The 111,873-nt window shown below is 41.9% G+C and overlaps 2 protein-coding genes and 2 pseudogenes across 6 annotated transcripts; 2 read left to right on the plus strand and 2 right to left on the minus strand.

Annotated features, from left to right (window-relative positions):
• Positions 1-12,560: 12,560 nt before the first annotated feature.
• Positions 12,561-26,810, plus strand: LOC139406118 (glycine receptor subunit alpha-2-like). The gene is made up of 9 exons (XM_071148594.1): positions 12,561-12,695; positions 14,186-14,313; positions 17,746-17,813; positions 19,500-19,723; positions 23,312-23,394; positions 23,500-23,643; positions 23,899-24,113; positions 25,219-25,368; positions 26,160-26,810. The coding sequence occupies exons 1-9, from the start codon at positions 12,628-12,630 to the stop codon at positions 26,436-26,438; spliced, it is 1,359 nt and encodes a 452-aa protein (XP_071004695.1). The 5' UTR covers positions 12,561-12,627; the 3' UTR covers positions 26,439-26,810.
• Positions 26,811-47,108: 20,298 nt separating this feature from the next.
• LOC139385990 (Fanconi anemia group B protein-like) lies at positions 47,109-50,458 on the minus strand (annotated as a pseudogene).
• Positions 50,459-52,755: 2,297 nt separating this feature from the next.
• LOC139403184 (motile sperm domain-containing protein 2-like) lies at positions 52,756-75,050 on the plus strand. Of its 5 annotated transcripts, none has more exons than XM_071146892.1 (15): positions 52,756-53,080; positions 53,182-53,245; positions 54,847-54,999; positions 55,769-55,855; positions 56,489-56,643; positions 59,118-59,178; positions 59,965-60,003; positions 60,219-60,343; positions 61,089-61,259; positions 66,824-66,945; positions 69,768-69,861; positions 69,981-70,077; positions 70,878-71,007; positions 73,156-73,258; positions 73,506-75,050. In XM_071146892.1, the coding sequence occupies exons 1-15, from the start codon at positions 53,048-53,050 to the stop codon at positions 73,647-73,649; spliced, it is 1,578 nt and encodes a 525-aa protein (XP_071002993.1). In that variant the 5' UTR covers positions 52,756-53,047; the 3' UTR covers positions 73,650-75,050. The 5 variants fall into 5 exon arrangements, 4 of the variants coding, with proteins under 4 accessions (XP_071002993.1, XP_071003003.1, XP_071003015.1 ...); XM_071146902.1 differs by having other exon boundaries at positions 73,156-73,332; positions 73,506-73,642; XR_011633296.1 differs by lacking the exon at positions 70,878-71,007.
• A 15,627-nt stretch (positions 75,051-90,677) lies between these two features.
• Positions 90,678-110,209, minus strand: LOC139386000 (ankyrin repeat and SOCS box protein 9-like; annotated as a pseudogene).
• Between the last annotated feature and the right edge of the window lie 1,664 nt (positions 110,210-111,873).

The following is a 111,873-nucleotide window of genomic DNA, read 5'->3' on the forward strand; positions in this document are numbered from 1 at the left end:
GATTTCACTTCCTTAATTATCTGACGGTTATCTGACCCACCTGCCCAAAGGTCCTTACTGATGGGATCTAATGGCCAGTTAGAGTGGGTGCTGCCGGTTGGAACATGGTCAAGACAATTGTAGCTGTCTTTGAGATGGACACGGAGTGACCACAGGGTCAAGTGTGTCTTGACCCTCTGTATCCTGTCTCATTAACCATGTGTCATACTGTACTTCTGGCCTGGGTTTATTTAAAGAGATAAGGGAAGAGCGTCTGGTTGATCTGTGAAACCTTAAGGTAATGTTTGCCAAGATGAGGGTTGTTAAGAGATTTTCACTGAGATCTGAGGCAAGATATGTTTTTAATGTTGTGTGTCTGTTGTATACATAAGTATTCCTATTGACCTAAAATAAGATGGGAGCTGTTGCAGCCCATTACAGTAGGTCAAGGCTAGTTCAATTAAGACTAGCAAACCCTGCCCTAGCATACATGATTCAATATTGGTCTCCTGACTGATTCGGCGCATGTGACAAAGTTTGATTTGATTTGCATATTGGATACCACGAAATTGGGGAGAAAAAAGGGTAAAAGTTTTTTTTTAAATCAACTGTGCAATCGGGGGAGAAGTGCCTTGGTTAGGGAGGTGACCAAGAACCCGATTGTCACTCTGACAGAGCTCCAGAGTTCTTCTGTGGAAATGGGAGAATGTTCCAGAAGGACAACTATCTCTGCAGCACTCCACCAATCAGGCCTTTATGGTGGAGTAAAACACACATGACAGTCCTAAGGGACTTTCAGACCATGAGAAACAAGATTCTCTGGTCTGATGAAACCAAGATTGAACTCTTTGGCCTGCATGTCAAGTGTGACACTTGAACCTGGCACCATCACTACGGTGAAGTATGGTGGTGGCAGCATAATGCTGTGGGGATGTTTTTCAGCGGCAGGGACTGGGAGACTAGTCAGGATCGAGAGAAAGATGAATGGAGCAAAGTACAGAGAGATCCTTGATGAAAACTTGCTCCAGAGGGGTCAGGACCTCAGACTGGGGTAAAGGTTCACCTTCCAACTGGACAAGGACCCTAAGCACACAGCCAAGACAACGCAGGAGTGGCTTTGGGACAAGTCTCTGAATGTCCTTGAGTTGCCCAGCCAGAGCCCAGATTTGAACCCGATCGAACATCTCTGGAGAGTCCTGAAAATAGCTGTGCAGCAACGCTCCCCATCCAACCTGACAGAGCTTGAGAGGATTTGCAGAGAAGAATGGGAGAAACTTCCCAAATACAGATGTGCCAAGCTTGTAGCGCCATACCCAAGAGGACTCAAGGCTGTAATTGCTGCCAAAGGTGCTTGAACAAGTACTAAGTAAAGGGTCTGAATACTTATGTATATGTCATATTTACATGTGCTAAAGGCTAGAGCTGCTGCTATCAAGGAGTGGGACACTAATCCGGACGCTTATAAGAAATCACGCTATGCCCTCAGATGAACCATCAAACAAGCAAAGCGTCAATACAGGATTAAGATTGAATCCTACTACACCGGCTCTGACGCTCGTCAGATGCGGCAGGGCTTCAAAACTATTACAGACTACAAAGGGAAACCCAGACGCGAGCTGCCCAGTGACGAGAGCCTACCAGACGAGCTAAATGCCTTTTATGCTCGCTTCAAGGCAAGCAACACTGAAGCATGCACGAGAGCACCAGCTGTTCTGGATGACTGTGTGATAACGCACTCGGTAGCCGACTTGAGCAAGACATTTAACTTTTTATGGCTGCAGGGGCAGTATTGAGTAGCTTGGATGAAAGGTGCCCATATCAAACGGCCTGCTCCTCAGTCATAGTTGCTAATATTTGCATATTATTAGTAGTATTGGATAGTAAACACCCTGAAGTTTCTAAAACTGTTTACATTATGTCTGTGAGTATAACATAACTCATATTAGCAAGCAAAATCCTGAGTTGAAATCAAAACAGGAAGTCAGAAATCTGAGCTTGTATGTATTCACCAGAGTCCCCAAATGAAATCCCCTTGAGATATGAATGATGTTGAATTGCCTAGGGGTTCCACTAGATGTCAACCATCAATATAAATTATAGTGAGGCTTCTATGTTGTTGTGGGAGTGAATGAGAGCAGAATATATCAGATGTCCATCAAGCAGCCATTTTGTGATCGCGTTTTTCCTCATAGTAGTCACTTGCGTTCCATTGCTCACGTAGACAAGAAGGAATACTCTGGTTGGAACGTTATTGAAGCTATATGTTAAAAACATCCTAATGATTGATTCTGTACTTAGTTTGAAATGTTTCTTCGACCGGTAATATCACTTTTTGAAGTTTTTGTCCGATATAACGCTGACCAGAATTAGCGTTTGGATATGTATACCAAACGCGCTAACAAAATAAGGTATTTGGACATAAATAACGGACATTTTTGAACAAAACAAACATTTATTGTGGACCTGGGATTCCTGGAGTGCTTTCTGATGTAGATCATCAAAGGTAAGGGAATATTTATCATGTAATTTCTTGTTTATGTTGACGCCATCGTTGCGGCTGTGGTGTTTTTACTTTTGTGCGCCGTCTCAGATTATTGCATGCGTTTCTTTTTCCATCATTTTTTTAAAAAATCTGACACAGCGGTTGCATTAAGGAGAGGTATATCTATAATTCCATGTGTATAACTTGTATTATCATCTACATTTATGATGAGTATTTCTGTTGAATGATGTGGCTATGCAAAATCACTTGATGTTTTTGGAACTAGTGAATCTAACGCGCCAATGTAAACTCAGTTTTTTTAATGTAAATATGAACTTTATCAAATAAAACTTGCATGTATTGTCTAACATGAAGTCCTATGAGTGTCATCTGATAATTCAAGGTTAGTGATTAATTTTATCTTTATTTCTGTTTTTTGTGAATGCTATATTTTGCTGGAAATATATGGCTGTGCTTATTGTGGTTTGGTGGAGACCTAACATAATCGTTTGTAGTGCTTTCGCTGAAAGGCCTATTTGAAATTGGACACTTTTGTGGGATTAACAACGAGAATAGCTTTAAAATGACATAAGACACATGTTTTAGGAATTGTAATTATGAGATGTCTATGGTTTGAATTTGGCGCCCTCTATTTTCACTGGTAGTTGTCATATCGATCCCGGTATCGGGATTGCAGCCATAACAGGTTAAACAGTTTACCATTCACAAAGCCGCAGGGCCAGATGGATTACCAGGACGTGTGCTCAAAGCATGCGCAAACCAACTGGCAAGTGTCATCACTGACATTTTCAACCTCTCCCTGACTGAGTCTGTTATACCTACATGTTTCAAGTAGAACTCCATAGTCCCTGTGCCCAAGGAAGCGAAGGTAACCTGCCCAAATGATTACCGTCCCGTAGCACTCACGTCGGCAGCCATGAAGTGCTTTGAAAGGCTGGCCATGGCTCACATCAACAGCATCCTCCCGGGCACCCTAGACCCACCCCAATTCGCATATCGCCCCAACAGATCCACAGATGATGCAATCTCAATCGCACTCCAAACTGCCCTTTCCCAACTGGACAAAAGGAACACCTATGTGAGAATGCTATTCATTGACTACAGCTCAGCGTTCAACACCACAGTGTCCACGAAGCTCATCACTAAGCTAAGGACCCTGGGACTAAACACCTCCCTCTGCAACTTTTTATTTTATTTTTTTTATTTCACCTTTATTTAACCAGGTAGGCTAGTTGAGAACAAGTTCTCATTTGCAACTGAGACCTGGCCAAGATAAAGCATAGCAGTGTGAACAGACAACACAAAGTTACACATGGAGTAAGTAAACAATTAACAAGTCAATAACACAGTAGAAAAAAAAGGGGGAGTCTATATACATTGTGTGCAATGTATATGGATCCTGGACTTCCTGACAGGCCACCCCCACATGGTAAGGGTAGGCAACATCACATCTGCCACTCTGATCCTCAACACAGGGGCCCCTCAGGGGTGTGTACTTGGTCCCCTCCTGTACTCCCTGTTCCACACACAACTGCGTGGCCTAACGCGACTCCAACACCATCATTAAGTTCGCTGATGACAGCCTGATCACCGACAACGATGAGATAGCCTATAGAAAGGAGGTCAGAGAACTGGCAGTGACGTGCCAGGACAACAACCTCTCCCTCAATGTGAGCAAGACAAAGGAGCTGATCGTGGAGTACAGGAAAAGACGGGCCGAACAGGCTCCCATTAACATCAACAGGGCTGTAGTGGAGCGGGTCAAGAGTTTCAAGTTCCTTGGTGTCCACATCACCAACGGACTATCATGGTCCAAGCACACCAGACAGTCATGAAGAGGGCACGACAATACCTTTTCCCCCTCAAGAGACTGAAAAGATTTGGCATGGGTCCCCAGATCCTCAAAAAGTTCTACAACTGCACCATTGAGAGCATCCTAACCGGTTGCATCACCGCCTGGTATGGCTTCCTGCAATCCAGTACCTATATAATAGGCAGTGTCAGAGGAAAGCCCATAAAATTGTCCAATCACCCAAGTCATAGACTGTTTTCTCTGCTACCACACAGCAAGTGGTACCAGAGCGCCAAGTCATGGACCAAAAGGCTCCTTAACAGCTTCTACCCCCAAGCCATAAGACTGCTTAAAAATGTATCAAATGGCCACTGGACATTGACCCCCCCCCCCCCCCCACCCCTACCTACATGTACAAATTAACTCAACTAACCTATACCCCCGCACACTGACTCGGTACAGGTACCCCCTGTATATAGCCTTGTTATTGCTATGTTATTGTGTTACTTTTAACTATTTGTTATTTTTTACTTTAGTTTATTTGGTAAATATTTTTTTTACTTTTCTTGAACTGCACATTTGGTTATTGGCTTGTAATAATGCATTTCACGGTAAGGTCTACACTTGTATTTGGCGCATGTGACAAATGAAGTTTGATTTGTTTATTCCATGTTTTTTATATATATATGCACCTGTTTTTGCTTTGTCATTATGGGGCATTGTCTGTAGTTTGCTGAGGAAAAAAAACTATTTAATCCAGTTTAGAATAAGGATAACGTAACAAAATGTGGAAAAAGTCAAGGGTTCTGAATACTTTCCAAATGCACTGTATTTGATGAGAAGGTGTAAAATAGCTGCTTTCAGCAAATAAAACTGATACATCCATTGAAAGTCTATATTTACCTTTCAGTGGCATTGGGGAATAAAGCATGTCGATTCACTGTCACTTCAATGACAAAGCAATGATACACCTCGAACCAGAGCAAGTTAGACATTCTGTACCATGAGATCCAATGTGACACTTGCAATTTTGGCCATAGAATTCAACAGGGGGAGGAGGAGGCTGGAGTAGATTATTTCCTTCTGGTGCTCAGACAGTCTGTCACAGCAAAGCAGCACAGCAGAGGAGCTGGAAGCTGAGCCGGTCAGTAACAGAGCACCAGACTGAGGAGTAATATTGCCCCCGAGCATGTCGCAGTATTCAGCCATGTGTTGTACCGAGGAGTAATCTCACACAGCCTATGGATGGCTTGACATGAATGAGAGAGAGGGACTTTTTCACGCTGTGGTTGTTGTTCTGTCTCCTTGTGTGCTCTCCAGCCTGCCCAAGTGGAATGAACATCATCCATGCCTTTGGACCATGATGCTGAGGAACTTGCAGCCTCCTAGCTGGCTTAAACAGTTTGATTCTGGACAGGTCCGTGCTATAATATAAATACTTTATTAATAGGCAAAGCTAAATATTTAAATTAAAATGTATTTTACAATCTCACTCGTGCGCACTTGTGTATGCGTCCATGCGCCTCTCTCTCAGTCAGTTAGTTATCCCTTTATTGACTTCCGGCGCTGACAGAGATGGCCGTCTCGTTTCGCGTTCCTAGGAAACTATGCAGTATTTTTTTTATGTGTTATTTCTTACATTGGTACCCCAGGTAATCTTAGGTTTTATTAGATACAGTCGGGAGGAACTACTGGATATAAGAGCAACGTCAACTCACCATCATGACGACCAGGAATACGACTTTCCCGAAGCGGATCCTGTGTTTTGCCCACCACCCAGGACAATGGATCGGATCCCAGTAGGCGACCCAAAACAACGACGCCATAGAAGGGGCAGACGGAGCGGTCTTCTGGTCAGGCTCCAGAGACGGGCACATCGCGCACCACTCCCTACCATACTACTCGCCAATGTCCAGTCTCTTGACAACAAGGTTGATGAAATCCGAGCAAGGGTACCATTCCAGAGAGACATGAGACTGTAACGTTCTTTGCTTCACGGAAACATGGCTCACTCGCGACACGCTATCGAAGTTGGTACAGCCAGCTGTTTTCTTCACGCATCGCGCCGACAGAAACAAGCATCTTTCTGGTAAGAAGAGGGTATGCCTTATGATTGACGAGACGTGGTGTGATTATAACAGCATACAGGAACTCAAGTCCTTCTGTTCACCTGACTTAGAATTCCTCACAATCAAATGTCGACCGCATTATCTACCAAGAGAATTATCTTCGATTATAATCACAGCCGTGTATATCCCCCCCAAGCAGACACCTCGACGGCACTGAAAGAACTTCATTGGACTCTATGTAAACTGAAAACCACATATCCTGCATTTATTGTAGCTGGGGATTTTAACAAGGCTAATCTGAAAACAAGGCTCCCTAAATGTTATCAGCATATCGAATGTGCGACCCAGGCTGGCAACATTCTGGATCATTGCTACTCTAACTTCCGTGAAGCATACAAAGCCCTCCCTCGCCCTCCTTTCGGCAATTTGAACACGACTCCATTTTGTTGCTCCCAGTCCATAGACAGAAACTAAAACAGGAAACATCCGTGCTCAGGTCTGTTCAACGCTGGTCCGATCAATCTGATCCCACGCTTCAAGATTGCTTCGATCACATGGACTAGGATATGTTCCAGATAGTCTCAGACAACAACATTGATGTATACGCTGATTTGGTGAGCGAGTTATTAATTAGCAAGTGCATCGGTGATGTTGTACTCACGATGACTATTAAAATCTTCCCTAACCAAAAAACATGGATTGATGGCAGCATTCGCGCAAAACTGAAAGCGCGAACCACTGCTTTTAATCATGGCAAGGCAACCAGAAACATGACCGAATACAAACAGTGTAGCTATTCCCTCCGCAAGGCAATCAAACAAACTAAGTGTCAGTATAGAGACAAAGTAGAGTCGCAATTCAACAGCTCAGACACGAGACGTATGTGGCAGGGTCTACAGTCAATCACGGATTACAAAAAGAAAACCAGCCCCGTCGCAGACACCAATGTCTTGCTCCCAGACAAACTGAACAACTTCTTTGCTCGCTTTGAGGACAATACAGTGCCACTGACACGGCCCGCTAACCTGCAGGCTCTCCTTCATTGCAACCAATGTGAGTAAAACATTTAAAGGTGTTAACCCTCGCAAGGCTGACGGCCCAGACGGAATCCCTAGCCGCGTCCTCAGAGCATGCGCAGACCAGCTGGCTGGTGTGTTTACGGACATATTCAATCAATCCCTATCCCAGTCTGCTGTTCCCACATGCTTCAAGAGGGCCAACATTGTTCATGTTCCCAAGAAAGCTAAGGTAACTGAGTTAAATGACTATCGCCCCGTAGCACTCACTTCCGTCATCATGAAGTGCTTTGAGAGATTAGTCAAGGAGCATATCACCTCCACCCTACCTGACACCCTAGACCCACTTCATTTTTCTTACCGCCCCAATAGGTCCACATACGACGCAATCTCAACCACACTGCACACTTCCCTAACCCATCTGGACAAGAGGAACATCTATGTAAGAATGCTGTTCACCGATTACAGCTCAGCATTTAACACCATATTACCCTCCAAACTCATCATTAAGCTCGAGACCCTGGATCTAAACTGCGCCCTGTGCAACTGGGTCCTGGACTTTCTGAAGGGCCGCCCCCAGGTGGTGAGGGTAGGAAACAACATCTCCACCCCACTGATCCTCAACACTGGGGCCCCACAAGGGTGCATTCTCAGCCCTCTCCTGTACTCCCTGTTCCCCCATGACTGCGTGGCCATGCACACCTCCAACTCAATCATCAAGTTTTCAGACGACCCTACAGTGGTAGGCTTGATTATCAACAACGACAAGACAGCCTACAGGGAGGAGGTGAGGGCCCTCGGAATGTGGTGTCAGGAAAATAACCTCACACTCAACGTCAACAAAACAGAGGAGATGATCGTGGACTTCAGGAAACAGCAGAGGGAGCACCCCCCTATCCACATCAACGGGACAGTAGTGGAGAAGGTGGAAAGTTTTAAGTTCCTCGGCATACAATTCACAGACAAACTGAAACGCTCCACCCACACAGACAGCGTAGTGAAGAAGGCACAACAGCACCTCTTCATCCTCAGGAGGCTGAAGAAATTTGGATTGTCACCAAAAACACAAACTTTTACAGATGCACAACCGAGAGCATCCTGTCGGTCTGTATCACCGCATGGTACAGCAACTGCTCCGCCCACAACCGTAAGGCTCTCCAGAGGGTAGTGAGGTCTGCACAACGCATCACCAGGGGCAAACACCTACCCTCCAGGACATCTACACCACCCGATGTCACAGGAAGGCCACTGCCTGTTCACCCCGCTATCATCCAGAAGGCGAGGTCAGTACAGGTGCATCAGAGCTGAGAGACTGAAAAACAGCTTCTATCTCAAGGCCATCAGACTGTTAAACAGCCATCACTAACATTGAGTGGCTGCTGCCAACATACAGACTCAAATCTCTAACCACTTTTATAATTAATAATTGGATGTAATAAATGTATCACTAGTCACTTAAACAATGCCACTTTATATAATGTTTACATACGCTACATTACTCATGTTATATGTACTGTGGGGCAAAAAAAGTATTTAGTCAGCCACCAATTGTGCAAGTTCTCCCACGTAAAAAGATGAGATAGGCCTGTAATTTTCATCATAGGTACACTTCAACTATGACAGACAAAATGAGAAAAAAAATCCAGAAAATCACATTGTAGGATTTTTAATTAATTTATTTGCAAATTATGGTGGAAAATAAGTATTTGGTCAATAACAAAAGTTTATCTCAATACTTTGTTATATACCCTTTGTTGGCAATGACAGAGGTCAAACGTTCTATGTAAGTCTTCACAAGGTTTTCACACACTGTTGCTGGTATTTTGGCCCATTCCTCCATGCAAATCTCCTCTAGAGCAGTGATGTTTTGGGGCTGTTGCAGGGCAACACAGACTTTCAACTCCCTCCAAAGATTTTCTATGGGGTTGAGATCTGGAGACTGGCTATGCCACTCCAGGACCTTGAAATGCTTCTTACAAAGCCACTCCTTCGTTGCCCGGGCGGTTTGTTTGGGATCATTGTCATGCTGAAAGACCTAGACACTTTTCATCTTCAATGCCCTTGCTGATGGAAGGAGGTTTTCACTCAAAATCTCACGATACATGGCCCCATTCATTCTTTCCTTTACACAGATCAGTCGTCCTGGTCCATTTGCAGAAAACAGCCCCAAAGCATGATGTTTCCACCCCCATGCTTCACAGTAGGTATGGTGTTCTTTGGATGTAACTCAGCATTCTTTGTCCTCCAAACACGACGAGTTGAGTTTTTACCAAAAAGTTATATTTTGGTTTCATCTGACCATATGACATTCTCCCAATCTTCTTCTGGATCATCCAAATGCTCTCTAGCAAACTTCAGACGGGCCTGGACATGTACTGGCTTAAGCAGGGGGCCCTGCAGGATTTGAGTCCCTGGCGGCATAGTGTGTTACTGATGGTAGGCTTTGCTACTTTGGTTCCAGCTCTCTGCAGGTCATTCACTAGGTCCCCCCGTGTGGTTCTGGGATTTTTGCTCACCGTTGTGATCATTTTGACCCCACGGGGTGAGATCTTGCGTGGAGCCCCAGATCGAGTGAGATTATCAGTGGTCTTGTATGTCTTTCATTTCCTAATAATTGCTCCCACAGTTGATTTCTTCAAACCAAGCTGCTTACCTATTGCAGATTCAGTCTTCCCAGCCTGGTGCAGGTCTACAATTTTGTTTCTGGTGTCCTTTGACAGCTCTTTGGTCTTGGCCATAGTGGAGTTTGGAGTGCGACTGTTTGAGATTGTGGACAGGTGTCTTTTATACTGATAACAAGTTCAAACAGGTGCCATTAATACAGGTAACGAGTGGAGGACAGAGGAGCCTCTTAAAGAAGAAGTTACAGGTCTGTGAGAGCCAGAAATCTTGCTTGTTTGTAGGTGACCAAATACTTATTTTCCACCATAATTTGCAAATAAATTCATTAAAAATCCTACAATGTGATTTTCTGGAATTTTTTTCTAATTTTGTCTGTCATAGTTGAAGTGTACCTATGATGAAAATTACAGGCCTCTCTCATCTTTTAAGTGGGAGACCTTGCACAATTGGTGGCTGACTAAATACTTTTTTGCCCCACTGTATATCCTGTACTCTATACCATCTACTGCATCTTGCCTATGCCATTCGGCCATCGCTCATCCATATATTTAAATGTACATATTCTCATTCATTACTTTACACTTGTGTGTATAAGGTAGTTGTGAAATTGTTAGATTACTTGTTAGATATTACTTCACGGTCGGAACTAGAAGCACAAGCATTTCGCTTCACTCGCATTAACATCTGCTAGCCATGTGTATGTGACCAATAAAATTAGATTTTGTTTGATTTGCTCCACAAACATCACACTACAACCACCATAGTTGACCGTTGGTATACGGTTCTTACTGTGGAATGCAGTGTTTGGCTTTCGTCAGGCCAGGCTAATGGGACCCATGTCGTCCAAAAAGTTATACTTTTGACTCATCTGTCCATAGAACATTCTTCCAAGAGTCTTGATGGTCATCCAGGTGCTTTTTGAAAGATTTGAGTAAACTTTTTGGACGAGATGTGTCCCATTACTCTTGGCGGAAACCAAACACTGCATTCTACAGGAAGAACCTTATACCAACGGTCAAGCATGGTGGTGGTAGTGTGATGGTTTGGGGATGCTTTGCTGCCTCAAGACTTGCCTTAATAGAAGGAACCATGAGTTCTGCTCTGTATCAGATAATTCTACAGGAGAATATCAGACCATCTGTCTGTGAGCTGAAGCTGAAGCACAGCTGGGTCATGCAGCAAGACAATCATCCAAAACACACAATCAAGTCTCTATGAAAATAGTTAAAAAGCAACACATTTTAAGTTTTGGAATGGCCTAGTCAAAGTCCAGACCTAATCCCAATTGAGATGTTGTGGCAGGACTTGAAAATCCACACGTTGCTGAGTTAAAGCATCTCTGCATCCAAGAGTGGGCCAAATTACCTCCACAGAAATATGAGAGACTGATCAACAACTACAGGAAGCATTTGCTTGAGGTAATTGCAGCTAAAGGTGGCACAACCAGTTATTGAGTGTAAGATGACAATTCGTTTTTCACACAGGGGAATTGGGTGTTGCATAACTTTGGTAATTAAATAAATTAAAGAAGTATTCATTTTTTGTGTGTTATTTGTAACCTCAGGTTCCTTTTATCTAATATTAGGTTTTGGTTGATGATCTGATAACATGCCGTATCAAAAATATGCACAAATATAGAAAATCAGAAAGGGGGAAAATACTATGTTTCAAACAATGTTTACATTACAGAGAAGAAAACAGCTATTCCATTACACATGCAGTGTGTAATATTTCTTGCTTCAATAGCTTGCATAGCACATGGGTTATTGTGTTCTCACACTGTTGAATAGCATTCTTATTTCTTACAGAGAACAAACTCCACCTCATTCATGATTGCACATCATTATGAAATTCATTGCATTTACAGTATGTAGGCTACCATAGTTTGTCAGGAGGTGAAACCTTCTGGGAAACTATTGTCTGACTACAATATTTTATGGCGCGCAGTCCCTTCTGACCTGAGCACTTCCATATCATACCTATGTATGGACAGCTTCTAACGGGGAATCTTACTCGAAACACAGGAGTTTGGAGCATATATAACTAGCTTGAAATAGTTTTTTAAAGGCCATCTTAGTCATTTAAATTACATATTGAAAACCACGTCCTCCAGTTGTTAATGGTGCGCTTGCGTGCAAATGAACCGGGAGCTGTCTAAGTGCTGAATCTAAAGACACGTCCACTCGTCTCCCATTCCAGCAGCGGACGGTCTTCAACCCAAGGAAATATTCTTCTTCAACACCACTATACTTTAGAGACCATATTATACTTTAGAGACCATCTGTTTTCACTGAGTTTTTGAATGAAAGTGAGAACGCCTTGCTGAAGGCTCTATATTCCGCGTCTTGTGGATATTTCTCACCTCACAACGTCTTTTCCACAGGTTATTTTTAGGTGGCAATGACTCAGAATTGATGATTCTTTACACATTATCAACAACAATACCGCACCTGGAAATCAGTGTTTTTTCAAACTAAGCTATGATCCTACGGACTGGAATGCCTTATGTGTATTCTCTGTGTTTCACGAGAACACCCAATTGCGCTTTGGTCAGAAAGAAATCGATATTGCTGCTTGGATTGTGTGTTTGACCAACATTCATATATGGAAGAAATAAAGAAGTGAAGAAATCTAAAATCAAAAGGAATGAATCGCCCCTTTGTCAACGTCTTGACTGCTTTATTTGCATGTTTAATGGAGACCAACAACAGCAGGTAGGTGAATACTTAGGCTACTTTATTGGCCATGTAACGTTTATTTTTTTATTAAAATATAATGAGATACTTTCTTCTTTATTTGTATGTAGCCTATTCAACTGTAATGTTCATTGTTTGAAAAGGCAAAGTGCGTTGCCATTAAAACAAAGTTTAGGATACTGGGTTTCAACCTACCTCGAATGACCCAATATTTAATCGTGGACCCTAAAGTTCCAGTGTTATTATTGGAATGTAGAAATCAGTTGACTGAAAATAGAGTTGTTTTCACATCAGCATTGAGCCTAGTAGTCTATATGGAGCCGTCAATATCGCAGGGTAATATCTGGTATTTTGCCAAGTTAATCACTGCCTCTAACTCAGTCTGTGGGCGTTGTCAAAACGTTCAGTGGCATGTAAAGAACATTTTGAATGGGGTGGCCAAGGTGGGGCACAGACCCAGTTTAGGGGGGCCATAACATGTATTTTTTTTAAGTATAATTATGATGGTTCAATGCATTAAATTCTTTAGCTTAGGTTTGGTACATTTCCCTGTTCAAATTAATCATAAATCCATTCTGAAAATATTGTTACAGTCTTTGCATTCAAGGTCAGGATTGTATATAAGGGTATTAGCATAGAGCAGTAAATTCACTACAAAGTGCCATCCAGAGTGAGAATTATACTGTGACATTCAAGGCATTTATATTTTGTTTAAGGAGACCTCCTAGTAGGCATGTCATTTAACAGTAAAATGTATTCCCTTTTAATGTGTCATGAACACAACCAGTCATTATATTCTCATCTGATTGTCGAACAAATCACTTCAGAAAGTAGGTTAAGTAGGTTACCTGCGTAGGTTCATCTATTCCAAAATATGTCCAGCATCCAAACAGTGCATAGTGCACCTGTCATTTGAATAGAAAGGGACATCTATTACAAACACCATGTGTCATGACATTCAGCCTACAAAGTGGTGTGTATTTATGGATGCCAAGGGAAGCCAGGCTTCCCCAAAAAGGTCATCAATAAAGCAAATAAATGAATTCTCATTGGTGAATTTCACTTGAATTCGCATGAGGCTGAATCTATTTCACCAGAGAAAGCATCAGAGCGAGGCAAACAGCACCCCTCTTAGTATCTGTAACTCACCTTGGGCCACCCCCTGGACACTACTGAAAACACTGTCAAATTCCCTTGTAGCCTATGTGTCAGAGTCATTTTATTTCTAAGTGCGTATAGCCTTAGTATACAATGAGGACAGTCACAAAGCCAACTTTCCAATACAGTGGTTATAGACTTAAAGCACACCGTGTCTGCCAAGGTGTTCCTTCACTATTGGAATCCTTCCTAATCATATCATTTGAATCTAATTTGTGTTTCTCTGCATGCCTACACATCAGTATGCAGATGAGCTTCCTATTCGGTTGAGATCAAGTAGAAATGGTTTCACCACACTTTGACTTCTGACTGAGCAAGTAAGTGTTTTATTTTCCCTTTGTTTGTCACAGGGTGGTGGATGCCAAGGAGCATGAGTCCAGATCAGGCTCTACTACTAACTTGTCTCCCTCAGACTTTCTGGACTCATTAATGGGTAGAACATCTGGTTATGATGCACGAATACGACCAAACTTCAAAGGTTGGTTTATATTTAACTTGAACTTTTTAATAGTTCCTTAGAATTTGAGTGTGGATTGGAAAATATTCACCTAAAATGCATCTGGGATATCAGTGTACGCACCCATATCTACACTGAGTATACAGAACATTAAGAACACCTGCTCTTTCCATGACATAGACTGACCCGTTGAATCCAGATGAAAGCTATGCTCCCTTATTGATTCACTTGTTAAATCCACTCCAATCAGTGTAGATGAAGGGGAGAGGTTAAAGGTTAAAGAAGGCTTTTTTTAAACTTGAAACAATTGAGACATGGATTGTGTATTTGTGCCATTCAGAGGAAGAATGGACCCGACAAAATATTGAAGTGCCTTTGAGCGGGGTATGGTAGTAGGTGCCAGGCGCACCGGTTTGCTGCAGGGTTTTTCACGCTCAACAGTTTCCCGTGTGTATCAAGAATGGTCCATCACCCAAAGGACATCCAGCCAACTTGAAACAACGGTGGGAAGCATGTGCCAGCATCCATGTGGAACGTTTTCGACACCTTGTAGAGTCCATACCCCAATGAATTGAGGCTGAGGGCAATAGGGTGTGCAACTCAATTTTAGGAAGGTGTTCCTAATGTTTGGTATACTCAGTGTATATTACTAATGTACTGACACCCCATGCATAATGATGTATACCCCTTTAAGTCAATAAGGCACATAATGAACAATGCATTTTGTGCTTGTCTATTGAAAAAACCCACCCCTTAATGATTTAAAGAAGAATGGCTATCAATCACGCCTGTAGACAGTGACATCATCATCCATGTAGGATTTATGGGATCGCGATATGGAACATGAAAGGCTCATAGCAGAACCGAGCAGTAGATAGATAGTTTGGATCTCAGCCCACCATCCCCCTAGCCTGGCTGACGTGACGCACGTGACTCACACTGGCCTGATTGGTTCTTTCAAATGTTTGTTTCTTCCCTGGATGGTTGAGATTTCACAATGTTTTTGATTTTAAAATCCAACAATTGTATTGGGGGCTGTGTGTGGTTGTCCATGTGGGTGTTTTAGTGAAAAAATAAAGAGGAGAACCAATAAGTAAAAAAGCACATCCCCTTCATTATGAACGCATCCTGCCCACAACGTCAAGCTAGCCTTTCTAAACTATGAAGTCAGAAGGACTTTGATTTAGGTGTTAGCCATAGCACTATCACCCATTATAACACCCAATATAGCTATTTCTTCAATTGTCATTGATATTGTCCAACAGCTATATTAAACATCAGTATTCAAGACACCAACAACAACAATAATGAGGTATAGATGTGGGCCCAAAACAACAGTGGTGCCACAGATGAGGGATGGGGTCCCTCTGGCCAGGCTGCTGAGTTCCTCTATTGTTGTGTTGTGGTGCGGGGGAGAGACATCATCTGTCACTGTGATGGATCTGAGTAAGGAGAGGGAACGGAACTCATTGGTGTGGCTCAGATTGGCAGGTGGGTATGGAGACAGGCAGGGCGGGTGGGCAGGAAGGGGCATACCCTAGACAGGGAGGCAGGCATGCAGGCAGACCCAAGGCTGGGACACTAGTGATTGAACCGTGCTGGAGAGAAGGCCACTGTGAGGAGAGTAGCACAGGAAGCACAGTCTGAGATTGGTCAGCAAGACTCACCCAGAAACACTGGCCCAGATCTATCCACTCCATCTGGGAGAATAGGAAACAAGTGTACACAAGATCTCAGAAATGGACTCGAGATCAGGGGAAGACTTGTCTGTTTTATGCTGGCATTTTTTTTTTGAAATTCAGAAACTATTTTTATTAGTATAATAAATGATTTATTAGTATATGGAAGAATGCTGGAGTTGTGAGTAGAGGAAATTAAAAGTACTGGAATGAAGAAAGTGATCTTACCTTGTCTGGTAAATTGGTGAGTTCAATTTTCTGGTCGACAGAGTATTCCAGTCTAATGAGGCAGTCTAATGAGAGCAGTTTTATACAATTGTACTGCAGTTCCTCACTGTTTCTACAAGCAGCACATCTTCCATTTATTAGGCAGCAAGCACAAAACACACACATATACACAGGTAAAGTAAACAAGCATACACATAGATTATGTTATTTATCACATACAAACCATACTGTCACAACTCTACCCCACAGTGCTGCTGGAGCTTGACCTACATTTGCCTGCCAAGGTTGTTGTGTGGAGTTATTCCGTTACATTTTTCTGTTACTGACTTTAAATGCAGTTGCCCGACTACAAACTGAGGCGAATATTAATACCACCACGTCACATGCAATATTGATGAGGAATACACAGGGGAAGGGCTATGAACTCACAACTTCACTTAACAACACAGAGACCTCTCTCTCTCCCTGGCTGACATTGTTGTTTTTATTCAAGACAGTGTTACTGTATTGGATAGAAAGTGTCAAAAACTGTTTTTCAGTCATTCTGTGACCTCAAAGATAGCGGTAGAATGCCTGTGAAACTAAGTTGACTGTCCTGCTCGTGATTGTTTCATAAGAAACATGTGCCACTGTTTCTAATGCCAGTGTGTGTGTGTGTGTGTGTGTGTTACCGTGTGTCTCTCAGCATGTGTTTTTGTTTATCTGTTTTTTAACCCTATCAAGTAAAACATTCCTTGTCATCCTCATTGAGTTAGTCAATGACTAGTACCAGTTAGCATAAGCAGGCAACATACTTTTGGTTGCACTAATTCAACATGTTTTAACGATACCACTGTTTGTTGAATTTTGGAGTTGATCCTGACATTTCTAACTAGAACTGGACCAGGCCTGCTGTTGAAGACAAACGGCTGGTGATGAGATTAGTCAATGACTAGTGCAGCTGTTTTGACTTCCCTGGGGTGCTTAGGAGAACAACAGGCCCTGTTTATGTTGACAGAACAACATATTAGGAGAACAACAGGCCTTGTGTATGTTGACAGAACAACAGGCCCTGTTTATGTTGACAGAAAAACATATTAGGAGAACAACAGGCCTTGTGTATGTTGACAGAACAACAGGCCCTGTTTATGTTGACAGAAAAACATATTAGGAGAACAACAGGCCTTGTGTATGTTGACATATATACACACAGCCCATATTGTGGTGGTAGATAGGTAATAAAGCACATGCTCGCTTTCACAACTAATTATACTCAGATTTCTGTACATCCAACAGATATTGTACTGCTATCATCCTCAAACTCCCTCATCTCGATTTGCTAAACCACCCCGTGGAGATGGCACATGATGATTAAGTGCAAAAAAACATCTTGACTTTTTCTTGTCACCTCGTTCTCATTCCATTTCACAGGTCCCCCTGTAAACATTACATGCAATATTTGTATCAACAGTTTGGGCTCGGTCACAGAGACCAGCATGTTAAGTGTTCTTGCTTAATCTCTTCTCTGTCAAACATGTCAATGTGTTATCTATCCTCCAACCTGCAGGTCCCCCAGTTAATGTTACCTGCAACATATTTATCAACAGCTTTGGTTCTATAGCAGAAACTACAATGGTGAGTTGGAGCATTGTGCTTGGCCATGTTATCTACATTTACATTTGACATTTTAGTAATTTAGTAGATGCTCTTATCCAGAACGACTTATAGGAGCAATTATGGTTAAATGCCTTGCTCAAGGGCACATCGGCATATTTTTCACCTCATCGGCTCGGGGATTCAAACCAGCAACCTTTTGGTTACTGGCCAAGTGCTCTTAAACTACAGCCTTGCTCTTATGCTCCTCTGGAGTTTAAGATTGAAATCATCCAATTTCTTTAGTGTTCATGAGTTCATTTTCCTTTTAGTTTATGGATGTTTTGAACTTTTGCATCCTCATGTGAAATGATTCACTTTGACCCATCCCCATAGTCTATTGGTGGCTCCATGGTGAAATAGCACACTGACACTGAGAACCGCAATTGAATCAAATATCTTTCACATTATACTCAAGGCAATATTGTATTGCTATTCCCATGACACTCCCTTGTGCATGTGTTGGATTAGTTCTGTTTTAATAATTCACACAGTGAATGCCAGCACATAATTCATTTTAAATGCAGCCAGTAGCTGTAGGTTTGATGTCTTAGGGCCTGAGATTTAAGCATGTTGATCAGTTGTAATGTCCCATAGACATCCAACTGCCCAAGGGGTAAACAATATCAAAGCTGGAATCCACATTGAGATCCTATTCAATAACTACTCTCGCAATGCATTCATAATTAGTTAGAACTTTGTCCATTGAATGATTGCAATTTTTGGTAGACAATCTTTGCCAAAGTTAATCAGCAGACGAGCCGGGTTTCTAACACTTGTCCACAGTTGTTCGATAACTCTTCACTCATAGACATACACATCTGGGACCACCAATACACTGCTGCCTACTGAATAGGTCTGTTCTAAGAGGGAGAGAAAAAGCATCTAATTCGATGCAATCTGTTCATTCATTACTAACTGCATCTTCAAACGTCAATGGAGTTTCTTGGTCTACTATTCACACAAACATCCTCTATCTCCTATAACCACCATTTAGCAATAACAATTAATGAGGAAACTGATCATATAGATCAAGTAACTAAATTTGATTCATGAATTAAATTTTATTAGATTGCTCCTTTCAATACATGTGTATTTATTGCCGCATTTAACTCTTAAATTGTAATTTGGATTTTAGATTATGGTATTGTGTGGTGATTTACAAGCATACAAATATGCATTGAAATCCATGCATTGCATCCATTCATTCCTCCTATCTTTTATCATATTACAATTCTGTGTAAAAACAAGGAGCAATTTCTCGGGTTAAAGTTTTGTGGCACCACTTCAAATTGTGGTAGTGTTACAGTCAAAGTGTTAGAATTGTATTTTACTATTAATATTAATATTATTTATTCTATCATTGGTGCTTTATTAGTGACTTAGTGCCAAATGACTTGAGGTGATACTGCATGTCACTGCGATAGAACCAAATATCTGGGGCAGGCACTTGGCCTACATATTGACAAGACAATGTTGTTTTGTATTAGTGGCTCTATCATTCTAAATATGTAAACGTCTATAGGAAAATTATTTTCGTTTTCACTGACTGTGTGACACAATATATTCTGGTCACCAAAGTGATAGTACTGTATATTTAACGGAGATAGACAGTAGTTTATATGTCAAAGTAAAGCAGTTTAAAGCTGATTTCACTATTTCCCCAAGGATTACAGAGTGAACATCTTCCTGCGACAGAAGTGGAGAGACCCTCGGTTGGCATACAGCAAATACCCAGACTCGTCTCTTGACCTGGACCCGTCCATGTTGGATTCTATTTGGAAACCTGATCTGTTCTTCGCCAACGAGAAAGGCGCCAACTTTCATGATGTCACCACAGACAACAAGCTCCTGAGGGTCTTCAAAGATGGGACCGTCCTGTACAGTATCAGGTCAGATGTGGGGCGTGCATTGAATGGTGGGCTCAACTCTATTTCTCGGGGAAATTAGTACAATAGGTTTAAAGGATGTTGAATGAGGTCATGTTTTAACATTCCCTGTTGGAAACATCCAAACAAAGAATAGATTCAAATCCAGTGAAATGTCAGCAGAGTCAGAGATTCCCTTCTACCTCCAGTGCCTTCACGCACTTGTAATTACTTTTGAAAGAAAGAAGTTTCTACATCCAAGACTACCTCTCAGGTTTAATGGGATTCATCTCAATAAAATATTCAGTCACCTGGAGGAATTGGATGCAATATGATCTCATTAAGAGTACATAGAAACACAAACCACTAGAGTATCCAAAGGCTACAGGGAATTTTTCTCCAAAGATGTTTAGAATATGTTCAGGGAAGGCATATAGAAATAACCCACTCATGTAGGCTATTCATTTCCCTGGGCATTAGCTACAAGTCAATATGCTTCATCCCTAGCGTTGCGCAGGATCAGTAAGATGGAATCACTTCAAAGTAAATGCAGCCCACTCGTAGTAGATGAGACGGGTTACATTTTAGTAATTCAGCCGACGCTCTTATCCAGAGCGACTTACAGGATCAATTAGGGTTAATTGCCTTGCTCAAAGACACATCAACACATGTTTCACCTATTCGGCTCGGGAATTCGAACCAGCAACCTTTCATTTACTGGCCCAACACTCTTAACTGTTAGGCTACCTGCCAATTGCCCCCTCTTACAAAAACCACTCCTACACTTAAGCACAAATCTGTGATTCAAGATCTGAAAATACATTACCTTTATTTCATTTTAATATCACTTCAGTCACACCACTCCTCCTTAGATTCACACCTCGAAGCAGCGGAATAATGCAGCTCAATTTGTTGTCCATTTGGAGAGCTGATTCAGGTGGTGGAGCCTAGGTGTGGAGGGAGGCAAGGGGATTCTGAGAGAACAGATGAAAGAAAGGTGGTTAGTCGCTCTCACCATTCATGAGAGAAGAGATGAGAGAGGGAGCAGACTGCTGATGACAATACATCTCAGAGACGGTCCAGTAATAAAAGTGTGATAAGAACATGCTGTGTGGGAGGAGGAGGCTCTCTCAGAGGAAAAGGAGGGAAGGAGAAAGAGCATTCGCTGCAGACAAGGAGCATATGCTTAGTACATACAAAGGAAGTCAGAAGTTTACATACACTTAGGTTGGAGTCATACTCGTTTTACAACCACTCCACAAATTTCTTGTTAACTAACTATAGTTTTGGCAAGTCGGTTAGAACATCTACTTTGTGCATGACACAAGTACTTTTTCCAGCAGTTGTTTACAGACAGATTATTTCACTTATAATTCACTGTATCACAATTCCAGTGGGTCAGAATTTTACATACACTAAGTTGACTGTGCCTTTAAACAGCTTGGAAAATTCCAGAAAATTATGTAATGGCTTGGAAGCTTCTGATAGGCTAATTGACATAATTTGAGTCAATTGGAGGTGTATTTGTGGATGTATTTCAGGGCCTACCTTCAAACTCAGTGCCTCTTTGCTTGACATCATGGGAAAATCAAAAGAAATCAGCCAAGACCACAGAAAAAACATTGTAGACCTCCACAAGTCTGGTTCATCCTTGGGAGCAATTTCCAAACGCCTGAAGGTAACAAGTTAATCTGTACAAACAATAGTATGCAAGTATAAACACCATGGGACCACGCAGCCGTCATACCGCTCAGGAAGGAGACGCGAACGTACTTTGGTGCGAAAAGTGAAAATCAATCCCAGAACAACAGCGAAGGACCTTGTGAAGATGCTGGAGGAAACCGGTACAAAGTATCTATATCCACAGTAAAATTTGTCCTATATCGACATAACCTGAAAGGCCGCTCAGCAAGGAAGAAGACACTGCTCAAAAACCACTATAAAAAAGCCAGACTACGGATTGCAACTGCACATGGGGACAAAGATCGTACTTTTTGGATAATGTCCTCTGGTCTGATGAAACAAAAATAGAACTGTTTGGCCATAATGACCATCGTTATGTTTGGAGGAAAAAGGGGGAGGCTTGCAAGCCGAAGAACACCATCCCAGCCGTGAAGCACGGGGGTGGCAACATCATGTTGTGGGGGTGCTTTGCTGCAGGAGGGACTGGTGCACTTCACAAAATAGATGGCATCATGAGGGAGGAAAATTATGTGGATATATTGAAGCAAAATCAGTTAAAGCTTGGTCGCAAATGGGTCTTCCAAATAGACAATGACCCCAAGCATACTTCCAAAGTTTTGGCAAAATGGCTTAAGGACAACAAAATCAAAGTATTGGAGTGGCCATCACAAAGCCCTGACCTCAATCCTATAGAAAATGTGTGGGCAGAACTGAAAAAGAGTGTGTGAGCAAGGAGGCCTACAAACCTCACTCCGTTACACCAGCTCTGTCAGGAGGAATGGGCCAAAATTCACCCAACTTATTGTGGGAAGCTTGTGGAAGGCTACCCGAAACGTTTGACCCAAGTTAAGCAATTTAAAGGCAATGCTACTAAATACTAATTGAGTGTATGTAAACTTCTGACCCACTGGGAATGTGATGAATGAAATAAAAGCTGAAATAAATCATTCTCTCTACTATTATTCTGACATTTCACATTTTTTAAATAAAGTGGTGATCCTAACTGACCTAAAACAGGGACTTTTTACTAGGATTAAATGTCAGGAATTGTGAAAAACTGAGTTTGAATGTATTTGGCTAAGGTGTATGTAAACTTCTGACTTCAACTGAACATAATGAAAATCTGTGTAAAGTAGAAACATAAAAGTATAATATACTGTATACTTAAATGCACTGCTATGATGACGACTATTATTATTTTATTCCTTAGTAAATTGTAAAAAATCTGATATTGACAAGATCCGAGATATGGGTCTCGTGTGGCTCAGTTGATAGAGCATGGCGCTTGCAATGCCAGAGTTATGGGTTTGATTCACATTCCCACAAAAAATAAAAAAATATTATCCACTCACTACTGTAAGTCCCTCTGGATAAGAGTGTCTGCAAAATTATAAGAAATGTACAGTATTTACAAATAAAAGTTTATTGTCTGTGTACTCAGATTATCTGATGTCACAGCTGAAATGCTTGTGTTTCTAACACAAACACGCAGACTCCTGTACTTACGTACTCACAAACAAATGCAAATGTAAACTTCTGACTTCAACTGTACTTTATATAGTCACACAGTAGGTATACATTGTAGGGAGCTTGTATTTTAGTCTCACTTGAAACAGTAAACAATTAGAAAAAAATGCAGAAAAGATTTGGGTTCTGTGTAAGATTTTTTTATTTAACAGTAAATGTATCTGTTGAGTGAGGTATAGAGCATGCTACTCTAATAACTACACTGAAAAATAAATCCTGTTGTTTTTACAGTAACTTACTGGCGGCCAGTTACCTGTAAGTTACTGTAAAAAAAGGTACAGTATGTTACCGTACATTCCTAAGAATCTTTGGTTTAACAGTACATTACTGTAGGCTTTATTTGTACATTCACAAATAATGCTTCCACGGTTGTTTCATGACTTTTACACCTCTTCCTCAAAGGTTGACTCTCATTCTATCTTGTCCGATGGATCTGAAGAACTTTCCCATGGACATGCAGATCTGTACCATGCAACTGGAGAGCTGTAAGTGTCTGCTCCTTACAACTCACATGGTAAAGCACATGGAATATGGTTTGTGAAAATGCAATATCATATCAAACATATTTGCTGTGTTCATTCATTCCTCAGTTGGCTACACCATGAATGATTTGATCTTTGAGTGGGAGAGCAAGGACAAAAATCCTGTACAGGTGGCCGCTGGGTTGACCCTCCCCCAGTTCATCATGAGAGATGAGAAGGAGCTTGGCTACTGTACCAAAAGCTACAACACCGGTCAGAGAGCCACACAGAGACACACACAAACACACACACACACACACACAAACACACAAACACACACACACACACACACACACACACACACACACACACACACACACACACACACACACACACACACACACACACACACACACACACACACACACACACACAACCACTCACATATGGACACACACACACACACACACACCACATCTCTCATCACACCGTCCCTGATCTGAGGTGTCAGTGTGTTTTGTTCTCCAGGTAAATTCACCTGCATTGAGGTGAAGTTCCACTTGGAGAGACAGATGGGTTACTACCTGATCCAGATGTACATCCCCAGCCTCCTCATCGTCATCCTGTCCTGGGTCTCCTTCTGGATCAACATGGACGCCGCTCCCGCCAGGGTGGCACTGGGCATCACCACCGTGCTCACCATGACAACCCAGAGCTCCGGCTCCCGAGCCTCCCTTCCTAAGGTAAGCCTGTTAATCCAAGCAGTAACAGGATGAGCGGACAATCTGATGGAGGAGAGAGGGGAGGGTCAATGGGCCATGTTCAGATCAATCAGCCTTTCATTTTCCACCCATGTTAGAAGTCATACATACTGTAATCAGATACTGTTCATGAAATGTAAATATGCCTATGATGGAAGTCTCTGTGCATCACTGAATTTTGACTCAGATGTAAGTATCCTATGGATGAATAACAATCAATGGATTTACAGGATATCAAGAGAATAACAATGTAAAGTATTTCATTTTTAATCAATAAGTTGTAAAAACAGAGAATACTATTTAACACAACGTTATCACAATTTATGTCAGAAATTACAATCACAACATTGATTTAGGAAGTGATATAATGTCACTAAATCAAATAGCAGTGGATACACTACAACTGTACATGGTCAAATATACAAAATTAGTATTCACACTTACGCTTGCAAGAGTGCTTCAGCGTGAGTCATCTCTTGAAAATCAACCATTCTCTCACACTTTGGCCCATGACCACATCAGAGGCCCACATGAAAGAGACACACTCTAATAAATATTTAGAGAGAGGTCTTTGAGAGGCCCAACTCAGAACAACAAGAGCTCAATATACCTTAAGAGCACTCGACAAAGTAAAGTTGTTTTCTCTCCATGCAAATGACCTGTCATTTCGAGACATAGACGAGGTCACTGTATGAGGAATAAGAGGGCCTCCTTTAGAGTCTAGCCTTCATCGCATCTCCGGCATGGACATAGATCAAATAGACCGATAAAGGCTCCAGTCGAGCTGCTACTGTTTCCATTGTGTTACTTTGGTAATTAAAGCGACAATTATTTCCTTCCACGCTATCGCTGAAAATCGCTGATATCAACATGAGTTTTGAGAGTTTAAAGCACTCGTTAGCAAATACCACCCCCTTAATTATGGTGATTTAGAATTTACAGCAACTCTGATTAACATAAAAAAGGATGTCATTGAGAGAATATTATATTCCCATTGAAATATTAATTTAACGAGGCATTGTGAAAACAGCACATGAAAGGATTATTCATTCCCGGTAAATTACTGTTTGTTTGGTTCTTGTCACAGGTCTCCTATGTGAAGGCCATTGATATCTGGATGGCCGTGTGTCTTCTGTTTGTATTTGCTGCCCTACTGGAATACGCTGGGGTTAACTTTGTCTCCAGGCAACAGAAAGAGTTCCTTCGCTTGAGGCGAAGACAGAGGCGGACTCACAGGGTAAATAAACACTCTAGGCTTGAGTATAATTCCCTATAAAACAGTCCCTGCAAAGCCCAGACTCATGACCACAGGTGGTTCGTGGCATCTTAATTGGGGAGGACGGGCTCGTGAGAATAAGTGGAATGGTATCAAATACATTCAATTTGCTCTGTTCCGGCTATTATTATGAGCTGTCCTCCCCTCAGCAGATTCCTGTGCTCATGACTGAACCATTTTTAAAGAGTGGGAGTTCCACTCTAGTAATTGTTCATTGCAATAGAAGAGATAGTGGAGAAACAGGAAAGATGGAGAAAATGTGTTGAAAATGCGATATGGGACTGGGATTCGACCGATCCCACACTCAAACAGACTTACATGCACCAAAGGTGGTGGCAGAAACTGTTAGACCAAATCCCAGAGCCTCATGACTGAACATATGAGCAGTGTAGGGCAGTCAGAGACGGATATTAAGTTGGCCGTTTTTAAGGAAATGTGTGTCAGGTCATCTGAGGCTATCTAGGTGTGTCAGCTGGTTGTTGCTGCAGCGGAGGAACGGAGGGTGTAATATCTGGGAGACATTCAGCTGTGTCCTCTCTGTTAATGAAGCCGCTGTAGATGTCGCCTGGAGGCATCCTCAGGTAAAGGGTACAACACCTGAGTCACAGGCCAAGAAAAGGACGCAAGAACATGGCTACTGGCCATACACCACAATATCATAGTGTGTGCACATGGGATTGTGTCTGAAAGTCTTTCTCTCCATTGAACAGAGGCATACTCACTGTGAGTCCGTCTTTGTTTTGTTTCACCAGGATGACGACATGAGGGATGGCTTCAATTACTCGGGTTACGGCATGACTCATTGTCTGAAGGATGGGTCGGCTGTTAAAAACGCTGTCCCAAACTCCGGCCCGGCACCACCTACCTCTAAAGAAAAAGAGGTGATAAGGAAGAGGTTTGTGGACAGGGCCAAGAGGATTGACACTGTGTCCCGAGCAGCCTTCCCTATGGCCTTCCTCCTCTTCAACATCTTCTATTGGATAACATACAAGGTCATCAGGCATGAGGACATTGGCATGCAGTCAGGGTAGTCGCTCTGCCCGGCAGGTTTTACCTATGGAACTCTCAGCTCTCTCTCTTTCTCTATCATTTCTCTAAATGAGAAACGCTAGGACAGCACAGTGAGACTAATGTATCTTATGGGACTATACATGGAGGAGAGGCACAGGGATGTTGATGGTGTTGGTGTTCTTTCAGGGAAAATATATAGGTGTTCATGCAAAATCTAAAAGACTAATGCACATGTTTAGGATTAACAATTGAACAATTGGTGAGTAACAGATGTATGTTTTCGACGTGTTCCTGTGAGCTAACGCATCCTGGAGATTCTAATGGGTTTTTACTCAAGGCACAGAACAATGATGTAAAAAGGTGGACCAAATTTTATGAGACAATTCTGACTTTGCATTTGTACAACCTTGCAATGGAGCAACATTCCATGGATTTGTATGTGCAGTAGTCTGGGCCTTCTAGTTAAGGTGTGGTGAAAAAAAAAGTTTAATAAAAAGGTTGATTAGAGCAGTTTTATACAATTGTACTGCAGTTCCTCACTGTGTCTACAAGCAACAATTATTGTGTTTATTAGGCAGCGAACACAATACACACACACACACACACACACACACACACACACACACACACACACACACACACACACACACACACACACACACACACACACACACACACACACACACACACACCATATAAGGCCTACATCTGTTAATATTACAGATGCATTTTCCAGGTCGATTTGGTTTTACAGTTGGAGTGTAAGTTTTGTAAATTTAACTGTAATGAAATGTTTATTGTAATGAAGGCAGATGACATGTTTCTAAAACAGAGATTTCTACTTCTAAAGATTCCTCTGAGGACTGTTGAATGCATCCCCTCACTTCCACACTGCAGTGCCCTCTTTGGGCAGTACGTATTACGGTTGACATTGTATACTGTACAGTATTGCAACTATGAAGTAGATCTTTATAACTAGGGCACTGTGTTTTGGTAAATCATGTCACATGACCTAGATTTGAACCTTTATTTAAAGCTTTTTCAACAAACGGTCCCCTTTTCGTTATATGTCAGATGGTCCAGCACATTCTTTAGACAATTGCTTTCATTTTTTTGTGAAATTCAAATTTCTGGAAAAGGCTTAAAGATGCATTACGCAGAAATCACTCTGCCATTTCCTGGTTCCAAAATTATTAATTGTTTGCCTAATTTCCTATTAAGTGACAAACAAGCAAGTATAGTGTTGAGAATCATTGTACCATCTATACTGCTTTGAAATATATTTTCCATAACTAAAAATATTGTATTTTCAGCTGTTTGAAGCCGAAAGTAAAAGACAAAAAAAAATCTACTTTAAAACGGGAAGCATAGAAATAGCGTACATAGACCATATCTACCGCTTCAATGAATATGACAGATGTATAACTCACATTTCTATGTGAAGTTTGTCAGGTCGCCCCAAAACATATTGCATCTTTAAAATAAAATATTAAAATCTAGGTCATGTGACATTATAGCCCAAAACACAGAGCCCTTCTCATAACACATAATAGTATAGAGCAGTTATTGGTCCTTGCACTTCTGACATAATATGAGGAAAGTTTTTTCTTGAATGGTGTTTCTGAAAAAGGTTGTTTACTAAACTGTACATCAATAAAGTTGAGTGTGCACCACACATATGCTCTCCCTCATCATAGTTACTGTATTGTCCCATCTTCAAACAGGTTGTCATATCTTTAGATGATGTGTACTGTCTGTTTGGAACTAGCTGACCACATTTTAGAAGAATGATTATGATGCAGACTACAGAGTTGAATATTTCTAGAGGGATGGCAACAAGGAATCAATACTGATGAATAATGATTACAGACAAACCAAGAGCAGACATTACTATATTAACTTGGGAATAGAGAAGGTTAGAGGAGAGAAAAATCAACAACTGTCCTTTCTACTTACCTGGCCAATGACTCAGGGTGACTGCTGAAGCCTGGCTGGGCTCTCTCTCACTCTCTCTCTCTCTCTCCAGGTCGCTCCGTGTGACACAGACCCGGGGCGACAGCGGGCTTCCGTTAATGTGGGATAATGGGCCTCACGGTGCGTTGGCGAGACATCACAGCAGGTGACATTTACCTATGTGGACTCCAGCTGAATAGAAAACGCTAGGGTGGCTTCAACGACACTGCAGGACAATTCTATTAGACACACACCCGGGGATAAGTGGTAGAACATATTAAATGGTCTCCACTCAGTGCAATTGTCTCTGAAGTTGTTTAATGTGAGAGCCATGCAAATTACTGCTGCCCAGAAAGGCATCATGTTATGCCCCGACACCAAATTACCATGTGAATCATTTGAATTAGACAGAAAAGATAATATTGCTCTACTGTATATAGGACTTACCTTTTCCACTAGTCAATTCACTGGACCTTATTATTATTATGCTGGAAATGAATGAGAGAGATCAATATATATATAGATAGATCAATATTGAGCCATATCCAAGAAAATGTGTAATGTTGGGGATTAAAGAGATTTTTCTGTACTTTTGTGTACTTTCTAGCCAGTAGTTCTGAAAGTAGCGCTCATGAGCCAAAAGTGGTCTGTCTCGCTCTGCTGTGTGTGCATCTTGCTAGCTGTCACTCAAAAGGCGAGGGGCTGAAGCTCATTGGCTAAAACTCTAATTGCTAGGTGCTGGTCCACGTGGGGGGAAAATGGCACCGCACAGCTTCCAGTAAACAGTTGCTTTCAAACTAGGTATTTCGTGGCTAATTGAGGTAAGAGTAATTCTGCTCACAGATTATGTATGTATGAACTACACATTGACACATTCAGCACAATGGGAATGACAGATCTATAACTCACATTTCTATGTGAATTTTGTCAGGTCGCCCAAAAACATATTGCATCTTTAAAATAAAAGATTAAAGTCTAGGTCCTTTTGAACACTTCCTGTTGAACGTGGGAACAAGGGAGAGCTCGGTTTGTTGTTTTGAAAAGTTAGTTGTTTTGAAAGTGTATTGCAAAGTTTCTTAGTAGCTAGCTAACTTTTTAGTTTGGATCCCGGGATGCATTTGGCATAAGTTGCTAGGACTGAAACTCTCTGTCCAGTAATCCTGCCAACCAAGGCAGGGTCTGAGAAAATATTTGGCATAGCAGCTAGCCTAACTGTTAGCTAGCTGCATATCAAGCTAACAGGGTTGTTAGCTGGGACCGCGGATTGTCCTGGGTTTGTGGCTGTCTAGATCCCTGCTGTTTGTTGTGTTCAATCTTCCCTGTGACCTACCCTGTCTGGAACTGCAAGGAGTAACCTCGTAACCTACGTTGTTAGCTATCATGACAAAGACCAAAGCAGGCAGGAGTACCGTTGAGGACAGTGGTGTCTCTCTATCACAGGCAAAGGATCTTTTAAACTAATAAAAATAGTTCTACAAGCAGTTGTTACAACAACAAGAAAATAGCTTCAAGTGTTTTGTCTAAGTACTGGTCGATTCAACTAATGGACAACCTGACCAGAGAGGTTCAGGACCTGAAGAACAGTTTGCAGTTATCCCTGGGTCAGCTCGATGAGGTGAAACAGGAGAATAGCAAGATGACAACAATCTGTAAGTCATTGAGAGAATAACTAGCTAACATCAGATAACATTCATATATTAGCCATTTCTGAGACTCACTTAATTTATATGATGATACAGCAGTAGCAATACAAGGATATAAAATATATAGAAGAGACAGAAATGCTTATTGGGGAGGTGTTGCTGTATATATTCAGAGCCATATCCCTGTAACACCTAGAGAAGATCTTATGTCAAGTGTTATTGAAGTATTGTGGTTGCAGGTTCTCTTGGCACATCTAAGCCTTTTCTTTTGGGGTGTTGCTACAGGCCACCAAGTACAGTCCATTTCTAAATATTATGTGTGAAATGCTTGATAGTGTATGTGATGTAAACAGAGAGGTCTACTTTCTTTGGGACCTGCATATTGACTGTTTTTCTATAAGCTGTCCGCTCAAGAGGAAGCTTCTCACTGTAACCAGTGGCTGTAATCTGGTTTAGGTTATTAATCAACCTAACAGGGTGTTTACAAACACTAAAGGAACAAATATCATCCACATGTATCGATCACATTTTTACTAATACTGTATCCATACCCATTGGATGCAAATATCACAATATTGTGGCTACATCCAGGAAGGCCAAGGTTCCAAAATCTGAGCCTAAAATAGTATATAAGAGATCATGCAAAATATTTTACTGTGACTCTTATGTGGATGATGTTAAAAATATTTGTTGGTCTGATGTGATTAATAAGGAGCATCCAGACACTGCACTTGATGAATTTATTCAATTGCTTCTTCCAATTATTGATAAACAGGCACCTGTTAAGAAACAGATTTTTTGAATTTTTAAGGCTCCATGGATTGATGAGGAATTGAAAAACTGTATGGTTGAAAGAGATGGGGGCAAAAGAAGTGGCCAATATATCTGGCTGCACATCTGACTGGCTGACCTACTGGAAATTGAGAAATGATGTGACTAAACTCAACAAAAAGTAGAAGAAACTGTATTATGAAGCCAAGATCAATGATATAAAGAATGATAGAAAAACAACTTTGGAGTACTTTAAATTAAATTATGGGCAGAAAGACAAATTCAACTCCATCGTTTATCAAGTCAGATGGCTTATTCATCCAAAACCATTTGATGTTGTCAGTTATTGTAATGATTACTTCATTGAACAATGAGCCATCGTATTCATGCATTAAAAAAACAATGAAAGAAAAGTATTGCAAGTTTGAATTTTGTAAAGTTAGTGTGAATAAGATTGTTATTGTTAACAATCAATAATGACAAACAACCTGGCATTGACAGCCACTCCTATCTGTCATATCTTTAATCTGAGCCTAGAGGAAAGTATTTGTCCTCAGGCCTGGAGGGAATCAGTGGTTAAGCGGCCAATAGAGGTTAAACGGCCTTTAGTGGTTCTAACAGCAGACCTACAGTGGGGTCAAAAAAGTATTTAGTCAGCCACCAATTGTGCAAGTTCTCCCACTTAAAAAGATGAGAGGCCTGTAATTTTCATCATAGGTACACTTCAACTATGACAGACAAAATTAGAGAAAAAATCCAGAAAATCACATTGTAGGATTTTTAATGAATTTATTTGCAAATTATGGTGGAAAATAAGTATTTGGTCAATAACAAAAGTTTATCTCAATACTTTGTTATATACCCTTTGTTGGCAATGACAGAGGTCAAACGTTTTCTGTAAGTCTTCACGAGGTTTTCACACACTGTTGCTGGTATTTTGGCCCATTCCTCCACGCAGATCTCCTCTAGAGCAGTGATGTTTTGGGGCTGTTGCTGGGCAACACGGACTTTCAACTCCCTCCAAAGATTTTCTATGGTGTTGAGATCTGGAGACTGGCTAGGCCACTCCAGGACCTTGAAATGCTTCTTACGAAGCCACTCCTTTGTTGCCCGTGTGGTGTGTTTGGGATCATTGTCATGCTTTCTATTAGATAGATAGCTAAGGAATCCACGAGGTTGATGGGGGGGGGGGGGGGGATTTTAGAATAAGGCTGTAATGTAACAAAATATGGAAAAATGTCAAGGGGTCTGAATACTTTCCGAATGCACAGTATCTCCAGCTATAGGACAGACACTTCAGAACACACATCCTTTAGATTTTTTGGGGGACTATCTGTTGTTCCATGTTGGTGAATATGTTATTCAATACGTTTGTATGGGCTAATAGCATGAAGGCCAAAAGTCATTTTTTATTAAAAAAAAATGTTATGTTTCAAGGGGTCTTCAAAATCAAATAGCTAAATGGTCCTTGTTAAACAATCCCATATTGCTTAGTAAAACCCCCCTCCCTCGGCTTGAACAGGATTTATGGGTTAAAAAAAGACTTACTAGTCGCCAAAGTGATGTAGTGTATGTGGCAGAATATTGCATACAACTGCAGGTGATAGTGCATAAGGATTATGTATTAGGATTATGCATTGATCCATAATGTTAATACTCTACAAATAATACCACTTTACATCACTGTTCATTATTGGTCTAAAAGGCAGTCTTATAGAAACATCCAATCAAGTTGAATCATGACAGCTTATAAAAATACAATTATTGTCAGCATAAAAAGTAAAAATAGACAGCATCTTAATTGTCTCAGATAGAGAAAACACGACTTTCAATCATTCATTAGGCTTCAAGACGTTCTGGGAAGGAGAAACAAGAAATTACAGGGTTTCCATAGCAACTGCACAGAAATGGAAAGTCCAGCATGTGGGGATTGATTGGATTTGGAAACTGGTGGATCCTTTAGTTCACAGAATATATTTTTGGTCTTTCTCCTCTTTAACAATTTGGGAGATTAATATGTTAACAAACAAACTGTTTTACGTTATTCTAGGGATTAAACCAGCTTTATATAGATGACCACAGCAAAGCTTTTATCATTATCATCCAATTAAAACCAATGTTTACCCATTATACTGCCTGGAACTGCAAAACAGCCCGCCAAGTCTACACTAACTAACAAAACCACCCAATGGGCTCCCGAGTGGCGCAGCGGTCTAAGGCACTGCATCTCAGTGCTAGAGATGTCACTACAGACACCCTGGTTCGAATACAGGCTGTATCATAACTGGCTGTGATTGGGAGTCCCATAGAGCGGTGCACAATTTGCCCAGCATCATCTGTGTTTGGCCGGTGTAGCATGTCATTGTAAATTAGAATTTGTTCCAAACTGACTTGCCTAGCTAAATATAGGTACAAATAAATACATGTTAATTTCCACCTTTTTAGAGGTTGGACACAGACTTCATGTGCTACTAGATGTGAACTTATGTGGGGTCCTACTGATGTTAGTGTGTGAGGATGGTCTGGACATATTGATCTCAGCTCCTTTGTCATGTCTCAAGGTAGCTAGTCTATAATCAATGAGACTGGACTGCTTTGATCCCCCTTGAGGCCTGCCAAGACTGGTTTCCCTGCTGTCTTGGGAATGGTTTCAAAGCACAGCCATTATATCATTCTAAATCTCTAGTCCAAAGTGCATAAATAAATATCCCTTTATAATTTCTGAGTTTTACTGCTCAGAGATATGGTTACTAACGAAAGCTGATAAACACTGTTTATGCTCCTGATGGGACAATTATAGGAATGATATGAATTAGACGGAAAAACCCCACACTTTCTGACTGTATCTGGAAAGTTCCACTAGTCAGAAACCCAAGAAGTCAAATCAGAAACTAAAAATAATGTGGTTAAAAAAAGAAGCCTTTCGTGAAATAATACGCCCACTTGACTCTTTCCCCTCTTACTAGCTCTGACTTTGCTGATAGCTACTCTATTGAGGAAACATGTACTTACTGTGATATGTGGTTGTCCCACCTAGCTATCTTAAGATGAATGCACTGACTGTAAGTCTCTCTGGATACGAGTGTCTGCTAAATAACTTAAATGTAAGTGGTAGAATGTGATAAGAAGGGAACGCAGGGGAATCGCTAAGTTGAACAAATATCAGTATACATTATTGATATTTGATAGAGTCCTCCACTTGCGAGTTACGTCTGAGGACTACTTTAAAAGGAACTGTGATGGTTCCATTCAAACACATTACTGGGAATAGCTTTTAAGATAAAAAAAAAAAAATCTGCATAGGAAATGTTGAATTTGGAATACTGTAAGTCTGCCACTTGGAATTGTGGTCAATAAACACAGGGTGAGACATTACTTCCGTCAACGATGAGTCGAGGTATAGCCAAAATAAATCTTCTATGTAGAAAAGCTAGGTAGAGTTGTGCCTACTTCTCTTTTTTGATAAATAAGCCTATGTATTTTCACATACATTTAACTGACATGCCATTGTTTCCCCTCAGATTTTTTTCAGCTGGGTGGCAAGGGTAGCGTGCATACCATTATTTCAGAAACCCTAGACCCACTCCAATTTGCATACCGGCCCAACAGATTGTTGGGTTCTGAGAATATGAAATATACTTATTTATGTCACTGAGGGAGTGCTGAGGTTTAGAGGGTCTACACTAGAAGTGCATTGTTATAGTAGGAAGGTATATAGTGTGTGCAATTAAGCTTGGAATGTGTTGGGCGCAGGGAAGCGATTACATGTGGCAGACATTGATAATGGAAGAGAGCCATGGATTAGTGACAGAGGGGGTTGAGGTCAGGTCACCTTAAGGGAGAAATAAAAGTTTATGGCCCGTATCACTAGTGTCCTGCCTAGCAGTAAAGAACGATGTTTGTACAGATGTGTAGGAGGAGACTCAGCCTTGAGGAACGGTTAAATATCAGTGCTTGTATGAAAATGTTTTTGTCTAATGCAGCCTTATTGATTCTCTGGGAAGAATACATTTGTGTTAAGCTTTCATAGTGTTCATAGAGTTTTTAACTCTGAGAATTAGAACCTAACAAATTCCGCAGATGATGCAATCTCTACTGCACTCCACACTGCCCTTTCCCACCTGGACAAAAATAACACCTATGTGAGAATGCTATTCATTGACTACAGCTCAGCGTTCAACACCATAGTGCCCTCGAAGCTCATCAATAAGCTAAGGACCCTGGGACTAAACACTTCCCTCTGCAACTGGATCCTGGACTTCATGACGGGCCACCCTCAGGTCGTAAGGGTAGGTAACAACACATCTGTCACGCTGATCCTCAAGACAGGGGCCCCTCAGGGATGCGTGCTCAGTCCCCTCCTGTACTCCCTGTTCACTCATGACCGCATGGCCAGGCACGACTCCAACACCATAATTAAGTTTACACAACACAACAGTGATAGGCCTGATCACTGACAATGATGAGACAGCCTGTAGGGAGGAGGTCAGAGACCTGACCGTGTGGTGCCAGAACAACAACCTCTCCCTCAACGTGATCAAGACAAAGGAGATGATTGTGGACTACAGGAAAAATAGGACCGAGCACACCCCCATTCTCATCGACAGGGCTACAGTGGAGAAGGTTGATAGCTTCAAGTTCCTTCGTGTCCACATCACCAACAAAATAACATGGTCCATGCACAGCAAGACAGTTGTGGAGAGGGCACGACCAAACCTATCCCCCGTCATGAGACAGAAAATATTTGACATGGTTCCTCAGATCCTCAAACGTTTCTACAGCTGCACCATCGAGAGCATCCTAACTGGTTGCTTCACTGCCTGGTATGGTAAAATTGTCAAAGACTCCAGCCACCCTAGTCATAGAATGTTCTCTCTGCTACCGCACATCAAGTGGTACCGGAGTGCCAAGTCTAGGTCTATGAGGCTTCTAAACAGCTTCTAGCCCCAAGCCATAAGACTCATGAACACCTAATCAAATGGCTACCCAGACTATTTGCATTGCCCCTCCCCCCTCTTCTACACCACTGCTACTCTCTGTTGTTATCATCTATGCATAGTAACTTTAATAACTCTGCCTACATGTACATATTACCTTAACTAACCGGTGCCACCGCACATTGACCCTGTACCAGTACACCCTGTATATAGTCTCGCTATTGTTATTTTACTTTTGCTCTTTAATTACATGTTACTTTTATTTCTTATTCTTATCTGTATATTTTAAAACTGCATTGTTGGTTAGGGGATCGTAAGTAAGCATTTCACTGTAAGGTTGCATTCGGCACATGTGACTAATAAAATTTGATTTGATTTGATAGAGTGCATTGCTACTAATGTTAGCGCAATGACATGCTAGATTTTCCCCAAAACTTCCAGACATTGATCTAACGACTCTCCATTTAGAAGCTTGTCTCGGCAGAAATGTATGTACAAAAAATACAGTTGAAGTCAGAAGTTTACATACACTTAGGTTGGAGTCATTAAAACTCGTTTTTCAACCACTCAACAAGTTTCTTGTTAACAAACTATAGTTTTGGCAAGTCGGTTAGGACATCTAATTTGTGCCTGACACAAGTCATTTTTCCAACATTTGTTTACAGACAGACTATTTCACTTATAATTCACTGTATCACAATTCCAGTGGGTCAGAAGACTCCAGCCACACTAGTCATAGTATACACTAAGTTGACTGTGCCTTTAAACAGCTTGGAAAATTCCAGAAAATGATGTCATGGCTTTGGAAGCTTCCTGTTAGAATAATTTACATCATTTGAGTCAATTGGAGGTGTACCTGTGGATGTATTTCAAGGCCTACCTTCAAACTCAGTGCCTCTTTGCTTGACATCATGGGAAAATCAAAAGAAATCAGCCAAAGACTCAGAAAAAGAATTGTAGACCTCCACAAGTCTGGTTCATCCTTGGGAGCAATTTCCAAATGCCTGAAGGTAACAAGTTAATCTGTACAAACAATAGTATGCAAGTATAAACACCATGGGACCATACAGCCGTCATACCGCTCAGGAAGGAGATGCGTTCTGTCTCCTAGAGATGAACGGACTTTGGTGTGAAAGGTGCAAATCAATCCCAGAACAACAGCAAAGGACCTCGTGAAGATGCTGGAAGAAACAGGTGCAAAAGTATCTATATCCACAGTAAAACGAGTCTTATATCAACATAACCTGAAAGGCCTCTCAGCAAGGAAGAAGCCACTGATCCAAAACCACCATAAAAAAGTCAGACTTTGGTTTGCAACTGCACATGGAGAAATGTCCTCTGGTATGATGAAACAAAAATATAACTGTTTGGCCATAATGACCATCGTTATGTTTGGAGGAAAAAGGGGGAGGCTTGCAAGTCAAAGAACACCATCCCAACCGTGATGCATGGGGTGGCAGCATCATGTTGTGGGGGTAATTTGCTGCAAGAGGGACTGGTGCACTTCACAAAGTAGATGGCTTCACGAGGGAGGAAAATTACATGGATAAATTGAAGCAACATCTCAAGACATCAGTCAGGAAGTTAAATCATGGTCGCAAATGGGTCTTCCAAATGGACAATGACCCCAAGCATATTTCCAAAGTTGTGGCAAAATGACAACAAAGTCAAGGTATTCGAGTGGCCATCACAAAGCCCTGACCTCAATCCCATAGAACATTTGTGGTCAGAACTGAAAAAGCATGTGCGAGTAAGGAGGCCTACAAACCAGACTCAGTTACACCAGCTCTGTCAGGAGGAATGGGCCAAAATCCACCCAACTTATTTTTGGGAAGCTTGTGGAAGGCTACCCAAACGTTTGACCCAAGTTAAACAATGTAAAGGCAATGCAACCAAATACTAATTGAGTGTACTGTATGTAAAATTCTGACCCACTGGGATTAGTTAAGCTGAAATAAATAATTCTCTCTAAAATTATTCTGACATTTCACATTCTTAAAATAAAGTGGTGATCCTAACTGACCAAAGACAGGGCATTTTTACTAGGATTAAATGTCAGGAAATGTGAAAAACTGAGTTGAAATGTATTTGGCTAAGGTGTATGTAAACTTCTAACTTCAACTGTATATATATTTGGCAGCAGTTGCAACAATTTAGCAGCGGTGGGAGACTGCTGCTAAATCAATATAGGGGAAACGCGGCATAGTCCTGCAGTGAGAGTAACCTGTGACCTTAGTCAATACATTCCCTTGCAAAAGTATTCATCCCCCTTGGCATTTTTCCTATTTTGTTGCTTTACAACCTGTAATTTAAATGGATTTTTATTTGGATTGGTGAAGTGAAATTTAAAAAATGACTTAACAGAAAAGTGGTGCGTGCATATCTATTCACCCCCTTTGCTATGAAGCCCCTAAATAAGATCTGGTGCAACCAATTACCTTCAGAAGTCACATAATTAGTTAGATTGCACACAAGTGGACTTTATTGAAGTGTCACATTATCTCAGTATATATACACCTGTTATGAAAGGCCCCAGAGTCTGCAACACTACTAAGCAAGGGGCACCACCAAGTGAGCGGCACCATGAAAAGTTGTGGAGAAGTACAGATGAGGGTTGGGTTATAAAAAAATATCAGAAACTTTGAACATCCCACGGAGCACCATTAAATCTATTATTAAAAAATGGAAAGAATATGGCACTACAACAAACCTGCCAAGAGAGGGCAGCCCACCAAAACTCTCGGACCAGGCAAGGAGGGCATTATCAGAGAGGAAACAAAGAGACCAAAGATAACCCTGAAGGAGCTGCAAAGTTCCACAGCAGAGATTGGATTATCTGTCCATTGGACAACTTTAAGCCATACACTCCACAGAGCTGGGCTTTACGGAAGAGTGGTCAGGAAAAAGCCATTGCTTAAAGAAAAAAATAAGCAAACACGTGTAGTTTTCGCAAAAAGGCTTGTGGGAGACTCCCCAAACATATGGAAGAAGGTAAACTGGTCAGATGAGAATAAAATTGTAGCTTTTTGGCCATCAAGGAAAACGCTATGTCTGGCGCAAACCCAACCATCCCCACAGTGAAGCATGGTGGTGGCAGCATCATGCTGTGGGAATGTTTTTCATCGGCAGGGACTGAGAAACTGGTCAGAATTGAAGGAATGATGGCGCTAAATACAGGGAAATTATTGAGGGAAAAATGTTTCAGTCTTCCAGAGATTTGAGACTGGGATGGAGGTTCCCCTTCCAGCTGGACAATGACCCTCAGCATACTGCTAAAGCAACACTTGAGTGGTTAAGAGGAAACATTTAAATGTCTTGGGATGGCCTAGTCAAAGCCCAGACCTCAATCCAATTGAGAATCTGTGGTATGACTTATATGTTGCTGTACACCAGCAGAACCCATCCAGCAGTTTTGCTCCAGCTCCTTAAGAAAAATCCCAGTGGCTAGATGTGCCAAGCTTAGAGAGACATACCCCAAGAGAGTTGCCGCTGTAATTGCTCCAAAAGGTGGCTCTACAAAGTATTGACTTTGGGGGGGTGAATAGTTATGCACGCTCAAGTTTTCAGATTTTTTTGTGTCTTATTTCTTGTTCGTTTCACAATAAAAATATATTTTGCATCTTCAAAGTGGTAGGCATGTTGTGTAAATCAAATGATACAACCCCCCCCAAAAATCTATTTAATTCCAGGATGTAAGGCAACAAAATAGGAAAAATGCCAAGGGGGCTAATACTTTCGCAAGCCATTGTAGCTATAGCAAGCAGACCAGGGGCAGAGCGATCAAGGTTGACATGGAAGACCTCCTGTCACTCAGCATCAACATAAACAATGACTCCACTCCTCTCCACCAACATTACTCATCATTGTTAGTGTCAACATTACCGCAATGATGCCTTTGGAAACAGTCAATCAAGTATCTGGGGCTTGTTTGTCCCTTAAAGACATGCTCCGGAACTTTGGTGACTAATAAGTATTATTTTACTTCCCGCTTTGGGCTGGATGTGTCAATGTGTAGTTCATACATGCATAATCTAAGACAGAATTACAGTCTTGCCTCAATTAGCCGTGAAATCCCTAGTTTGAATGTAAGGTGTTTTTGGAAGCTGTGCTGCGCCATTTTCCCCTACATGTTCCCCCATGTGGGGCAGCACCCTAGTAAGTTGAGTTCAACCAATGAGCTTCAGCCCCTCGCCATATGAGTGACCGCTAGCAAAATGCACCCACAGCAGAGCAAGAGCAATGATGTGGTACACGTGATGTATTACACAATTTCAGGGACCACTTTTGGCTCGTGAGCACTACTTTTAGAACTACTGGCTAAAAATTATACAAAAGTACAGAATAATCCCTATAATAGACTATTAAATTATTAATGTAACAGTAACATTAGGATTCCAATAAATTGTACAAGCTACAGTGTACATGACCTTGTCTTGTCAACAGATTTAAATCTGGAATGACTGGTCAATTGCCTTCATGTTTTAATAACAACCTACATAAACTATTTTGGCTCTGGAGAAGAAAGATGCAATCCTGCAAGCTTCATGTCTGGTCCTCTTCTTCAATGGTGCCTGATGACATCCTCTGTCAGAAACCACATTCTTCATTGTGATGGAAGCACTTCTGCAGATGGAAGGCAGCAGGAGCCCTGCAGTCATCCTTCTCAAACTTAATGAAAGTTAGCATGCAATAATGGGATGACAAAACAAATCCCTATACATTCTCCTCAGCCTGCCAGGCAGTGAGGTTTGAAGAGGGCTCCAGGCAGAAAACCATCCCCAGCTGATACCATAACAAATCGAGCAGGTGCCTCAGTGCAGGGTGAGAGTAAAATAGTGTGTTGTGTTGTGAGTGTTGTGAAAATGACAGAGAGGAGAAAAACACAATGGCAGGTATCACCATAGGACACAATTCTCAGAAAACAGGTTTAAAGTTGAATCGTTTTTATTTAAGTATTCTGTAAATAACAGACACCTTTAGTCAGAAATAACTGATCTAACAGCTTGGGATGATGACTCATGAGAGGGCTGCTGTTGATTCCCTTGGAGGAAGGACACAATAGTAACTGTACTACATGTGGTCATCATGAGCCATCATCCAAAATGGGTTAATTTTATAGCATGTTACAGAGAACAGAACTGAACCATGAAGGGCAGAATTGCTACTAAAAGGTTTTGCAGCCAAATCCAGCTACCAACCAGGGAAGGAGATTTAGACCTTCCAGTTACCTCCTTTATGCCATCCAGTTACCTCCTAACATTTCATTCTGAACACACACAGCATTTCCCACTTCAGAACAGAGTAAGAAGCCGGCCTTTCCCAGTGTGCAATGCACAGCAGCACACATTAAAGAGTGTTTCACAGGCTGCCGGTCTGAGGGGAGAAGAGTGGGAGAGAGGAGTAGCGATCACACAGAGATGAGGTGTGAAGAGCAGGACGTTGTCCAAAGGAGACACGCATTCACCCACACTATTGGTAGACAGGTTTACAGTAACAGATATGTAAACCTACCAACTACAGTAGCATACACGGTGAACCATATCGATCTCTGGTTTGAAACTTCTCCTTACCAATGCATTGGGTAGCACTCAGTTCAAAATGAGATAAGAGCGACATCACCTGGACTGAAACTCAATATTTCATTGAATAATGGGCACTTACAGAATATTAGAAAGCAAATGAACGTAACCGTACAATCCATTGGTACTCATGAAAGCATTTAAATAAAAGGAACTACTATACATGTCAATGCAGTGCAGAGCTGAATGAGTGACTGTGACTCTATGAGGGTGGCTATATCTCCCTCCAACTGAACCTGGGACAGTATCAGGGTCAGCCTACGACAGCGTTCCACGTCCACCAGGGGGCTAAACCTCCTCCTCTCCCTGTCCCACGGCCACACCTCCCTGCACCTCTTGAGTCGCTATGCAGAGCCTGGATCAGGGGGCTCCATCTTTCTCATTCCGCTGCACTTCCTCCCCTCCTTCTCAGTCTCCCCCTCCTCCTCGCCAAGGAGCAGAGACAATCTTCGTACTGGGCGACTTCAACTAGGGCGGTCGGGGAGCCAGAAGATCCCTGTCTGTGGACGTAATGGAGCATGACAGCACATTTGACACTGCCAGAGGTCAGCAGTGGGGTCAGGTCAGTCACAGCGGTCACTGCCAGTCTGTGTGTGTCTGTGTCACAGGCTCCACTGGCACCATCTCGCCTGCTTATCTTGGCCGTAGGCACTGGGTGAGAGCAGTGAGATGGGATCTTTGTGTGTGGGGGGGACACTTGGCTGTGGGTCTGAATGACCGCAAGCGCCTGGCACTGGCCTGCCTCTGTCAGGATGGATAAAGTCACACTCTCCACTAAGTTGGAACAAAAATATATAACACGTCAGGAACAATCACTTGGACATGGTAGGTTGCCGCACAGGGAATCAATTACATTTAGCATTCATGAGTGAGTGAGCTAGTGAGTGCCAGCAGCATACCACCGTGCATCCCACTGCTGGCTTGCCTCTGAAACTCAGCAGGGTTAGTCCTGGTCAGTCCCTGGACGGGAGACCAGATGCTGCTGGAAGTGGTGTTGGAGGACCAGTATATATGCCCTGTGTAGGGTGTCGTCTTTTGGATAGGATGTTAAACAGGTGTCCTGACGGTGTGTTCACTAGAGATCTCATGGGGTGCTAAATTCCCAATCGGGCCCCCATACTATTATGACCACTCAATCATCCCCAGCTTCCAATCTGGCCCTCATACCATTATGACCACCTAATCATCCCCAGCTTCCAATCTGGCCCTCATACCATTATGACCACTCAATCATCCCCAGCTTCCAATCTGGCCCTCATACCATTATGACCACCTAATCATCCCCAGCTATCAATTGTCTCATTCATCCCCTGTAACTATTTTTCAGGTTGTTTCTGTAAATGAGAATGTCTTCTCAGTCAACTTACCTGGTAAAATAAGGGATATGAGTAATTTAAAGAAGTCTCAAAGTGCCTGGAGAGCCTATGTGCTACTTGAGCTGTACCAGCAATTCCATCATAAGGATGATGCTCTCCAGACAACTGGAGCAACTTGGACTCTTGATTGGTCTGCGCTTCCACAGAAACAGCTCCAGGGCTATTGGAGAGCATGTTGCCATGGTGACCAGACAGGCATGTGGCTGCTGTGGAGTAATTTCTCAGAAAGCCTGTAGTTATCGCCTGAGAGACTGGCGCTTAACAGTAGCTCTTCTACACTTTAGGCTGTGGAAGGTGAGATGTTATTGACGTCTTGCTTTGAGAGCACTTCACAGGGATAAACAGCGTTTGATGTTAGGTTTGTTTGCTATATATCCTCATCAATGCAATGATCAAAGTTGTGATGTTGAGACAAATGTCCGGAGGGGAAACATTCTCTTTCAGGTGTGATTTAAGTGAGTGGTTTTGAAGATTAGTATTCAGGCTTTTTTTTCTGGCTTTTGGTTTGGGGAATTGCTCTCGTTGGTAGATAAAGACATCTGGTCAGACACCAGTTGTGGGATCTAACCGCTGGTAAGTGCCGTTCACCAGGCAGGAACCATGGTTGACTGAACCCCATTAACACATACAATCATTATATTAACACTGCCACTATCATTACCATTGACATGCCCTCAGCTCCATAACATTAACAAGATATCATGAAGATTTGAAGTGTTACAATTCACTACTATTCGCTACTGGAGGCGGCAGGTAGCCTAGTGGTTAGTGTTGGGCCAGTAACCAAAAGGTTGGCTGATCAAGTCCCCAGGCTGAAAGGGGCAGAACAACAGATTTGTACCTTGAGTGTGGCAGTTAACCCACTATTTCTAGGCAATAATTGTAAATAAGAATATGTTCTTAACTGACTTGCCTTGTTAAATAAAGGTTAAATAAAAATGAAGCATAACTGAGGAAAATAAGATATTTCCTGGCTTCCACGCATAGCCTACAAGCCACTGATGCAGACCTTTGGAACATCTACATTTTAAAAAGTCAAATAAATACACGTAATATAGCCTACACCTTCACAATAAATCCAGTATTTATTTTAGACAGTTCTAAAGAAGCATGATATAAAGAAAATGCAGTCTATTTCAGAAGAATAGCATACTCTGAGTTGTCCTTAAGTTAGGTCTGATGTGGCTATGCCAAATTAATGTGGGCTACACTAGTACATTTAGCATATATTATTTTATATTATTTTACAGTATGAAGAATACAATTGAACAAAGCTGAAAAAAATATAAATATTTTCTCCAAACGATTTGAGGGAGTGCGCACATGCTGTTATTCTGTGTTGAGCGGTTATTAACAAAGAAATAGGTACTCCTGTTTGCTTAATTTAGAGTTATTCATGTAACTTTAGTTGGTCTACAAACATTGGGCTATATGTTTTGTACATTTTTAGTACATTGTATGGCTACATGAGACTAAAGATGATTTGAAAAAAAGTTGCTTGAAAGGCATGAGCTCTAATGAGTTTTTTTGCACAGGCTGTACACACTTCAATTGCCTCATTCACAATTTGACAAGCACTTGATAATGCCTCAAATTTCATGGCGGCATTCCCTTTGTCCCTCTCCCTGAGTGCTGCGCAATCCGAAGCGCCTCTCACTCATATGTCTCTCCATCACGTGATAGGGTCTTTCTCAAAGGCTACAAGTGAAGACAGACACTTCGGGGACACAACAGCACACGTCCTTATCCAATTTTGAGGTGCATATTGAAGATATTGGAAGAACTGTCCACATTTACTTTGTGTCAGCCAACAAGATGAGTAGTCCCAACAAACAGCAAAAGCGCTAGCCTATGTCAATCTACCATCCCCCATAGTACAAAAGTCGATCTATTCTGTGCAATAAATAAATATTCCAAACAAAGTCTGGGACACTTGTGGGGTGCAATAGATCCCAAATTAATACAAACACTAGCATAAAAAAAATGTTTTTTACCCAATGTGGATGACGCAACAGATCAGAAAGTTTAGCTTAACATGTTGATAAACTATTAGGCTATTTCTTCACGCAGCAATGGGCACATGGCAGTAGGCTATAAGCGTGAATGTTCCATTAGCAAGAAAACACCATTATCAAAAGTGACCGCAAATGCGATTATGCATGTAATGCTTTTATTATAAAGGTGCATTTTTATGGTGAAAATTATCTTCCCCAAACTTGAAACTCACAAGCAGGTTTTGTATGCCAGTTAGGCTCTAAAACCCGTGCAAAGCGGATTAATGTGTTTAATTTTAATAAGTTATTTGGCCACTTTAGTTGTGATACAAACCTTACCAAAACATGAAGGCCTATGGTCTAGGCTACATGAGGTGTGCAACTACGATCAGAAAATGTCGCAAAAAAAGGCAGTTTCTTATGCTGGGCATCATTCATCATTGTGCCTGCAGCACAAATTCCAAAAAGTTCTGGGACACTGTAAAGTCCATGGAGAATAAGAGCACCTCCTCCCAGTTGCCCACTGCACTGAGGCTAGGAAACACTGTCACCACTGATAAATCGAGAACCACGATAATTGAGAATTTCAATAAGCATTTTTCAATGGCTGGCCATGCTTTCCACCTGGCCACCCCTACAGCCCTGCACCCCCCACAGCAACTCGCCCAAGCCTCACCCATTTCTCCTTCACCCAAATCCAGATTGCTGATGTTCTGAAAGAGCTGCAAAATCTGGACCCCTACAAATCAGCAGGACTAGACAATCTGGACCCTCTCTTTTAAAATGATCAGACGAAAATGTTGCAACCCCTATTACTAGCATGTTCAACCTCTCTTTTGTATCGTCTGAGATCCTCAAAGACTGGAAAGCTGCCGCGGTCATCCTACTCTTCAAAAGGGGGAGACACTCTAGACCCAAACTGCTACAGACCAATATCTATCCTTCCCTGCCTTTCTAAGGTCTTCAAAAGCCAAGTTAACAAACAGATCACTGACCATTTCGAATCCCACCGTACCTTCTCCGCTATGCAATCTGGTTTCAGAGCTGGTCATGGGTGCACCTCAGCCATGCTCAAGGTCCTAAATGATATCATAACCTGCATCGATAAGAGACAATACTGTGCAGCTGTATTCATAGACCTGGCCAAGGCTTTTGACTCTGTCAATCACCACATTCATATCGGCAGACTCAACAGCCTTGGTTTCTCAAATGACTGCCTCGCCTGGTTCACCGACTACTTCTCAGACAGAGTTCAGTATGTCGAATCGGAGGGACTGTTGTCCGGACCTCTGGCATTCTCTATGGGGTGCCACAGTTCCAGTTCTCTGCTGCCAATGACTGGAACGAATTGCAAAAATCACTGAAGCTGGAGACCCATATCTTCCTCACTAGCTTTAAGCACCAGCTGTCTGAGCAGCTCACAGATCACTGCACCTGTACATAGCCCATCTGTAAATAGCCCATCCAACTACCTCATCCCCATAGTGTTATTTATTTAATTTTGCTCCTTTGCACCCCAGTATCTCTACTTGCACATTCATCTTCTGCACATCTATTACTCCAGTCTCTATCACTCCAGCGTTTAATTGCTAAATTGTAATTATTTCGCCACTATGACCTATTCATTGCCTTTACCTCCCTTATCTTACCTCACTGTATATATCCTTTTTCCCCTATTGTGTTATTGACTGTATGTTTTGTTAATTCCATGTGTAACTCTGTGTTGTTGTTTGTGTCGCACTGCTTTGCTTAATCTTGGCCAGGTCACAGTTGTAAATGAGAATTTGTTCTCAACTAGCCTACCTGGCTAAATTAAGGTGAAATAAATAAATAAAAACGAATAATAACTCACAAGTGATAATATATAATTCACAAGTGATAAGCTAATATTGTCACCCATCAGACTATTCTTGATTTAATCTTTACATAAGCTAAATAATATGTGTGAAATTGGTTTTGCTTTAGAATGGACCATTATCATGCACCTGTCTCAAAACAGGGGCAGCGGGAAAAAATACATGTCATCTATGCACTTAAATAGAGAATGGAGGATGCTTTTCCTGTGGTTCATTTTAGTAGGCTATACTCCTGTTGTAAAGATAAACAATGTGATTAATATTAGGAAAGTTGAGAAATAAATATAGTAGACTTAGTCTATAGAAAGCTGATGGGATCCTCCTCGTTCTAGTAGAGGCCATCACCCTGTTTTCTCACGCAAATGCATTGCCTATAGAAATGTTGCACAACATGAGCACATGAAGTGTTTGACTAGATTTTCAACCACATTTGCATTAATGTCAGAGTGATTAGAGGGACAATAGAGTGTTGAGTACCAGGCAGTTAGCAAGTTTGGTAGGCTAGTAATGACCAGCAGCAGCATCAGAGATTGGAAAGCCTAATTACCATGACTAAACGGTCACCTGGAATTTGACTGCCTTCATGACTCGTAACCGGGGGGTAATACGGTCACCGCAATAGCCCTAATTGAAGGTATAACCTGCATCTTCTCATCTGTTGTCTGATCCTCTGACTTGTCATCCTCATCCCATAGAGAAACAAGTCCTTCCTGTTCGAGGATCAGACACTACCATCAACACCAATATGATAACAGTTCCTTACAGTTGAGGTCGGAATTATACATACACCTTAGCCAAATACATTTCAACTCAGTTTTTCACAATTCCTGACATTTAATCCTAGTAACAATTCCCTGTCTTAGGTCAGTTAGGATCATCACTTTATTTTAAGAATGTGAAATGTCAGAATAATAGTAGAGAGAATTATTTATTTCAGCTTTTAGTCCTTTAATCACATTCTCAGTGGGTCAGAAGTTTACATACACTCAATTAGTATTTGGTAGCATTGCCATTCAATTGTTTCACTTGGGTCAAACGTTTTGGGTAGCTTTCCACAAGCTTCCCACAATACATTTGGTGAATGTTGGCCCATTTCTCCTGACAGAGCTGGTGTAACTGAGATAGGTTTGTAAGGCCTCCTTGCTCACACAAGCTTTTTCAGTTCTGACCACAAATGTTCTATGGGATTGAGGTCAGGGCTTTGTGATGGCCACTCCAATACCTTGACTTTGTTGTCCTTAAGACATTTTGCCAAAACTTTGGTGGTATGGTTGGGGTCATTGTCCATTTGGAAGACCCATTTGCGGCCAAGATTTAACTTCCTGACTGATGTCTTGAGATGTTGCTTCAATATATCCACATAATTTTCCTCCCTCATGCACATCTATTTTGTGAAGTGTACCTGTCCCCCATGCAGCAAAGCACCCTCACAACATGATGCTGCCCCCCGTGCTTCACTGTTGGGATGGTGTTCTTCGGCTTGCAAGCCTCCCCCTTTTTCCTCCAAACATAACGATGGTCATTATGGCCAAACAGTTCTATTTTTTGTTTCATCAGACCAAAGGACATTCCTCCAAAACGTACGATCTTTGTCCCCATGTGCAGTTGCAAACCATAGTCTGACTTTTTTTATGGCGGTCTTAGAGCAGTGGAGTTCCTTGCTGAGCGGCCTTTCAGGTTATGTCGATATAGGACAAATTTTACTGTGGATATAGATAATTTTGTACCTGTTTCCTCCAGCATCTTCACAAGGTCCTTCACTGTTGTTCTGGGATTGATTTGCATTTTTCACACCAAAGTACGTTCATCTCTAGGAGACAGAATGCATCTCCTTCCTGAGCGGTATGATGGCTGCAAGGTCCCATGGTGTTTATATTTGCGTACTATTGTTTGTACAGATGAACGTGGTACCTTCAGGCATTTGGAAATTGCTCCCAAGGATGAACCAGACTTGTGGAAGTCTACATTTTTTTTCTGAGGTCTTGGCTGATTTCTTTAGATTTTCCCATGATGTCAAGCAAAGAGGCACTGAGTTTGAAGGTAGGCCCTGAAATACGTACACAGGTACACCTCCAATTGACTCAAATGATGTCAATTAGCCTATCAGAAGCTACTAAAATCATGACATAATTTTCTGGACTTTTCCAAGCTGTTTAAAGGCACAGTCAACTTAGTGTATATAAACTTCTGACCCACTGGGATTGTGATACAGTGAATTATAAGTGAAATAATCTGTCTGTAAACAATTGTTGGAAAAATTACTTGTGTCATGCACAAAGTAGATGTCCTAACCGACTTGCCAAAGCTATAGTTTGTTAACAAGAAATTTGTGGAGTGGTTGGTTGAAAAACTAGTTTTAATGACTCCAACCTAAGTGTATGCAAATTTCCGTCTTCAACTGTACATCTAAATGGCATATATTGAATGGTAAGAAAGATCATGATAATGTAAGAAAGATAAGCATGACTCTGGGGTTGACAATCACCTGCTCTGTCTGGGTGAGAATGTGTTCTCTTCCTGAGACCTCTTCTGTAAGGGCTTGGACTGACTGGTGTAGAATCCTCTCTTTTACCCTTACATCTCTCTGAAGAAGCTGGAGCAAGGTCAGACCACTCTACAGAAACACATCAGGGGGGGTATCAACAACAACATGTTGGATAAACGGGAATATCGTTGCATCTGGACAATAGACTCCAAACATTACAACCGTTTAATAACTGTACCCAAATACTAATAACAGCTTTGATGCTGCTCTCTTTAATGTAACAATATACCTGTAGTCTGTCCTGTAGAGTTTTGACAGTTAGGAGGTAGTTCTCTTGAGCTGTGTCAGATATGGTCCGTCCTTCACCGCTCTCATGTCCATGCTGAAACATACAACAATCTTCACACATCAGAACTGGGTTATAAGTAGGGTGTTATAAGACTGGTAAAGAAGAGCAAAAAAGTACAGCGTCTCTCAGAATAGGTTGTCCCGCAGAGATCTGTGATAAGGTATTGATCCACTGGACCCACAGTAGGGCTCTGGCTTCCAAAGACCAGCAGTATCTGATCTGTTCCACAGTTCACAACGTCATCCTCACGGAGGGAGCTCACACCTAACCAGCATGATGCTACCTGAGGGAGACAGAGCAGGGCCATGACAATTATACAGTTTTACACAGTAAGCAATGAGCATGATGATCTCACAAAATAGCATTCCAATACCTGAAAAGTGTCTTTCCATACTGCACGTGGTTGAAAGAGATGGCAAACAGACATCCATTCCGTCCAGTGTTGACCATCTGAATGTGGAGAGGTTCTTCAAAAGAAAACCTGGCATACCTTTCAAATACAGCAACTGCTTTTTACTGGTCGCTGCCACCAGTTGATTTTGACACACTGTTCACCTCTTCAGCTGAGATCACAAATCTACACGGTGTGATGGAACTGTAGGCATGAGGTAAGATCAGAGCACCGTTAAATACTTGTCCTTCCTCTACAAAATACCCCAGGGTTTTGTTCCTCCCTGGAGAGTCCAATTGATCATTCAGGCATTCTTTGGATAGTGTTTGGGAATCTAGTATGAATATTTTCCTTTTGTTGAGGGGATCCTCACCAATAAAGTTCAGAGCGAGCTTGATAGGCATTTGTCTAACTTCACCTGCTTGTAGAGAAATGTAAAAGACAACACCTTCATGGCTCCATATTACACTAGGGCCCTTCAAGACAGTAACATTTCCTTTAATCCGGTATGGTAGTTTAAAGTCCATATGTGGCTCTTATCTATTTGACCTGCTCAGAGTGAGAAGCCTGTACTTGAACACATCCCCCTACTTATCAATAAAATGCATGGTGAAGTCACTGTTTCCCACATGTAGGGCAAAGATGCATGCCACCATATCAACATCTGATTAACTCTTTCTGTTGATAACAGCCATATTACCACCATTCCCGTTTGAGAAAGTGCAGCCATCCATTGAAATGTCAGTCTGCTGAAAGCCAGTTCTGATCCTCTTCAACCTTCGCCATCTCTTCTCTGGGAATGGAGCGTTAGTAGTTTCATGTGTTGGCTGGGACAGTCTTGTGTCATTGTGGTATTATTGCCGCGTTCAAGTGATAGTCAGAACAAGGAAACGTTCGACTTGTTAAAGGTTGTACAGTCGTGGCCAAAAGTTTTGAGAATGACACAAATATTAATTTTCACAAAGTTTGCTGCTTCAGTGTCTTTAGATATTTTTGTCAGATGTTACTATGGAATATTGAAGTATAATTATAAGCATTTCTTAAGTGTCAAAGGCTTTTATTGACAATTATATGAAGTTGATGCAAAGAGTCAATATTTGCAGTGTTGACCCTTCTTTTTCAAAACCTCTGCAATCTGCCCTGGCATGCTGTCGATTAACTTCTGGGCCTGATGGCAGCCCATTCTTGCATAATCAATGCATGGAGTTTGTCAGAATTTGTGGGTTTTTGTTTGTCCACCCGCCTCTTGAGGATTGACCACAAGTTCTCAATGGGATTAAGGTCTGGGGAATTTCCTGGCCATGGACCCAAAATATCGATGTTTTGTTCCCACTTAGTTATCACTTTTGCCTTATGGCAAGGTGCTTCATCATGCTGGAAAAGGCATTGTTCGTCACCAAACTGTTCCTGGATGTTTGGGAGAAGTTGCTCTCAGAGGATGTGTTGGTACCATTCTTTATTCATGGCTGTGTTCTTAGGCAAAATTGTGAGTGAGCCCACTCCCTTGGCTGAGAAGCAACCCCACACATGAATGGTTTCAGGATGCTTTACTGTTGGCATGACACAGGACTGATGGTAGCGCTCACCTTGTCTTCTCCTGACTTTTTTTTGGATGCCGCAAACAATCGGAAAATGGATTCATCAGAGAAAACGACTTTACCCCAGTCCTCAGCAGTCCAATCCCTGTACCTTTTGCAGAATATCAGTCTGTCCCTGATGTTTTTCCTGGAGAGAAGTTACTTATTTGCTGCCCTTCTTGACACCAGGCCATCCTCCAAAAGTCTTCACCTCACTGTGCGTGCAGATGCACTCACACCTGCCTGCTGCCATTCCCGAGCAAGCTCTGTACGGGTGGTGCCCCGATCCCGCAGCTGAATCAAATTTAGGAGACGGTCCTGGAGGTTGCTGGTCTTTCTTGGGCTCCCTGAAGCCTTTTTCACAACAATTGAACCGCTCTCCTTGAAGTTCTTGATGATCTGATAAATGGTTGATTTAGGTGCATTCTTACTGGCAGCAATATCCTTGCCTGTGAAGCCCTTTTTGTGCAAAGCAATGATGACGGCACCTGTTTCCTTAAAGGTAACCAGGATTGACAGAGTAAGAACAATGATTCCAAGCATCACCCTGCTTTTGAAGCTTCCAGTCTGTTATTCGAACACAATCAGCATGACAGAGTGATCTCCAGCCTTGTCCTCGTCAACAGTCACACCTGTGTTAATTAACGAGAGAATCACTGACATGATGTCAGCTGGTCCTTTTGTGGCAGGGCTGAAATGCAGTGGAAATGTTTTTGGGGATTCAGTTCATTTGCATGGCAAAGAGGAACTTTGCAATTATTTGCAATTCATCTGATCACTCTTCAGAACATTCTGGAGTATATGCAAATTGCCATCATACAAACTGAGGCAGCAGACTTTGTGAAAATGAACATTTGTGTCATTCTCAAAACTTTTGGCCACGACTGTAGTTACACACGTGCCGCGTTCAACCATTTAGCAAGTTGAACATTTCCGAGTTTCCTAGTATAGAGTAGCACGTGAACCAAGGTTGAACTACGCAGCTGCTGACGTTAACTAACGTTACATAATACGTACATGCATACATGCATACATGATTTAGTTATACAAATTATAACAGATGATTCTTACCTACACATAGGTAATGGGCAATAGTTTGCCGAATACTTATCTATCAGAGTTATTGGGCAACAGTTTCTCGAATACGTATCTATCAAACATCACTACACGAAAGTCAAAACATCTCGCCAGAACACTGGGTGCGCTCGATTCATGTCGCTCGCGTGGAAGACGTTGAGTGATTTTGATGGGCTACATCCAAAATGGTTCATATACGTTTAAATTGTTATAAAGCTATAAATATGATATTATAAAAAAGTTATACGCTAATATAAGTATCATACAAGGCTTTAAATCCGATATGCAACTACTTTTGCTCAGTATTGGCCGCTCATCCGTGTATCCGGGGCAGCACATAACGCAAATGAAGTAAGAAACTTTGCATTGTGGGTTAGCCAGTATTGTCTCCGACAACAGACACATGTACAATACATATTGTTGTTATCAATGCTTACGTTGATAAATATTTAAATAATCCATTAAATATTCTTTACATTTGATTGAATGGACCTGAGATGTCTTATTTTTTAGGTATCACTTTGATGATCTAGCCAAGCGCTAAAATGGCAATACAAGGGCAACAGTTTCATACGCTAGAACTGATTTATTCCTCAACTTCAATGTACCCATTCTAGCCAGAACAGCGGAGTCATTTGAACATGGCGGAAGTTGGGAAGTTTGAACCAGAGCAGGTAGCTTACCATTTCATTTTTCTTGCAATAATACGTATATTTTGCCAGGCAATTTGTAATTCATTCATTACACATGGCTAACTAATCTTTCTGTACAACAGGACATTGAGAAGAAGATTGAGGAGACGAGACAGAAGTTCAACAAAGAGTATGTCCAAGGACAAGGTAAATTCATGCTAACAGGCTAACTAACGTTAGTTAGGTAACAACATGTATTTTTACAACAAGACCCCCATAATCTAGCTAATTAACATTCGCTCCTGTAACAGCTAGCTAGCTGTTAGCTAAAAGCCAGATATCATGGGCTGTTCGATTGCATTCCATCCATCTAGCTATTTTACTTAGCTAGCGCAACACATTATCATCAGCTGCTTTACCAGTCAGTTGTTTGACAGATTGTTCTGATACATTAATTAATGGATGAGTAATGACTATTAGTTTGGCTACTGGCAGTGACATGACATATGTCTGTATTAACACCATAATTATGATCTAAACTCTTTTTTTTGTAATAGAAAATACAGTTATATTGAGTAGCCTACTTGAGGTGTGACCTTTAATAAAGCCATACAATATCAAATCAAATTGTATTTGTCACATGCGCAGAATACAACAGGTGTAGTAGACCTTACAGTGAAATGCTTACCCCCCCCCAAAAAAGGTATGAGATAAGAATAACAAATAATTAAAGAGCAGCAGTAAATAACAATAGCGGGGCTATATACAGGGGGTACCGGTACAGAGTCAATGTTAATGTGGGGCACTAATAACAGAGAGTAGCAGCAGTGTTCCAGAGGGGGGGCCATGCAAATAGTCTGGGTAGCCATTTGATTAGCTGTTCAGGGGTCTTATGGCTTGGGGGTAGAAGCTATTTAGGAGCCTCTTGTACCTAAACTTGGTGCTCCGGTATCGCTTGCCGTGCGGTAGCAGAGAGAACAGTCTATGACTAGGGTGGATGGAGTATTTAACCATTTTTAGGGCCTTCCTCTGACACCGCCAGGTATAAAGGTCCTGAATGGCAGGAAGCTTGGTCCCGGTGATGTACTGGGCCATACTCACTACCCTCTGTAGTGCCTTGTGGTCGGAGGCCGAGCAGTTGCCATACCAGGCAGTGATGCAACCCGTCAGGATGCTCTCGATGGTGCAGCCGTAAAACATTTTGAGGATCTGAGGACCCATGCCAAATCTTTTCAGTCTCATGAGGAGGAATAGGTTTTGTCGTGTCCTCTTCACGACTGTCTTGGTGTGCTTGGACCATGTTAGTTTGTTGGTGATGTGGACGTCAGGGAACTTGAAGCTCTCGACCTGCTCCACTACAGCCCCGTCGATAAGAAGGGGGGGGGGGGGGGCATGCTCGGTCCTCTTTTTCCTGTAGTCCACAATCATCTCCTTTGTCTAGATCACGTTGAGGGAGAGGTTGTTGTCCTGGCACCTATAGGCTGTCTCATCGTTATCGGTATGCCTTTCAGTTCCCTGTTAAGCATTGTTGAGAGACCAATCCATCTTTCAAAGAACACTTGTTTCCTAAACAATCTTTATATTGGTAGATACATTTCAGCATTTTAGTAAATGAGGTAGCTGAAGGCAGCCTTGTTTTAGTATAGGAGGCTAAGTGCTGTCTTCACTCTATGGTTGGGTCTTGTCATAAAAGGTTATAAGCAACATACTCATAGGTGCTGTAGGTGTTATGGTTGTAGGTCAGACGTTGGAGTAGGAATTCAGTTTCATGTCAAGTGATTTAAGTTTTTTACTGTTCTCCCTCACAGAATCTGACAAATATGACTCCAGAGATGTGGACAGGCTACTAAAGGATGATGCTCTGGTGGAGGCATACCTGACATGGCGACTATACTCTGTGGACGATGCCCTGAAGATGATTGATGACAGTTTTCTGTGGAGGAAAGAATTTAGTTTGAATGGTGAGCGGTCTGGGCACATATTTAACCTCTAGTAAAACTGCACTGCACGAGCACTTCTTTTCAGAGAATGAAGAAGGTGTAAGTGTCGGTCATCAATTAATCACTCTTGAAGTGATTCATCTCGATCTGAGTAGCCTGTGGCTGTATTTGTACCCTACAACATGTGACTTTGGCCTTGCTTAGGGTTGGGTGTAGAAAACAGGAACAGCACACATTCTCATTCCCTGCTAGTATCTTAACTGTATTCAAATACAGGCAAGTTATACAGTGCAGTTTTATTTGGGCCTATAAGTATCACCACACTGTGGGATGGTTCGGTTCATCAGTAGCTGTCTTTGTGTGTCAATGTGTTATAGATTCTTGACCTTCTCTCAGATAAAGGCTTATTGTGTGCTGTGTGGTAATATTTCCATCTGTTCCGCATGGAGACAATCCTCTCTATTTTTCTTACGTTTCACTTTTAAATTGCTACATTTTACTCATACAAATACAGGGTTTTCTAGCCAGACAACATTCAGTTTGTTAAATCGGTGTCATGCAGAAATTAGATTTACAAACGTTATCTCTTCCAATTGCCTAACTTCTGATATTGACAATGCCTTATTGTCACTTGTTGACAAGATTTGTTAGGTCTTGTATGGTGGCAAGGAGTTAGGAATTACTTTGGTTTTTATGATAAATATTTTGGCCAATAATTGTTCTTGTTATAAAACATTCTTATTGATTGCTGTTTTATATTGTTGGCTGATAATGTTTTGTCTTGTTTCAGACCTCACAGAGAGCAGCATTCCAAAGTGGATGTTTGAGACGGGGGCTGTCTTCCTCCACGGCTACGACAAGGAAGGCAACAAGCTCTGTATGTTGATTAATGATGCTCATACTGCACCATATGTATAATTGATTTCTCTCTAATAATTACTCACAGATACTATTATTACCCCTTATAAAAGGTTACCAAAAATTGTAAGCTATTGCTTTGTAATATGTTTAACACATAAAGTACCAGCCAAAAGTTTGGACACAGCTACTCATTCCAAGTTTTATTTTTTATTTTTTGCTATTTTCTACATTGTAGAATAATAGTGAAGACATCACAACTATGAAATAACACATACGGAATCATGTAGTAACCAAAAAAGTGTTAAACAAATTAAAATATAGTTTATATTTTAGTTTCTTCAAAGTAGGCACCCTTTGCCTTGAGAACAGCTTTGCACACTCTTGGCATTCTCTCAACCAGCTTCACTTGGAATGCTTTTCCAACAGTCTTGAAGGAGATCCCACATATGCTGAGCACTTGTTGGCTGCTTTTCCTTCACTGTTCAGTCCAACTCATCCCAAACCATCTCAATTGGGCTGAGGTCAGGTGATTGTGAAGGCCAGGTCAGGTCATTTAAAAAAAAAACTTGAATGAGTAGGTGTGTCCAAACTTTTGACTGGTACTGTATGTTGAGGTTATTGAATGCAATACTTTTGTCTGTGTTCTCAGTCTGGTTCAAAGTCAAGCTCCATACCAAGGATGCAAAGACCAGCATGGACAAGAAGAAGTATGTTGCCTTCTGGCTGGAGCGCTATGCTAAGAGAGAGCCAGGGATGCCACTCACTGTTGTGTTTGACATGGCCGATTCAGGGATCAGCAATATCGTAAGTGAACACTTACCTTTTTGATTAAGATTCTAGTCTTTTCTTGTATTTGTCACCTTCCCTTATTATTTTTTAAATTTAACCTTGATTTAGCTAGGCAAGTCAGTTAAGAACAAATTCTTATTTACAATGACAGCCTACTGGGGGGAAGTTTAACTGCCTTATTCAGGTTAACTGCCTTATTCAGAGGCAGAACAACATATTTTTACCTTGTCAGCTTGGGGATTCGATCCAGCAACCTTTCAGTTACTGGCCCAATGCTCTAACCACTAGGCTATTTGATAGTGTTTGAAGAATCAAACCAGGGCTACCGCTCTGATTTATACCAATGTCGCTGTTGATCCACTCTACATAGATTTAAGGAGGGCTTTATTGATCAATTTCTGTCCTCATAATTAAACATGTTTTCCCCATTTTCAAAAAGAAGTAGCCTACGTCTGTTTGTGTGTGGTTATGAGTGTCATTGAAGTCCTGTTGAGCTTTCTAATTTTGCTTACTGTTTGAGCCTGGGACTTGGAGGGATTGATGCTCTTCAATGGTTTAACACATTGAAAGTGACCTTTAAATTAGTTTGGTCATTCCAAGTCGACTGACTGCCTAATTCATAGACTGACTTTGTCTCGATCGGAGTTTCCCAGCAGGCACTCTCCTTTCTGTCAGCCAGCTCGCTTCACTGGCCAAACTCTCTCTTGGAGAAATGCCCTAATTAAATACACAAGCCAGAGAGAGAATAAATAACTTCACGAAACCCTAATATGAAATTAGTGTGTTAGTAGATCAGTTTGGGGAGCAACCTTAATGAAGTTTGCTGAAATAAGCACTGTGTGGGCTGGAACAGGCCTGGCTAGTGTTATCTCTAACTTTCTTAGTGAGTCTAGTGCAGTGGTTCCCAACAAGTGATACTAGGACCCCTGGCAGTACTTGGCCTATCCACAGGGAGTACTTGAGAAATCTCATGAGACCATAGGGCTACTGGTAAAATGCACATGAGAGGGTAAATCAGGGGTACTCTGGGCAGACCAACATTCAGTAGGTGGGACAGTAACCGAAAAAGGTTGGGAACCATTGATCTGGTGCAGTGTTTCCCAACCCTGGTCCTCAAGTGCCCCCAACAGTACACATTTTTATTGTAACCCTGGACAAGCACACCTGTGTACTGTTTGGGGTACTCAAGGACCAGAGTTGGGAAACATTGGTCTAGTGCATGGCAATGAGTCTCTGTAGGGCATAGGATGTAGCCAGGCTGATAGGCTCCTCTTCCTAAGGGTCTGACTAGAATATTGATAGTTCTGTTGTCTGATGATAATATGGCCATTATGGTAATGAAAACGTGTGGTACCTTTGACTGAGCAGGGGTCTACAGTGTGACCACTATACTTGAATATGCGCCTAAATATGTTGTGCGGCCTGGAATTTTAATTTAGGACAACCAGTGCACATAGAAAAATGAAGGATTCTAGCTTTAATATCTCAAACATTTTTCGTTGTGCTCTTACATTTCTTTGTGTGCGTATGCATTTTTCTACTTAGGTGCACACATGCTCCTTGTGAAAAAGGTCAGCATAGAGCCCTGCTCAGTAAATTCTCATGAAGGAGGCATTTCATGGTTAGCTGTAATCCATTAAACTGACTGTGAAATGTTTTAGATACTGTTGGTCTTGTGGGATTGTACAAAATCCCACATCTGTCTTTGTTTGAGGCCTCAGGACAGATAGTATTGGGTTGTTTACAGGGTTTCCAACACTCTGTCCTGCCCTCCGGAGCATGTTTATTTTTTACCCGTAAACTACACAGCTGATTCAAATAATCAAAGCTTGATGATGAGACGGTTATTTGAATCACCTGTGTAGTGTTCGTGTGAAAACCAAAACGTGCACCCAGAGGGGGCCCCAGGACCGAATTTGGGAAACCTTGGTTTAGAGAACACTTTTGCACAGACAAAAAGGAAACATTTGAGTTTCAAAGCTGTCTGTAGTTATCTCAGCCAAGGCTTGATACTGTATGTAGAGCAAGTTTATTCAACCTTCTATGAAGATCAAGGTTACGCAATCATAAAGTAAACAACCAGACTGTGCAACGTTTCAGCAAATACTGTGAATGGATTACAGTTAATAATCCAATTTGAGCAAAGTAAGAGTAAAAGTAGTTGTGGTGTTGCATGGGGTGCAGTGTGCACTGCACACACACTACTTTTGTATCACACATTTTTCCCAGAAATATATTTAATATGATTGAGTTGAGGGAAGGTGTTTGAAAGTATTGACTACAGCTTTGTTCAGCTTTGTGACAAAGTTTAAATGGTTATGAATTGGGTCATTGCACAGGTAGCTTGAGGCAGTAAATATCTCCGGCTGAGCAAACGGGTTCCCTATTGAAAGGCCATAAAACGTCTTTGCTAGTCAAAGCCTGCTTTGAGGCTGTATATAGTACTGTACTTTCTGAGTCCTAATTATACTCTCTTTCATTTTTTTCAGGACATGGATTTTGTGAAGTATGTAATTAATTGCTTCAAAGTGTATTATCCAAAGTTTCTATGTAAGTATATCAAATTTGAAACAATATGGAGTTCATTCACAGGTTGATTGATAAATGTTGTATGACACATATATGTAATTGTTCCTATTATTGACCCACATCCTGTTTAAAATGGGTTTTATTAAATGTATTATAAGAAACAAAAGTACATGGAATGCCGTCATATGATTCTGTGTTAGGGCCAATGCTACATTAGTACACCGAGCTTTGGGAACACCTTCCTAATATTGAGTTGCAACAACTCCCCTTTTACCCTCAGAACAGCCTCATTTTGTCCGGGCATGGACTCTACAAGGTGTCGAAAGCGTTCTACAGGGATGCTGGCCCATGTTGACTCCAATGCTTCCTACTGTTGTGTGAAGTTTGCTGGATGTTCTTTGGGTGGTGGACCATTCTTGATACACTCGGGAAACTGTTGAGTGTGGAGAAACCCAGAATATCCCGTTCAAAGGAACTTAAATATTTTGTTCACCCTCTGAATGGCACACATACACAAGAGTGGCTTACCAAGGAAAACTTCCGAAACGACTAATTCGAAGTAAAAACGAGTTGGCACACATACACAATCCATATCTCAATTGTCTCAAGGTGTAAAAGTGCTTCTTTAACCTGTCTCCTCCCCTTCATCTACATTGATTGAAGAGGATTTAACAAGTGACATCAATATGGGATGATAGCTTTCACCTGGATTCACCTGGTCAGTCTATGTCATGGAAAGAGCAGGTGTTTTTAATGTTTTGTACACTCAGTGTATTTCACCCCTCAGTCATGGTCTTGTCATTTCAGCCAAAATGATCATTGTCGACATGCCATGGATCTTGAATGGTGAGTCATGTAGTTATTGAAACGATTTGCAATAGAAACGGAATCATCGTAATTTGGACATCGTAGTTCAAATCAAAGTTTATTCATTGCGTACACAGATTTGCAGGTGCAGCGAAATGCTTATGTTTCTACCTCCAACAGTGCAGTAATATCTAGCAATACAATAACCAAAAACAACAAATTACAAGTTGGTACATGTGTTTTTGTTTTTTTAGCTGCATGGAAGATTGTGAGGACATGGTTGGGTCCAGAAGCCATCAGCAAGCTCAAGTTTGCATCTAAAAATGAGATCCAAACATTTATTGGCCCTGAATACCTGCCTCCTCACATGGGTGGAACGGTATGTACCCGCAGTATTCAACTCACTGAAGATGGCAATGACGCCATCTATCTACCTGGCTACATATATTTTCATCTTACTATCATCTGATAAATTCCCTTTTCAAATGTCAACATTTGACAGGTTTTGCCTCTTATTTCTTCCCTCACTTGTCATGAGAAAATGTGACTAACCTGTGATTAGTCAATATTTATATTTATTTACTGTTGACTTAACCCAATGAGTCCCACTCAACACTGGTCTGTTTTGGACTTCTAACCCCTTTTAAACATCGTGTTGGATTAATCTATTTCTTCTGCAGACTAATGGTTGGTACCTACGGCTGTGTGATTAACGGGCTGAGCTAGAGCGGTTTTTGTGAGAAGGACGGATCCCGAAAGGGGATTTTTAAATCTTTAGAGTCCAATTCGTCAGTGACAACTTCACACAGTTGTCACTGATGAACTGGATATTCATTTCCCAGTGAGGAAACAATATCTGTACCAAAAGCATTCATATAAATACATTTTTTATGAGGTTTTTGTTTCGGCTGACCTTATTTATTTAATTGACGTTCATGAATGCAACTGTTTATGTCAACTTGTTTTGTGTTCTACTTGTAGCCCTGGTTCTCCTGAAAAGAAAATGGTAAAACACTTAATTGTGAGACAGAATATAAGGGCCGGACTTGCAGATAAGTGAAAAGCTGATTTTTGCTGGGGTCTCGGCGCTGATAGTATTAACCCTATCGCTGACTTCATTCCAGGATCCCTTCAGATACAGCTATCCTCCCCTTCCTGACGATGACTTCCAAACGCCAGTATGTGAGAACGGACCAATCGTCAGCGAGGACGACAACGAGAGCAAGGACTTCGAATCAGACAGCAAGGAGTTAGAGTCGAGCTTCAGCTCCGAGGTCGCCATCGAGCCCAAAAAGGTACAAAACCTTTTGTTTAACAAACTTTTTGTTTGTTTATTTCTGGAACTCCTCCCTCTGAATGTAGGTACAGTAAGGAAGACAGTAACGCATAGAAGTGCATTAAATATTCACGCTGGGGCTGCATATGAACTCATACTCCGCCTTGAATAGCCTACTACTTATCCACTTAATTGTCAGAAGTAGTACATGAGTCTGTTGCCATGTTTCTAATGTAGCCTACTGTTAAAACTGATGATGGCTGCTGCTATTACTCATTAACAGTAGAGTCAATACAGTTAGTATCTGCAGTGTGCTGATTACTGACGATTTAACCCTGCATTGGGCTCTCTACGAAACAGCAGAGACCTTTTCTCTTCGTCATTAGCCTTAATTAACATTAAACACACCCCGTTCTCACTTGTCAGTCAAATAAGACATTAGAGGTTCAGTCAAGTCCCTCCTCACTTTGATGTGCCGTTTTCCTCCCAGACCCTTTCATTTCTCAACGTTTAGTGTGAGATTACAGCATGTAATCGGGCTCCTCTATGGAGAGAGCTGTGAATTGTAGAGGCGGTAATGTCCTAATTTGGCAGCTGTTACGCTCTTCCTCATTGTCTCAGTCAAGGTGACTCCCCATGTCTCCAGCTGCAGCTTAATCCTTCCTGTCCACTGACTGTACCCATATAACACATCACAGTCCCTTCTTCAGTCTCCCTCCTCTCATCTCCTGAGCACTTCTCTGGCTACTGAGAATGTGTCATGTCTGACTGCCGTCACAGAAGCTCTTCCTAGCTGTGCTAGAGACTGCTTTTCCCCCCGCATGCTTCGTCCAGCATACCTAACTTCACAGAAGTTTTTAAAGCACTTCCCAGAATACTTCATTTATTTTGTGTTGCCGCTAATGATTTTGGCTCAACCTTGTTGGAGGCTGGGTGATGAGAGTGAGACAGACGTTGGGGTGATGTGGTTTGTCACAGGCTGTTATTTGTGTGTGCGATGGTCTCAGATGGTTAGTTGGCAGCCCCACCGGCCCGGACGGCCCCCGTGCAGCCAGGCACCATCACAGAGACCCTGCAGCTCTTGGCTTTAACACACCTCCTCACAGACACCATCTAGCATTCTCTGCTGTCGTCAGGCTGCTGCACCCTAGCAACGGTCAGGGCTTCATTGTCAGCATATGCAGCACAAATTTATGTATCTCTCTCTGTCTTTCTCTTACTGTAGCTACGGGTCTTCATTTATTTATCCACAGTTGATATTTGGCCTCTTCTTTGTGACACAGAAAACAAACACATTGTAGTGAGTAGCTAATAGATCAATATCAGCTTGGAATGTAGGGTACACCCTATATATACATTTCTGTCATTTGAAGACTAGTCTGTATGAGTAGACCTACCTGTTTCAATAAATATTATTCAGTGTAATGTGAACTGGATGGTAGTGAAGTGATTGTGTTAATGTGGCCTCGGTGTCGCTGCGCTGGGTGTTGCTGGGTGTCGGTGTCGCTACGCTGGGTGTCGCTACGCTGGGTGTCGCTGCGCTGTGTGTTGTCTCTACCGTGACAGACTCGAGGGAGGGGTGTGTGTGACTGCGCTGTGTCGAGGCAAACTCCTGCGCCCTTAAGCCTTCTGGGTAACCTGCACCACTGTCATAGCTCACAGGGGGCTCTGTACACACACACACTGGTGTTTACACACACGCACACACACACACACAAACGAACTTGCGCTCCAGAGTTGCCCTGTCAGCTACACATCACAAAGCTGCTCACATGAGCCTTTTAAGCCTCTTCATTGTCAATGATGATAAATTGGCAAACCAGAATCTAAGCCTGATCAAGTTTGTGTGTGGTTTTGTGTTTCGACCTTTGTGCAATTTAGTGGATGAATGTATGTTAATGGGTCCATCAATACAAGTGAGCAATGTTCCCTCTAACTTTTTTTCTGCACTATGCAAATTTCAGGTCTTCTGAACGAAAACCTTAACATTGTGAAAGTTCTGTGCAACTTCCAGCACGCGATTACTGTGAACACTGAGACTGTACCCGCTTACAGTTTCAGACAGTGGTCAAGTAGCCTACTTTGGTTTGATCTTATTGTAGGCCTATCAGTGGCCTACCATAAAAAACAATGGCGAAAAATGCATCCCATAAAATGTTTACATGGAATTAGCTGTTATATCATTCGTCTCAAAATACAACACTGTCCCTTTAAGACAAAAAAAAGCTAAAAAAACTAGCTAGCAAAGAATATGAACAAATGTGCACACGTGGCTACATGCAACTGTCTTTTATTTAAATATTTAAGAACAAATTCTTATTTACAATAACAGCCTCGCTTTGATAAAAAAATACATGAAAAATGCATCTATTCAAGATTGCTCATACCGTAGCCTATACACAGTTCAGTTCAAAGTGAATGGCACAGATCCATATATGGCAATGGCTATTTGCATATAGGCCTACTGCAGCTCTGATTGGTTATGGCACACCTGTCTGTGTAGAGTACGGGCCTGAGTCATGCCTGTCAATGCAATATAGAATCCTACTCCAATGCTTTCTGCCTACAAGAAATTATCTTTCACACTTCATTTTGCATACTAAGTCTTGCATAGTTTTGCACATTTGTTTTATTACATTGATTTGAAAGTGGCTAATATTGCATTGACTCGATCACGTTTCTCACAGTAGAGTGAAACATGATAGTGTTAACTAAAGGGGAAAACTCAAGGAAGGTGAGTGAAGTTCAATCTGTGCTTCTCTGCGTGGGGGAATATTTATTCTGCTTGGTAGTCTGAGGGGAGCTACGCGCCCGCGTGCAGCTTAAAGGGATCGTTGCCTGTGAGCAGAATGTAGTCTTTGGTGCCTCTGATTTAACCAGTCCCTAATGATCTACCTAGGCTATAGGCTAATCTCTTGGCTTGCTGGCTTTAAAGGCATACTTCGGGATTTTGACAATGAGGCCCTTTATCTACTTCCCCGGAGTCAGATGAACTTGTGAATACCATTTTTATGTCTCTGTGTCCAGTATGAAAGAAGTTAGAGGTAGTTTTTCAAGTTAGGATTGGCTCACGACACTACCTCTAAATTCCTTCATACTGGACACAGAGACATAAAAATGTTATCCACAAGTTCATCTGACTCTGGGGAAGTCCCGAAGTATCTCGTTAAGGTCCTAACACCAATCATGATACCCATTGTTTACAGCTTGTCTGTCTGCACACATTCCACTGTCATGATCATGTTCTGCTGCTCCTATCTCTACATAAAGCCAGTCTCAGTACTGAATGAATACCTGTGGCTCTCAACAGTGTGTTGATACAGTAGCTTCCCAGATCAGCTAATTTCCTTTCTCTCTGTTTTGACTCAAGGGCTGGTTTTGGTAAGGCATTGTATGATCTCTGCCTCACCAGCAACACTGATTCCTGGAGAGTTCTGCATTCTGAAAGGGCAGTCTGAGGGTTTTACTCATGTACCAGCCCCGCCATCGAGTCACCATCATGAACACGTTCAGCCTTTCATTGAATCCAAAATGGACCTGGACCAAACATTTAAAATATGACCCCCACAATGTGTTGCACTTATCACAATGTCATGATTTTGAAGAGATTCATAGCCAATCAAGTAGGCTATGAGATACATAACTCACAATAGTCTATCAGAATATAAGAAGGAACGTTTGCCCCCTTGATTCCTGTTCCCGTGACCAGCATTATAACATGGTGATATTTTATCCAACTTCAGTATTTTACCAAACTTGATATAACGTTAGGGAAATAATGTTTTGTAGAGAAAGTAAAGCATGTGTGCCAAGTGTATACGTAACATGCCTTATCGAATTGTACTGATCTTTTAACCCAAAATTATTCTTTATTTTATCATTACTGTTGTATTAATATCAACTGTACTGTAATGATGTACTAATGTACTAATGTTTATAATACTAAGAAAATAGTATTCTACTACCACCAGCTTGAAATCCTTTATTTTTACCACACTCAATGTTAGCACATTTGCACTGACACTGAAGTAATACAATGTATATTCAACTACCTTATGCCATATTATAACTGTAATTGAAAGCACTTCCTCTGTGTACCGATGCCTCTCTTTAACGAGAGAGTACTTATTTAAAAATAATCTGTGTTGTGCCTTATTGTCAATACTCTCCAGATGATCAGACTGTCACTCCATGGTCTGTTGGGGAAGCTGCCTACAAATCATATTATCAAAACAAGTATTTCATACGGTCTACATTTCTTAGACATTTTTGGATCTATGGATTTCTAAATTGTATCTCCTGCTTAGATCAGCCTTATTCATTCCAGTTTGTGTATTTGTTATTGTTGTGATTTTCACATTTTAGCTAGTAGGATTGGACTGTTTCAGTGTGTTGATATTACATGTTAAGACCTTTTCATTAATGTTAGTTCATGCATGGTTTGTAGTTCTAGTGCCAAAGATTATTGTCAATATCTCAATACTGAGTATTTTGATCCTGGTTTTGACTAACCAGAATGATACACTGAAAGTGTTGTTTTACTAATGTTTAATTAAAAATAAAATTTGTTATGAGTTTTACTTTTATGTACCGTAGTTATTTTATACAGTGTATATAATCAATAGAAATGCTGTATTTTGTATTTATTCAATCAACCAAGCAGTCTATTGAAGTCAATTATGGTCATGTATCTTTCAACAGCAGCTAATGAATCCCCATTCTCCCCATATCTTACTCAGTACTGTATTGCACTTGATTTGAACACTGAATAAAAATAAACATTTCAGAAGCAGCTCAAAGTCTCTTGATGTCTTTATTGTGTCATCTGTGTGTGGTGTGTGTCGCAGCAGCCTGCTGAAGGGGGAGTGTGTGTGTGTGTGTGTGTGTGTGTGCATGTTGCTTATCACAGCAGAAAACACACTCCATCTGACTCATTAGTGCTTGTACGTGCATCATAGGCAGACCCCAGTCACCTCTCTATCAGCTCTCCTATCTTTTCACATCCTCTCCTGCTGTACTCCCCATCTCCCATCTGCCTCACACAAGCTGTGTGACTGGCCTTGGTCAATATGGTATGGAAACCAAATGATGCTCGTCCCACCACAACTTCATCTGTCCTTCCCCAAATTTCTGCTAACATTGCACAAACCATGTGTATATCAGCTGTTCTGTAGTCTTGTGACATTGTGTAAATGGATGTATGAGGGAGTCTGTTGCATTTGGGTGAAAGTTTACAGTTGAAGTGAAAGAGCTTACTTTTGTGTTCTCTCTGTGTTCTCACAGGATGTGAGTGTGTTCCTGTTGCCTCACTGTACTGTGAGCAAGGGTCAGGGATTGTTATGGGGATTGATGTATTGATTGTGAAATTAAGTGTCATACAAAAGCTCCCTATTTTTAATATGTTTCATCCCATCATTTGAAATGGACTATAGTTAGGCGTTTAATAGTTTTATTTAGAAATGAATAAAGATATGTTAATCATTTGTATCTTTAGAACACCTCTCCAAACAAAGCACCTTAGAATAATTTGATCAGTGTGTTGATGAACATTGTCTCACGAAGCCACTGTTGTCCTTGTTTCAGGTGTATTTCTCAGAGGAGAGCCTGAGCAGTCTGAAACTGGACGACAACGACAAAGGAGACAGCCGGCCGAAGGGAGCCAGGAAGCCACTGACCACATTCAAGGCCCCTCTGCTACACGTCAGGTATTCAAGCCAACTTTCTCAGATTTCCCTCTCTTAGCCATCTCTTCCTGAATATCAAATAAATCCCTAGCCCCTAATCGGTAGATACACATGTATCTCTGAAAGGATCAAATAGGTGTAGTTCTTTCACCTTGCCTTCTGGGTGGAATTTTCAACGTATTATTTATCCAGTAGTTGCAGATGTACAAGGGTTTCTAGGAAGTCGGAAGAGACTAGGGTTTGATTTGGAATTCAGCATATCTCTCAGCTGCACTCGAGGCTTGAAGAATAGTCGACTGGTAGCACAGTGACACGGCTATAGCCAATCCATGTCCACATGTTGGATTTGAAGGTGTTGTAGAGCTTAGAGTGAATGTATTGTTGACACTCAAGCCCAGAGCCAGATATCGATACATTTGTATCTGGATGGATAGATTAATCTTGTAGTATCTTAACAGAAATAAAGGATGTCTGCGATTGAATGGAAATCAGTTGGTGCAGTTAATTTGCAGTAATAATCAATGGAATTAATTGATCACACCGATGATTACTGCCCATATTAACCATGGAACAGCCTGTAGTACCATCATTCAAATTGGATGGCCCAATGAATGTTGCAGTAGTAATCAAGCGACACTTTTGTTCAAAACAAAACAATCTTCACCCTGATGTTGATTATAGACCGGCATTCTTCACCCTGAGGTTTATTATAGAACGTTGATGCCATGGGTTCCCAAGCGGGAACTACACCCCCCCCCCCCCCGTTCATCTGAAACGGTGGCGCAGGGAATGCAAAAATATTCTTAGAAATATTTAACCTCCACACATTAACAAGTCCAATACCTCAAATGAAAGATAAACACCTTGTTCATCTACCCAGCGTGTCAGATTTTTAAAATGTTTTACTGCGAAAACACAGCACATATTTATGTTAGACCACCACCGAAACAAAGACAAGAGGCAGCCATTTTGTCCCAGAAAATATAAAATGATAAAAGCAGGATTAAAAAATAAGTGTAATAAGAGTCTTCTCCTTCTCGCTAAATATTGTATATTTTTATTGCTAGCAAGAAACTAAGTGATACAGGCATTAAACGGTTCCTCTTCCCTTAACGTAACCTGACCTGATCTCGACCCCCTTCATCACTAGTCCATGGCTCTCTCCCCTTATCAATGCTGCCACATGATCGTTTTCCCTACACTCAGTACATTCCAAGCTTAATTGCACACACACCATATACCTTCCTCCTACAGATAACCATTAACTTCTGGTGTAGACCCTCTATATTTCAATAGGATACCTGATAACTAACCCTATCCCAAGTTAAGGAGTTAGAACCCAGAATCCATCAAGGTACAGTACTTGAGAGCCGCCTCCATTGATGGGTATTCCGATGTTAAATTAGATCATTCCTATGTTCCTGAGTCCTTTCCGTCCAGTTCAGTTTATGGAGAGCAGACTCTTTGATGTGAGATTTTTCACAGCTACGGGCAATGTATTAGAGTGATAAAAAATATTTATATGAGCCTTAAATGCAATTATGTCTCTGAGCTGTGTTAGCCCTGATTCCAGTGAGTCCACGAGGAAGGCAGAACCAGAGCTGGAAGGGCGGAAGAGGGGATGCTTTGATCTTCAGAATGTGTTTGTCAAAAGGTTTCCTGAAGTCTAGAGAGTCATTCCGGGCTCAGGGGAGCGCTGGGGTCCTCACAACGCTTTACTGGGGCAAAGAACAAAACAATCTGTTGTTTAGAGCTCTGTACAGCTAGACTTTTTATATACACTACACAGGAATTTTTAGCATGTTGGCCATTTCACTGAGTTGTCAGTAGGTACTGAAGCATGCCAGCAGCAGTAAACAGCGCAGTGTGGAGAAGTGTTCACTGAGGTTGAATTATCCATTTTACACAATTATCCCTTAAACATGAGCCTGGTGAGGCAGTTGGGGGGGGTGGTCTGGTAGGGGCTGGGATGGGGTGCGCTGAGTGTTGGAGAGCGAATTAGAGCATCTCGTGGCTACTTTCTCAGGCCATGGATTTTTCCTCTGCTCCTCCAGATTTCACAGCTTTGATGCAAGATCACAGATATTTTCACCCTAGACTTGGGTAATAATGTGGTTTAATTCTCCATTTTCCTCACAAATGGGTTCAGCTACGCCTGCTAGGATTGAGCCTGCCTTCTTCCCAGGGGCCTGACAGACAGCTCCATATAGGTCAGGAGGAGCACAGCACATCAGAGACTGAGGGTTTGGCCCCAGGGAACATACAGTTAGTCGGGGGCTATTTCTCTGGAATGAACCTCCTTGAAAAATATTATAAAGAACAAATAAAGAACATATTGACATCAATTGAGTCGGATAAATGGCAACTACACATGGTATCGATGTAGTGTACAAGGCTTTTTGTTTATTTAAAGCAGAAAAAAACATGCAAGCACAGATGGACATAATCTGCCATGTTTTAGCTAGAATATTGAGCTAGATGGTGATCCAGCAGTTGTTTAGTAAATGTGTAACAATGGAAGCTAACAGAATCTACAAGTCCCTGGGTAATCATACTGCAATCACTCTCAGGAAGCAACATCTAAGCTCACAAAGCTTTGCCAAACAGATCGATTAAGCTAAGATATCACGAAGAGGAACAACAAAGCACGCTGTAAAGCAAGACTTCTAACATATGTTTTGGCTTGTTTTGAACACCAGCTAGCCATTGTGGCTGATGTCTTCATAAAGAAAAATACATTAGTTTGTTAAGTCACAAATTCAATCGTAGCCGGCCGCCTTGTCTTAATGCAGCCTGTGCTGTTTCTCCTCTAAAATGTAATGTCTTTTCTCTCTTACTTCCAGTCCAGCAGAGGAGCTGAGCTTTGGATCCAAAGAGTCAGACAGGAAGTGTCTTATCATCCTCGATAATGTGTCCAAGAATCAAGTGGCCTTCAAGGTATGTGCATGCCGTTGTGTGTGCAAGCGTGACACTCTATGCTTGTGTGTGCCCCTGTGTGTGTATGTGTGTGAAAATAAACAATCTCCAAGCTGACTTGACGGTGTCTCCCTCCACAGGTACGAACCACAGCACCTGAGAAGTACAGAGTGAAGCCCAGCAACAGCTGCTGTAATTCGGGCGCTTCTGTGGATATAGTGGTGTCCTTACATGGAGGTAGAGTACTGCACTTATCTCTCGCTCTCTCTCTCTCTTTCTCCCCACCCACTCCTCTTATCTACTTCCTTCGGATGTTTCCAGATGCACCAGAAGAAACTTCAGAATAATCACAAGGTCCAGTCTCAGTCTAATAACTTTGGAAAGTGCTGACAGAGTACAGCTTTCTTCTGCCTGACATACATATTTTAAGAGTGATAAAATAATAATCTCTTATCTTCCCCTAAGCTGAGCCTTTCAGAAATCTACCGGCGGGTAAATAAACTTTATTGAGCCAGTCTCAGTACTCTGTGGAAGGCTGAAACCCCTAAGGTCAATGTTTTCCTCTTGATCACTTGAGACCAACATTGAGTAGGGATGCAGGGACTTGGCTGATAAGACGTTCAGAGGCCTTCAAGCATGGAAATGTCAGTCATGGCTTCTGATGTGCTAGATATGGGTTTTTTGAATAATCAAATTCTGGCATTATTCCAAAGTTTGAGGGTTTCCTTCTCTCTCTGGGTTTAACTTAATTCAGTTTTCGGGAGCCACCCGTCTATCGCCTATATCTTGTTCATTTGTTCGAGTTTAGTGGATAAGAACCCTCACTTTTTCTGTTCACAGCTGTGACAGAGTTAGCTCTTTCAGATCTATCTTCTGATTATTGGATTCTGACAGCAGTGGGGTTTAAACTATATACTTTGTACAGCTGATCCCATCCAAATGTAGGAATCTAGATACATAAACTGAACAATATACTGAGATAAAAAATAGTTCAATGAGTTAATGAGTTCAATGAGTTCATGGATGTGTTTGTGCAGGCTACCAGGCATCTCTGCAGGACCGCTTCCTAGTTATGGCTGCAGAGATGGAGCAGAACGCTGGTGCTGGATCACCAGAGCTCGCTCACTTCTGGAAGGACGTGCCCAAAACCAAGATCATGGAGCACAGGTACATCATCATCAATGCCTCCTCATGGATGGGAATATACACTGAGTGTACAAAACATTAAGAACACCTGCACTTTCCATGACATAGGCTGATCAGATGAATCCAGGTGAAAGCTATGGTCCCTTATTGATGTCCCCTGTTAAATCCACTTCAATCAGTGTAGGTGAAGGGGAGGAGACAGATTAAAGAAGGATTTAAAGGCTTGAGACAATTGAGACATGGATTGTGTACGTGTGCCATTCAGAGGGTGAATGGGCAAGACAACATTTTTTAAGTGCCTTTGATATGATAGTAGGTGCCAGGCGTACCGGTTTGTGTCAAATATTGCAACACTGCTGGGGTTTTAAAGCTCAACTTTTTCCCGTCTGTATCAGGAATTGTCCACCACCTAAAGGACATCCAGCCAAGTTGGCACAACTGTGGGATGCTTTGGAGTCAACGTGTACAATCCATTCCCCAACGAATTGAGGCTGTTCTGAGGGCAAAAGGGGGTGGTGCAACTCAAATTAGGAAGGTGTTCCTAATGTTTGGTATACTGAGTGTATGTAAATGAGTAATACAATTCCTTTTGAGCCAATGGGCAAGCAGTCATTAATATGCCACCATCAACATCTATAATGACCTCAAGATAACTTTGATTCACTAAACCCATCGTGGTCTTGCAGTGTACAGCACAGATTGCCTCAGCATGGCTGGGGTATGTCAGTGACCTAGCAGGCTGATTATCCCCTCTCCTCAGTCTTCCCTGATGTGACCAATGATGTATATAAACCCTGGATTGCTGACGCTATGTATTGGCCATTGAGAGGCTTTGAAGCCAGCGGTCGACCATATGGGCAATCCCTAGTATGAGCACTCTTCCATAGTAATTAATGGAGTTCTACAGTATTTCAAATGTTTCAAGGGCAAAATTACAGCTGCAATATGTAACTTTTGGGCGACCTGACCAAATTGACATATAAATATTTGTTATAGATCTGTCATTCTCATTGAAAGTAAGTCTAAGAAGTGGTAGATCAATTCTATGTGCGCTAAGTTTCCTTTTTGTATATTTTACTTCCAGTATCAAACAGCTGAAAATACTATATTTTTTTCTTTGGAAAGATATTTCACAGCGGTTTAGATGGTACAGTGATTCAATGTAAGGGCATGGGAAACATATGTTAACATTGTATAAGCAAGTGAAGTAGATAATAAACAAAAGTGAAATAAACAATAAAATGAACAGTAAACATTACACTCACAAAAGTTCCAAAAGAATAAAGACATTTCAAATGTCATGTGCAAATGGTTAAAGTATGAAAAGGGAAATAAATAAATATGAATATGGGAGGTATTTAGAGTGGTGTTTGTTCTTCACTGGTTGCCCTTTTCTTGTGGCAACAGGTCACAAATCTTGCTGCTGCGATGGCACACTGTGGTATCCCACCCAATAGATATGGGAGTTCAAAATTGGGTTTGTTTTCAAATTATTTGTGGATCTGTGTAATCTGAGGAAAGTATGTGTCTCTAATAGGGTCATACATTTGGCATGAGGTTAGGAAGTGCAGGTATTCTGCCACTGTGTACTCTCTGTTTTGGGCCAAATAACATTCTAGTTTGGTCAGTTTTTTTGTTGTTAATTAATTCCAATGTGTCAAGTAATTATCTTTTATTTTTCCCATGATTTGGTTGGGTCTAATTGTGTTGCTGTCCTGGAGCTGTCCTAGTAATTCTCTACACTATACTTGCTTGTTTTGTCACATAAACTGAAATTGTAGTCGGGACAGTAACATTAGTACATTTTTAAATATTATTTTGTATTTATTTTTATGTTTAGCTCACATAATATAATAAAAAATGATGCATTAAGGCAGGGGTGTCAGACTCATTTCACGGAGGGCCGAGTGCCTGCTGGTTTGGGGTTTTTCCGTTCAATTAAGACTTAGACACTCGGCCCTCTGTGGAATGAGTTTGACACGTCCATTAAGGTGTCTGTAATAGAATAAACGTGTCAAACTAATGTAGACATTTAATAAATGCAAAATCTTTTTTTATAATTGAGGAGTACCAAGATGGCTGCGCAGTGGCTTCAATACAGCGCCCACGGTCAGTCATCCAGGGTTTATACACATCATTGGACGTGACTGTGTCCTGTCCTTCCTGTAGATTACGATGTCACATCCTGGAGAGCACTAAGCCCATCCTGACCTGTGGAAGTGACAGCCCAATTGAAGGAGGAGCCAATGGCCACCCGGACCTGCACACGACGGTGAGCTCTACACTCCTATTGGATGATGCTCCTCCACCCACAAGAATACATTAACCTATATAATATTAATCAATGTACAGTATTTGCTGTATTTTAACTTTGATTTAATTGGTTTATCTTCTTTTTTCCCCCCCTTTCTTTTTACAATATTACAAGCATTATACATTTTCATGGTGTCAAATTGATATGGGAAACTGAAAAGTGAATACATTAGTAAGATGAAGTTACCAAATGCTCTCCTCTGCAGCTGATGCGTGTGATGGTGTGTAACGCCCGGCTGGAGCAGAAGCTGGACAAGTATCTGTGGGTCCAGCAGGTTCTGATTGGTCTGGTGCTTGTTGTCATGATGTTCACCTTCCTGTGTCTCTACAACCTTCCTGGGACTTCCTGACCTGACAACATGGTCTACCTCCTCCTCCCATCTAACATAGAGACTACAGCAGCTGAAAGCTTAACCAACAGGAAGAGGGCTGGTGTTGGACTCAGTGATAATACGAGAGTAGGCTCTCTTCTCTACAAGAGCTGTCGTCATGGAGATGGAGGGCTGCTCTGTTCTGTAGCAGTGAACTTGTGGAGTTGCCCAGAGAGATTCCTCATAGTTTCCTGGGTGTTGTGAGAGGTACTGTACCTTAAGAGTCTCGACACTGTGAAATGGAATCAATAATGTATTTTTACTACTGATCATGGTATTATACAGTGCCTTCAGAAAGTATTCATACCCCTTGACTTATTCCACATTTTTGTGTGTTACATCCTAAATTCAAAATGGATTAAAACATACATCATTCTCACCCATCTACACACAATAGCCCATAATGGCAAAGTGAAAACATGGTTTTAGAATTTTTTGCACATTTATTGTAAATTAAATACAGCAATATATCATTTACGTAAGTATTCACACCCCTGAGTCAATACTTTTAGATGCACCTTTGGCAGCTATTACAGCTGTGAGTCTTTCTGGGTAAGTCTCGAGCTTTCCATACCTGGATTTTGCAACATTTGCTCATTTATTATTTTAAATATCCTTTAAGCAATGTCAACTTGGTTGTTGATCATTGCTAGACAACCATTTTCAGTTCTTGACATACATTTTGAAGTAGATTTAAGTAATTACTGGAACAACTCAGGAACCTTCACTGTCTTCTTGGTAAGCAACTCCAGTGTAGATATGGCCTTTTGTTTTAGGTTATTTTCCTGCTGAAAGGTGAATTCAAATCCCAGTGTCTGGTGGAAACCAGACTGAACCAAGATTTCTTCTAGGATATTACCTGTGGTTAGCTCTATTACGTTTATTTTTTATCCTGAAACTCCCCGGCCCTAACGATTACAAGCGTACCCGTAACATGAAGCAGTCACCACTATGCTTGAAAATATAGAGAGTGGTACTCAGTAATGTGTTGTATTGGATTTGCCCCAAACCAAACACTTTGTATTCAGGACAAAAAGTGAATTGCTTTACCACATTCTTTTCAGTATTACTTTAGTGCCTTGTTGCAAACAAGATGCATGTTTTGGAATATTTTTTATTCTGTACAGGCTTCCTTCTTTTCACTCTGTCAATTAGGTTAGTATTGTGAAGGAACTACAATATGGTTGATCCATCCTCAGTTTTATCCAATCACAGCCATTGAACTCTGTAACTGTTTTAAAGTCGCTATTGGCGTCATGGTGAAATTCCTGAGCGGTTTCCTTCCTCTCCGGCAACTGAGTTAAGAACGACGCCTGTATCAAAGTGCAATTAATAACTATAACACCATGCTCAAAGGGATATTAAAAAATATCTGCTTTTTATGTTTTCGGTGCCTTTCTTTGCGAGACATTGGTAAACCTTCTTGGTCTTTGTGGTGGAATCTGTGTTGGAAATTCACTGCTCGACTGATGGACCTTACAATTTTTTGTATGTGTGGGGTACAGAGAAGAGGTCATCATACAAACATAATGTTAAACACTATTATTGCACACAGAGTTTTTCATCTTTATTTAACCAGGTAGGCTAGTTGAGAACAAGTTCTCATTTGCAACTGCGACCTGGCCAAGATAAAGCATAGCAATTCGACAACAACACAGAGTTACACATGGAATAAACAAAACATAGTCAATAATACAGTAGAACAAAATAAAACAAAAAGTCTATATACAGTGAGTGCAAATGAGGTAAGATAAGGGAGTTAAGGCAATAAATAGGCCATGGTGGTGAAGTAATTACAATATAGCAATTAAACACTGGAATGGTAGATGTACAGAAAATGTATGTGCAAGTAGAGATACTGGGGTGCATAGGAACAAGATAAATAAATACTGTATGGGGATGAGGTAGGTAGATAGATGGGCTGTTTACAGATGGGCTATGTACAGGTGCAGTGATCTGTGAGCTGCTCTGACAGCTGGTGCTTAAAGCTAGTGAGGGAGATATGAGTCTCCAGCTTCAGAGATTTTTGCAGTTCGTTCCAGTCATTGGCAGCAGAGAACTGGAAGGAAAGACGACCAAAGGAGGAATTGGCTTTGGGGGTGACCAGTGAGCTATATCTGCTGGAGCGCGTGCCTCGAGTGGGTGCTGCTATGGTGACCAGTGAGCTGAGATAAGGTGGGGCTTTACCTAGCAGAGACTTGTAGATAACCTGTAGCCAGTGGGTTTGGCGACGAGTATGAAGCGAGGGCCAACCAACAAGAGCTTACAGGTCGCAATGGTGGGTAGTGTATGGGACTTTGGTGACAAAACGGATGGCACTGTGATAGACTGCATCCAGTTTGTTGAGTAGAGTGTTGGAGGCTATTTTATGGATGACATCACCGAAGTCGAGGATCGGTAGGATGGTCAGTTTTACGAGGGTATGTTTGGCAGCATGAGTGAAGGATGCTTTGTTGCGAAATAGGAAGCCAATTCTAGATTTAATTTTGGATTGCAGATGCTTAATGTGAGTCTGGAAGGAGTTTACAGTCTAACCTAGGTATTTGTAGGTGTTTGTAGTTCTAAGTCAGAGCCGTCCAGAGTAGTGATGTTGGACGGGCGAGCAGGTGCGGGCAGTGATCGGTTGAAGAGCATGCATTTAGTTCTCCCTGCATTTAAGAGCAGTTGGAGGCCACGGAAGGAGAGTTGTATGGCATTGAAGCTCGTCTGGAGGTTAGTTAACACAGTGTCCAAAGAGGGGCCAGAAGTATACAGAATGGTGTCATCTGCATAGTGGTGTACCAGAGAATCACCAGCAGCAAGAGAAACATCATTGATGTATACAGAGAAGAGAGTCGGCCTGAGGATTGAACCCTGTGGCATCTCCATAGAGACTGCCAGAGGTCCGGACAACAGGCCTTCCGATTTGACACACTGAACTCTATCAGAGAAGTAGTTGGTAAACCAGGCGAGGCAATCATTTGAGAAACCAAGGATGGCGACTATTCCAATAACAATGTGGTGATTGACAGAGTCGAAAGCCTTGGCCAGGTCAATGAATACAGCTGCACAGTAATGTCTCTTATCGATGGCGGTTATGATGTCTTTTAGGACCTTGAGCGTGGCTGAGGCACCCATGATCAGCTCTGAAAGCAGATTGCATAGCGGAGAAGGTAGGGTGGGATTCGAAATGGTCGGTAATCTGTTTGTTAACTTGGATTTCGAAGACCGTAGAAAGACAGGGTAGGATAGATATAGGTCTGTAGCAGTTTGGGTCTAGAGTGTCACCCCCTTTGAAGAGGGGGATGACCGCGGCAGCTTTCCAATCTTTGGGAATCTCAGACGATACGAAAGAGAGGTTGAACAGGCTAGTAATAGGGGTTGCAACAATTTCTGCAGATAATTTTAGAAAAAGAGGGTCAAGATTGTCTAGCCTGGCTGATTTGTAGGGGTCCAGATTTTGCAGCTCTTTCAGAACATCAGCTATCTGGATTTGGGTAAAGGAGAAATTGTGGGGGCTTTGGCGGGTTGCTGTGGAGGGTGCCTGGCAGTTGACCGGGGTAGGGGTAGCCAGGTGGAAAGCATGGCCAGCCGTAGAGAAATGCTTATTGAAATTCTCGATTATAGTGGATTTATCGGTGGTGACAGTGTTTCCTAGCCTCAGAGCAGTGTGCAGCTGGGAGGAGGTGCTCTTATTCTCCATGGACTTTACAGTGTCCCAGAACTTTTTGGAGTTAGTAATACAGGATGCAAATTTATGTTTGAAAAAGCTAGCCTTAGCTTTCCTAACTGCCTGTATATATTTGTTCCTAACTTCCCTGAAAAGTTGCATATCACGGGGGCTATTCGATGCTAATGCAGAACGCTACAGGATGTTTTTGTGCTGGTCAAGGGGCAGACAGGTCTGGAGTGAACCAAGGACTATATATATTCCTAGTTCTACATTTTTTGAATGGGGCATGCTTATTTAAGATGGTGATGAAGGCACTTTTAAAGAATAGCCAGGCATCATCTACTGACGGGATGAGGTCAATGTCATTCCAGGATACCCCGGCCAGGTCAATTAGAAAGGCCTGCTCGCTGAAGTGTTTTAGGGAGCGTTTGACAATGATGAGGGGTGGTCGTTTGGTCGCAGACCCATTACGGATGTAGGCAATGAGGCAGTGATCGCTGAGATCTTGATTGAAAACAGCAGAGGTTTATTTGGAGGGCGAGCTAGTTAGGATGACATCTATGAGGGTGCCCGTGTTTACAGATTTAGAGTTGTAACTGGTAGGTTCATTGATCATTTGTGTGAGATTGAGGGCATCAAGCTTGGATTGTAGAAGGAGGTCTATAGCAAGCTTCAACAGTGAGAGACTTGTTTCTGGAAAGGTGAATTTTTAGAAGTAGAAGCTCTAATTGTTTGGGTACAGACTTGGATAGTAATACAGAACTCTGCAGGCTATCTTTGCAGTAGATTGCAACACCTTTAGCAGTTCTATCTTGGTGGAAAATGTTATAGTTAGCGATGGAGATTTCAATGTTTTTGTTGGTTTTCCTAAGCCAGGATTCAGACACGGCTAAGACATCCGGGTTGGCAGAGTGTGCTAAAGCAGTGAGTAAAACAAACTTAGGGAGGAGGCTTCTAATGTTAACATGCATGAAACAAAGGCTTTTACAGTTACAGAAGTCAACAAATGAGAGCACCTGGGGAGTGGGAGTGGAGCTAGGTTTGCCATACAAAGTGGTTGAATACTTATTGATTCAAGACTTTTCATCTTTACATTTTTTATTAATTTGTAAAAACATAATTCCACTTTGTCATAATGGGGTATTGTGTGTAGGCCAGTGATAAAATTCATGAAATATATTTTTTTTATTAATGTTGTAATACAACATTTGGATAAAGTCAAGGGGTGTGAATACTTTCTGCAGGTATTGTATATGAGGTCTATTTATGTCAATATGTAACATGACGTAGAAGATTTAGTTGTTAATTTTTCTGATCCTAATGTACATTTCATTTGAAATATATGAACATATCATGTTTAAGAATAAACTTTAACAAATGTGTTTTTGTTTGTTTAAACAAATAGCATTTTCCTTTTGTTGAACATGACTGTTGTATCTGAAAATGGCTTATAAAAATAGCGTTTCTTAATGTTTCTTAATGTGTTCAGTGCAATGGTAGAATATTATGAGGGGGTCATGTAGAGTTATACCAAATCTTTGAAAGGCAGTGTGTGCTGGCATAAACAAGGCACCACCAACATGAGCATGAGCACAGCTCTATCCTGATACAGTAGATAACCATTTCACTCCTGAAGCAGGCCTGAAACCTCTTTTGTCTCTTAACCCTTATTTTACATTAACAATCTCACTGTGTCCATGAAGCAGCCCCACCCCCCCTCTTCAATAAAAGCCTCATCGGTGCAGTGGTGCCTAATTGAAAACAGCAGCGTGCATGACCTCTCCCCACTTACCCCTGGAGAGCCCAGGGAGATCTCTGTCTGTGCTATCTCCCTCTATTTGTTTTAATTACCCTATGCTGGCAACCTAAAAATACCAAGCAATTACTATTGAGGATGAGGAGATGGCAGAACTCACTCACGGGGCTCAGTGGGAAGGCTGGGTATCTATAACAAGATCCAGTGCAGAGCAATCAACCACAGAGCCAATGCACCACTTATAATAACACGCTGACTTACACCAAGGCTAGTTTGTTCTGCTGTTGGTGTCTGATTTGCCTTTTGTCCCCTCAAAACGATGTGCTGTCTGGTGGTTATATGTTTGATCTGTCATTGAACTCAAATCAAATCCAATTTTATTTGTCACATGCGCCGAATACAACAGGTGTAGTAGACCTTACCGTGAAATGCTTACTTACAACCCCTTCACCAACAATGCAGTTTAAAAAAAAAAAGAGTTAAGTAAATATTTACAAAATACATTTGTGTAAAACATTTTTTTACAAGAAAATAAAAATGAGGCTATATTATTAAACTTTTTTTGTACCTTTATTCAACTAGGCAAGTCAGTTAAGATCAAATTCTTATTTACAATGACGGTATACCCTGGCCAAACCCTAAGCCGGACGACGCTAGGTCAATTGTGCGCCACCTTATGGGACTCCCAATCACGACCGGTTGTGATACAGCCTAGAATCTAACCAGGGTCTGTAGTGACGCCTCTAGCACTGAGATGCAGTGCCTTACACCCCTGCGCCACTCGGGAGCCTGAATGCCAAGTGGGTACCGATACCAAGTCAATGTGTGGGGGTACAGGTTAGTCAAGGTAATTGAGCAAATATGTACATGCACAGTGCTTTCCGAAAGTATTCATACCCCTTGACTTATTACACATTTTGTTTTTACAGCCTGAATTCAAAATGCGGAAATGGAAATGGATACCTAGTCAGTTGTCCAACTGAATGTATTCAACTGAAATGTGTCTTCCGCATTTAACCCAACCCCTCTGAATCAGAGTATGTAAACTTCTGACTTCAACTGTAAGTATTCACACCCCTGAGTCAATATTTTGTAAATGCACCTTTGGCAGCAATTACAGCTATGAGTCTTTCTGGGTCTCTTAAGTCTCTAAGAGCCACACGTGGATTGTGCAACATTTGTCCATTATTCTTTTCAAAATTCTTCAAGCTCTGTTAAATTGGTTGTTGATCATTGCTAGACAACTATTGTCAGGTGTTTCCATCTATTTTCAAGTACAGTACCAGTCAAAAAGTTTGGACACAGCTACTCATTTACGGGTTTTTCTTTATTTTTACTATTTTCTGCATTATAGAATAATAGTGAAGACATCAACACTATGAAATAACACATATAGAATCATGTAGCAACCAAAAAAGTGTTAAACATCAATATATATTTTAGATTCTTCAAAGTAGCCACCCTTTGCCTTGATGACAGCTTTACACACTATTTGCATCCTCTGACACCGCCTGGTATAGAGGTCCTGGATGGCAGAAAGCTTGGCCCCAGTGATGTACTGGGCCGTACGCACTACACTCTGTAGTGCCTTGCGGTCACAGGCCGAGCAGTTGCCATACCAGGCAGTTATGCAACCAGTCCATGCTCTCGATGGTGCAGCTGTAGAAACTTTCTGAGGATGTGGGGAACCATGCCAAATCTTTTCAGTCTTCTGAGGGGGAAAAGGTGTTGTCGTGCCCTCGTCACAACTGTCTTGATGAATTTGGACAATGATAGTTTGTTGGTGATGTGGACACCAAGGAACTTGAAGCTCTCCACCTGCTCCACTGCAGCCCCGCCAATGAGAATGTGGGCATGCTCGGCCCTCATTTTCCTGTAGTCCACAATCATCGCCTTTGTCTTGATCATGTTGAGGGAGATGTTGTTATCCTGGTACCACACGGCCAGGTCTCTGACCTCCTACCTATAGGCTGTCTCATCGTTGTCGGTGATCAGGCCTACCACTGTTGAATCGTCAACAAACCTAATGATGGTGTTGGAGTCGTGCTGAGCACGCACCCCTGAGGGGCCCCTGTGTTGAAGATCAGCGTGGTAGATGTGTTGTTACCTACCCAACCTGGGGGCGGCCCGTCACGAAGTCCAGGATCCAGTTACAGAGGGAGGTGTTTAGTCCCAGGGTCCTTAGCTTAGTGATGAGCTTTGACGGCACTATTGTGTTAAACGCTGAGCTGTAGTCAATTAATAGCATTTTTACATAGGAGTTCCTTTTGTCCAGGAAAAGGGCAGTGTGGAGTGCAATAGAGATTGCATTATCTGTGGATCTGTTGGGGTGTTATGCAAATTGAAATGGGTCTAGGGTTTCTGGGATAATGGTGTTGATACTGTATGAACCATGACCAGCCTTTCAAAGCACTTCATGGCTACAGACGTGAGTGGTATGGGTCGGTAGTCATTTAGGCAGGTTGCCATGGCGTTCTTGAGCACAGGGACTATGGTGATCTGCTTGAAACATGTTGGTATTACGGACTCGGTCAGAGACTTGCCTGTTGGTCAGCGCATGCACTGAGCACATATCCTGGTAATCCGTCTGAACGTTTACCTGTTTAAAGGTCATACATCAGCTACAGAGAGCGTGATGTGGTAGCAATTCTATAGGAAGAGAGAGACTGTAGATTCCTCTAACAACAACTTTATTATAAGATTTGCAAAAATGAAGCAAACAACCATTACAAAGAATGGTACAGAGTTGAAAGCTTAACATAGTCGCGTCTCTTCTTTTATAGACAAAGTACAACCTCTTTTGTCTACGTGGCAGTTTAGCAGATGTGTGGAAACAGGGGCGGAACATAGTGTAAAATGCAATTGGTTTGTTTGTGCAGATTAAGGTAGCCTAAGGTTGATAACACGAGGGCTCAACTGTATAACTTTGTTGTGTCACAGTTCACACTATAATGTGCTCATTTCTGCAAGGTTCCACACAGCTGACTTCCTGCTGATTGTAAACTCACGGGATGTCTCACAGGCTTCTGTCGCACTTAACAGATTTAGCTACAGTTGAAGTCGGAAGTTTACATACACTTAGGTTGGAGTCATTAAAACTTGTTCTTCAACCACTCCACAAATTTCTTGTTAACAAACTATAGTTTTGACAAGTCGGTTAGGACATCAACTTTGTGCATGACATAAGTAATTTTTCAACAATTGTTTACAGACAGATTATTTCACTTATAATTCACTGTATCACAATTCCAGTGGGTCAGAAGTTTACATACACTAAGTTGACTGTGCCTTTAAACAGCTTGGAAAATTTTAGAAAAGAATGTCTTGGCTTTAGAAGCTTCCTGTTAGGCTAATTGACATCATTTGAGTCATTTGGAGGGACCTGTGTATGTATTTCAAGGCCTACTTTCAAACGCAGTGCCTCTTTGCTTCTTCTGGTATCGGGGCGGCTATTGTTTGCTGGACTCCCGTCCTGAGCCTGCTGTTGGCTCGAGCTGGAGCGGCTGTTATTTCAGTCCCGCCGTGGGACTATGCTGGTGTTGTATACTTCAGTTGCATTGTGGCCACTTCTTGCTCTGGGCTGTTCATCTCCTCCCAGGGCCCATACAACAGCTGCAATGAGAAGACTGACCACAAAATCAACCAACATGATGCGTAGAGACCGGTCCTGGTTCTCCCATGTCATATAGCGTTGCCTATGACGGGACATCAGCTGGTACATCCTCGTCTGGTTTGTGGGGCACCTTCCTGCAGTGGCTGGCATGAACCCACATAGACCTCTCTGCAACTTTCACTGGGGTTTGAGTCATCAGGAGCACCTGGAATGGACCAGTCCAGCTCTGTTGGTGCCAAGTCCTTCTGCAGAGGTCCTTGATGACCACCCAATCACCTGGTTAAGGTTTGTGGAGTGGTCCTCCCTTTGATTCAGGTAAAGCCGAAAACCTGGGAAAAATACTTTACATCATTGTTAAGTGCAGCACAGTAACTTAACATTTGATCCTCGCAACCCATCAATGTCAATCTGTTCTTCGGGAATGGAGTGGTAAGCATTCTCCTGGGTTTTCCTGTGAATATTTCATGAGATGCTAAACCAGTGGTACGATGCGCGCATCCACGCATGTACATCAGAGGCATTACTGTTACCCATGGCAATCTGGTCTCAGCCATCAGTTCAGTCAATTGAATTTTCAGCGTTTGGTTGGCTCTCTCTAGGAGACCACCACTGGATCGATGATAGCTACAGTGTGTTCGCAGGTCAATCTGCAAACTTTCAGAGATGTTCTGAATAACATTATTTACAAAATGAGAGCCATTGTCTGACGTTCATTTGGACGGCAGACCCCACCTAGGGATGATTTCCCTTCGTAGGTTCTTTGCTACAGCCATGGATGTGGCATGCTTACAAGGAAATGCTTCTACACATCTGGAGAAGGCATCAACCACAACCATGCAGTACTTATAACCCTGGCATGGAGTAAGCTCAATGAAGTCCATTAGTGCTCAAAAGGTCCTTCAGGCCTTGGGCGGGCTGACATAGGCATCGTAATGCATCTGCCTGCATTGTTAGTCATAAATCAAACACTTCGCACAAAATTGCTCTGCAAAAAACAGAAAATCCAGGAGCAAACCAAAAATCATGTGCAATTTCTACAACTTCCCCCTTTGACACATGGTCTTGGCCATGTGCCAACTTGGGGGAAGGAAGATCTGGGTAAAATGGGAAGGCCATTTGGCCCCAGCCAGAGGTTCCTCTGTGTGTCAAAGGAACACTTCTTCCTCCACTGTCTCACCTCCCCAGGCCCTGCACCTGATTGCAGATCAGAAACTGTAATGAAAACATATTTGCAGAATAAACAGGAAGTGAAACCATTTGGAGAGTTGGGGACACAATCGACATGGCAGCTGCTTTTGCAGCCATATCAGCCATAGCATTCCTTTTAGAGACAGGGTCAGATGAGTTAGTGTGAACTTAACACTTGCAGACAGAAATGGATGTAGGCCAGAGAATGGCTTCCACCAGATTCACAATCAGTTTAGAATGTGAAATTGTCTTACCAGATGAAGTAAGGAACCCACGATGCTGCCACAATGTTCCAAAATTGTGTACCGCCCCAAACGTGTATCTGTCTATCAGTATAAATTGTAACAGTTGGCAAAAGGAAGTTCTTTAGCAATGTCCATTTCGTCCTGTCTCCAAGTCTTCTGGATGTCGACAACCGGGTAACATCGTCATGGCCCTTTTCACCATCCGCAGGTTGTGGTTGTGGAACGTTACCAGAGGTGCCTGGAGAAAGGTTGTGGTTGTGGAACGTTACCAGAGGTGCCTGGAGAAAGGTTGTGGTTGTGGAACGTTACCAGAGGTGCCTGGAGAAAGGCTGTGGTTGTGGAACATTACCAGAGGTGCCTGGAGAAAGGTTGTGGTTGTGGAACGTTACCAGAGGTGCCTGGAGAAAGGTTGTGGTTGTGGAACGTTACCAGAGGTGCCTGGAGAAAGGTTGTGGTTGTGGAACGTTACCAGAGGTGCCTGGAGAAAGGTTGTGTTTGGGTCCCCTTTTTTTCCTGTTCTGGTCGTGACTGTTGGGGGTGAGGGATTTAGCTGCGTGGTAGGGGTCGTGGTCTATGGTGGACTACGTTCCCAGAGTCCACTAACACCAGAGACAGGACTCAATGTGGGCAGTGGACGGAATGGATTTCCACAGCTCACGGGCCACCTCCGAATGGTCTGCTGGTAGAGCTGCGGTGGGGGAGACGGCTGAGCAAGTTGCTGTCGGACAACCAGAGCTGGTGCTGGTGCAGTGGATACAGGAGTATACTAGGGGGGTGGAAAGTCATTATCATCATCCCTGTTTTTCCTTATTTTCTTATCTTCCTCTGTCTGTTTCTTCTTCTTACTTTCTTTCACCTTTATTCTTTTAACTTTCCTGTCTGACTGTCTTTTGGCTTCCCTCTCCCACTTTCTAAACTTACCCCAATCTATTTAACTTTTCTTGCCTTTCTTGGTTCCCTCAAACTTCTCTAAGTTCTTTATAAATTCTACTAATAAAACTTCACTCAATGTGTCAAAAGGAACACTTCTTCTTCCACTGTCTCACCTCCCCAGGCCCTGCACTTTCTTCTTTAAGGTTGCTGCCCCTATCATCGCCAAGCCTATCTCCAAACATTTTAACCTGTCTCTCCTTTCTGGGGAGGTTCCCATTGCTTGGAAGGGAGCCACGGCTCGTCCTTTATTTAAAGGGGGAGATTAAGCTGATCCTAACTGTTATAGTCCTGTATCTATTTTGCCCTGTTTATCAAGTGTTGGAAAAACTTGTCAATAATCAACTGACTGGCTTTATTGATGTCTATAGTGTTCTCTCGGCTACGCAATCTGGTTTCCGCTCAGGTTATGGATGTGGCACTGCAACCTATTCTTGTGGGCCGGCTAAGGAGTATTGGTGTCTCTGAGGGGTCTTTGGCTTGGTTTGCTAACAACCTCTCTCCAAGAGTGCAGTGTATAAAGTAAGAAAATCTACTGGAGTGACAACAACATAGCTCAGGCAGTAGGAAGCTCTCTCATCCATGTGTATGAATACAGGCTTATACTCAGCTGGACCCTCCCCGGATTTTGTGTTAAATGCTCTACAACAAAGCTTTTTTAGTGTCCAACAAGCTTTCTCTACCCTTAAACTTATTCTGAACACCTCCAAATCAAAGGTAATGTTGGTTTGGTAAAAAATAATGCCCATCTCCCCACAAGGTGTGATTACTACCTCTGAAGGTTTGGATCTTGAGGTTTGTCATAAAAGTACTTGGGAGTATGGCTGAACAGTACACTGTCCTTCTCTCAGCACATATCAAAGCTGCAGGCTAAAGTTAAATCTAAACTTGGTTTCCTCTATCGTAATCGCTCCTCTTTCACCCCAGCTGCCAAACTAATCCTGATTAAGATGACCATCCTACCCATGCTAGATTACGGATACATAATTTATAGATCGGCAGGTAAGGGTGCTTTCGAGCAGCTAAATGTTTTTTACCATTCGGTCATCAGATTTGCCACCAATGCTCCTTGTAGGACACATCACTGCACTCTATACTCCTCTGTGAACTGGTCATCTCTGTATACCCATCGCAAGACCCACTGGTTGATGCTTATTTTATAAAACCCTCTTAGGCCTCACTCCCCTCTCTGAGATATCTACTGCAGCCCTCATCCTTCACATACAACACCCAATCTGCCAGTCACATTATGTTAAAGGTCCCCAAAGCGCACACACCCCTGGGTCGCTCCTCTTTTCAGTTCGCTGCAGCTAGTGACTGGAACGAACTGCAACAAACACTCAAACTGGACAGTTTTATCTCTTTATCTCTTTATCTCTTCATTCAAAGACTCAATCATGGACACTCTTACTGACAGTTGTGGCTGCTTTGTGTGATGTATTGCCCTTTGTGCTATTGTCTGTGCCCAATAATGTTTGTACCATGTTTTGTGCTGATACCATGTTTTGTTGCTACCATGTTGTTGTTATGTTGTGTTGCTGCCATGCTGTGTTGTCATGTGCTATATTTATATTTGATTAATTTTTTATTTTATTCCCTGCCCCCGTCCCGGCAGGAGCCCTTTTGCCTTTGGGAGGCCGTCATTGTAAATAAGAATTTGTTCTTAACTGACTTGTCTAGTTAAATAAAAAAGGGTAAATCTGCTATTTTGTGCCAAAGCGGTACCTGTTCCAGAATGTCCCTGCCCCATTTATCCGCCATTATTTGTACTGGTTCAATCCGCTGATCGGGAAGGCAAGGTTCTCCCTTGCTGCTCTTGCCTCCTTGTGAAACTCCATAATACACACACACTCGAACACAAACACACAAAACAACAGTGTTTAATGAGGAACGTCTTCCTTTCTTATAATTCAAAAATATTTGTTATATACAGTATCAGTCAAAAGTTTGGACTTACCTACTCATTCCAGGGCTTTTCTTTATTTTTCCTATATTCTACATTGTAGACTGATAGTGAAAACATAAACTATGAGATTCTTCAAAGTAGCCACCCTTTGCCTTGATGACAGCTTTGCACATTCTTGGTCTTCTCTCAACCAGCTTCATGAGGTAGTCACCTGGAATGCAGATGTGCCTTGTTAATTTGTGGAATTACTTTCAGCCAATCAGTTGTGTTGTGACAAGGTAGGGCTGGTATACAGAAGATAGCTCTATTTGGTAAAGACCTAGTCTATATTATTGGCAAGAACAGCTCAAATAAGCAAAGAGAAATGACAGTCCATCATAACCTTAAGACATGAAGGTCAGTCAATCCTGAGAACTTTGAAAGTTAGAATCTTCTTAGTCTACCTGTTTGATGGTTCGTCGGAGGGCATAGCGGGATTTCTTATAAGCGTCCGGGTTAGTGTCCCGCTCCTTGAAAGCGGCAGCTCAGTGCGGATGTTGCCTGTAATTCATGGCTTCTGGTTTGGGTATGTACGTACGGTCACTGTGGGGATGACGTCATCGATGCACTTATTGATGATGCCGGTAACTGAGGAGGTATACTCCTGAATGGCATTGGATGAATCCCGGAACATATTCCAGTTTGTGCTAGTAAAATAGTCCTGTAGCTTAGCATCTGAGTCATCTGACCACTTCCATATTGAGCAAGTCACTGGTACTTCCTGCTTTGAGTGTTTCATATGCATTGGCTTTTGCTTTGGTTGGAGCCTTTTCTTTTCTCCTTCTTATTTTAGCACATCACGTTCTGCTACCTCGTGTTTCGTAACAGTGCTTTTTCCGTGTTTCCCCTTGTTCACATGTTCTGATGTTCTGAACTTTCTTTTTACTCTTAAAGGTTTCTTCTGTATGAGTCTACCTCGCGATTGAGAAACCTCTGTCCTTGTATTAATGGACTGTTTATATTAGTCGTTGGATCATTTGAGGAGAATGTGTGTACTGGGTGTAAAACATGCATTATTTGTTGTATTTTCACTCTCACTGAGAAATGCTTTCACAGCTGTTTGGGGCAGTAAGTGCCTGTGCATTTAGCAGGACAAGGGTAAATAGAGTGCTAGGCTCTCTAGGGGGCTTTAGGTAAAAATTCTAACATCAGGTGCAGGAGGGTAATCTCTTAAATGCAGCTATACCTCCTTCAGTACCTGACCAAGTCTTCGTCAAAATCCAGTCAAAGCCAGATTGATCCAGTTGGTTACATAAAGTGGTCCAAAATCCAGTATGAGCATCCTTCCATGTCCCCACACACTCCCACCACTAATGCATTACTTTCAGTCATTACTGTTCAGAAAGTTAATTAGATGTTTGAAGGTGTGCAGACACATGACTGTCTTCTCTCCCCCCTAACAGACAGAGGAAAGATCTCAATGACATATTCCTTGTGTCCTCTCTCCTCCTTAAAACCCATTGGATGAGAAAGTCAGACGTCCCTCCCCTCTGACCTTCTCCTCCAATAGGTTTTGAGAAGGAGGCAAGGAGAGAGGTCACGAGGAGTATGCAATTGAGATTCTCCCAGACTCGTCCTCCTCCCTGATTTCCCAGATGCCACTAATTACACAGGTCTAATAGGTCTGCCCAGAGTCCCAGAAGTCAGGAAGTCCTCCACAATATTGATTTAACATTAAACACCAGTAAATTGAAGTCCGGCTCAATGTGCGCAGCTGGCCCAAGATGCTCATTGTATGCTTGAGGGGACAATGATTTACTGCAAGCAGCAAATTGTGAGAGGATCGATGGAGAGGTAGTGAGAGTAACGAGAGCTCCTGGATCTGTATGTGTCTGAGCGGCTGTTGCTGTATTATCACAGAAAAGGGAAATCTCCACGTTCACGGCAGCACATAACCTCATGTTTACTCTTTCAGCCTTTCTGATTATCTGTCAGTTTATAATACAGAGAAAGATGTTAGTGTACAGTGGTTTCAATGTGGGTCCCTCAAGCTCGGTTTTTATGCTTTTAATCTGTACCTATGTGATATGATGTCAATGATGCTAAACCTCATCAGTCAAGGCTAAGCATAGACAGCTAACTGATGGGGCTATTGTGGTGAAATTATTGTAATCAAAAAGACAGACTTTTAGATTTCTTCAAAACAATCTAACTTTATTATTTAATTACTGGTCTTTATTATTTAAAAGCTGGTCTGTAATCACCCCTGGAGGTGATCACTGAGAACTCAACAAGCTGGTTTGAGCCACAGCATTTTATATCAAAGTCCATCCTCCTTCAGTCCACATGACACCAAACAGATGCATGAAATGGGTCACAAGGTTAAGATTTGTATGAAAGATACTTATAATTCACGGCAGACAGTATCTGCTGTAAAAACAGTTTTTATTGTGTAGAGACCAGTGTCTGGCCCCCCAACTCCATACTGGCGCCATCTCCCCCTGGTACACCAGTAGAGAAACATTAACTCATGCTCTGGAATGTGGAATCCCCAAAAGACATCATAAATCTCCTGTCAGTGTTCTCTCAGAGGCCCACTTTCAGTTCACACAGACACAATAGATAGTTATGAGAATCCTCTATTCTGTTGCATAAAACAATCATTTGATGCAATAAAAGTGTTATAACATAATCTTGTCATTTCCACCATACTATATTCAGACCTACAGCACATATAGTACTGTACATCAAGAGGGGGGTTTCCCTTCCCCAGCCACTCAATGAAAGCCACATACTGTAGTTATTTCCACATACTGGATCTACTGTAGGTCATTCAAATCAAATTTTATTTGTCACAATTGCCGAATACAAACGGTTTAGACCTTACTGTGAAATGCTTACTTGCAAGCCCTTAGCCAACAATGCAGTTCAAGAAATGGAGTCAATAAAATATTTACTAAATAAACTAAAGTAACAAAAATTAAATTAAATTAAAAAGTAACACAAGAAAATGACAACAATAACATGGCTATATACAGGGGGTACTGGTACCAAGTCAATGTGCTGGGGTTCAGGTCATTTGTAAAGTGACTATGCGTAGATAATAAACAGTGAGTAGCAGCAGTGATTAATTGTTCAGCAGTCTGATGGCTTTGGGGTAGAATCTGTTAAGGAGCCTTTTGGTCCTTGACTTGGCGCTCTGGTATCAGAGAGAACAGTCTATGACTTGGGTGACTGGAGTCTTTAACCATTTTTTGGGCCTTCCTCTGGCTACGCCTAGTATACATGTCGTGGATGTCAGGAAGCTTGGCACCAGTGATGTACTCGGCCATACACACTACCCTCTGTAGCGCCTTACTGTCAGATGCCGAGTAGTTGCCATACCAGCTGGTGATGCAACCGGTCACAATGCTCTCGATGGTGCAGCTGTAGAACTTTTTGAGGATGTGGGGACCCATGCCAAATCCTTTCAGTCTTCTGAGAGAGAAAATGTGTTGTCGTGCCCTCTTCACAACTGTCTTGGTGTGTTTGGGCCATGACAGTTTGCTGGTGATGTGGACACCAATGAACTTGAAACTCTTGACCTGCTCCACTACAGCCCCATCGATGTGATTGGTAGCATGTTCAGCCCACCTTTTCCTGTAGTTCACAATCAGCACCTTTGTCTTGCTTACGTTGAGGGACAGGTTATTGTCCTGGCACCAAACTGCCAGGTGTCTGACCTCCCTATAGGCTGTCTCATTGTTGTCGGTGACCAGGCCTGTCGTCAGCAAACTTATTGATGGTGTTGGAGTCGTACTTTGCAACGCAGTCGTGCTTGAACAGCGAGTACAGGTGGGGACTAAGCACGCACCCCTGAAGGGTATTGAGGTCAAAAGTTTTCTGTAAGTCTTCACAAGGTTTTCACACACTGTTGCTGGTATTTTGGCTCATTCCTCCATGCAGATCTTCTCTAGAGCAGTGATGTTTTGGGGCTGTTGCTGGGCAACACGGACTTTCAACTCCCTCCAAAGATTTTCTATGGTGTTGAGATCTGGAGACTGGCTAGGCCATTCCAGGACCTTGGAATGCTTCTTATGAAGCCACTCCTTCGTTGCCCGGGCGGTGTGTTTGGGATCATTGTCATGCTGAAAGACCCAGCCACGTTTCATCTTCAATGCCCTTGCTGATTGAAGGAGGTTTTCACTCAAAATCTCACGATACATGGCCCCATTCATTCTTTCCTTTACATGGATCAGTCGTCCTGGTCCCTTTGCAGAAAGACAGCCCCAAAGCATGATGTTTCCACCCCCATGCTTCACAGTAGGTATGGTGTTCTTTGGATGCAACTCAGCATTCTTTGTCCTCCAAACACGACGAGTTGAGTTTTTACCAAAAAGTTCTATTTTGGTTTCATCTGACCATATGACATTGTCACAATCTTCTTCTGGATCATCCAAATGCTCTCTAGCAAACTTCAGACGGGCCTGGACATGTACTGGCTTAAGCACGGGGACACGTCTGGCACTGCAGGATTTGAGTCCCTGGCGGCGTAGTGCGTTACTGATAGTAGGCTTTGTTACTTTGGTCCCAGCTTTTTTCCAGGTGGGAAAGGGCAGTGTGGAGTGCGATTGAGATTGAGTCATCTATGGATCTGTTGTTGCGGAATGCAAATTGGAGTTGGTCTAGGGTTTCCGGCATGATGGTGTTGATGTGAGCCAAGACCAGCCTTTCAAAGCACTTACAGGCTACAGACGTGAGTGTTACGGGGTGGTAATAATTTAGGTAGGTTACCTTCGCTATCTTGGGCACAGGGACTATGATGGTCTGCTTGAAACATTTAGGTATTACAGACTCTGCCAGGGAGAGGTTGGCTGTTAGCCAGCCTGCCAGCTTATTGGAGTCTGCCACTAACACAGTCAGTGTAGTCAGCTCAGCTATCCCCATTGAGACAGTGTCTGTGGCTCGACCTAGGTTGGGCAAAACTAAACATGGCGGTGTTCGCCTTAGCAATCTCAGTAGAATAAAGACCTCCTCCATTCCTGCCATTATTGAAAGAGATCTTGATACCTCACATCTCAAAATAGGGCTACTTAATGTTAGATCCCTTACTTCAAAGGCAGTTATAGTCAATTAACTAATAACTGATCATAATCTTGATGTGATTGGCCTGACTGAAACTTGGCTTAAGCCTGATGAATTTACTGTGTTAAATGAGGCCTCACCTCCTGGTTACACTAGTGACCATATACCCTGAGGTGTTACTAACATTTACGATAGCAAATTTACAAAAAAAATGGTGTTTTCGTCATTCTAGTCATGAAATCTATGCAGCCTACTCAATCACTTTTTATAGCTACTGTTCACAGGCCTCCTGGGCCATATACAGCGTTCCTCATTGAGTTCCCTGAATTCCTATCGGACCTTGTAGTCATAGCAGATAATATTCAAATTTTTGGTGAATTTAATATTCACATGGAAAAGTCCACAGACCCACTCCAAAAGGCTTTTGGACCCATCATCGACTCAGTGGGTTTTGTCCAACATGTGTCCGGACTTACTAACTGCCACAGTCATACTCTGGACTTAGTTTTGTCCCATGGAATAAATGTTGTGGATCTTAATGTTTTTCCTCATAATCCTGGACTATCGTACCACCATTTTATTACGTTTGCAATCGCAAACAAATAATCTGATCAGACCCCAACCAAGGAGCATCAAAAGTCATGCTATAAATTCTCAGACAACCCAAAGATTCCTTGATGCCCTTCCAGACTCCCTCTGCCTACCCAAGGACGTCAGAGGACAAAAATCAGTTAACCTCTCTAGGGTACATGGGACGCTAACGTCCCACCTGACCAACATCCAGCGAAAGTACAGGGCACCAAATTCAAACAACAGAAATCTCATAATTAAAATTCCTCAAACATACAAGTATTATACAAAATGTTAAAGATAAACGTGTTGTTAATCCCACCACAGTGTCCGATTTCAAAAAAGCTTTACGACAAAAGCATACCATGCGATTATGTTAGGTCATTACCTAGTCACAGAAAAACACAGTCGTTTTTCCAGCCAAAGAGAGGACTCACAAAAGCAGAAATAGAGATAAAATTAATCACTAACCTTTGATGATCTTCATCAGATGGCACTCATAGGACTTCATGTTACACAATACATGTATGTTTTGTTCGATAAAGTTCATACTTATATCCAAACATCTCTGTTTACATTGGCACGTTATGTTTTGCCTCCAAAACATCCGGTGAAAGTGCAGAGAGCCACGTTAATTTACAGAAATACTCATCATAAATGTTATGCATGGAATTAAAGATATACTTCTCCTTAATGCAACCGCTTTGTCAGATTTTTAAAAAAGCTTTACGGAAAAAGCACACCATGGAATAATCTGAGTACAGCGCTCAGAGACCAAAACAAGCCATACAGATACCCGCCATATTATGGAGTCAACAAAAGTCAGAAATAGCATTATAAATATTCACTTACCTTTAATGATCTTCATCAGAATGCACTCCCAGGAATCCCAGTTCAACAATAAATGTTAGTTTTGTTCGAAAAAATCCATCATGTATGTCCAAATACCTCCTTTTTGTTCATGCATTTAGTACAGTAATCCAAATGCGTATAAACTAGGTCCAAACAAAGTCAAAAAAGTTATATTACAGTTCGTAGAAACATGTCAAACGATGTACAGTGGGGCAAAAAAGTATTTAGTCAGCCACCAATTGTGCAAGTTCTCCCACTTAAAAAGATGAGAGAGGCCTGTCATTTTCATCATAGGTACACTTCAACTATGACAGACAAAATGAGAAAAAAAATCCAGAAAATCACATTGTAGTATTTTTAATGAATTTATATGAAAATTATGGTGGAAAATAAGTATTTATTCTTTCTATTCATCTTTGACTAAATACTTTTTTGCCCCACTGTATATAATCAATCTTTAGGATGTTTTTATCATAAATCTTCAATAATGTTTCAACTGGATAATTCCTTTGTCTTTAGAAATGAAAGGGAACGGAGCTAACTCTCACGGCAGCGTGCCTGGCTGAGCACATGTTCTTCTGGCAGACCCATGACTCAATCAGCTCTCATTCTCTCCCACTTCACAGTAGAAGCCTGAAACAAGGTTCTGAAAACTGTTGACATCTAGTGGAAGCCGTAGGAAGTGCAATATGACCCCACAGACACTGTGTATTGGATAGTCTAAGACTTGAAAACCTACGAACCTCAGATTTCCCACTTCCTGGTTACATTTTATCTCAGGTTTTAGCCTGCCATATGAGTTCTGTTATACTCACAGACATCATTCAAACAGTTTTAGAAACTTCAGAGTGTTTTGCTATCCAAATCTACTAATTATATGCATATCCTAGTATCTAGGCCTGAGTAGCAGACAGTTTACTCTGGGCACGCTTTTCATCCGGACGTGAAAATACTGCCCCCTACCCCAAAGAAGTTCCCACCTAACTGAGGAACTCTTGTGCAATACCCTAGATGCAGTTGCACCCCTAAAAACTAAAAATATGTCATATGAAACTAGCTCCCTGGTATACAGAAAAGACCCGAGCTCTGAAGCAAGCTTCCAGAAAATTGGAATGGAAATGGCGCCACACCAAACTGGAAGTCTTCCGACTAGCTTGGAAAGACAGTACCGTCCAGTATCGAAGAGCCCTCACTGCTGCTCGATCATCCTATTTTTCCAACTTAATTGAGGAAAGTAAGAACAATCCAAAATTGATTTTTGATACTGTCGCAAAGCTAACTAAAAAACAGCACTCCCCAAGAGAAGATGGCTTTCACTTCAGCAGTATTACATTCATGAACTTCTTTGAGGAAAAGATCATGATCATTAGAAAGCAAATTACAGACTCCTCTTTAAATCTGCTTATTCCTCCAAAGCTCAATTGTCCTGAGTCTGCACAACTCTGCCAAGACCTAAGCTCAAGGGAGACACTCAAGTGTTTTAGTACTATATCGCTTGACACAATGATGAAAATAATCATGGCCTCTAGACCTTCAAGCTGCATACTGGACCCTTTTTTAAACTAAACTACTGAAAGAGCTGCTTCCTGTACTTGGCCCTCCTATGTTGAACATAATAAACTGCTCTCTATCCACCGGATGTGTACCAAACTCACTAAAAGTGGCAGTAACAAAGCCTCTCTTGAAAAAGCCAAACCTTGACCCAGAAAATGTTTAAAAAATCTATTGGCCTATATCGATTCTCCCATTCCTCTCAATTTTTTTTTTGAAAAATCTGTTGCACAGCAACTCACTGCCTTCCTGAAGACAACAAATGTATACGAAATCCTTCACTCTGGTTTTAGACCCCATCATAGCACTGAGACTGCACTTGTGAACTAAGGTCAGAACTTGACACTACTGGGATAAGCACTAAATAAACTTCAGTTAGTGCTAAATACGGCTGCTAGAATCTTGACTAGAACCAAAACATTTGATCATATTACTCAAGTGCTAGCCTCCCTACACTGGCTTCCTGTTAAGGCAAGGGCTGATTTCAAGGTTTTACTGCTAACTTACAAAGCATTACATGGGCTTGCTCCTACCTATCTTTCCGATTTGGTCCTGCCATATATACCTACACGTACGCTACGGTCACAAGACACAGGACTCCAAATTGTCCCTAGAATTTCTAAGCAAACAGCTGGAGGCAGGGCTTTCTCCTATAGAGCTCAATTTTTATGGAATGGTCTGCCTACCCATGTGAGAGTCACTTGGTGGTTGAAGATATCCCTCTAGTGGTGTGGGGGCTGTGCTTTGTCAAAGTGGGTGGGGTTATATCCTGCCTGTTTGGCCTTGTCCGGGGGTATCATCGGATGGGGCCACAGTGTCTCCTGACCCCTCCTGTCTCAGCCTCGAGTATTTATGCTGCAGTAGTTTGTGAGGGAGGGCTATGGTCAGTCTGTTATATCTGGAGTATTTATCCTGTCTTATCGGGTGTCCTGTGTGAATTTAAGTATGCTCTCTCTAATTCTCTCTTTCTTTCTTTCTCTCTCTCGAAGACCTGAGCCCTAGGACCATGCCTCAGGACAACCTGGCCTGATGACTCCTTGTTGTCCCCAGTCCACCTGGCCGTGCTGCTGCTCCAGTTTCAACTGTTCTGCCTGCGGCTATGGAACCCTGACCTGTTCACTGTGATTACTATTATTTGACCATGTTGGTCATTTATGAACATTTGAACATCTTGGCCATGTTCTGTTATAATCTCCACCCAGCACAGCCAGAAGAGGACTGGCCACCCCTCATAGCCTGGTTCCTCTCTAGGTTTCTTCCTAGGTTTTGGACTTTCTAGGGAGTTTTTCCTAGCCACTGTGCATCTACACCTGCATTGCTTGCAGTTTGGGGTTTTAGGCTGGGTTTCTTATATCTACTTTGATATATCAGCTGATGTAAGAAGGGCTATATAAATACATTTGATTTCATTTGAAAATGTCAGTGAAGACACTTGCCAGTTGGTAAGCGCATGCTTTGAGTACACATCCTGGTAATCCGTCTGGCCCTGCGGATTTTTGAATGTTGACCTGTTTAAAGGTATTGCACGCATTGACTACGGAAAGCGTGATCACACAGTCCTTGAAAGTGTCAGCTTTAGCCTTTAGCTTGGTGCGGATGTTGCCTGTAATCCATGGCTTCTGGTTGGGAAATGTACGTACGGTCACTGTTGGGACGACATCGTCGATGCACTTATTGATGAAGTCGGTGACTGAGGTGGTATACTCCTCAATGCCATTGGATGAATCCCGGAACATATTCCAGTCTGCTAGCAAAGCAGTCCTGTAGTGTATCATCCGCATCTGACCATTTCGTATTGAGTGAGTCACTGGTACTCCCTGCTTTAGTTTTTGCTTGCAAGCAGGAATCAGGAGGATAGAATTATGGTCAGATTTGCGATGTCAAAGTAGAGCTTTGTATGCGTCTCTGTGTATGGAGTAAAGGTGATCTAGAGTTTTTTTTCCTCTGGTTGCACATGTGAGATGCTGGTAGTAATTAAGTAAAACCGATTTAAGTTTTTCTGCAGTCCCTGTCCACTAGGAGTGCCGCTTCTGGATAAGCATTTTCTTGTTTGATTATGGCCTTAGTCAGCTCCTTGCGTGCGATATTGTGATGATAAATAGATGGCTACGAATAATATAGATGAGAATTCTCTTGGTAGATAGTGTGGTCTACAGCTTATCATGAGATTTTCTAACTTGAGTCTTCTTTAATATTAGACATCGTGCACCAGCTGTTATTGACAAATAGACACATACCCCCGCCCCTCATCTTACCAGACGTAGCTGCTCTGTCCTGCCGATGCATGAAGAAGCCAGCCATCTCTATATTATCCGTGTCGTCGTTCAGCCACGTCTTGGTGAAACATAAAATATGACAGTTTTTAATGTCTCATTGGTACGATAGTGTTAATCATAGATCGTCCAGTTTGTTTTCCAATGATTGCACGTTGGCAAATAATACGGAGGGCAGTGGTAGTTTACCTACTCGTCTGCAAATCTTTACAAGGCACCCCGCCCTCCTCCCCCTTTTCCTCAGTTTTTTCTTCACTTTGATGACATTTGGGCATTGTCTCGACAAAGCAGTATATCGTTTGTGTCGGACTGTTTAAAGAAAATATCTTTGTCCATTTCGAGGAGAGTAATTGCTGTTCTTATGTCCAGAAGCTCTTTTTGGTCAACCGAGACCGTAGCAGCAACATTATGTACAAAATGAGTTACAAACAATGCGGGGGAAAAAATAACACAGTTGTTTAGGAGCCAGTAAAACTGCAGCTATCCCCTCCTGCTCCATTCCCGTGGCAGGTGGATGACAAGTGGGCATCAAGAGTCATTCTCTGCCTCCTCTCTCAACATACATCCTCCTTGACTGCTCTCCCTCTCCCTCTGCCCTAGAACCTATATCCTAAAACCAGTGCCTGCTCTGATTCCCCCTGTGGTGTGGCAGGCCTCTGATGGTAGTTTATAGATACAGTGAGGTCAGGTGACTGTGATCCCTGTAAGGGGGTTAGTTATAGACATGGAGAGCCATAGGCACAATATGAATGGCACCTTCTCTGAGGCTTATTTTATAGTCAGTCGTTCATAAGCAGTATTTGGAATGAATGTGGTCACCATATTATAAATTATTATAGAATGTAATGTTCCTCTCTGAGGACAATAAAGTATAACTAACCAAAGCAAAGTTTTCTCCCTTTACAGATTGGTTATGAAATAAAGGAAGGATGATAACCCTACTGAATTGTAAATTATAACTTTTCAGAGAGGTAATGGAAAGGTGATCTGTACTCTCAGAAACCAGTGAGTCTGGGATTCTAGTCAACTTTCCCCATTCTAAAATAAAAGATTAGGTATCAGAGATTGATCCACCTTTACCTTTTGTTTCAACATCTCCTCACTGTTCTCTCTTGGGTTATTATGAGGAATACAGTGGACCACACAAAAGCGAGAGAGAAGGCAATCAATATTGCAGTCTGGCTAAGTGTATAACCTCTCAAAGACCCACACTTCTGTGTCTCCAAGCATCCATTTCTCTCCCAGCGATTGGCTTTAGTTTTCCTTGACTATCTTGATTCATGGCAATGCCCTGGGACGGCATCTCCCAAAGGCTTGATTGAACGCTGATTTGAGGGAGAATGGAATAGCCCGAGTGTAATCGTGTTGTAACATGTTTATTCAGGAGAAAATCCTTTATTGTGTCTAAGTATGGTACTGTGCTGTGTGTGTGTATTAAATATTTGATTGGGATCCCCATTATCTAGTGCTAAAGCAGCAGCTACTATTCCTGGGGTCGAAACAAAACATAAAACACAACATAATTGAGCAATAAGGGGTGTGGTATTTGGCCAGTATACCACGGCTAAGGGCTGTTCCCTGCACGCTGCAATGCGAAGTGCCTAGATACAGACCTTATATACCACGGATGTCAGCCAATCATTCAGTGCTCGAATCACCCAGTTTATAATACATAATACTAAACAAGTACATCACAAGGACAGAACTACATAGTGTGTGTACCTATGTATTGACATATATTTACATAATTGTATGGATAGATGAACGCATAAATGGGTGTACGTATCATGGATGCATATTGACATTCGAGGCATGTTACAATATCCATGAACATTGTTTGAACAAAAATTATTCTGTTAATTTGGCATTAATTTAGTAAAACTAAATGAACTCTTGCTGAGATATAGCCACACCACTTCATCGATATCTAGATAGACAATGAACCTTGCTCTCCTTTTTTACATAAAATGCTGAGATATATTCACACCACTTCATTTATATGTAGATATACAATGGACCCTGATCTCCTTTTTACATAACAAAGTCCATGTGTCCACAGTTCCTGTTCTTTCTTCAAGTGACAGTAGACATATTCATTTATTTATGTACAAATGAATGCATAAAATCTCAAGTTCTCTCTTCTTTCTCGTATCTTTCATTTTTCAAGATATGGCACAAACAAACCCATCAATCAACGTTCACATTTGAGTGTTTGTCCTCTGTCCAAAGATGCTTGTGTTAGGGTGCCACCTATGGACCGAAAGTAGAAATGCATTGAGATATAACTTTTGTTTTTCATTTTATGGATGTACCCAAAAGATCTGATTGGTTGGTACAGCAGGTATTGTTTCAGTTCTGTGAGGATCTGGAGACCATGGATTGAACTAAGTCTGGCCTTTCCCAAAAATCTTCCTGATGGACAGTCGGCACAGCTGCATCAGACACTCGTGGCCAGGCATCCAAGAAGAAACGGATATCATTTAGAAGACGTTTTCAGCGTTAGATGTTGTAAATGATACAAGAACAATGTAAATAGTACCAAAATATATTACTATATCATGGTATCAACATGCAAGAACCAATAACCATTTCACAAACCCCAACAAGTTGATTTACAGCTGATCGCTGTGTGCCTATGGTTTAAATAATGGCGGACGGAAGACAGGGTGGTGCGGCACGTGCCGCTTCTCATACGAATGCTGTTATTTTATCTAAAACATCAGGTGTATGCCGACCCCAGCTAAGTAACTCATGCAAAGAGTTAAAGCGCAATTATGTGTTTTATCTCCAGTACTTTGCCATGATTGTCAGTTATGTAGCTGCTCTCCTGATAATCTCAGTGCCTCCTTGCTGGGATGACACAATCAATCTACTGCCGGAGAATACCAACACCAAACACATTGGTTCACCGTTCCACCGGAGCGGACAGTACACAGCACACCATAATGTTCTGAATAATGGCCAATCCTACCTCGCTCCCTATTCCACTGAACCGCTAAGGCGTAACAAACACAAGGCCAACATTTATCGGAAACTGTTAAACTACCTGTTCACTACCCTCCTGCTCTCCGGGGATGTGCAACTCAATCCTGGGCCTAACATCACCGAGCCAGCTATACTCACCGGAGTGGAAAGCAGTGGATGGCCTCGCCCACTGATCGTTGCTGCTGTGGAAGTGGGTGAGTGCTATGGTCACATGGTTTCTCTCGACTCACCCGGCTCCAGGATAGATTTTGACTCTTCAAACATACCCAAGTCGCTATATGCGATCCTTGACTCTGCTTCTGGTACGCAAGCTGTTTTAATTAGTTCCCCGCATCCAGTGCAGGCGAGAGGGATAGTTAATTGCACTACCAAACTGCCCCTAATCAAAACGGCCTATACCCAGCCGTCAGAAAACACAGAAAATGTAACCTTTTTCAATGTGTAGGCAATCACTCAAATCAAATCAAATCAAATTTTATTTGTCACATACACATGGTTAGCAGATGTTAATGCGAGTGTAGCGAAATGCTTGAGTCTCTCGAGTCATGCTTGAGTCTCTCGAGTCATCTGGGACCCATGTGCCTGGCTACAATGTTTTCAGGAGAGACAGGATTGAAAGAAGAGGGGGGGGGTGTGATGATTTACATTAAAGAACATATCCGATGTAAACAAATTGAGGGGTCATGTGATAATGAACTAGAATGTATTGGCCTGAACGTTCCACTGTCTCCCCAAAAGTGTGTGTTTTTGATCAGTTTAATAACATGCTTAGGGAATGTGATTTTGGGAAAGAGATCATCTTAATGGGAGATTTTAATATGAATTATGAAGACAAGTCTTGTAGGAAAACCCTCAAACGGATCACTAATACCTTTGACCTTACACAGCTAGTTAAAGGACCAACCAGGGTGACTTGTTGCTCTAAAACACAGATTGATTTGGTGTTCAGTAATAAACCAGAGAGAGAGAAACTAAATCATTCAATATGGTTACTGGGCTATCTGATCATAATCTGACACTTATAGCCAGAAAGCTGTCTAAGAGCAGGTTTAACATCTCTACTGTTAGAAAGCCGGATCAACTAAGAATACCTAAGAGTGTATTAAACTATTTTGAAAATGCAATTAAGGGAATTAACTGATATGATCTCTTGTCCTATACAGACGTGGAAGCTGATAGTCAAGTTTTTCTATCCACAATCCAGACTACAATAAATGGTTTCCTCAAGAAAATCAAATCCAAGCCTGGCCAAAAGAGCACTCTTCCTTGGCTAAATGGAGAAATCTGGAAATGGATGAAAGAACGAGATTATGCTCTAAAAATAGCCCTAAGATCCAAATTAGAGCATGACAGACATAGGTTCACCATGTTGAGAAATAAGGTGATGAAAGAAATCAGACAGGCCAAGGCAAACTTTTTTATTAACATAATTGATGAAGCAAAGGGAAATTCTAAATTGATCTGGGAGAATCTAAAAAAGTTAACAGGGAAAGACCGTAGTAACGCTGCAAAAATACTAGAAATCATGGTGAATAACAATCTAACACAGGAAGCAGTCGAAATAGCAATAGCCTTCAATTCCTACTTTATTGACTCTGTCAGGGTACTGACACAGAACCCCTCCACTGGTTTCTTGGGCTCAGTGCTAGTGAATGATGCTCATCCTGTCTTCATCATAAGGGAGGTTTCTGAGTCAAAGGTGAACAAGGTGATTAGCTCACTAAAGAACTCTAAAGCCAAATATGTGTTTGGGCTGGACTCTACCTTTCTTTAAAAAAACTACAGAGTCACTCATTGGACCCATTAGTAAGGTCACCAACAGATCTATTGGTCTGGGGGTGTTTCCAAGTGTAATAACGGCCATCTTTAAATCGGGCGACCCTGCTGCCGTGAGTAACTACAAGCCCATTAGTATACTACCTGTGGTGTCAAAGGTTGTTGAAAAGTGTGTAGCAGAACAACTGATTGCCCACCTCAACAACAGCCCCTCCACATTACACTCCATGCAGTTTGGCTTCAGAGCGAAACAATCCACAGAAATGGCCAACTGCTTTCTTCTGGAAAATGTGAAGTCCAAGATGGACAAAGGGGGCGTTGTTGGAGCTGTGTTTCTGGACCTAAGGAAGGCTTTTGATACTGTTAACCATGAGATTCTCATCACAAAATTGTCCAAGTTCAACTTTTCCCCCGATGCCTTGAGATGGATGAAATCATACCTTGGAGGCAGAACTCAGTGTCAGAGTGAGCAATGAGCTGTCGCCCACTCTTTGCTATGATGTGGGCGTGCCCCAAGGGTCAATACTGGGGCCCCTCCTGTTCAGCCTGTACATTAATGATCTGCCTTCTGTCTGTACTGGGTCTGAAGTTCAAATGTATGCAGATGATACAGTGATATATGTGCATGCAAAGAGCAAACAACAAGCTGCACAAGAACTCACTACTGTAATGGTCCAGGTTACAAAGTGGCTCAGTGACTCAGGATAGATTTTGACTCTTCAAACATACCCAAGTCGCTATATGCGATCCTTGACTCTGCTTCTGGTACGCAAGCTGTTTTAATTAGTTCCCCGCATCCAGTGCAGGCGAGAGGGATAGTTAATTGCACTACCAAACTGCCCCTAATCAAAACGGCCTATACCCAGCCGTCAGAAAACACAGAAAATGTAACCTTTTTCAATGTGTAGGCAATCACTCTCGAGTCATCTGGGACCCATGTGCCTGGCTACAATGTTTTCAGGAGAGACAGGATTGAAAGAAGAGGGGGGGGGGTGTGATGATTTACATTAAAGAACATATCCGATGTAAACAAATTGAGGGGTCATGTGATAATGAACTAGAATGTATTGGCCTGAACGTTCCACTGTCTCCCCAAATGTCTTTTACCCTTATTGGAATGTATAGGCCACCTTCCACCAAAAGTGTGTGTTTTTGATCAGTTTAATAACATGCTTAGGGAATGTGATTTTGGGAAAGAGATCATCTTAATGGGAGATTTTAATATGAATTATGAAGACAAGTCTTGTAGGAAAACCCTCAAACGGATCACTAATACCTTTGACCTTACACAGCTAGTTAAAGGACCAACCAGGGTGACTTGTTGCTCTAAAACACAGATTGATTTGGTGTTCAGTAATAAACCAGAGAGAGAGAGACTAAATCATTCAATATGGTTACTGGGCTATCTGATCATAATCTGACACTTATAGCCAGAAAGCTGTCTAAGAGCAGGTTTAACATCTCTACTGTTAGAAAGCCGGATCAACTAAGAATACCTAAGAGTGTATTAAACTATTTTGAAAATGCAATTAAGGGAATTAACTGATATGATCTCTTGTCCTATACAGACGTGGAAGCTGATAGTCAAGTTTTTCTATCCACAATCCAGACTACAATAAATGGTTTCCTCAAGAAAATCAAATCCAAGCCTGGCCAAAAGAGCACTCTTCCTTGGCTAAATGGAGAAATCTGGAAATGGATGAAAGAACGAGATTATGCTCTAAAAATAGCCCTAAGATCCAAATTAGAGCATGACAGACATAGGTTCACCATGTTGAGAAATAAGGTGATGAAAGAAATCAGACAGGCCAAGGCAAACTTTTTTATTAACATAATTGATGAAGCAAAGGGAAATTCTAAATTGATCTGGGAGAATCTAAAAAAGTTAACAGGGAAAGACCGTAGTAACGCTGCAAAAATACTAGAAATCATGGTGAATAACAATCTAACACAGGAAGCAGTCGAAATAGCAATAGCCTTCAATTCCTACTTTATTGACTCTGTCAGGGTACTGACACAGAACCCCTCCACTGGTTTCTTGGGCTCAGTGCTAGTGAATGATGCTCATCCTGTCTTCATCATAAGGGAGGTTTCTGAGTCAAAGGTGAACAAGGTGATTAGCTCACTAAAGAACTCTAAAGCCAAATATGTGTTTGGGCTGGACTCTACCTTTCTTTAAAAAAACTACAGAGTCACTCATTGGACCCATTAGTAAGGTCACCAACAGATCTATTGGTCTGGGGGTGTTTCCAAGTGTAATAACGGCCATCTTTAAATCGGGCGACCCTGCTGCCGTGAGTAACTACAAGCCCATTAGTATACTACCTGTGGTGTCAAAGGTTGTTGAAAAGTGTGTAGCAGAACAACTGATTGCCCACCTCAACAACAGCCCCTCCACATTACACTCCATGCAGTTTGGCTTCAGAGCGAAACAATCCACAGAAATGGCCAACTGCTTTCTTCTGGAAAATGTGAAGTCCAAGATGGACAAAGGGGGCGTTGTTGGAGCTGTGTTTCTGGACCTAAGGAAGGCTTTTGATACTGTTAACCATGAGATTCTCATCACAAAATTGTCCAAGTTCAACTTTTCCCCCGATGCCTTGAGATGGATGAAATCATACCTTGGAGGCAGAACTCAGTGTCAGAGTGAGCAATGAGCTGTCGCCCACTCTTTGCTATGATGTGGGCGTGCCCCAAGGGTCAATACTGGGGCCCCTCCTGTTCAGCCTGTACATTAATGATCTGCCTTCTGTCTGTACTGGGTCTGAAGTTCAAATGTATGCAGATGATACAGTGATATATGTGCATGCAAAGAGCAAACAACAAGCTGCACAAGAACTCACTACTGTAATGGTCCAGGTTACAAAGTGGCTCAGTGACTCGTGTTTGCATCTCAATGTGAAAAAAACTGTTTGCATGTTTTTCACAAAGACATATGCTACTGAGCCAGATGTCTATGTGTCAGGGGAGAAGCTCCAGGTGGTATCTTATTTTAAGTACCGTTGTCACGTTCTGACCTTAGTTCCTTTGTTATGTCTTTGTTTTAGTGTGGTCAGGGCGTGAGTTGGGTGGATTGTCTATGTTCGTTTTTCTATAATTTGGGATTTCTGTGTTCGGCCTAGTAAGGTTCTCAATCCGAGGCAGCTGTCAATCGATTGAGAATCATACTTAGGTAGTCTGGTTTCACTTTTGAGTTGTGGGTGTTTGTCTTCCGTGTCAGTGTGTGTTACCACACGGGACAGTTTCGTTTCTTCACGTTTATTGTTTTGTTCCAGTGTTCTGTTGTGTTTGATTAAACATTATGGACACTTACCACGCTGCGCATTGGTCCTCCGATCCTTCTCGCTACTCCTCCTCAGAAGAGGAGGACGAGATCCATTACAACCTTGGCATCATACTTGATTCCAACCTCTCTTTTAAAAAGCATGTGAAAAAGGTAATTCAAATAACCAAATTCAACCTAGCTAATTTCCGATTTATACTAAATTGCTTGACTACAGAGGTAGCAAAACTGTACTTCAAATCTACGATACTGCCCCACTTAACATACTGCTTGACTAGTTGGGCCCAAGCTTGCTGTACAACATTAAAACCTATTCAGTTTGTCTACAAACAGGCTCTCAAAGTGCTTGATAGGAAGCCCAATACCATCATCACTGTTACATCCTCAGAAAGCATGAGTTCCTGAGTTGGGAAAATCTTGTGCAATACACCGACGCATGTCTTGTATTCAAGATCCTAAATGGCGTGTCTCCCCCTCCACTCAGTATTTTTGTTAAACAGAAAACCCAAACATATGGCAGCAGATCCACAAGGTCTGCCATGAGAGGTGACATATCACACTTTCACAAAATGCATGAAGACATGGCTAAAGGTCAATCAGATTTGTGAACATAATCCCTAGCTGTGTATTGCCGCTTTCCATGTTGTCTGTTGTCTGTAGCTTGTGAGGTGTGGAAACACTGTTGCTTTTATGAATTTTGTCTTGCTGCTTTTTGTTCTATGTTGCTCTGTCTGTATGCTACGTCTTGCTTTTCCTATATTGCTCTGTCTGTATGCTATGGCCCTCTGTGTGTGCTCACTGCTCAATGATTGTCTATATTGTAATTGTTCTTAATAACCTGCCCGGGGACTGCGGTTGAAAATTAGCTGGCTGGTTAAAACCGGCACTTTTACTGAAACGTTGATTAATGTGCACTGTCCCTGTAAAAATAAAATAAACTCTAACTAAACTCAAACATGTGTATGACGGGTTTAATTTGAAGTATACAAGCAGTTCAAATCTCCACCAAAATTGTCACGGCTGTTGAAGGAACTGGACCAAGGTGCAGCGTGGTAAGCGTACATTTTCTTTAACTCAAAATGACGCCAAACAAAACACTACAAAACCAAACCGTGAAGCTCAAACTTTATGTGCCCTAAACAAAGTCAACTTCCCACAAACACAGGTGGGAAAAAGGGTACCTAAGTATGGTTTCCAATCAGAGACAACGATAGACAGCTGTCCCTGATTGAGAACCATACCTGGCCAAAACATAGAAAATCATAGAAACACAAAACACAGAATGCCCACCCCAACTCACGCCCTGACCAAACCAAAATAGAGACATAAAAAGGATCTCTAAGGTCAGGACGTGAAAAATGTTGTGTATCAGATAGATCCATTGGGGGACTAGCTACCTCCTCTGTGGCCCAGCACTATTTTCTCCACGGGGCTGTTGCAAGAGGCCAGGTCCAGGGGTTGTTTGCCCTGTGTGTCTCTGCTGCTGCAGTCCCATGCTCCAGCAGAACAGACATCAGCTCAGGGTTGGACAGACGGGCTGCCGTGTTCAGAGGAGAGTCCCCATCCTTACTGCTGTTCACACTAGCACCTGACCAAGAGCGTATATTTATGGATATTGTGTGGAACATGTATGGATTTTGTATGCACAGTAAAAGTCATATGAGTGCCTTAGGTGAATAAGCCTCAACCTACACTATACAGTACTAGTCAACCCTCATTCCAGAGTTTTTCTTTATTTTTACTATTTTCTACATTGTAGTATAATAGTGAAGACATCAAAACTAAACATATGGAATCATGTAGTAAGGAAAAAAGTGTTAAACAAATGAAAATATATGTTATATTTGAGATTCTTCAAAGTAGCCACCCTTTGCCTTGATGACAGCTTTGCACAACTCCCAAACTGTGGTAACAGTTTTGGGAAGGCCCTTTTCTGTTTCAGCATGATAATGCCCCCACGCACAAAGTTAGGTCCATACAGAAATTATTTGTTGAGATCGGTGTGGAAGAACTTGACTGGCCTGCACAAAACCCTGACCTCAACCCCATCGAACACCTTCGTGTTGAATTGGAATTCCGACTGCGAGTCAGGCCTAATCGTTCAACATCAGTGCCCGATCTCACAAATGCTATTGTGTCTCAATGGAAGCAAGTTCCCACAGCAATGTTCCAACATCTAGTGGAAATCCTTCCCAGAAGAGTCGAGGCTATAATAGCAGCAAAGGGGGGACTAACGCCATTATAATGCCCATGATTTGAGAATAAGGCGTTCGACACTACTGGTCATGTAGTGTACTTGATGTGCCGTGGCTATCTTGGTCAAATGTATTATATACAGCAGAACCTTGTGATAGAAGCACATGCTAGACATTCTACAGTATCTAGACTAGATAAATGGAAGAGAATCCACTTTCATACCTAGCTGAAGCAATTTCTTCACAGTGCTCAGATGCTGATTGGTGCAGACAGTGTAGAGTGGGGAGCCTGATTGGTCAGTGTGTTGATCAACATCTGCCCCGTGATGAACCTGAGACTCAATGCATTCTGGGTGACCTGGACAGAGATATCTTCAAGGAATAAAGAACAGTGCGTGGGATCTGCTTTGAAAAATTGCTGACTGTATCTAAATCTAGGGAATGATACATCTCATTACACATAACAAATTAAATCAACGTGACCATGGCTTAACAAATTGCTCTTGCTCCTAAGTATTACAAAAAAGGAAAGATGACAGCATCTCCCATAAATTACTGCAACAACAGTACATTTTTAGGTAATGGTGCTCTTTTTTATTTTATAAAAGCTGAAACGTTTTGACTTTCATCTTTGTCAAAGTGCTATAGCTACTGTATATGAACCTTTGAGAGAAGAAAAACACGCATCGTGATCCCTTCATTATGTTATTTTCGGCAACATTTTGTCATCTCTACGGGGTTTTCCCTTTATTACTTTGGCACAAACTGCAGTGCAGTCTTCAGTTAATCACGTGGCTACCGCCTTGGCTGACGCACCACTGATAGGGTTGCAAAATTCCAGGAACTTTCAAGTAAATTCCCTGGTTTTCCCCAAATCCCGGTTGGGGGTTTCCCGGAGTCAGAAGAGATTAAGCCGGAAATCTGTAACCTCCAACAAGCATTTCTAGAAAACCTGGGAATTTAGTGAAAGTTCCCAGATTTTGCAACCCTAACCACAGAGGATCTATCTATCTATTAGGATTCTGTCCTTCAGAATATGACCCCTGATCTTTGGCTGCGGCCTGGTGGATGGGGGAGGCTGAGAGGCTGTATCCTTCGGGTAAGGCTCCGTGCTGGAGGAGCAGGGTCACACAGGCCACGTGGCCCTGGGCACAGGCCTCTGACAGGGGGGTGGTCTGCTCCAACGTGGGGACGTTCACCTGGTACCGCAGACAACAACATGCACACATCAGCTCTACTGAACAGCTCTTATCTTACATCCAATGCATCTTGCCGCATCCCTCTCCCATCCTATCAAAACCAACAACAGTACTGGTGATAGCCTGCTGAGAAGGTTAACACTGCACTGTCTGTCACATTGTAAGCATACTACTGTGTCAGTGTCTAGGATTGGTAGTGTATACACCTACATGCAGAGTGGATGAGTGGTTTTTCGTTTTCGCTCAGTGCTTTCTTATAACTAAAATGTAGTAGACTATTTAACAGTTAGGTTATTGAAATGTGACTTGTCACTCAGCGTACAGTTGAATTCAACAGTAGGGCTATTGTTGTCTACAGATTTGTGCTAATAATGTCAAAGTGGCAAGGATTGTGTATGATTAATCGCCTAATATCTTCATAATCTAACCCATATTCAGGGTGACCTGCCTGTTCTTGGACTTTGTTTGTTATACATTGAGAGTGGTCATTTGTAGCTCAGTTGGTAGAGCATGGCGCTTGTATGATTAAATTCAATCAAACTCATGTCAATAAACATGTATACAACCCTGTGTTATGTGAGTCTTCAAATCAGCCAGAGATGGTGCAGATAGAGTGGAATTCCTTACTCACATTTGCCCCATTTTCTATCTGTAACTTGGCACAGGCAGTGTGTCCCTGCAGACAGGCTCCATGAAGGGGAGAAACTATTTCTAGAGTGGCCAGGTTGACACACGTTCCCTGTGACGAAGAAAGAAACATGACAACAATAAAACATCAAAACCAATCCTATTCCCTCTGCAATTACCTCAATCAGCAATAGACAGACATTTTTATGCTTATTCAGAAATTCCACTCCCCATATTAAAATGGCTTTGAAATGTGCAGCATTTCTAAGCTGTCTGTTGTATAATACTGTGCTTAAGTGATACATTCCATCTACAGTTCCATTCTGCAGATGATGGTATGGCTACTGTTACTTTATAAACAGAAATAACAAATATCAGTTTAACTGACGCCTGCAGGCATGAGCTTGCATAATAACGGTTGGCTCCTTGCCAGTCCATATTATAACAGGCCTGGCTGTGCCTTCCTTACCTGAGCTATTAGGTTTCTCAGTGTGAGAACACGTCCATTGTAGGCTGCATCATGAATGGGGGACCAATCTGACTCAATATCTTACAAAATAAAAACAACACGCATAGGATCATTCACAGATACATACATAAATTCATTAGCCAAAGCATGGATATAGACAAGTGGATACTTTGTCTATCTCACCAAGCAGTCTACTACTACTCACCACTCATCAAAGGGTTGGAGAGAAACACAACAGATCCAGCCTGAGTTGCATTCTTCCTCTGGTTGTCACTGCTGTGTCCTGTGGCCTGTCTCATTGTTACCTATAGAGTTCCTCAATTCAGACAGCAGTCTAGTAGTCTGGCTGCACCCTCGGTTTTGTAACATCAGCAACTGGACTGTCACCTGTCGCTGGTGTCAAAATGTATCTGTACCCGTCTGTTCCGGAACTGTTTTTGGGGTGTTTTTGGCATGAGGCCCCAACTCAGAGCCTGTGATGTCATTTCCCACCAGACTCAGAGTCTGCGATGCAGGAAGTTAGTTTGAATGCCCTGCTGGGCTGGTTTTTACAGTGCACATGGTGCTTATTAAGATCCAATGTTGGGGCAGAGAGAGTGAGTGGAAGCCTGTCGAGCAGGCTCGTAACTTGACACTGTCATCACAAACAGTCCACTCAAAGACAGACCATATAAATAATATACGGCAGTACAATAATGACAAGATGAACATTCAAATCTTATAAGAAAATTGAAAATCTTAACAGTATAAGAGGGAGGGAGAGAGGGAAGGAGGGGGCTTGATGAAGAAATATAGAGGGGGGAGAGGGGGAAGGAGAGAAAGAGAGAGTTGGGGCTGGAAAGATACATAGAAATCGCATTTGCAGTGATATGTTTGTTTTCATAGTTTGGGTTATTGTGTCAACACCCTGTGTGACACACACTTTGCCCTCTGAGGAGGAGTTGGATACAAACTGTAAAGCCATGGTTTAAATGGAGGAGTACTTTTCCGTGAGTGGCCGTTCATCAGCTGTAGATGCAGAATTTAGGCCTACTTGCAAGTTTCCAAAACACATGTGTGTTATTGGAAAGAAATGCAGTTCAAATAGCTGGCTGGATAGGCTTCTAAATGGCAACATTTTACAAGAAGGAATTCAAGGCTCACAGAGATTTGCAAGAGAGAGAAATTTGCTAGAAACCAATTTATGCTCCCTACTTTTTCCATTTGGAGGATACAATGCTGTCTTAGAGGAAATACACCAGAAATACTTACTTACTGCATTGTCTGAAATAGGTTCATCTTTCGTGGACAGACCATGTAAACATAAATCGAGCAACCCACCAATTACGTGAGACTTTAGTTCTGGGATAACCAAGATTATACATAAGTACCACAGGAAGCTGGTGATAGGAGGATGGCTCACAATAATGGCCGAAATGGAGGAAATGTAATGGTATCAAACACATGGAAATCATGTCTTCCCCAATTAAAGTGCCACCAGCCACCTGTGATAGGTACACTGGCATTATCAACAACTGACACTGCTCAAAGCAGATCCGCCACAATAATAAACTAATCATACACATATTATTATTTTTTATTTTTTAATACCCCAAATTTGCTACCCCTCATTGACATTATCGAGAGGCAAACACGTGACAGTGAGAAAACATGACAAGGCACTCCTTATGCGCATTCTGTGACATGCACTCTTCATGGATGCAACGAGGTGATTCTCTATCCCAAGGACAGTCCAGATGAAAACATTCTTTAAAGTTATTTTATCCACCATCAGATGACAGTAGCACTGAGAGGTTTGTTCAGAGGGAGAACGAGACAGAGAAGAGAGAGAGCTTTCCAGGGGGATGCTGCAAAATCAAATAACCTACTATCAATCTATCAATCAAATGTATTTATAAAGCCCTTTTTACATCAGCAGATGTCACAAAGTGCTATACAGAAACCCAGCCTAAATCCCCAAACAGCAAGCAATGCATATGTAGAAACACGGTGGCTAGGAAAAACTCCCTAGAAAGGCATAGGGAGAAAGCTAGAGAGGAACCAGGCTCTGAGGGGTGGCCAGTCCTCTTCTGGCTGTGCCGGGTGGAGAT

Source organism: Oncorhynchus clarkii, chromosome 3 (genome assembly GCF_045791955.1).
Source record: "Oncorhynchus clarkii lewisi isolate Uvic-CL-2024 chromosome 3, UVic_Ocla_1.0, whole genome shotgun sequence".
NCBI lineage: Eukaryota > Metazoa > Chordata > Actinopteri > Salmoniformes > Salmonidae > Oncorhynchus > Oncorhynchus clarkii.

What these genes read in the sequence shown, in the direction of transcription:
- LOC139406118 (XM_071148594.1), top strand. Translation starts at nt 12,628, where the DNA reads ATGAATCGCCCCTTTGTCAACGTCTTGACTGCTTTATTTGCATGTTTA. An exon ending in TACCATGCAACTGGAGAGCT is followed by an intron (nt 23,395 to 23,499) that starts GTAAGTGTCTGC and finishes TTCATTCCTCAG; the next exon opens with TTGGCTACACCATGAATGAT. An exon ending in CCCGAGCCTCCCTTCCTAAG is followed by an intron (nt 24,114 to 25,218) that starts GTAAGCCTGTTA and finishes TTCTTGTCACAG; the next exon opens with GTCTCCTATGTGAAGGCCAT.
- LOC139403184 (XM_071146892.1), top strand. Translation starts at nt 53,048, where the DNA reads ATGGCGGAAGTTGGGAAGTTTGAACCAGAGCAG. An exon ending in AGAGTATGTCCAAGGACAAG is followed by an intron (nt 53,246 to 54,846) that starts GTAAATTCATGC and finishes TCTCCCTCACAG; the next exon opens with AATCTGACAAATATGACTCC. An exon ending in GAAAGAATTTAGTTTGAATG is followed by an intron (nt 55,000 to 55,768) that starts GTGAGCGGTCTG and finishes GTCTTGTTTCAG; the next exon opens with ACCTCACAGAGAGCAGCATT.